Source organism: Schistocerca gregaria, chromosome 11 (genome assembly GCF_023897955.1).
Source record: "Schistocerca gregaria isolate iqSchGreg1 chromosome 11, iqSchGreg1.2, whole genome shotgun sequence".
Classification (NCBI taxonomy): domain Eukaryota; kingdom Metazoa; phylum Arthropoda; class Insecta; order Orthoptera; family Acrididae; genus Schistocerca; species Schistocerca gregaria.
Window position 1 is genome coordinate 48,376,570 of NC_064930.1, and position 144,179 is coordinate 48,520,748.

Below are 144,179 nucleotides of genomic sequence, written 5' to 3' on the forward strand. Positions count from 1 at the left end.
ATCGATATTTGAATTCGTTACTCTTTGTACCTTTGCGGAAGTTCAGACAGTAGTATCCTGCGTACTGTTTGCCGAATACGCGTGCCAGTTCCATGAATCGAAAGAGGATGCAATGACGTTTGGCATGATGTTTAAAAAGTGTAGTTTTTGGAAACAAAACTTTTTCTCAAATATGGAAAAATCACAAAGCCCCGGGTGTATTCAGATTTTTTCCTCGAATGCACTGTACTTTAAAAACTGCGTTTCCTAGCATTTGTTTTGTAGTTTTTATTATGTAGATATCTACCAGGTTAAAGAACGTTCGATTTGCAGAATAATAGTCCCTGTAATCGATATTTGATTTCGTTACTCTTTGTACCTTTGCGGAAGTTCAGACAGTGGTATCCTGCGTAATGTTTGCCGAATACGCGTGCCAGTTCCATGAATCGAAAGAGGATGCAATGACGTTTGGCATGATGTTTAAAAAGTGTAGTTTTTCGAAACAAAACTTTTTCTCAAATATGGAAAAATCACAAAGCCCCGGGTGTATTCAGATTTTTTCCTCGAATGCACTGTACTTTAAAAACTGCGTTTCCTAGCATTTGTTTTGTAGTTTTTATTATGTAGATATCTACCAGGTTAAAGAACGTTCGATTTGCAGAATAATAGTCCCTGTAATCGATATTTGATTTCGTTACTCTTTCTACCTTTGCGGAAGTTCAGACAGTGGTATCCTGCGTAATGTTTGCCGAATACGCGTGCCAGTTCCATGAATCGAAAGAGGATGCAATGACGTTTGGCATGATGTTTAAAAAGTGTAGTTTTTGGAAACAAAACTTTTTCTCAAATATGGAAAAATCACAAAGCCCCGGGTGTATTCAGATTTTTTCCTCGAATGCACTGTACTTTAAAAACTGCGTTTCCTAGCATTTGTTTTGTAGTTTTTATTATGTAGATATCTACCAGGTTAAAGAACGTTCGATTTGCAGAATAATAGTCCCTGTAATCGATATTTGATTTCGTTACTCTTTGTACCTTTGCGGAAGTTCAGACAGTGGTATCCTGCGTAATGTTTGCCGAATACGCGTGCCAGTTCCATGAATCGAAAGAGGATGCAATGACGTTTGGCATGATGTTTAAAAAGTGTAGTTTTTGGAAACAAAACTTTTTCTCAAATATGGAAAAATCACAAAGCCCCGGGTGTATTCAGATTTTTTCCTCGAATGCACTGTACTTTTAAAACTGCGTTTCCTAGCATTTGTTTTGTAGTTTTTATTATGTAGATATCTACCAGGTTAAAGAACGTTCGATTTACAGAATAATAGTCCCTGTAATCGATATTTGAATTCGTTACTCTTTGTACCTTTGCGGAAGTTCAGACAGTAGTATCCTGCGTAATGTTTGCCGAATACGCGTGCCAGTTCCATGAATCGAAAGAGGATGCAATGACGTTTGGCATGATGTTTAAAAAGTGTAGTTTTTGGAAACAAAACTTTTTCTCAAATATGGAAAAATCACAAAGCCCCGGGTGTATTCAGATTTTTTCCTCGAATGCACTGTACTTTAAAAACTGCGTTTCCTAGCATTTGTTTTGTAGTTTTTATTATGTAGATACCTACCAGGTTAAAGAACGTTCGATTTGCAGAATAATAGTCCCTGTAATCGATATTTGAATTCGTTACTCTTTGTACCTTTGCGGAAGTTCAGACAGTGGTATCCTGCGTAATGTTTGCCGAATACGCGTGCCAGTTCCATGAATCGAAAGAGGATGCAATGACGTTTGGCATGATGTTTAAAAAGTGTAGTTTTTGGAAACAAAACTTTTTCTCAAATATGGAAAAATCACAAAGCCCCGGGTGTATTCAGATTTTTTCCTCGAATGCACTGTACTTTAAAAACTGCGTTTCCTAGCATTTGTTTTGTAGTTTTTATTATGTAGATATCTACCAGGTTAAAGAACGTTCGATTTGCAGAATAATAGTCCCTGTAATCGATATTTGATTTCGTTACTCTTTGTACCTTTGCGGAAGTTCAGACAGTGGTATCCTGCGTAATGTTTGCGAATACGCGTGCCAGTTCCATGAATCGAAAGAGGATGCAATGACGTTTGGCATGATGTTTAAAAAGTGTAGTTTTTTGAAACAAAACTTTTTCTCAAATATGGAAAAATCACAAAGCCCCGGGTGTATTCAGATTTTTTCCTCGAATGCACTGTACTTTAAAAACTGCGTTTCCTAGCATTTGTTTTGTAGTTTTTATTATGTAGATATCTACCAGGTTAAAGAACGTTCGATTTGCAGAATAATAGTCCCTGTAATCGATATTTGATTTCGTTACTCTTTGTACCTTTGCGGAAGTTCAGACAGTGGTATCCTGCGTAATGTTTGCCGAATACGCGTGCCAGTTCCATGAATCGAAAGAGGATGCAATGACGTTTGGCATGATGTTTAAAAAGTGTAGTTTTTGGAAACAAAACTTTTTCTCAAATATGGAAAAATCACAAAGCCCCGGGTGTATTCAGATTTTTTCCTCGAATGCACTGTACTTTTAAAACTGCGTTTCCTAGCATTTGTTTTGTAGTTTTTATTATGTAGATATCTCCCAGGTTAAAGAACGTTCGATTTGCAGAATAATAGTCCCTGTAATCGATATTTGAATTCGTTACTCTTTGTACCTTTGCGGAAGTTCAGACAGTAGTATCCTGCGTAATGTTTGCCGAATACGCGTGCCAGTTCCATGAATCGAAAGAGGATGCAATGACGTTTGGCATGATGTTTAAAAAGTGTAGTTTTTGGAAACAAAACTTTTTCTCAAATATGGAAAAATCACAAAGCCCCGGGTGTATTCAGATTTTTTCCTCGAATGCACTGTACTTTAAAAACTGCGTTTCCTAGCATTTCTTTTGTAGTTTTTATCATGTAGATATGTACCAGGGTGAAGAACGTTCGATTTGCAGAATAATAGTCCCTGTAATCGATATTTGAATTCGTTACTCTTTGTACCTTTGCGGAAGTTCAGACAGTACTATCCTGCGTACTGTTTGTCGAATACGCGTGCCAGTTGCATGAATCGAAAGAGGATGCAATGACGTTTGGCATGATGTTTAAAAAGTGTAGTTTTTGGAAACAAAACTTTTTCTCAAATATGGAAAAATCACAAAGCCCCGGGTGTATTCAGATTTTTTCCTCGAATGCGCTGTACTTTAAAAACTGCGTTTCCTAGCATTTGTTTTGTAGTTTTTATTATGTAGATACCTACCAGGTTAAAGAACGTTCGATTTGCAGATTAATAGTCCCTGTAATCGATATTTGAATTCGTTACTCTTTGTACCTTTGCGGAAGTTCAGACAGTAGTATCCTGCGTAATGTTTGCCGAATACGCGTGCCAGTTCCATGAATCGAAAGAGGATGCAATGACGTTTGGCATGATGTTTAAAAAGTGTAGTTTTTGGAAACAAAACTTTTTCTCAAATATGGAAAAATCACAAAGCCCCGGGTGTATTCAGATTTTTTCCTCGAATGCACTGTACTTTTAAAACTGCGTTTCCTAGCATTTGTTTTGTAGTTTTTATTATGTAGATACCTACCAGGTTAAAGAACGTTCGATTTGCAGAATAATAGTCCCTGTAATCGATATTTGAATTCGTTACTCTTTGTACCTTTGCGGAAGTTCAGACAGTGGTATCCTGCGTAATGTTTGCCGAATACGCGTGCCAGTTCCATGAATCAAAAGAGGATGCAATGACGTTTGGCATGATGTTTAAAAAGTGTAGTTTTTGGAAACAAAACTTTTTCTCAAATATGGAAAAATCACAAAGCCCCGGGTGTATTCAGATTTTTTCCTCGAATGCACTGTACTTTAAAAACTGCGTTTCCTAGCATTTGTTTTGTAGTTTTTATTATGTAGATATCTACCAGGTTAAAGAACGTTCGATTTGCAGAATAATAGTCCCTGTAATCGATATTTGATTTCGTTACTCTTTGTACCTTTGCGGAAGTTCAGACAGTGGTATCCTCCGTAATGTTTGCCGAATACGCGTGCCAGTTCCATGAATCGAAAGAGGATGCAATGACGTTTGGCATGATGTTTAAAAAGTGTAGTTTTTGGAAACAAAACTTTTTCTCAAATATGGAAAAATCACAAAGCCCCGGGTGTATTCAGATTTTTTCCTCGAATGCACTGTACTTTAAAAACTGCGTTTCCTAGCATTTGTTTTGTAGTTTTTATTATGTAGATATCTACCAGGTTAAAGAACGTTCGATTTGCAGAATAATAGTCCCTGTAATCGATATTTGATTTCGTTACTCTTTGTACCTTTGCGGAAGTTCAGACAGTAGTATCCTGCGTAATGTTTGCCGAATACGCGTGCCAGTTCCATGAATCGAAAGAGGATGCAATGACGTTTGGCATGATGTTTAAAAAGTGTAGTTTTTGGAAACAAAACTTTTTCTCAAATATGGAAAAATCACAAAGCCCCGGGTGTATTCAGATTTTTTCCTCGAATGCACTGTACTTTAAAAACTGCGTTTCCTAGCATTTGTTTTGTAGTTTTTATTATGTAGATATCTACCAGGTTAAAGAACGTTCGATTTGCAGAATAATAGTCCCTGTAATCGATATTTGATTTCGTTACTCTTTGTACCTTTGCGGAAGTTCAGACAGTGGTATCCTGCGTAATGTTTGCCGAATACGCGTGCCAGTTCCATGAATCGAAAGAGGATGCAATGACGTTTGGCATGATGTTTAAAAAGTGTAGTTTTTGGAAACAAAACTTTTTCTCAAATATGGAAAAATCACAAAGCCCCGGGTGTATTCAGATTTTTTCCTCGAATGCACTGTAATTTAAAAACTGCGTTTCCTAGCATTTGTTTTGTAGTTTTTATTATGTAGATATCTACCAGGTTAAAGAACGTTCGATTTGCAGAATAATAGTCCCTGTAATCGATATTTGATTTCGTTACTCTTTGTACCTTTGCGGAAGTTCAGACAGTGGTATCCTGCGTAATGTTTGCCGAATACGCGTGCCAGTTCCATGAATCGAAAGAGGATGCAATGACGTTTGGCATGATGTTTAAAAAGTGTAGTTTTTGGAAACAAAACTTTTTCTCAAATATGGAAAAATCACAAAGCCCCGGGTGTATTCAGATTTTTTCCTCGAATGCACTGTACTTTAAAAACTGCGTTTCCTAGCATTTGTTTTCTAGTTTTTATTATGTAGATATCTACCAGGTTAAAGAACGTTCGATTTGCAGAATAATAGTCCCTGTAATCGATATTTGATTTCGTTACTCTTTGTACCTTTGCGGAAGTTCAGACAGTGGTATCCTGCGTAATGTTTGCCGAATACGCGTGCCAGTTCCATGAATCGAAAGAGGATGCAATGACGTTTGGCATGATGTTTAAAAAGTGTAGTTTTTGGAAACAAAACTTTTTCTCAAATATGGAAAAATCACAAAGCCCCGGGTGTATTCAGATTTTTTCCTCGAATGCACTGTACTTTTAAAACTGCGTTTCCTAGCATTTGTTTTGTAGTTTTTATTATGTAGATATCTACCAGGTTAAAGAACGTTCGATTTGCAGAATAATAGTCCCTGTAATCGATATTTGAATTCGTTACTCTTTGTACCTTTGCGGAAGTTCAGGCAGTAGTATCCTGCGTAATGTTTGCCGAATACGCGTGCCAGTTCCATGAATCGAAAGAGGATGCAATGACGTTTGGCATGATGTTTAAAAAGTGTAGTTTTTGGAAACAAAACTTTTTCTCAAATATGGAAAAATCACAAAGCCCCGGGTGTATTCAGATTTTTTCCTCGAATGCACTGTACTTTAAAAACTGCGTTTCCTAGCATTTCTTTTGTAGTTTTTATCATGTAGATATGTACCAGGGTGAAGAACGTTCGATTTGCAGAATAATAGTCCCTGTAATCGATATTTGAATTCGTTACTCTTTGTACCTTTGCGGAAGTTCAGACAGTACTATCCTGCGTACTGTTTGTCGAATACGCGTGCCAGTTCCATGAATCGAAAGAGGATGCAATGACGTTTGGCATGATGTTTAAAAAGTGTAGTTTTTGGAAACAAAACTTTTTCTCAAATATGGAAAAATCACAAAGCCCCGGGTGTATTCAGATTTTTTCCTCGAATGCACTGTACTTTAAAAACTGCGTTTTCTAGCATTTGTTTTGTAGTTTTTATTATGTAGATATCTACCAGGTTAAAGAACGTTCGATTTGCAGAATAATAGTCCCTGTAATCGATATATGAATTCGTTACTCTTTGTACCTTTGCGGAAGTTCAGACAGTAGTATCCTGCGTAATGTTTGCCGAATACGCGTGCCAGTTCCATGAATCGAAAGAGGATGCAATGACGTTTGGCATGATGATTAAAAAGTGTAGTTTTTGGAAACAAAACTTTTTCTCAAATATGGAAAAATCACAAAGCCCCGGGTGTATTCAGATTTTTTCCTCGAATGCACTGTACTTTAAAAACTGCGTTTCCTAGCATTTGTTTTGTAGTTTTTATTATGTAGATACCTACCAGGTTAAAGAACGTTCGATTTGCAGAATAATAGTCCCTGTAATCGATATTTGAATCCGTTACTCTTTGTACCTTTGCGGAAGTTCAGACAGTAGTATCCAGCGTAATGTTTGCCGAATACGCGTGCCAGTTCCATGAATCGAAAGAGGATGCAATGACGTTTGGCATGATGTTTAAAACGTGTAGTTTTTGGAAACAAAACTTTTTCTCAAATATGGAAAAATCACAAAGCCCCGGGTGTATTCAGATTTTTTCCTCGAATGCGCTGTACTTTAAAAACTGCGTTTCCTAGCATTTGTTTTGTAGTTTTTATTATGTAGATACCTACCAGGTTAAAGAACGTTCGATTTGCAGAATAATAGTCCCTGTAATCGATATTTGAATTCGTTACTCTTTGTACCTTTGCGGAAGTTCAGACAGTAGTATCCTGCGTAATGTTTGCCGAATACGCGTGCCAGTTCCATGAATCGAAAGAGGATGCAATGACGTTTGGCATGATGTTTAAAAAGTGTAGTTTTTGGAAACAAAACTTTTTCTCAAATATGGAAAAATCACAAAGCCCCGGGTGTATTCAGATTTTTTCCTCGAATGCACTGTACTTTTAAAACTGCGTTTCCTAGCATTTGTTTTGTAGTTTTTATTATGTAGATACCTACCAGGTTAAAGAACGTTCGATTTGCAGAATAATAGTCCCTGTAATAAATATTTGAATTCGTTACTCTTTGTACCTTTGCGGAAGTTCAGACAGTGGTATCCTGCGTAATGTTTGCCGAATACGCGTGCCAGTTCCATGAATCGAAAGAGGATGCAATGACGTTTGGCATGATGTTTAAAAAGTGTAGTTTTTGGAAACAAAACTTTTTCTCAAATATGGAAAAATCGCAAAGCCCCGGGTGTATTCAGATTTTTTCCTCGAATGCACTGTACTTTAAAAACTGCGTTTCCTAGCATTTGTTTTGTAGTTTTTATTATGTAGATATCTACCAGGTTAAAGAACGTTCGATTTGCAGAATAATAGTCCCTGTAATCGATATTTGATTTCGTTACTCTTTGTACCTTTGCGGAAGTTCAGACAGTGGTATCCTCCGTAATGTTTGCCGAATACGCGTGCCAGTTCCATGAATCGAAAGAGGATGCAATGACGTTTGGCATGATGTTTAAAAAGTGTAGTTTTTGGAAACAAAACTTTTTCTCAAATATGGAAAAATCACAAAGCCCCGGGTGTATTCAGATTTTTTCCTCGAATGCACTGTACTTTAAAAACTGCGTTTCCTAGCATTTGTTTTGTAGTTTTTATTATGTAGATATCTACCAGGTTAAAGAACGTTCGATTTGCAGAATAATAGTCCCTGTAATCGATATTTGATTTCGTTACTCTTTGTACCTTTGCGGAAGTTCAGACAGTGGTATCCTGCGTAATGTTTGCCGAATACGCGTGCCAGTTCCATGAATCGAAAGAGGATGCAATGACGTTTGGCATGATGTTTAAAAAGTGTAGTTTTTGGAAACAAAACTTTTTCTCAAATATGGAAAAATCACAAAGCCCCGGGTGTATTCAGATTTTTTCCTCGAATGCACTGTACTTTAAAAACTGCGTTTCCTAGCATTTGTTTTGTAGTTTTTATTATGTAGATATCTACCAGGTTAAAGAACGTTCGATTTGCAGAATAATAGTCCCTGTAATCGATATTTGATTTCGTTACTCTTTGTACCTTTGCGGAAGTTCAGACAGTGGTATCCTGCGTAATGTTTGCCGAATACGCGTGCCAGTTCCGTGAATCGAAAGAGGATGCAATGACGTTTGGCATGATGTTTAAAAAGTGTAGTTTTTGGAAACAAAACTTTTTCTCAAATATGGAAAAATCACAAAGCCCCGGGTGTATTCAGATTTTTTCCTCGAATGCACTGTACTTTTAAAACTGCGTTTCCTAGCATTTGTTTTGTAGTTTTTATTATGTAGATATCTACCAGGTTAAAGAACGTTCGATTTGCAGAATAATAGTCCCTGTAATCGATATTTGAATTCGTTACTCTTTGTACCTTTGCGGAAGTTCAGACAGTAGTATCCTGCGTACTGTTTGCCGAATACGCGTGCCAGTTCCATGAATCGAAAGAGGATGCAATGACGTTTGGCATGATGTTTAAAAAGTGTAGTTTTTGGAAACAAAACTTTTTCTCAAATATGGAAAAATCACAAAGCCCCGGGTGTATTCAGATTTTTTCCTCGAATGCACTGTACTTTAAAAACTGCGTTTCCTAGCATTTGTTTTGTAGTTTTTATTATGTAGATATCTACCAGGTTAAAGAACGTTCGATTTGCAGAATAATAGTCCCTGTAATCGATATTTGAATTCGTTACTCTTTGTACCTTTGCGGAAGTTCAGACATTAGTATCCTGCGTAATGTTTGCCGAATACGCGTGCCAGTTCCATGAATCGAAAGAGGATGCAATGACGTTTGGCATGATGTTTAAAAAGTGTAGTTTTTGGAAACAAAACTTTTTCTCAAATATGGAAAAATCACAAAGCCCCGAGTGTATTCAGATTTTTTCCTCGAATGCACTGTACTTTAAAAACTGCGTTTTCTAGCATTTGTTTTGTAGTTTTTATTATGTAGATATCTACCAGGTTAAAGAACGTTCGATTTGCAGAATAATAGTCCCTGTAATCGATATTTGAATTCGTTACTCTTTGTACCTTTGCGGAAGTTCAGACAGTAGTATCCTGCGTAATGTTTGCCGAATACGCGTGCCAGTTCCATGAATCGAAAGAGGATGCAATGACGTTTGGCATGATGATTAAAAAGTGTAGTTTTTGGAAACAAAACTTTTTCTCAAATATGGAAAAATCACAAAGCCCCGGGTGTATTCAGATTTTTTCCTCGAATGCACTGTACTTTAAAAACTGCGTTTCCTAGCATTTGTTTTGTAGTTTTTATTATGTAGATACCTACCAGGTTAAAGAACGTTCGATTTGCAGAATAATAGTCCCTGTAATAGATATTTGAATTCGTTACTCTTTGTACCTTTGCGGAAGTTCAGACAGTAGTATCCTGCGTAATGTTTGCCGAATACGCGTGCCAGTTCCATGAATCGAAAGAGGATGCAATGACGTTTGGCATGATGTTTAAAAAGTGTAGTTTTTGGAAACAAAACTTTTTCTCAAATATGGAAAAATCACAAAGCCCCGGGTGTATTCAGATTTTTTCCTCGAATGCACTGTACTTTAAAAACTGCGTTTCCTAGCATTTGTTTTGTAGTTTTTATTATGTAGATATCTACCAGGTTAAAGAACGTTCGATTTGCAGAATAATAGTCCCTGTAATCGATATTTGAGTTCGTTACTCTTTGTACCTTTGCGGAAGTTCAGACAGTAGTATCCTGCGTAATGTTTGCCGAATACGCGTGCCAGTTCCATGAATCGAAAGAGGATGCAATGACGTTTGGCATGATGTTTGAAAAGTGTAGTTTTTGGAAACAAAACTTTTTCTCAAATATGGAAAATTCACAAAGCCCCGGGTGTATTCAGATTTTTTCCTCGAATGCACTGTACTTTAAAAACTGCGTTTCCTAGCATTTGTTTTGTAGTTTTTATTATGTATATATCTACCAGGTTAAAGAACGTTCGATTTGCAGAATAATAGTCCCTGTAATCGATATTTGAATTCGTTACTCTTTGTACCTTTGCGGAAGTTCAGACAGTAGTATCCTGCGTAATGTTTGCCGAATACGTGTGCCAGTTCCATGAATCGAAAGAGGATGAAATGACGTTTGGCATGATGTTTAAAAAGTGTAGTTTTTGGAAACAAAACTTTTTCTCAAATATGGAAAAATCACAAAGCCCCGGGTGTATTCAGATTTTTTCCTCGAATGCACTGTACTTTAAAAACTGCGTTTCCTAGCATTTGTTTTGTAGTTTTTATTATGTAGATATCTACCAGGTTAAAGAACGTTCGATTTGCAGAATAATAGTCCCTGTAATCGAAATTTGAATTCGTTACTCTTTGTACCTTTGCGGAAGTTCAGACAGTAGTATCATGCGTAATGTTTGCCGAATACGCGTGCCAGTTCCATGAATCGAAAGAGGATGCAATGACGTTTGGCATGATGTTTAAAAAGTGTAGTTTTTGGAAACAAAACTTTTTCTCAAATATGGAAAAATCACAAAGCCCCGGGTGTATTCAGTTTTTTTCCTCGAATGCACTGTACTTTTAAAACTGCGTTTCCTAGCATTTGTTTTGTAGTTTTTATCATGTAGATATCTACCAGGTTAAAGAACGTTCGATTTGCAGAATAATAGTCCCTGTAATCGATATTTGAATTCGTTACTCTTTGTACCTTTGCGGAAGTTCAGACAGTAGTATCCTGCGTAATGTTTGCCGAATACGCGTGCCAGTTCCATGAATCGAAAGAGGATGCAATGACGTTTGGCATGATGTTTAAAACGTGTAGTTTTTGGAAACAAAACTTTTTCTCAAATATGGAAAAATCACAAAGCCTCGGGTGTATTAAGATTTTTTCCTCGAATGCACTGTACTTTAAAAACTGCGTTTCCTAGCATTTGTTTTGTAGTTTTTATTATGTAGATATCTACCAGGTTAAAGAACGTTCGATTTGCAGAATAATAGTCCCTGTAATCGATATTTGAATTCGTTACTCTTTGTACCTTTGCGGAAGTTCAGACAGTAGTATCCTGTGTAATGTTTGCCGAATACGCGTGCCAGTTCCATGAATCGAAAGAGGATGCAATGACGTTTGGCATGATGTTTAAAAAGTGTAGTTTTTGGAAACAAAACTTTTTCTCAAATATGGAAAAATCACAAAGCCCCGGGTGTATTCAGATTTTTTCCTCGAATGCACTGTACTTTAAAAACTGCGTTTCCTAGCATTTGTTTTGTAGTTTTTATTATGTAGATATCTACCAGGTTAAAGAACGTTCGATTTGCAGAATAATAGTCCCTGTAATCGATATTTGAATTCGTTACTCTTTGTACCTTTGCGGAAGTTCAGACAGTAGTATCCTGCGTAATGTTTGCCGAATACGCGTGCCAGTTCCATGAATCGAAAGAGGATGCAATGACGTTTGGCATGATGTTTAAAAAGTGTAGTTTTTGGAAACAAAACTTTTTCTCAAATATGGAAAAATCACAAAGCCGCGGGTGTATTCAGATTTTTTCCTCGAATGCACTGTACTTTAAAAACTGCGTTTCCTAGTATTTGTTTTGTAGTTTTTATTATGTAGATATCTACCAGGTTAAAGAACGTTCGATTTGCAGAATAATAGTCCCTGTAATCGATATTTGATTTCGTTACTCTTTGTACCTTTGCGGAAGTTCAGACAGTGGTATCCTGCGTAATGTTTGCTGAATACGCGTGCCAGTTCCATGAATCGAAAGAGGATGCAATGACGTTTGGCATGATGTTTAAAAAGTGTAGTTTTTGGAAACAAAACTTTTTCTCAAATATGGAAAAATCACAAAGCCCCGGGTGTATTCAGATTTTTTCCTCGAATGCACTGTACTTAATAAACTGCGTTTCCTAGCATTTGTTTTGTAGTTTTTATTATGTAGATATCTACCAGGTTAAAGAACGTTCGATTTGCAGAATAATAGTCCCTGTAATCGATATTTGATTTCGTTACTCTTTGTACCTTTGCGGAAGTTCAGACAGTGGTATCCTGCGTAATGTTTGCCGAATACGCGTGCCAGTTCCATGAATCGAAAGAGGATGCAATGACGTTTGGCATGATGTTTAAAAAGTGTAGTTTTTGGAAACAAAACTTTTTCTCAAATATGGAAAAATCACAAAGCCCCGGGTGTATTCAGATTTTTTCCTCGAATGCACTGTACTTTAAAAACTGCGTTTCCTAGCATTTGTTTTGTAGTTTTTATTATGTAGATATCTACCAGGTTAAAGAACGTTCGATTTGCAGAATAATAGTCCCTGTAATCGATATTTGATTTCGTTACTCTTTGTACCTTTGCGGAAGTTCAGACAGTGGTATCCTGCGTAATGTTTGCCGAATACGCGTGCCAGTTCCATGAATCGAAAGAGGATGCAATGACGTTTGGCATGACGTTTAAAAAGTGTAGTTTTTGGAAACAAAACTTTTTCTCAAATATGGAAAAATCACAAAGCCCCGGGTGTATTCAGATTTTTTCCTCGAATGCACTGTACTTTAAAAACTGCGTTTCCTAGCATTTGTTTTGTAGTTTTTATTATGTAGATACCTACCAGGTTAAAGAACGTTCGATTTGCAGAATAATAGTCCCTGTAATAGATATTTGAATTCGTTACTCTTTGTACCTTTGCGGAAGTTCAGACAGTAGTATCCTGCGTAATGTTTGCCGAATACGCGTGCCAGTTCCATGAATCGAAAGAGGATGCAATGACGTTTGGCATGATGTTTAAAAAGTGTAGTTTTTGGAAACAAAACTTTTTCTCAAATATGGAAAAATCACAAAGCCCCGGGTGTATTCAGATTTTTTCCTCGAATGCACTGTACTTTAAAAACTGCGTTTCCTAGCATTTGTTTTGTAGTTTTTATTATGTAGATATCTACCAGGTTAAAGAACGTTCGATTTGCAGAATAATAGTCCCTGTAATCGATATTTGAATTCGTTACTCTTTGTACCTTTGCGGAAGTTCAGACAGTAGTATCCTGCGTAATGTTTGCCGAATACGCGTGCCAGTTCCATGAATCGAAAGAGGATGCAATGACGTTTGGCATGATGTTTAAAAAGTGTAGTTTTTGGAAACAAAACTTTTTCTCAAATATGGAAAACTCACAAAGCCCCGGGTGTATTCAGATTTTTTCCTCGAATGCACTGTACTTTAAAAACTGCGTTTCCTAGCATTTGTTTTGTAGTTTTTATTATGTAGATATCTACCAGGTTAAAGAACGTTCGATTTGCAGAATAATAGTCCCTGTAATCGATATTTGAATTCGTTACTCTTTGTACCTTTGCGGAAGTTCAGACAGTAGTATCCTGCGTAATGTTTGCCGAATACGCGTGCCAGTTCCATGAATCGAAAGAGGATGAAATGACGTTTGGCATGATGTTTAAAAAGTGTAGTTTTTGGAAACAAAACTTTTTCTCAAATATGGAAAAATCACAAAGCCCCGGGTGTATTCAGATTTTTTCCTCGAATGCACTGTACTTTAAAAACTGCGTTTCCTAGCATTTGTTTTGTAGTTTTTATTATGTAGATATCTACCAGGTTAAAGAACGTTCGATTTGCAGAATAATAGTCCCTGTAATCGAAATTTGAATTCGTTACTCTTTGTACCTTTGCGGAAGTTCAGACAGTAGTATCATGCGTAATGTTTGCCGAATACGCGTGCCAGTTCCATGAATCGAAAGAGGATGCAATGACGTTTGGCATGATGTTTAAAAAGTGTAGTTTTTGGAAACAAAACTTTTTCTCAAATATGGAAAAATCACAAAGCCCCGGGTGTATTAAGATTTTTTCCTCGAATGCACTGTACTTTAAAAACTGCGTTTCCTAGCATTTGTTTTGTAGTTTTTATTATGTAGATATCTACCAGGTTAAAGAACGTTCGATTTGCAGAATAATAGTCCCTGTAATCGATATTTGAATTCGTTACTCTTTGTACCTTTGCGGAAGTTCAGACAGTAGTATCCTGTGTAATGTTTGCCGAATACGCGTGCCAGTTCCATGAATCGAAAGAGGATGCAATGACGTTTGGCATGATGTTTAAAAAGTGTAGTTTTTGGAAACAAAACTTTTTCTCAAATATGGAAAAATCACAAAGCCCCGGGTGTATTCAGATTTTTTCCTCGAATGCACTGTACTTTAAAAACTGCGTTTCCTAGCATTTGTTTTGTAGTTTTTATTATGTAGATATCTACCAGGTTAAAGAACGTTCGATTTGCAGAATAATAGTCCCTGTAATCGATATTTGAATTCGTTACTCTTTGTACCTTTGCGGAAGTTCAGACAGTAGTATCCTGCGTAATGTTTGCCGAATACGCGTGCCAGTTCCATGAATCGAAAGAGGATGCAATGACGTTTGGCATGATGTTTAAAAAGTGTAGTTTTTGGAAACAAAACTTTTTCTCAAATATGGAAAAATCACAAAGCCGCGGGTGTATTCAGATTTTTTCCTCGAATGCACTGTACTTTAAAAACTGCGTTTCCTAGTATTTGTTTTGTAGTTTTTATTATGTAGATATCTACCAGGTTAAAGAACGTTCGATTTGCAGAATAATAGTCCCTGTATTCGATATTTGATTTCGTTACTCTTTGTACCTTTGCGGAAGTTCAGACAGTGGTATCCTGCGTAATGTTTGCCGAATACGCGTGCCAGTTCCATGAATCGAAAGAGGATGCAATGACGTTTGGCATGATGTTTAAAAAGTGTAGTTTTTGGAAACAAAACTTTTTCTCAAATATGGAAAAATCACAAAGCCCCGGGTGTATTCAGATTTTTTCCTCGAATGCACTGTACTTAAAAAACTGCGTTTCCTAGCATTTGTTTTGTAGTTTTTATTATGTAGATATCTACCAGGTTAAAGAACGTTCGATTTGCAGAATAATAGTCCCTGTAATCGATATTTGATTTCGTTACTCTTTCTACCTTTGCGGAAGTTCAGACAGTGGTATCCTGCGTAATGTTTGCCGAATACGCGTGCCAGTTCCATTAATCGAAAGAGGATGCAATGACGGTTGGCATGATGTTTAAAAAGTGTAGTTTTTGGAAACAAAACTTTTTCTCAAATATGGAAAAATCACAAAGCCCCGGGTGTATTAAGATTTTTTCCTCGAATGCACTGTACTTTAAAAACTGCGTTTCCTAGCATTTGTTTTGTAGTTTTTATTATGTAGATATCTACCAGGTTAAAGAACGTTCGATTTGCAGAATAATAGTCCCTGTAATCGATATTTGAATTCGTTACTCTTTGTACCTTTGCGGAAGTTCAGACAGTAGTATCCTGTGTAATGTTTGCCGAATACGCGTGCCAGTTCCATGAATCGAAAGAGGATGCAATGACGTTTGGCATGATGTTTAAAAAGTGTAGTTTTTGGAAACAAAACTTTTTCTCAAATATGGAAAAATCACAAAGCCCCGGGTGTATTCAGATTTTTTCCTCGAATGCACTGTACTTTAAAAACTGCGTTTCCTAGCATTTGTTTTGTAGTTTTTATTATGTAGATATCTACCAGGTTAAAGAACGTTCGATTTGCAGAATAATAGTCCCTGTAATCGATATTTGAATTCGTTACTCTTTGTACCTTTGCGGAAGTTCAGACAGTAGTATCCTGCGTAATGTTTGCCGAATACGCGTGCCAGTTCCATGAATCGAAAGAGGATGCAATGACGTTTGGCATGATGTTTAAAAAGTGTAGTTTTTGGAAACAAAACTTTTTCTCAAATATGGAAAAATCACAAAGCCGCGGGTGTATTCAGATTTTTCCTCGAATGCACTGTACTTTAAAAACTGCGTTTCCTAGTATTTGTTTTGTAGTTTTTATTATGTAGATATCTACCAGGTTAAAGAACGTTCGATTTGCAGAATAATAGTCCCTGAATTCGATATTTGATTTCGTTACTCTTTGTACCTTTGCGGAAGTTCAGACAGTGGTATCCTGCGTAATGTTTGCCGAATACGCGTGCCAGTTCCATGAATCGAAAGAGGATGCAATGACGTTTGGCATGATGTTTAAAAAGTGTAGTTTTTGGAAACAAAACTTTTTCTCAAATATGGAAAAATCACAAAGCCCCGGGTGTATTCAGATTTTTTCCTCGAATGCACTGTACTTAAAAAACTGCGTTTCCTAGCATTTGTTTTGTAGTTTTTATTATGTAGATATCTACCAGGTTAAAGAACGTTCGATTTGCAGAATAATAGTCCCTGTAATCGATATTTGATTTCGTTACTCTTTGTACCTTTGCGGAAGTTCAGACAGTGGTATCCTGCGTAATGTTTGCCGAATACGCGTGCCAGTTCCATGAATCGAAAGAGGATGCAATGACGTTTGGCATGATGTTTAAAAAGTGTAGTTTTTGGAAACAAAACTTTTTCTCAAATATGGGAAAATCACAAAGCCCCGGGTGTATTCAGATTTTTTCCTCGAATGCACTGTACTTTAAAAACTGCGTTTCCTAGCATTTGTTTTGTAGTTTTTATTATGTAGATATCTACCAGGTTAAAGAACGTTCGGTTTGCAGAATAATAGTCCCTGTAATCGATATTTGATTTCGTTACTCTTTGTACCTTTGCGGAAGTTCAGACAGTGGTATCCTGCGTAATGTTTGCCGAATACGCGTGCCAGTTCCATGAATCGAAAGAGGATGCAATGACGTTTGGCATGACGTTTAAAAAGTGTAGTTTTTGGAAACAAAACTTTTTCTCAAATATGGAAAAATCACAAAGCCCCGGGTGTATTCAGATTTTTTCCTCGAATGCACTGTACTTTAAAAACTGCGTTTCCTAGCATTTGTTTTGTAGTTTTTATTATGTAGATATCTACCAGGTTAAAGAACGTTCGGTTTGCAGAATAATAGTCCCTGTAATCGATATTTGATTTCGTTACTCTTTGTACCTTTGCGGAAGTTCAGACAGTGGTATCCTGCGTAATGTTTGCCGAATACGCGTGCCAGTTCCATGAATCGAAAGAGGATGCAATGACGTTTGGCATGACGTTTAAAAAGTGTAGTTTTTGGAAACAAAACTTTTTCTCAAATATGGAAAAATCACAAAGCCCCGGGTGTATTCAGATTTTTTCCTCGAATGCACTGTACTTTAAAAACTGCGTTTCCTAGCATTTGTTTTGTAGTTTTTATTATGTAGATACCTACCAGGTTAAAGAACGTTCGATTTGCAGAATAATAGTCCCTGTAATAGATATTTGAATTCGTTACTCTTTGTACCTTTGCGGAAGTTCAGACAGTAGTATCCTGCGTAATGTTTGCCGAATACGCGTGCCAGTTCCATGAATCGAAAGAGGATGCAATGACGTTTGGCATGATGTTTAAAAAGTGTAGTTTTTGGAAACAAAACTTTTTCTCAAATATGGAAAAATCACAAAGCCCCGGGTGTATTCAGATTTTTTCCTCGAATGCACTGTACTTTAAAAACTGCGTTTCCTAGCATTTGTTTTGTAGTTTTTATTATGTAGATATCTACCAGGTTAAAGAACGTTCGATTTGCAGAATAATAGTCCCTGTAATCGATATTTGAATTCGTTATTCTTTGTACCTTTGCGGAAGTTCAGACAGTAGTATCCTGCGTAATGTTTGCCGAATACGCGTGCCAGTTCCATGAATCGAAAGAGGATGCAATGACGTTTGGCATGATGTTTAAAAAGTGTAGTTTTTGGAAACAAAACTTTTTCTCAAATATGGAAAACTCACAAAGCCCCGGGTGTATTCAGATTTTTTCCTCGAATGCACTGTACTTTAAAAACTGCGTTTCCTAGCATTTGTTTTGTAGTTTTTATTATGTAGATATCTACCAGGTTAAAGAACGTTCGATTTGCAGAATAATAGTCCCTGTAATCGATATTTGAATTCGTTACTCTTTGTACCTTTGCGGAAGTTCAGACAGTAGTATCCTGCGTAATGTTTGCCGAATACGCGTGCCAGTTCCATGAATCGAAAGAGGATGAAATGACGTTTGGCATGATGTTTAAAAAGTGTAGTTTTTGGAAACAAAACTTTTTCTCAAATATGGAAAAATCACAAAGCCCCGGGTGTATTCAGATTTTTTCCTCGAATGCACTGTACTTTAAAAACTGCGTTTCCTAGCATTTGTTTTGTAGTTTTTTTTATGTAGATATCTACCAGGTTAAAGAACGTTCGATTTGCAGAATAATAGTCCCTGTAATCGAAATTTGAATTCGTTACTCTTTGTACCTTTGCGGAAGTTCAGACAGTAGTATCATGCGTAATGTTTGCCGAATACGCGTGCCAGTTCCATGAATCGAAAGAGGATGCAATGACGTTTGGCATGATGTTTAAAAAGTGTAGTTTTTGGAAACAAAACTTTTTCTCAAATATGGAAAAATCACAAAGCCCCGGGTGTATTCAGATTTTTTCCTCGAATGCACTGTACTTTAAAAACTGCGTTTCCTAGCATTTGTTTTGTAGTTTTTATTATGTAGATATCTACCAGGTTAAAGAACGTTCGATTTGCAGAATAATAGTCCCTGTAATCGATATTTGAATTCGTTACTCTTTGTACCTTTGCGGAAGTTCAGACAGTAGTATCCTGTGTAATGTTTGCCGAATACGCGTGCCAGCTCCATGAATCGAAAGAGGATGCAATGACGTTTGGCATGATGTTTAAAAAGTGTAGTTTTTGGAAACAAAACTTTTCTCAAATATGGAAAAATCACAAAGCCCCGGGTGTATTCAAATTTTTTCCTCGAATGCACTGTACTTTAAAAACTGCGTTTCCTAGCATTTGTTTTGTAGTTTTTATTATGTAGATATCTACCAGGTTAAAGAACGTTCGATTTGCAGAATAATAGTCCCTGTAATCGATATTTGAATTCGTTACTCTTTGTACCTTTGCGGAAGTTCAGACAGTAGTATCCTGCGTAATGTTTGCCGAATACGCGTGCCAGTTCCATGAATCGAAAGAGGATGCAATGACGTTTGGCATGATGTTTAAAAAGTGTAGTTTTTGGAAACAAAACTTTTTCTCAAATATGGAAAAATCACAAAGCCGCGGGTGTATTCAGATTTTTTCCTCGAATGCACTGTACTTTAAAAACTGCGTTTCCTAGTATTTGTTTTGTAGTTTTTATTATGTAGATATCTACCAGGTTAAAGAACGTTCGATTTGCAGAATAATAGTCCCTGTATTCGATATTTGATTTCGTTACTCTTTGTACCTTTGCGGAAGTTCAGACAGTGGTATCCTGTGTAATGTTTGCCGAATACGCGTGCCAGTTCCATGAATCGAAAGAGGATGCAATGACGTTTGGCATGATGTTTAAAAAGTGTAGTTTTTGGAAACAAAACTTTTTCTCAAATATGGAAAAATCACAAAGCCCCGGGTGTATTCAGATTTTTTCCTCGAATGCACTGTACTTAAAAAACTGCGTTTCCTAGCATTTGTTTTGTAGTTTTTATTATGTAGATATCTACCAGGTTAAAGAACGTTCGATTTGCAGAATAATAGTCCCTGTAATCGATATTTGATTTCGTTACTCTTTGTACCTTTGCGGAAGTTCAGACAGTGGTATCCTCCGTAATGTTTGCCGAATACGCGTGCCAGTTCCATGAATCGAAAGAGGATGCAATGACGTTTGGCATGATGTTTAAAAAGTGTAGTTTTTGGAAACAAAACTTTTTCTCAAATATGGAAAAATCACAAAGCCCCGGGTGTATTAAGATTTTTTCCTCGAATGCACTGTACTTTAAAAACTGCGTTTCCTAGCATTTGTTTTGTAGTTTTTATTATGTAGATATCTACCAGGTTAAAGAACGTTCGATTTGCAGAATAATAGTCCCTGTAATCGATATTTGAATTCGTTACTCTTTGTACCTTTGCGGAAGTTCAGACAGTAGTATCCTGTGTAATGTTTGCCGAATACGCGTGCCAGTTCCATGAATCGAAAGAGGATGCAATGACGTTTGGCATGATGTTTAAAAAGTGTAGTTTTTGGAAACAAAACTTTTTCTCAAATATGGAAAAATCACAAAGCCCCGGGTGTATTAAGATTTTTTCCTCGAATGCACTGTACTTTAAAAACTGCGTTTCCTAGCATTTGTTTTGTAGTTTTTATTATGTAGATATCTACCAGGTTAAAGAACGTTCGATTTGCAGAATAATAGTCCCTGTAATCGATATTTGAATTCGTTACTCTTTGTACCTTTGCGGAAGTTCAGACAGTAGTATCCTGCGTAATGTTTGCCGAATACGCGTGCCAGTTCCATGAATCGAAAGAGGATGCAATGACGTTTGGCATGATGTTTAAAAAGTGTAGTTTTTGGAAACAAAACTTTTTCTCAAATATGGAAAAATCACAAAGCCGCGGGTGTATTCAGATTTTTTCCTCGAATGCACTGTACTTTAAAAACTGCGTTTCCTAGTATTTGTTTTGTAGTTTTTATTATGTAGATATCTACCAGGTTAAAGAACGTTCGATTTGCAGAATAATAGTCCCTGTATTCGATATTTGATTTCGTTACTCTTTCTACCTTTGCGGAAGTTCAGACAGTGGTATCCTGCGTAATGTTTGCCGAATACGCGTGCCAGTTCCATGAATCGAAAGAGGATGCAATGACGTTTGGCATGATGTTTAAAAAGTGTAGTTTTTGGAAACAAAACTTTTTCTCAAATATGGAAAAATCACAAAGCCCCGGGTGTATTCAGATTTTTTCCTCGAATGCACTGTACTTAAAAAACTGCGTTTCCTAGCATTTGTTTTGTAGTTTTTATTATGTAGATATCTACCAGGTTAAAGAACGTTCGATTTGCAGAATAATAGTCCCTGTAATCGATATTTGATTTCGTTACTCTTTGTACCTTTGCGGAAGTTCAGACAGTGGTATCCTGCGTAATGTTTGCCGAATACGCGTGCCAGTTCCATGAATCGAAAGAGGATGCAATGACGTTTGGCATGATGTTTAAAAAGTGTAGTTTTTGGAAACAAAACTTTTTCTCAAATATGGAAAAATCACAAAGCCCCGTGTGTATTCAGATTTTTTCCTCGAATGCACTGTACTTTAAAAACTGCGTTTCCTAGCATTTGTTTTGTAGTTTTTATTATGTAGATATCTACCAGGTTAAAGAACGTTCGGTTTGCAGAATAATAGTCCCTGTAATCGATATTTGATTTCGTTACTCTTTGTACCTTTGCGGAAGTTCAGACAGTGGTATCCTGCGTAATGTTTGCCGAATACGCGTGCCAGTTCCATGAATCGAAAGAGGATGCAATGACGTTTGGCATGATGTTTAAAAAGTGTAGTTTTTGGAAACAAAACTTTTTCTCAAATATGGAAAAATCACAAAGCCCCGGGTGTATTCAGATTTTTTCCTCGAATGCACTGTACTTTTAAAACTGCGTTTCCTAGCATTTGTTTTGTAGTTTTTATTATGTAGATATCTACCAGGTTAAAGAACGTTCGATTTGCAGAATAATAGTCCCTGTAATCGATATTTGAATTCGTTACTCTTTGTACCTTTGCGGAAGTTCAGACAGTAGTATCCTGCGTACTGTTTGCCGAATACGCGTGCCAGTTCCATGAATCGAAAGAGGATGCAATGACGTTTGGCATGATGTTTAAAAAGTGTAGTTTTTGGAAACAAAACTTTTTCTCAAATATGGAAAAATCACAAAGCCCCGGGTGTATTCAGATTTTTTCCTCGAATGCACTGTACTTTAAAAACTGCGTTTCCTAGCATTTGTTTTGTAGTTTTTATTATGTAGATATCTACCAGGTTAAAGAACGTTCGATTTGCAGAATAATAGTCCCTGTAATCGATATTTGAATTCGTTACTCTTTGTACCTTTGCGGAAGTTCAGACATTAGTATCCTGCGTAATGTTTGCCGAATACGTGTGCCAGTTCCATGAATCGAAAGAGGATGCAATGACGTTTGGCATGATGTTTAAAAAGTGTAGTTTTTGGAAACAAAACTTTTTCTCAAATATGGAAAAATCACAAAGCCCCGAGTGTATTCAGATTTTTTCCTCGAATGCACTGTACTTTAAAAACTGCGTTTTCTAGCATTTGTTTTGTAGTTTTTATTATGTAGATATCTACCAGGTTAAAGAACGTTCGATTTGCAGAATAATAGTCCCTGTAATCGATATTTGAATTCGTTACTCTTTGTACCTTTGCGGAAGTTCAGACAGTAGTATCCTGCGTAATGTTTGCCGAATACGCGTGCCAGTTACATGAATCGAAAGAGGATGCAATGACGTTTGGCATGATGATTAAAAAGTGTAGTTTTTGGAAGCAAAACTTTTTCTCAAATATGGAAAAATCACAAAGCCCCGGGTGTATTCAGATTTTTTCCTCGAATGCACTGTACTTTAAAAACTGCGTTTCCTAGCATTTGTTTTGTAGTTTTTATTATGTAGATACCTACCAGGTTAAAGAACGTTCGATTTGCAGAATAATAGTCCCTGTAATAGATATTTGAATTCGTTACTCTTTGTACCTTTGCGGAAGTTCAGACAGTAGTATCCTGCGTAATGTTTGCCGAATACGCGTGCCAGTTCCATGAATCGAAAGAGGATGCAATGACGTTTGGCATGATGTTTAAAAAGTGTAGTTTTTGGAAACAAAACTTTTTCTCAAATATGGAAAAATCACAAAGCCCCGGGTGTATTCAGATTTTTTCCTCGAATGCACTGTACTTTAAAAACTGCGTTTCCTAGCATTTGTTTTGTAGTTTTTATTATGTAGATATCTACCAGGTTAAAGAACGTTCGATTTGCAGAATAATAGTCCCTGTAATCGATATTTGAATTCGTTACTCTTTGTACCTTTGCGGAAGTTCAGACAGTAGTATCCTGCGTAATGTTTGCCGAATACGCATGCCAGTTCCATGAATCGAAAGAGGATGCAATGACGTTTGGCATGATGTTTAAAAAGTGTAGTTTTTGGAAACAAAACTTTTTCTCAAATATGGAAAACTCACAAAGCCCCGGGTGTATTCAGATTTTTTCCTCGAATGCACTGTACTTTAAAAACTGCGTTTCCTAGCATTTGTTTTGTAGTTTTTATTATGTAGATATCTACCAGGTTAAAGAACGTTCGATTTGCAGAATAATAGTCCCTGTAATCGATATTTGAATTCGTTACTCTTTGTACCTTTGCGGAAGTTCAGACAGTAGTATCCTGCGTAATGTTTGCCGAATACGCGTGCCAGTTCCATGAATCGAAGGAGGATGAAATGACGTTTGGCATGATGTTTAAAAAGTGTAGTTTTTGGAAACAAAACTTTTTCTCAAATATGGAAAAATCACAAAGCCCCGGGTGTATCAGATTTCTTCCTCGAATGCACTGTACTTTAAAAACTGCGTTTCCTAGCATTTGTTTTGTAGTTTTTATTATGTAGATATCTACCAGGTTAAAGAACGTTCGATTTGCAGAATAATAGTCCCTGTAATCGAAATTTGAATTCGTTACTCTTTGTACCTTTGCGGAAGTTCAGACAGTAGTATCATGCGTAATGTTTGCCGAATACGCGTGCCAGTTCCATGAATCGAAAGAGGATGCAATGACGTTTGGCATGATGTTTAAAAAGTGTAGTTTTTGGAAACAAAACTTTTTCTCAAATATGGAAAAATCACAAAGCCCCGGTTGTATTCAGTTTTTTTCCTCGAATGCACTGTACTTTTAAAATTGCGTTTCCTAGCATTTGTTTTGTAGTTTTTATCATGTAGATATCTACCAGGTTAAAGAACGTTCGATTTGCAGAATAATAGTCCCTGTAATCGATATTTGAATTCGTTACTCTTTGTACCTTTGCGGAAGTTCAGACAGTAGTATCCTGCGTAATGTTTGCCGAATACGCGTGCCAGTTCCATGAATCGAAAGAGGATGCAATGACGTTTGGCATGATGTTTAAAAAGTGTAGTTTTTGGAAACAAAACTTTTTCTCAAATATGGAAAAATCACAAAGCCGCGGGTGTATTCAGATTTTTTCCTCGAATGCACTGTACTTTAAAAACTGCGTTTCCTAGCATTTGTTTTGTAGTTTTTATTATGTAGATATCTACCAGGTTAAAGAACGTTCGATTTGCAGAATAATAGTCCCTGTAATCGATATTTGAATTCGTTACTCTTTGTACCTTTGCGGAAGTTCAGACAGTAGTATCCTGCGTAATGTTTGCCGAATACGCGTGCCAGTTCCATGAATCGAAAGAGGATGCAATGACGTTTGGCATGATGTTTAAAAAGTGTAGTTTTTGGAAACAAAACTTTTTCTCAAATATGGAAAAATCACAAAGCCGCGGGTGTATTCAGATTTTTTCCTCGAATGCACTGTACTTTAAAAACTGCGTTTCCTAGCATTTGTTTTGTAGTTTTTATTATGTAGATATCTACCAGGTTAAAGAACGTTCGATTTGCAGAATAATAGTCCCTGTAATCGATATTTGAATTCGTTACTCTTTGTACCTTTGCGGAAGTTCAGACAGTAGTATCCTGCGTAATGTTTGCCGAATACGCGTGCCAGTTCCATGAATCGAAAGAGGATGCAATGACGTTTGGCATGATGTTTAAAAAGTGTAGTTTTTGGAAACAAAACTTTTTCTCAAATATGGAAAAATCACAAAGCCCCGGGTGTATTCAGATTTTTTCCTCGAATGCACTGTACTTTAAAAACTGCGTTTCCTAGCATTTGTTTTGTAGTTTTTATTATGTAGATATCTACCAGGTTAAAGAACGTTCGATTTGCAGAATAATAGTCCCTGTAATCGATATTTGAATTCGTTACTCTTTGTACCTTTGCGGAAGTTCAGACAGTAGTATCCTGCGTAATGTTTGCCGAATACGCGTGCCAGTTCCATGAATCGAAAGAGGATGCAATGACGTTTGGCATGATGTTTAAAAAGTGTAGTTTTTGGAAACAAAACTTTTTCTCAAATATGGAAAAATCACAAAGCCCCGGGTGTATTCAGATTTTTTCCTCGAATGCACTGTACTTTAAAAACTGCGTTTCCTAGCATTTGTTTTGTAGTTTTTATTATGTACATATCTACCAGGTTAAAGAACGTTCGATTTGCAGAATAATAGTCCCTGTAATCGATATTTGAATTCGTTACTCTTTGTACCTTTGCGGAAGTTCAGACAGTAGTATCCTGTGTAATGTTTGCCGAATACGCGTGCCAGTTCCATGAATCGAAAGAGGATGCAATGACGTTTGGCATGATGTTTAAAAAGTGTAGTTTTTGGAAACAAAACTTTTTCTCATATATGGAAAAATCACAAAGCCCCGGGTGTATTCAGATTTTTTCCTCGAATGCACTGTACTTTTAAAACTGCGTTTCCTAGCATTTGTTTTGTAGTTTTTATTATGTAGATATCTACCAGGTTAAAGAACGTTCGATTTGCAGAATAATAGTCCCTGTAATCGATATTTGAATTCGTTACTCTTTGTACCTTTGCGGAAGTTCAGACAGTAGTATCCTGCGTAATGTTTGCCGAATACGCGTGCCAGTTCCATGAATCGAAAGAGGATGCAATGACGTTTGGCATGATGTTTAAAAAGTGTAGTTTTTGGAAACAAAACTTTTTCTCAAATATGGAAAAATCACAAAGCCCCGGGTGTATTCAGATTTTTTCCTCGAATGCACTGTACTTTAAAAACTGCGTTTCCTATCATTTGTTTTGTAGTTTTTATTATGTAGATATCTACCAGGTTAAAGAACGTTCGATTTGCAGAATAATAGTCCCTGTAATCGATATTTGAATTCGTTACTCTTTGTACCTTTGCGGAAGTTCAGACAGTAGTATCCTGCGTAATGTTTGCCGAATACGCGTGCCAGTTCCATGAATCGAAAGAGGATGCAAAGACGTTTGGCATGATGTTTAAAAAGTGTAGTTTTTGGAAACAAAACTTTTTCTCAAATATGGAAAAATCACAAAGCCCCGGGTGTATTCAGATTTTTTCCTCGAATGCACTGTACTTTAAAACTGCGTTTCCTAGCATTTGTTTTGTAGTTTTTATTATGTAGATATCTACCAGGTTAAAGAACGTTCGATTTCCAGAATAATAGTCCCTGTAATCGATATTTGAATTCGTTACTCTTTGTACCTTTGCGGAAGTTCAGACAGTAGTATCCTGCGTAATGTTTGCCGAATACGCGTGCCAGTTCCATGAATCGAAAGAGGATGCAATGACGTTTGGCATGATGTTTAAAAAGTGTAGTTTTTGGAAACAAAACTTTTTCTCAAATATGGAAAAATCACAAAGCCGCGGGTGTATTCAGATTTTTTCCTCGAATGCACTGTACTTTAAAAACTGCGTTTCCTAGCATTTGTTTTGTAGTTTTTATTATGTAGATATCTACCAGGTTAAAGAACGTTCGATTTGCAGAATAATAGTCCCTGTAATCGATATTTGAATTCGTTACTCTTTGTACCTTTGCGGAAGTTCAGACAGTAGTATCCTGCGTAATGTTTGCCGAATACGCGTGCCAGTTCCATGAATCGAAAGAGGATGCAATGACGTTTGGCATGATGTTTAAAAAGTGTAGTTTTTGGAAACAAAACTTTTTCTCAAATATGGAAAAATCACAAAGCCCCGGGTGTATTCAGATTTTTTCCTCGAATGCACTGTACTTTTAAAACTGCGTTTCCTAGCATTTGTTTTGTAGTTTTTATTATGTAGATATCTACCAGGTTAAAGAACGTTCGATTTGCAGAATAATAGTCCCTGTAATCGATATTTGAATTCGTTACTCTTTGTACCTTTGCGGAAGTTCAGACAGTAGTATCCTGTGTAATGTTTGCCGAATACGCGTGCCAGTTCCATGAATCGAAAGAGGATGCAATGACGTTTGGCATGATGTTTAAAAAGTGTAGTTTTTGGAAACAAAACTTTTTCTCAAATATGGAAAAATCACAAAGCCCCGGGTGTATTCAGATTTTTTCCTCGAATGCACTGTACTTTAAAAACTGCGTTTCCTAGCATTTGTTTTGTAGTTTTTATTATGTAGATATCTACCAGGTTAAAGAACGTTCGATTTGCAGAATAATAGTCCCTGTAATCGATATTTGAGTTCGTTACTCTTTGTACCTTTGCGGAAGTTCAGACAGTAGTATCCTGCGTAATGTTTGCCGAATACGCGTGCCAGTTCCATGAATCGAAAGAGGATGCAATGACGTTTGGCATGATGTTTAAAAAGTGTAGTTTTTGGAAACAAAACTTTTTCTCAAATATGGAAAAATCACAAAGCCGCGGGTGTATTCAGATTTTTTCCTCGAATGCACTGTACTTTAAAAACTGCGTTTCCTAGCATTTGTTTTGTAGTTTTTATTATGTAGATATCTACCAGGTTAAAGAACGTTCGATTTGCAGAATAATAGTCCCTGTAATCGATATTTGAATTCGTTACTCTTTGTACCTTTGCGGAAGTTCAGACAGTAGTATCCTGCGTAATGTTTGCCGAATACGCGTGCCAGTTCCATGAATCGAAAGAGGATGCAATGACGTTTGGCATGATGTTTAAAAAGTGTAGTTTTTGGAAACAAAACTTTTTCTCAAATATGGAAAAATCACAAAGCCCCGGGTGTATTCAGATTTTTTCCTCGAATGCACTGTACTTTAAAAACTGCGTTTCCTAGCATTTGTTTTGTAGTTTTTATTATGTAGATATCTACCAGGTTAAAGAACGTTCGATTTGCAGAATAATAGTCCCTGTAATCGATATTTGAATTCGTTACTCTTTGTACCTTTGCGGAAGTTCAGACAGTAGTATCCTGCGTAATGTTTGCCGAATACGCGTGCCAGTTCCATGAATCGAAAGAGGATGCAATGACGTTTGGCATGATGTTTAAAAAGTGTAGTTTTTGGAAACAAAACTTTTTCTCAAATATGGAAAAATCACAAAGCCCCGGGTGTATTCAGATTTTTTCCTCGAATGCACTGTACTTTAAAACTGCGTTTCCTAGCATTTGTTTTGTAGTTTTTATTATGTAGATATCTACCAGGTTAAAGAACGTTCGATTTGCAGAATAATAGTCCCTGTAATCGATATTTGAATTCGTTACTCTTTGTACCTTTGCGGAAGTTCAGACAGTAGTATCCTGCGTAATGTTTGCCGAATACGCGTGCCAGTTCCATGAATCGAAAGAGGATGCAATGACGTTTGGCATGATGTTTAAAAAGTGTAGTTTTTGGAAACAAAACTTTTTCTCAAATATGGAAAAATCACAAAGCCCCGGGTGTATTCAGATTTTTTCCTCGAATGCACTGTACTTTAAAAACTGCGTTTCCTAGCATTTGTTTTGTAGTTTTTATTATGTAGATATCTACCAGGTTAAAGAACGTTCGATTTGCAGAATAATAGTCCCTGTAATCGATATTTGAATTCGTTACTCTTTGTACCTTTGCGGAAGTTCAGACAGTAGTATCCTGCGTAATGTTTGCCGAATACGCGTGCCAGTTCCATGAATCGAAAGAGGATGCAATGACGTTTGGCATGATGTTTAAAAGGTGTAGTTTTTGGAAACAAAACTTTTTCTCAAATATGGAAAAATCACAAAGCCCCGGGTGTATTCAGATTTTTTCCTCGAATGCACTGTACTTTAAAAACTGCGTTTCCTAGCATTTGTTTTGTAGTTTTTATTATGTACATATCTACCAGGTTAAAGAACGTTCGATTTGCAGAATAATAGTCCCTGTAATCGATATTTGAATTCGTTACTCTTTGTACCTTTGCGGAAGTTCAGACAGTAGTATCCTGCGTAATGTTTGCCGAATACGCGTGCCAGTTCCATGAATCGAAAGAGGATGCAATGACGTTTGGCATGATGTTTAAAAAGTGTAGTTTTTGGAAACAAAACTTTTTCTCAAATATGGAAAAATCACAAAGCCCCGGGTGTATTCAGATTTTTTCCTCGAATGCACTGTACTTTAAAAACTGCGTTTCCTAGCATTTGTTTTGTAGTTTTTATTATGTAGATATCTACCAGGTTAAAGAACGTTCGATTTGCAGAATAATAGTCCCTGTAATCGATATTTGAATTCGTTACTCTTTGTACCTTTGCGGAAGTTCAGACTGTAGTATCCTGCGTAATGTTTGCCGAATACGCGTGCCAGTTCCATGAATCGAAAGAGGATGCAATGACGTTTGGCATGATGTTTAAAAAGTGTAGTTTTTGGAAACAAAACTTTTTCTCAAATATGGAAAAATCACAAAGCCCCGGGTGTATTCAGATTTTTTCCTCGAATGCACTGTACTTTAAAAACTGCGTTTCCTAGCATTTGTTTTGTAGTTTTTATTATGTAGATATCTACCAGGTTAAAGAACGTTCGATTTGCAGAATAATAGTCCCTGTAATCGATATTTGAATTCGTTACTCTTTGTACCTTTGCGGAAGTTCAGACAGTAGTATCCTGCGTAATGTTTGCCGAATACGCGTGCCAGTTCCATGAATCGAAAGAGGATGCAATGACGTTTGGCATGATGTTTAAAAAGTGTAGTTTTTGGAAACAAAACTTTTTCTCAAATATGGAAAAATCACAAAGCCCTGGGTGTATTCAGATTTTTTCCTCGAATGCACTGTACTTTAAAAACTGCGTTTCCTAGTATTTGTTTTGTAGTTTTTATTATGTAGATATCTACCAGGTTAAAGAACGTTCGATTTGCAGAATAATAGTCCCTGTAATCGATATTTGAATTCGTTACTCTTTGTACCTTTGCGGAAGTTCAGACAGTAGTATCCTGCGTAATGTTTGCCGAATACGCGTGCCAGTTCCATGAATCGAAAGAGGATGCAATGACGTTTGGCATGATGTTTAAAAAGTGTAGTTTTTGGAAACAAAACTTTTTCTCAAATATGGAAAAATCACAAAGCCGCGGGTGTATTCAGATTTTTTCCTCGAATGCACTGTACTTTAAAAACTGCGTTTCCTAGTATTTGTTTTGTAGTTTTTATTATGTAGATATCTACCAGGTTAAAGAACGTTCGATTTGCAGAATAATAGTCCCTGTAATCGATATTTGAATTCGTTACTCTTTGTACCTTTGCGGAAGTTCAGACAGTAGTATCCTGCGTAATGTTTGCCGAATACGCGTGCCAGTTCCATGAATCGAAAGAGGATGCAATGACGTTTGGCATGATGTTTAAAAAGTGTAGTTTTTGGAAACAAAACTTTTTCTCAAATATGGAAAAATCACAAAGCCCTGGGTGTATTCAGATTTTTTCCTCGAATGCACTGTACTTTAAAAACTGCGTTTCCTAGTATTTGTTTTGTAGTTTTTATTATGTAGATATCTACCAGGTTAAAGAACGTTCGATTTGCAGAATAATAGTCCCTGTAATCGATATTTGAATTCGTTACTCTTTGTACCTTTGCGGAAGTTCAGACAGTAGTATCCTGCGTAATGTTTGCCGAATACGCGTGCCAGTTCCATGAATCGAAAGAGGATGCAATGACGTTTGGCATGATGTTTAAAAAGTGTAGTTTTTGGAAACAAAACTTTTTCTCAAATATGGAAAAATCACAAAGCCCCGGGTGTATTCAGATTTTTTCCTCGAATGCACTGTACTTTAAAAACTGCGTTTCCTAGCATTTGTTTTGTAGTTTTTATTATGTACATATCTACCAGGTTAAAGAACGTTCGATTTGCAGAATAATAGTCCCTGTAATCGATATTTGAATTCGTTACTCTTTGTACCTTTGCGGAAGTTCAGACAGTAGTATCCTGTGTAATGTTTGCCGAATACGCGTGCCAGTTCCATGAATCGAAAGAGGATGCAATGACGTTTGGCATGATGTTTAAAAAGTGTAGTTTTGGGAAACAAAACTTTTTCTCAAATATGGAAAAATCACAAAGCCCCGGGTGTACTCAGATTTTTTCCTCGAATGCACTGTACTTTAAAAACTGCGTTTCCTAGCATTCGTTTTGTAGTTTTTATTATGTAGATATCTACCAGGTTAAAGAACGTTCGATTTGCAGAATAATAGTCCCTGTAATCGATATTTGAATTCGTTACTCTTTGTACCTTTGCGGAAGTTCAGACAGTAGTATCCTGCGTAAAGTTTGCCGAATACGCGTGCCAGTTCCATGAATCGAAAGAGGATGCAATGACGTTTGGCATGATGTTTAAAAAGTGTAGTTTTTGGAAACAAAACTTTTTCTCAAATATGGAAAAATCACAAACCCCCGGGTGTATTCAGATTTTTTCCTCGAATGCACTGTACTTTTAAAACTGCGTTTCCTAGCATTTGTTTTGTAGTTTTTATCATGTAGATATCTACCAGGGTGAAGAACGTTCGATTTGCAGAATAATAGTCCCTGTAATCGATATTTGAATTCGTTACTCTTTGTACCTTTGCGGAAGTTCAGACAGTAGTATCCTGCGTAATGTTTGCCGAATACTCATGCCAGTTCCATGAATCGAAAGAGGATGCAATGACGTTTAGCATGATGTTTAAAAAGTGTAGTTTTTGGAAACAAAACTTTTTCTCAAATATGGAAAAATCACAAAGCCCCGGGTGTATTCAGATTTTTTCCTCGAATGCACTGTACTTTTAAAACTGCGTTTCCTAGCATTTGTTTTGTAGTTTTTATTATGTAGATATCTACCAGGTTAAAGAACGTTCGATTTGCAGAATAATAGTCCCTGTAATCGATATTTGAATTCGTTACTCTTTGTACCTTTGCGGAAGTTCAGACAGTAGTATCCTGCGTACTGTTTGTCGAATATGCGTGCCAGTTCCATGAATCGAAAGAGGATGCAATGACGTTTAGCATGATGTTTAAAAAGTGTAGTTTTTGGAAACAAAACTTTTTCTCAAATATGGAAAAATCACAAAGCCCCGGGTGTATTCAGATTTTTTCCTCGAATGCACTGTACTTTAAAAACTGCGTTTCCTAGCATTTGTTTTGTAGTTTTTATCATGTAGATATATACCCGGGTGAAGAACGTTCGATTTGCAGAATAATAGTCCCTGTAATCGATATTTGAATTTGTTACTCTTTGTACCTTTGCGGAAGTTCAGACAGTAGTATCCTGCGTAATGTTTGCCGAATACGCGTGCCAGTTCCATGAATCGAAAGAGGATGCAATGACGTTTAGCATGATGTTTAAAAAGTGTAGTTTTTGGAAACAAAACTTTTTCTCAAATATGGAAAAATCACAAAGCCCCGGGTGTATTCAGATTTTTTCCTCGAATGCACTGTACTTTTAAAACTGCGTTTCCTAGCATTTGTTTTGTAGTTTTTATTATGTAGATTTCTACCAGGTTAAAGAACGTTCGATTTGCAGAATAATAGTCCCTGTAATCGATATTTGAATTCGTTACTCTTTGTACCTTTGCGGAAGTTCAGACAGTAGTATCCTGCGTAATGTTTGCCGAATACGCGTGCCACTTCCATGAATCGAAAGAGGATGCAATGACGTTTAGCATGATGTTTAAAAAGTGCAGTTTTTGGAAACAAAACTTTTTCTCAAATGTGGAAAAATCACAAAGCCCCGGGTGTATTCAGATTTTTTCCTCGAATGCACTGTACTTTAAACACTGCGTTTCCTAGCATTTGTTTTGTAGTTTTTATCATGTAGATATATACCAGGGTGAAGAACGTTCGATTTGCAGAATAATAGTCCCTGTAATCGATATTTGAATTTGTTACTCTTTGTACCTTTGCGGAAGTTCAGACAGTGGTATCCTGCGTAATGTTTGCCGAATACGCGTGCCAGTTCCATGAATCGAAAGAGGATGCAATGACGTTTAGCATGATGTTTAAAAAGTGTAGTTTTTGGAAACAAAACTTTTTCTCAAATATGGAATAATCACAAAGCCCCGGGTGTATTCAGATTTTTTCCTTGAATGCACTATACTTTTAAAACTGCGTTTCCTAGCATTTGTTTTGTAGTTTTTATCATGTAGATATCTACCAGGTTAAAGAACGTTCGATTTGCTGAATAATAGTCCCTGTAATCGATATTTGAATTCGTTACTCTTTGTACCTTTGCGGAAGTTCAGACAGTAGTATCCTGCGTAATGTTTGCCGAATACGCGTGCCAGTTCCATGAATCGAAAGAGGATGCAATGACGTTTAGCATGATGTTTAAAAAGTGTAGTTTTTGGAAACAAAACTTTTTCTCAAATATGGAAAAATCACAAAGCCCCGGGTGTATTCAGATATTTTCCTCGAATGCACTGTACTTTAAAAACTGAGTTTCCTAGCATTTGTTTTGTAGTTTTTATCATGTAGATATCTACCAGGTTAAAGAACGTTCGATTAGCAGAATAATAGTCCCTGTAATCGATATTTGAATTCGTTACTCTTTGTACCTTTGCGGAAGTTCAGACAGTAGTATCCTGCGTACTGTTTGCCGAATACGCGTGCCAGTTCCGTGAATCGAAAGAGGATGCAATGACGTTAAGCATGTTGTTTAAAAAGTGTAGTTTTTGGAAACAAAACTTTTTCACAAATATGGAAAAATCACAAAGCCCCAGGTGTATTCAGATTTTTTCCTCGAATGCACTGTACGTTAAAAACTGCGTTTCCTATCATTTGTTTTGTAGCTTTTATCATGTAGATATGTACCAGGGTGAAGAACGTTCGATTTGCAGAATAATAGTCCCTGTAATCGATATTTGAATTCGTTTCTCTTTGTACCTTTGCGGAAGTTCAGACAGTAGTATCCTGCGTACTGTTTGCCGAATACGCGTGCCAGTTCCATGAATCGAAAGAGGATGCAATGACGTTTAGCATGATGTTTAAAAAGTGTAGTTTTTGGAAACAAAACTTTTTCTCAAATATGGAAAAATCACAAAGCCCGGGTGTATTCAGATTTTTTCCTCGAATGCACTGTACTTTAAAAACTGCGTTTCCTAGCATTTGTTTTGTAGTTTTTATCATGTAGATATGTACCAGGGTGAAGAACGTTCGATTTGCAGAATAATAGTCCCTGTAATCGATATTTGAATTCGTTACTCTTTGTACCTTTGCGGATGTTCAGACAGTAGTATCCTGCGTACTGTTTGCCGAATACGCGTGCCAGTTCCATGAATCGAAAGAGGATGCAATGACGTTTAGCATGATGTTTAAAAAGTGTAGTTTTTGGAAACAAAACTTTTTCTCAAATATGGAAAAATCACAAAGCCCCGGGTGTATTCAGATTTTTTCCTCGAATGCACTGTACTTTAAAAACTGCGTTTCCTAGCATTTCTTTTGTAGTTTTTATCATGTAGATATGTACCAGGGTGAAGAACGTTCGATTTGCAGAATAATAGTCCCTGTAATCGATATTTGAATTCGTTACTCTTTGTACCTTTGCGGAAGTTCAGACAGTACTATCCTGCGTACTGTTTGTCGTATACGCGTGCCAGTTCCATGAATCGAAAGAGGATGCAATGACGTTTAGCATGATGTTTAAAAAGTGTAGTTTTTGGAAACAAACCTTTTTCTCAAATATGGAAAAATCACAAAGCCCCGGGTGTATTCAGATTTTTTCCTCGAATGCACTGTACTTTAAAAACTGCGTTTCCTAGCATTTGTATTTTAGTTTTTATCATGTAGATATGTACCAGGGTGAAGAACGTTCGATTTGCAGAATAATAGTCCCTGTAATCGATATTTGAATTCGTTACTCTTTGTACCTTTACGGAAGTTCAGACAGTAGTATCCTGCGTACCGTTTGCCGAATACGCGTGCCAGTTCCATGAATCGAAAGAGGATGCAATGTCGTTTAGCATGATGTTTAAAAAGTGCAGTTTTTTGAAACAAAACTTTTTCTCAAATATGGAAAAATCACAAAGCCCCGGGTGTATTCAGATTTTTTCCTCCAGTGCACTGTACTTTAAAAACTGCGTTTCCTAGCATTTGTTTTGTAGTTTTTATTATGCAGATATGTACCAGGGTAAAGAACGTTCGATTTGCATAATAATAGTCCCTGTAATCGATATTTGAATTCGTTTCTCTTTGTACCTTTGCGGATGTTCAGACAGTAGTATCCTGCGTACTATTTGTCGAATACGCGTGCCAGTTCCATGAATCGAAAGAGGATGCAATGACGTTTAGCATGATGTTTAAAAAGTGTAGTTTTTGGAAACAAAACTTTTTCTCAAATATGGTAAAATCACAAAGCCCCGGGTGTATTCAGATTTTTTCCTCGAATGCACTGTACTTTTAAAACTGCGTTTCCTAGCATATGTTTTGTAGTTTTTATCATGTAGATATGTACCAGGGTGAAGAACGTTCGATTTGCAGAATAATAGTCCCTGTAATCGATATTTGAATTCGTTTCTCTTTGTACCTTTGCGGAAGTTCGGACAGTAGTATCCTGCGTACTGTTTGTCGAATATGCGTGCCAGTTCCATGAATCAAAACAGGATGCAATGACGTTTAGCATGATGTTTAAAAAGTGTAGTTTTGGGAAACAAAACTTTTTCTCAAATATGGAAAAATCACAAAGCCCCGGGTGTACTCAGATTTTTTCCTCGAATGCACTGTACTTTAAAAACTGCGTTTCCTAGCATTCGTTTTGTAGTTTTTATTATGTAGATATCTACCAGGTTAAAGAACGTTCGATTTGCAGAATAATAGTCCCTGTAATCGATATTTGAATTCGTTACTCTTTGTACCTTTGCGGAAGTTCAGACAGTAGTATCCTGCGTAAAGTTTGCCGAATACGCGTGCCAGTTCCATGAATCGAAAGAGGATGCAATGACGTTTGGCATGATGTTTAAAAAGTGTAGTTTTTGGAAACAAAACTTTTTCTCAAATATGGAAAAATCACAAACCCCCGGGTGTATTCAGATTTTTTCCTCGAATGCACTGTACTTTTAAAACTGCGTTTCCTAGCATTTGTTTTGTAGTTTTTATCATGTAGATATCTACCAGGGTGAAGAACGTTTGATTTGCAGAATAATAGTCCCTGTAATCGATATTTGAATTCGTTACTCTTTGTACCTTTGCGGAAGTTCAGACAGTAGTATCCTGCGTAATGTTTGCCGAATACTCATGCCAGTTCCATGAATCGAAAGAGGATGCAATGACGTTTGGCATGATGTTTAAAAAGTGTAGTTTTTGGAAACAAAACTTTTTCTCAAATATGGAAAAATCACAAAGCCCCGGGTCTATTCAGATTTTTTCCTCGAATGCACTGTACTTTTAAAACTGCGTTTCCTAGCATTTGTTTTGTAGTTTTTATTATGTAGATATCTACCAGGTTAAAGAACGTTCGATTTGCAGAATAATAGTCCCTGTAATCGATATTTGAATTCGTTACTCTTTGTACCTTTGCGGAAGTTCAGACAGTAGTATCCTGCGTACTGTTTGTCGAATATGCGTGCCAGTTCCATGAATCGAAAGAGGATGCAATGACGTTTAGCATGATGTTTAAAAAGTGTAGTTTTTGGAAACAAAACTTTTTCTCAAATATGGAAAAATCACAAAGCCCCGGGTGTATTCAGATTTTTTCCTCGAATGCACTGTACTTTAAAAACTGCGTTTCCTAGCATTTGTTTTGTAGTTTTTATCATGTAGATATATACCCGGGTGAAGAACGTTCGATTTGCAGAATAATAGTCCCTGTAATCGATATTTGAATTTGTTACTCTTTGTACCTTTGCGGAAGTTCAGACAGTAGTATCCTGCGTAATGTTTGCCGAATACGCGTGCCAGTTCCATGAATCGAAAGAGGATGCAATGACGTTTAGCATGATGTTTAAAAAGTGTAGTTTTTGGAAACAAAACTTTTTCTCAAATATGGAAAAATCACAAAGCCCCGGGTGTATTCAGATTTTTTCCTCGAATGCACTGTACTTTTAAAACTGCGTTTCCTAGCATTTGTTTTGTAGTTTTTATTATGTAGATTTCTACCAGGTTAAAGAACGTTCGATTTGCAGAATAATAGTCCCTGTAATCGATATTTGAATTCGTTACTCTTTGTACCTTTGCGGAAGTTCAGACAGTAGTATCCTGCGTAATGTTTGCCGAATACGCGTGCCACTTCCATGAATCGAAAGAGGATGCAATGACGTTTAGCATGATGTTTAAAAAGTGCAGTTTTTGGAAACAAAACTTTTTCTCAAATGTGGAAAAATCACAAAGCCCCGGGTGTATTCAGATTTTTTCCTCGAATGCACTGTACTTTAAACACTGCGTTTCCTAGCATTTGTTTTGTAGTTTTTATCATGTAGATATATACCAGGGTGAAGAACGTTCGATTTGCAGAATAATAGTCCCTGTAATCGATATTTGAATTTGTTACTCTTTGTACCTTTGCGGAAGTTCAGACAGTAGTATCCTGCGTAATGTTTGCCGAATACGCGTGCCAGTTCCATGAATCGAAAGAGGATGCAATGACGTTTAGCATGATGTTTAAAAAGTGTAGTTTTTGGAAACAAAACTTTTTCTCAAATATGGAATAATCACAAAGCCCCGGGTGTATTCAGATTTTTTCCTTGAATGCACTATACTTTTAAAACTGCGTTTCCTAGCATTTGTTTTGTAGTTTTTATCATGTAGATATCTACCAGGTTAAAGAACGTTCGATTTGCTGAATAATAGTCCCTGTAATCGATATTTGAATTCGTTACTCTTTGTACCTTTGCGGAAGTTCAGACAGTAGTATCCTGCGTAATGTTTGCCGAATACGCGTGCCAGTTCCATGAATCGAAAGAGGATGCAATGACGTTTAGCATGATGTTTAAAAAGTGTAGTTTTTGGAAACAAAACTTTTTCTCAAATATGGAAAAATCACAAAGCCCCGGGTGTATTCAGATATTTTCCTCGAATGCACTGTACTTTAAAAACTGAGTTTCCTAGCATTTGTTTTGTAGTTCTTATCCTGTAGATATGTACCATGGTGAAGAACGTTCGATTTGCAGAATAATAGTCCCTGTAATCGATATTTGAATTCGTTTCTCTTTGTACCTTTGCGGAAGTTCAGACAGTAGTATCCTGCGTACTGTTTGCCGAATACGCGTGCCGGTTCCATGAATCGAATGAGGATGCAATGACGTTTAGCATGATGATTAAAAAGTGTAGTTTTTGGAAACAAAACTTTTTCTCAAATATGGAAAAATCACAAAGCCCCGGGTGTATTCAGATTTTTTCCTTGAATGCACTATACTTTTAAAACTGCGTTTCCTAGCATTTGTTTTGTAGTTTTTATCATGTAGATATCTACCAGGTTAAAGAACGTTCGATTTGCTGAATAATAGTCCCTGTAATCGATATTTGAATTCGTTACTCTTTGTACCTTTGCGGAAGTTCAGACAGTAGTATCCTGCGTAATGTTTGCCGAATACGCGTGCCAGTTCCATGAATCGAAAGAGGATGCAATGACGTTTAGCATGATGTTTAAAAAGTGTAGTTTTTGGAAACAAAACTTTTTCTCAAATATGGAAAAATCACAAAGCCCCGGGTGTATTCAGATATTTTCCTCGAATGCACTGTACTTTAAAAACTGAGTTTCCTAGCATTTGTTTTGTAGTTTTTATCATGTAGATATGTACCAGGTTAAAGAACGTTCGATTAGCAGAATAATAGTCCCTGTAATCGATATTTGAATTCGTTACTCTTTGTACCTTTGCGGAAGTTCAGACAGTAGTATCCTGCATACTGTTTGCCGAATACGCGTGCCAGTTCCGTGAATCGAAAGAGGATGCAATGACGTTAAGCATGTTGTTTAAAAAGTGTAGTTTTTGGAAACAAAACTTTTTCACAAATATGGAAAAATCACAAAGCCCCAGGTGTATTCAGATTTTTTCCTCGAATGCACTGTACGTTAAAAACTGCGTTTCCTATCATGTGTTTTGTAGCTTTTATCATGTAGATATGTACCAGGGTGAAGAACGTTCGATTTGCAGAATAATAGTCCCTGTAATCGATATTTGAATTCGTTTCTCTTTGTACCTTTGCGGAAGTTCAGACAGTAGTATCCTGCGTACTGTTTGTCGAATACGCGTGCCAGTTCCATGAATCGAAAGAGGATGCAATGACGTTTAGCATGATGTTTAAAAAGTGTAGTTTTTGGAAACAAAACTTTTTCTCAAATATGGAAAAATCACAAAGCCCGGGTGTATTCAGATTTTTTCCTCGAATGCACTGTACTTTAAAAACTGCGTTTCCTAGCATTTGTTTTGTAGTTTTTATCATGTAGATATGTACCAGGGTGAAGAACGTTCGATTTGCAGAATAATAGTCCCTGTAATCGATATTTGAATTCGTTACTCTTTGTACCTTTGCGGATGTTCAGACAGTAGTATCCTGCGTACTGTTTTCCGAATACGCGTGCCAGTTCCATGAATCGAAAGAGGATGCAATGACGTTTAGCATGATGTTTAAAAAGTGTAGTTTTTGGAAACAACCTTTTTCTCAAATATGGAAAAATCACAAAGCCCCGGGTGTATTCAGATTTTTTCCTCGAATGCACTGTACTTTAAAAACTGCGTTTCCTAGCATTTCTTTTGTAGTTTTTATCATGTAGATATGTACCAGGGTGAAGAACGTTCGATTTGCAGAATAATAGTCCCTGTAATCGATATTTGAATTCGTTACTCTTTGTACCTTTGCGGAAGTTCAGACAGTACTATCCTGCGAACTGTTTGTCGAATACGCGTGCCAGTTCCATGAATCGAAAGAGGATGCAATGACGTTTAGCATGATGTTTAAAAAGTGTAGTTTTTGGAAACAAAACTTTTTCTCAAATATGGAAAAATCACAAAGCCCCGGGTGTATTCAGATTTTTTCCTCGAATGCACTGTACTTTAAAAACTGCGTTTCCTAGCATTTGTATTTTAGTTTTTATCATGTAGATATGTACCAGGGTGAAGAACGTTCGATTTGCAGAATAATAGTCCCTGTAATCGATATTTGAATTCGTTACTCTTTGTACCTTTGCGGAAGTTCAGACAGTAGTATCCTGCGTACCGTTTGCCGAATACGCGTGCCAGTTCCATGAATCGAAAGAGGATGCAATGACGTTTAGCATGATGTTTAAAAAGTGCAGTTTTTGGAAACAAAACATTTTCTCAAATATGGAAAAATCACAAAGCCCCGGGTGTATTCAGATTTTTTCCTCCAGTGCACTGTACTTTAAAAACTGCGTTTCCTAGCATTTGTTTTGTAGTTTTTATTATGCAGATATGTACCAGGGTAAAGAACGTTCGATTTGCATAATAATAGTCCCTGTAATCGATATTTGAATTCGTTTCTCTTTGTACCTTTGCGGATGTTCAGACAGTAGTATCCTGCGTACTATTTGTCGAATACGCGTGCCAGTTCCATGAATCGAAAGAGGATGCAATGACGTTTAGCATGATGTTTAAAAAGTGTAGTTTTTGGAAACAAAACTTTTTCTCAAATATGGTAAAATCACAAAGCCCCGGGTGTATTCAGATTTTTTCCTCGAATGCACTGTACTTTTAAAACTGCGTTTCCTAGCATATGTTTTGTAGTTTTTATCATGTAGATATGTACCAGGGTGAAGAACGTTCGATTTGCAGAATAATAGTCCCTGTAATCGATATTTGAATTCGTTTCTCTTTGTACCTTTGCGGAAGTTCGGACAGTAGTATCCTGCGTACTGTTTGTCGAATATGCGTGCCAGTTCCATGAATCAAAACAGGATGCAATGACGTTTAGCATGATGTTTAAGAAGTGTAGTTTTTTTAAACAAAACTTTTTCTCAAATATGGAAAAATCACAAAGCCCCGGGTGTATTCAGATTTTTTCCTCGAATGCACTGTACTTTAAAAACTGCGTTTCCTAGCATTTGTTTTGTAGTTTTTATCATGTAGATATGGACCAGGGTGAAGATCGTTCGATTTGCAGAATAATAGTCCCTGTAATCGATATTTGAATTCGTTACTCTTTGTACCTTTGCGGAAGTTCAGACTGTAGTATCGTGCGTACTGTTTGTCGAATACGCGTGCCAGTTCCATGAATCGAAAGAGGATGCAATGACGTTTGGCATGATGTTTAATAAGTGTAGTTTTTGGAAACAAAACTTTTTCTCAAATATGGAAAAATCACAAAGCCCCGGGTGTATTCAGATTTTTTCCTTCATTGCACTATACTTTTAAAACTGCGTTTCCTAGCATTTGTTTTGTAGTTTTTATCATGTAGATATCTACCAGGTTAAAGAACGTTCGATTTGCTGAATAATAGTCCCTTTAATCGATATTTGAATTCGTTACTCTTTGTACCTTTGCGGAAGTTCAGACAGTAGTATCCGGCGTACTGTTTGCCGAATACGCGTGCCAGTTCCATGAATCGAAAGAGGATGCAATGACGTTTAGCATGATGTTTAAAAAGTGTGGTTTTTGGAAACAAAACTTTTTCTCAAATATGGAAAAATCACAAAGCCCCGGGTGTATTCAGATTTTTTCCTTGAATGCACTATACTTTTAGAACTGTGTTTCCTAGCATTTGTTTTGTAGTTTTTATCATGTAGATATCTACCAGGTTAAAGAACGTTCGATTTGCAGAATAATAGTCCCTGTAATCGATATTTGAATTCGTTTCTCTTTGTACCTTTGCGGAAGTTCGGACAGTAGTATCCTGCGTACTGTTTGTCGAATATGCGTGCCAGTTCCATGAATCAAAACAGGATGCAATGACGTTTAGCATGATGTTTAAGAAGTGTAGTTTTTTTAAACAAAACTTTTTCTCAAATATGGAAAAATCACAAAGCCCCGGGTGTATTCAGATTTTTTCCTCGAATGCACTGTACTTTAAAAACTGCGTTTCCTAGCATTTGTTTTGTAGTTTTTATCATGTAGATATGGACCAGGGTGAAGATCGTTCGATTTGCAGAATAATAGTCCCTGTAATCGATATTTGAATTCGTTACTCTTTGTACCTTTGCGGAAGATCAGACAGTAGTATCCTGCGTACTGTTTGCCGAATACGCGTGCCAGTTCCATGAATCGAAAGAGGATGCAATGACGTTTAGCATGTTGTTTAAAAAGTGTAGTTTTTGGAAACAAAACTTTTTCTCAAATATGGAAAAATCACAAAGCCCCAGGTGTATTCTGATTTTTTCCTCGAATGCACTGTACTTTAAAAACTGCGTTTCCTAGCATTTGTTTTGTAGTTTTTATTATGTAGATATGTACCAGGGTGAAGAACGTTCGATTTGCAGAATAATAGTCCCTCTAATCGATATTTGAATTCGTTTCTCTTTGTACCTTTGCGGAAGTTCGGACAGTAGTATCCTGCGTACTGTTTGTCGAATACGCGTGCCAGTTCCATGAATCGAAAGAGGATGCAATGACGTTTAGCATGATGTTTAAAAAGTGTAGTTTTTGGAAACAAAACTTTTTCTCAAATATGGAAAAATCACAAAGCCCCGGGTGTATTCAGATTTTTTCCTCGAATGCACTGTACTTTAAAAACTGCGTTTCCTAGCATTTGTTTTGTAGTTTTTATCATGTAGATATGTACCAGGGTGAAGAACGTTCGATTTGCAGAATAATAGTCCCTGTAATCGATATTTGAATTCGTTACTCTTTGTACCTTTGCGGGAGTTCAGACAGTAGTATCCTGCGTACTGTTTGTCGAATACGCGTGCCAGTTCCATGAATCGAAAGAGGATGCAATGACGTTTAGCATGATGTTTAAAAAGTGTAGTTTTTGGAAACAAAACTTTTTCTCAAATATGGAAAAATCACAAAGCCCCGGGTGTATTCAGATTTTTTCCTCGAATGCACTGTACTTTAAAAACTGCGTTTCCTAGCATTTGTTTTGTAGTTTTTATCATGTAGATATGTACCAGGGTGAAGAACGTTCGATTTGCAGAATAATAGTCCCTGTAATCGATATTTGAATTCGTTACTCTTTGTACCTTTGCGGAAGTTCAGACAGTAGTATCCTGCGTACTGTTTGTCGAATACGCGTGCCAGTTCCATGAATCGAAAGAGGATGCAATGACGTTTAGCATGATGTTTAAAAAGTGTAGTTTTTGGAAACAAAACTTTTTCTCAAATATGGAAAAATCACAAAGCCCCGGGTGTATTCAGATTTTTTCCTCGAATGCACTGTACTTTAAAAACTGCGTTTCCTAGCATTTGTTTTGTAGTTTTTATCATGTAGATATGTACCAGGGTGAAGAACGTTCGATTTGCAGAATAATAGTCCCTGTAATCGATATTTGAATTCGTTTCTCTTTGTACCTTTGCGGAAGTTCGGACAGTAGTATCCTGCGTACTGTTTGTCGAATATACGTGCCAGTTCCATGAATCGAAAGAGGGTGCAATGACGTTTAGCATGATGTTTAAGAAGTGTAGTTTTTTTAAACAAAACTATTTCTCAAATATGGAAAAATCACAAAGCCCCGGGTGTATTCAGATTTTTTCCTCGAATGCATTGTACTTTAAAAACTGCGTTTCCTAGCATTTGTTTTGTAGTTTTTATCTTGTAGATATGTACCAGGGTGAAGAACGTTCGATTTGCAGAATAATAGTCCCTCTAATCGATATTTGAATTCGTTTCTCTTTGTACCTTTGCGGAAGTTCGGACAGTAGTATCCTGCGTACTGTTTGTCGAATACGCGTGCCAGTTCCATGAATCGAAAGAGGATGCAATGACGTTTAGCATGAGGTTTAAAAAGTGTAGTTTTTGGAAACAAAACTTTTTCTCAAATATGGAAAAATCACAAAGCCCCGGGTGTATTCAGATTTTTTCCTCGAATGCACTGTACTTTAAAAACTGCGTTTCCTAGCATTTGTTTTGTAGTTTTTATCATGTAGATATGTACCAGGGTGAAGAACGTTCGATTTGCAGAATAATAGTCCCTGTAATCGATATTTGAATTCGTTACTCTTTGTACCTTTGCGGAAGTTCAGACAGTAGTATCCTGCGTACTGTTTGTCGAATACGCGTGCCAGTTCCATGAATCGAAAGAGGATGCAATGACGTTTAGCATGATGTTTAAAAAGTGTAGTTTTTGGAAACAAAACTTTTTCTCAAATATGGAAAAATCACAAAGCCCCGGGTGTATTCAGATTTTTTCCTCGAATGCACTGTACTTTAAAAACTGCGTTTCCTAGCATTTGTTTTGTAGTTTTTATCATGTAGATATGTACCAGGGTGAAGAACGTTCGATTTGCAGAATAATAGTCCCTGTAATCGATATTTGAATTCGTTTCTCTTTGTACCTTTGCGGAAGTTCGGACAGTAGTATCCTGCGTACTGTTTGTCGAATATACGTGCCAGTTCCATGAATCGAAAGAGGGTGCAATGACGTTTAGCATGATGTTTAAGAAGTGTAGTTTTTTTAAACAAAACTATTTCTCAAATATGGAAAAATCACAAAGCCCCGGGTGTATTCAGATTTTTTCCTCGAATGCATTGTACTTTAAAAACTGCGTTTCCTAGCATTTGTTTTGTAGTTTTTATCTTGTAGATATGTACCAGGGTGAAGAACGTTCGATTTGCAGAATAATAGTCCCTCTAATCGATATTTGAATTCGTTTCTCTTTGTACCTTTGCGGAAGTTCGGACAGTAGTATCCTGCGTACTGTTGGTCGAATATGCGTGCCAGTTCCATGAATCGAAAGAGGATGCAATGACGTTTAGCATGATGTTTAAGAAGTGTAGTTTTTTTAAACAAAACTATTTCTCAAATATGGAAAAATCACAAAGCCCCGGGTGTATTCAGATTTTTTCCTCGAATGCACTGTACTTTAAAAACTGCGTTTCCTAGCATTTGTTTTGTGGTTTTTATCATGTAGATATGTACCAGGGTGAAGAACGTTCTGTTTGCAGAATAATAGTCCCTCTAATCGATATTTGAATTCGTTTCTCTTTGTACCTTTGCGGAAGTTCGGACAGTAGTATCCTGCGTACTGTTTGTCGAATATGCGTGCCAGTTCCATGAATCGAAAGAGGATGCAATGACGTTTAGCATGATGTTTAAGAAGTGAAGTTTTTTTAAACAAAACTTTTTCTCAAATATGGAAAAATCACAAAGCCCCGGGTGTATTCAGATTTTTTCCTCGAATGCACTGTACTTTAAAAACTGCGTTTCCTAGCATTTGTTTTGTAGTTTTTATCATGTAGATATGTACCAGGGTGAAGAACGTTCGATTTGCAGAATAATAGTCCCTGTAATCGATATTTGAATTCGTTTCTCTTTGTACCTTTGTGGAAGTTCAGACAGTAGTATCCTGCGTACTGTTTGCCGAATACGCGTGCCAGTTCCATGAATCGAAAGAGGATGAAATGACGTTTAGCATGTTGTTTAAAGAGTGTAGTTTTTGGAAACAAAACTTTTTCTCAAATATGGAAAAATCACAAAGCCCCGGGTGTATTCAGATTTTTTCCTCGAATGCACTGTACTTTAAAAACTGCGTTTCCTAGCATTTGTTTTGTAGTTTTTATCATGTAGATATGTACCAGGGTGAAGAACGTTCGATTTGCAGAATAATAGTCCCTGTAATCGATATTTGAATTCGTTACTCTTTGTACCTTTGCGGAAGTTCAGACAGTAGTATCCTGCGTACTGTTTGTCGAATACGCGTGCCAGTTCCATGAATCGAAAGAGGATGCAATGACGTTTAGCATGATGTTTAAAAAGTGTAGTTTTTGGAAACAAAACTTTTTCTAAATATGGAAAAATCACAAAGCCCCGGGTGTATTCAGATTTTTTCCTCGAATGCACTGTACTTTAAAAACTGCGTTTCCTAGCATTTGTTTTGTAGTTTTTATCATGTAGATATGTACCAGGGTGAAGAACGTTCGATTTGCAGAATAATAGTCCCTGTAATCGATATTTGAATTCGTTCCTCTTTGTACCTTTGCGGACGTTCAGACGGTAGTATCCTGCGTACTGTTTGCCGAATACGCGTGCCAGTTCCATGATTCGAAAGAGGATGCAATGACGTTTAGCATAATGTTTAAAAAGTGTAGTTTTTGGAAACAAAACTTTTTCTCAAATATGGAAAAATCACAAAGCCACAGGTGTATTCAGATTTCCTCCTCGAATGCACTGTACTTTAAAAACTGCGTTTCCTAGCATTTGTTTTGTAGTTTTTATCATGTAGATATGTACCAGGGTGAAGAACGTTCGATTTGCAGAATAATAGTCCCTGTAATCGATATTTGAATTCGTTTCTCTTTGTACCTTTGCGGAAGTTCAGACAGTAGTATCCTGCGTACTGTTTGCCGAATACGCGTGCCAGTTCCATGAATCGAAAGAGGATGCAATGACGTTTAGCATGATGTTTAAAAAGTGTAGTTTTTGGAAACAAAACTTTTTCTCAAATATGGAAAAATCACAAAGCCCCAGGTGTATTCAGATTTTTTCCTCGAATGCACTGTACTTTAAAAACTGCGTTTCCTAGCATTTGTTTTGTAGTTTTTATCATGTAGATATGTACCAGGGTGAAGAACGTTCGATTTGCAGAATAATAGTCCCTGTAATCGATATTTGAATTCGTTTCTCTTTGTACTTTTGCGGAAGTTCGGACAGTAGTATCCTGCGTACTGTTTGTCGAATATGCGTGCCAGTTCCATGAATCGAAAGAGGATGCAATGACGGTTAGCATGAAGTTTAAGAAGTGTAGTTTTTTTAAACAAAACTTTTTCTCAAATATGGAAAAATCACAAAGCCCCGGGTGTATTCAGATTTTTTCCTCGAATGAACTGTACTTTAAAAACTGCGTTTCCTAGCATTTGTTTTGTAGTTTTTAACATGTAGATATGTACCAGGGTGAAGAACGTTCGATTTGCAGAATAATAGTCCCTGTAATCGATATTTGAATTCGTTTCTCTTTGTACCTTTGCGGAAGTTCAGACAGTAGTATCCTGCGTACTGTTTGTCGAATACGCGTGCCAGTTCCATGAATCGAAAGAGGATGCAATGACGTTTAGCATGATGTTTAAAAAGTGTAGTTTTTGGAAACAAAACTTTTTCTCAAATATGGAAAAATCACAAAGCCCCGGGTGTATTCTAATTTTTTCCTCGAATGCACTGTACTTTAAAAACTGCGTTTCCTAGCATTTGTTTTGTAGTTTTTATCATGTAGATATGTACCAGGGTGAAGAACGTTCGATTTGCAGAATAATAGTCCTAGTAATCGATATTTGAATTCGTTACTCTTTGTACCTTTGCGGAAGTTCAGACAGTAGTATCCTGCGTACTGTTTGTCGAATATGCGTGCCAGTTCCATGAATCGAAAGAGGATGCAATGACGTTTAGCATGAAGTTTAAGAAGTGTAGTTTTTTTAAACAAAACTTTTTCTCAAATATGGAAAAATCACAAAGCCCCGGGTGTATTCAGATTTTTTCCTCGAATGAACTGTACTTTAAAAACTGGTTTCCTAGCATTTGTTTTGTAGTTTTTAACATGTAGATATGTACCAGGGTGAAGAACGTTCGATTTGCAGAATAATAGTCCCTGTAATCGATATTTGAATTCGTTTCTCTTTGTACCTTTGCGGAAGTTCAGACAGTAGTATCCTGCGTACTGTTTGTCGAATATGCGTGCCAGTTCCATGAATCGAAAGAGGATGCAATGACGTTTAGCATGATGTTTAAAAAGTGTAGTTTTTGGAAACAAAACTTTTTCTCAAATATGGAAAAATCACAAAGCCCCGGGTGTATTCAGATTTTTTCCTCGAATGCACTGTACTTTAAAAACTGCGTTTCCTAGCATTTTTTTTTGTAGTTCTTATCATGTAGATATGTACCAGGGTGAAGAACGTTCGATCTGCAGAATAATAGTCCCTGTAATCGATATTTGAATTCGTTTCTCTTTGTGCCTTTGCGGAAGTTCAGACAGTAGTATCCTGCATACTGTTTGTCGAATACGCGTGCCAGTTCCATGAATCGAAAGAGGATGCAATGACGTTTAGCATGATGTTTAAAAAGTGTAGTTTTTGGAAACAAAACTTTTTCTCAAATATGGAAAAATCACAAAGCCCCGGGTGTATTCAGATTTTTTCCTCGAATGCACTGTACTTTTAAAACTGCGTTTCCTAGCATTTGTTTTGTAGTTTTAATCATTTTGATATCTACCAGGTTAAAGAACGTTCGGTTTGCAGAATAATAGTCCCTGTAATCGATATTTGAATTCGTTACTCTTTGTACCTTTGCGGAAGTTCAGACAGTAGTATCCTGCGTACTGTTTGCCGAATACGCGTGCCAGTTCCATGAATCGAAAGAGGATGCAATGACGTTTAGCATGAAGTTTAAAAAGTGTAGTTTTTGGAAACAAAACTTTTTCTCAAATATGGAAAAATCACAAAGCCACGGGTGTATTCAGATTTTTTCCTCGAATGCACTGTACTTTTAAAACTGCGTTTCCTAGCATTTGTTTTGTAGTTTTTATTATCTAGATATCTACCAGGTTAAAGAACGTTCGATTTGCAGAATAATAGTCCCTGTAATCGATATTTGAATTCGTTACTCTTTGTACCTTTGCGGAAGTTCAGACAGTAGTATCCTGCGTACTGTTTGCCGAATACGCGTGCCAGTTCCATGAATCGAAAGAGGATGCAATGACGTTTAGCATGATGTTTAAAAAGTGTAGTTTTTGGAAACAAAACTTTTTCTCAAATATGGAAAAATCACAAAGCCCCGGGTGTATTCAGATCTTTTCCTCGAATGCACTGTACTTTTAAAACTGCGTTTCCTAGCATTTGTTTTGTAGTTTTTATTATGTAGATATCTACCAGGTTAAAGAACGTTCGATTTGCAGAATAATAGTCCCTGTAATCGATATTTGAATTTGTTACTCTTTGTACCTTTGCGGAAGTTCAGACAGTAGTATCCTGCGTACTGTTTGCCGAATACGCGTGCCAGTTCCATGAATCGAAAGAGGATGCAATGACGTTTAGCATGATGTTTAAAAAGTGTAGTTTTTGGAAACAAAACTTTTTCTCAAATATGGAAAAATCACAAAGCCCCGGGTGTATTCAGATTTTTTCCTCGAATGCACTGTACTTTTAAAACTGCGTTTCCTAGCATTTGTTTTGTAGTTTTAATCATTTTGATATCTACCAGGTTAAAGAACGTTCGATTTGCAGAATAATAGTCCCTGTAATCGATATTTGAATTTGTTACTCTTTGTACCTTTGCGGAAGTTCAGACAGTAGTATCCTGCGTACTGTTTGCCGAATACGCGTGCCAGTTCCATGAATCGAAAGAGGATGCAATGACGTTTAGCATGATGTTTAAAAAGTGTAGTTTTTGGAAACAAAACTTTTTCTCAAATATGGAAAAATCACAAAGCCCCGGGTGTATTCTAATTTTTTCCTCGAATGCACTGTACTTTAAAAACTGCGTTTCCTAGCATTTGTTTTGTAGTTTTTATCATGTAGATATGTACCAGGGTGAAGAACGTTCGATTTGCAGAATAATAGTCCTAGTAATCGATATTTGAATTCGTTACTCTTTGTACCTTTGCGGAAGTTCAGACAGTAGTATCCTGCGTACTGTTTGTCGAATATGCGTGCCAGTTCCATGAATCGAAAGAGGATGCAATGACGTTTAGCATGAAGTTTAAGAAGTGTAGTTTTTTTAAACAAAACTTTTTCTCAAATATGGAAAAATCACAAAGCCCCGGGTGTATTCAGATTTTTTCCTCGAATGAACTGTACTTTAAAAACTGGTTTCCTAGCATTTGTTTTGTAGTTTTTAACATGTAGATATGTACCAGGGTGAAGAACGTTCGATTTGCAGAATAATAGTCCCTGTAATCGATATTTGAATTCGTTTCTCTTTGTACCTTTGCGGAAGTTCAGACAGTAGTATCCTGCATACTGTTTGTCGAATACGCGTGCCAGTTCCATGAATCGAAAGAGGATGCAATGACGTTTAGCATGATGTTTAAAAAGTGTAGTTTTTGGAAACAAAACTTTTTCTCAAATATGGAAAAATCACAAAGCCCCGGGTGTATTCAGATTTTTTCCTCGAATGCACTGTACTTTTAAAACTGCGTTTCCTAGCATTTGTTTTGTAGTTTTAATCATTTTGATATCTACCAGGTTAAAGAACGTTCGATTTGCAGAATAATAGTCCCTGTAATCGATATTTGAATTCGTTACTCTTTGTACCTTTGCGGAAGTTCAGACAGTAGTATCCTGCGTACTGTTTGCCGAATACGCGTGCCAGTTCCATGAATCGAAAGAGGATGCAATGACGTTTAGCATGAAGTTTAAAAAGTGTAGTTTTTGGAAACAAAACTTTTTCTCAAATATGGAAAAATCACAGAGCCACGGGTGTATTCAGATTTTTTCCTCGAATGCACTGTACTTTTAAAACTGCGTTTCCTAGCATTTGTTTTGTAGTTTTTATTATGTAGATATCTACCAGGTTAAAGAACGTTCGATTTGCAGAATAATAGTCCCTGTAATCGATATTTGAATTCGTTACTCTTTGTACCTTTGCGGAAGTTCAGACAGTAGTATCCTGCGTACTGTTTGCCGAATACGCGTGCCAGTTCCATGAATCGAAAGAGGATGCAATGACGTTTAGCATGATGTTTAAAAAGTGTAGTTTTTGGAAACAAAACTTTTTCTCAAATATGGAAAAATCACAAAGCCCCGGGTGTATTCAGATTTTTTCCTCGAATGCACTGTACTTTTAAAACTGCGTTTCCTAGCATTTGTTTTGTAGTTTTTATTATGTAGATATCTACCAGGTTAAAGAACGTTCGATTTGCAGAATAATAGTCCCTGTAATCGATATTTGAATTTGTTACTCTTTGTACCTTTGCGGAAGTTCAGACAGTAGTATCCTGCGTACTGTTTGCCGAATACGCGTGCCAGTTCCATGAATCGAAAGAGGATGCAATGACGTTTAGCATGATGTTTAAAAAGTGTAGTTTTTGGAAACAAAACTTTTTCTCAAATATGGAAAAATCACAAAGCCCCGGGTGTATTCAGATTTTTTCCTCGAATGCACTGTACTTTTAAAACTGCGTTTCCTAGCATTTGGTTTGTAGTTTTAATCATTTTGATATCTACCAGGTTAAAGAACGTTCGATTTGCAGAATAATAGTCCCTGTAATCGATATTTGAATTCGTTACTCTTTGTACCTTTGCGAAAGTTCAGACAGTAGTATCCTGCGTACTGTTTGCCGAATACGCGTGCCAGTTCCATGAATCGAAAGAGGATGCAATGACGTTTAGCATGATGTTTAAAAAGTGTAGTTTTTTTAAACAAAACTTTTTCTCAAATATGGAAAAATCACAAAGCCCCGGGTGTATTCAGATTTTTTCCTCGAATGAACTGTACTTTAAAAACTGGTTTCCTAGCATTTGTTTTGTAGTTTTTAACATGTAGATATGTACCAGGGTGAAGAACGTTCGATTTGCAGAATAATAGTCCCTGTAATCGATATTTGAATTCGTTTCTCTTTGTACCTTTGCGGAAGTTCAGACAGTAGTATCCTGCATACTGTTTGTCGAATACGCGTGCCCGTTCCATGAATCGAAAGAGGATGCAATGACGTTTAGCATGATGTTTAAAAAGTGTAGTTTTTGGAAACAAAACTTTTTCTCAAATATGGAAAAATCACAAAGCCCCGGGTGTATTCTAATTTTTTCCTCGAATGCACTGTACTTTAAAAACTGCGTTTCCTAGCATTTGTTTTGTAGTTTTTATCATGTAGATATGTACCAGGGTGAAGAACGTTCGATTTGCAGAATAATAGTCCTAGTAATCGATATTTGAATTCGTTACTCTTTGTACCTTTGCGGAAGTTCAGACAGTAGTATCCTGCGTACTGTTTGTCGAATATGCGTGCCAGTTCCATGAATCGAAAGAGGATGCAATGACGTTTAGCATGAAGTTTAAGAAGTGTAGTTTTTTTAAACAAAACTTTTTCTCAAATATGGAAAAATCACAAAGCCCCGGGTGTATTCAGATTTTTTCCTCGAATGAACTGTACTTTAAAAACTGGTTTCCTAGCATTTGTTTTGTAGTTTTTAACATGTAGATATGTACCAGGGTGAAGAACGTTCGATTTGCAGAATAATAGTCCCTGTAATCGATATTTGAATTCGTTTCTCTTTGTACCTTTGCGGAAGTTCAGACAGTAGTATCCTGCATACTGTTTGTCGAATACGCGTGCCAGTTCCATGAATCGAAAGAGGATGCAATGACGTTTAGCATGATGTTTAAAAAGTGTAGTTTTTGGAAACAAAACTTTTTCTCAAATATGGAAAAATCACAAAGCCCCGGGTGTATTCAGATTTTTTCCTCGAATGCACTGTACTTTTAAATTTGCGTTTCCTAGCATTTGTTTGGTAGTTTTTATTATGTAGATATCTACCAGGTTAAAGAACGTTCGTTTTGCAGAATAATAGTCCCTGTAATCGATATTTGAATTCGTTACTCTTTGTACCTTTGCGGAAGTTCAGACAGTAGTATCCTGCGTACTGTTTGCCGAATACGCGTGCCAGTTCCATGAATCGAAAGAGGATGCAATGACGTTTAGCATGAAGTTTAAAAAGTGTAGTTTTTGGAAACAAAACTTTTTCTGAAATATGGAAAAATCACAGAGAAACGGGTGTATTCAGATTTTTTCCTCGAATGCACTGTACTTTTAAAACTGCGTTTCCTAGCATTTGTTTTGTAGTTTTTATTATGTAGATATCTACCAGGTTAAAGAACGTTCGATTTGCAGAATAATAGTCCCTGTAATCGATATTTGAATTCGTTACTCTTTGTACCTTTGCGGAAGTTCAGACAGTAGTATCCTGCGTACTGTTTGCCGAATACGCGTGCCAGTTCCATGAATCGAAAGAGGATGCAATGACGTTTAGCATGATGTTTAAAAAGTGTAGTTTTTGGAAACAAAACTTTTTCTCAAATATGGAAAAATCACAAAGCCCCGGGTGTATTCAGATTTTTTCCTCGAATGCACTGTACTTTTAAAACTGCGTTTCCTAGCATTTGTTTTGTAGTTTTTATTATGTAGATATCTACCAGGTTAAAGAACGTTCGATTTGCAGAATAATAGTCCCTGTAATCGATATTTGAATTCGTTACTCTTTGTACCTTTGCGGAAGTTCAGACAGTAGTATCCTGCGTACTGTTTGCCGAATACGCGTGCCAGTTCCATGAATCGAAAGAGGATGCAATGACGTTTAGCATGATGTTTAAAAAGTGTAGTTTTTGGAAACAAAACTTTTTCTCAAATATGGAAAAATCACAAAGCCCCGGGTGTATTCAGATTTTTTCCTCGAATGCACTGTACTTTTAAAACTGCGTTTCCTAGCATTTGTTTTGTAGTTTTAATCATTTTGATATCTACCAGGTTAAAGAACGTTCGATTTGCAGAATAATAGTCCCTGTAATCGATATTTGAATTCGTTACTCTTTGTACCTTTGCGAAAGTTCAGACAGTAGTATCCTGCGTACTGTTTGCCGAATACGCATGCCAGTTCCATGAATCGAAAGAGGATGCAATGACGTTTAGCATGATGTTTAAAAAGTGTAGTTTTTGGAAACAAACCTTTTTCTCAAATATGGAAAAATCACAAAGCCCCGGGTGTATTCAGATTTTATCCTCGAATGCACTGTACTTTAAAAACTGCGTTTCCTAGCATTTGTTTTGTAGTTTTTATCATGTAGATATGTACCAGGGTGAAGAACATTCGATTTGCAGAATAATAGTCCCTGTAATCGATATTTGAATTCGATACTCTTTGTACCTTTGCGGAAGTTCAGACAGTAGTATCCTGCGTACTGTTTGACGAATACGCGTGCCAGTTCCATGAATCGAAAGAGGATGCAATGACGTTTAGCATGATGTTTAAAAAGTGTAGTTTTTGGAAACAAAACTTTTTCTCAAATATGGAAAAATCACAAAGCCCCGGGTGTATTCAGATTTTTTCCTCGAATGCACTGTACTTTAAAAACTGCGTTTCCTAGCATTTGTTTTTTAGTTTTTATCATGTAGATATGTACCAGGGTGAAGAACGTTCGATTTGCAGAATAATAGTCCCTGTAATCGATATTTGAATTCGTTACTCTTTGTACCTTTGCGGAAGTTCAGACAGTAGTATCCTGCGTACTGTTTGCCGAATACGCGTGCCAGTTCCATGAATCGAAAGAGGATGCAATGACGTTTAGCATGATGTTTAAAAAGTGTAGTTTTTGGAAACAAAACTTTTTCTCAAATATGGAAAAATCACAAAGCCCCGCGTGTATTCAGATTTTTTCCTCGAATGCAATGTACTTTTAAACTGCGTTTCCTAGCATTTGTTTTGTAGTTTTTATTATGTAGATATCTACCAGGTTAAAGAACGTTCGATTTGCAGAATAATAGTCCCTGTAATCGATATTTGAATTCGTTACTCTTTGTACCTTTGCGGAAGTTCAGACAGTAGTATCCTGCGTACTGTTTGTCGAATACGCGTGCTAGTTCCATGAATCGAAAGAGGATGCAATGACGTTTAGCATGATGTTTAAAAAGTGTAGTTTTTGGAAACAAAACTATTTCTCAAATATGGAAAAATCACAAAGCCCCGGGTGTATTCAGATTTTTTCCTCGAATGCACTGTACTTTAAAAACTGCGTTTCCTAGCATTTGTTTTTTAGTTTTTATCATGTAGATATGTACCAGGGTGAAGAACGTTCGATTTGCAGAATAATAGTCCCTGTAATCGATATTTGAATTCGTTACTCTTTGTACCTTTGCGGAAGTTCAGACAGTAGTATCCTGCGTACTGTTTGCCGAATACGCGTGCCAGTTCCATGAATCGAAAGAGGATGCAATGACGTTTAGCATGATGTTTAAAAAGTGTAGTTTTTGGAAACAAAACTTTTTCTCAAATATGGAAAAATCACAAAGCCCCGGGTGTATTCAGATTTTTTCCTCGAATGCAATGTACTTTTAAAACTGCGTTTCCTAGCATTTGTTTTGTAGTTTTTATTATGTAGATATCTACCAGGTTAAAGAACGTTCGATTTGCAGAATAATAGTCCCTGTAATCGATATTTGAATTCGTTACTCTTTGTACCTTTGCGGAAGTTCAGACAGTAGTATCCTGCGTACTGTTTGTCGAATACGCGTGCTAGTTCCATGAATCGAAAGAGGATGCAATGACGTTTAGCATGATGTTTAAAAAGTGTAGTTTTTGGAAACAAAACTATTTCTCAAATATGGAAAAATCACAAAGCCCCGGGTGTATTCAGATTTTTTCCTCGAATGCACTGTACTTTTAAAACTGCGTTTCCTAGCATTTGTTTTGTAGTTTTCATTATGTAGATATCTACCAGGTTAAAGAACGTTCGATTTGCAGAATAATAGTCCCTGTAATCGATATTTGAATTCGTTACTCTTTGTACCTTTGCGGAAGTTCAGACAGTAGTATCCTGCGTACTGTTTGTCGAATACGCGTGCCAGTTCCATGAATCGAAAGAGGATGCAATGACGTTTAGCATGATGTTTAAAAAGTGTAGTTTTTTGAAACAAAACTATTTCTCAAACATGGAAAAATCACAAAGCCCCGGGTGTATTCAGATTTTTTCCTCGAATGCACTGTACTTTTAAAACTGCGTTTCCTAGCATTTGTTTTGTAGTTTTTATTATGTAGATATGTACCAGGGTAAAGAACGTTCGATTTGCAGAATAATAGTCCCTGTAATCGATATTTGAATTTGTTACTCTTTGTACCTTTGCGGAAGTTCAGACAGTAGTATCCTGCGTACTGTTTGTCGAATACGTGTGCCAGTTCCATGAATCGAAAGAGGATGCAATGACGTTTAGCATGATGTTTAAAAAGTGTAGTTTTTGGAAACAAAACTTTTTCTCAAATATGGAAAAATCACAAAGCCCCGGGTGTATTCAGATTTTTTCCTCGAATGCACTGTACTTTTAAAACTGCGTTTCCTAGCATTTGTTTTGTAGTTTTTATTATGTAGATATCTACCAGGTTAAAGAACGTTCGATTTGCAGAATAATAGTCCCTGTAATCGATATTTGAATTCGTTACTCTTTGTACCTTTGCGGAAGTTCAGACAGTAGTATCCTGCCTACTGTTTGCCGAATACGCGTGCCAGTTCCATGAATCGAAAGAGGATGCAATGACGTTTAGCATGATGTTTAAAAAGTGTAGTTTTTGGAAACAAAACTTTTTCTCAAATATGGAAAAATCACAAAGCCCCGGGTGTATTCAGATTTTTTCCTCGAATGCACTGTACTTTTAAAACTGCGTTTCCTAGCATTTGTTTTGTAGTTTTTATTATGTAGATATGTACCAGGGTAAAGAACGTTCGATTTGCAGAATAATAGTCCCTGTAATCGATATTTGAATTCGTTACTCTTTGTACCTTTGCGGAAGTTCAGACAGTAGTATCCTGCGTACTGTTTGCCGAATACGCGTGCCAGTTCCATGAATCGAAAGAGGATGCAATGACGTTTAGCATGATGTTTAAAAAGTGTAGTTTTTGGAAACAAAACTTTTTCTCAAATATGGAAAAATCACAAAGCCCCGGGTGTATTCAGATTTTTTCCTCGAATCCACTGTACTTTTAAAACTGCGTTTCCTAGCATTTGTTTTTTGGTTTTTATTATGTAGATATGTACCAGGGTGAAGAACGTTCGATTTGCAGAATAATAGTCCATGTAACCGATATTTGAATTCGTTACTCTTTGTACCTTTGCGGAAGTTCAGACAGTAGTATCCTGCGTACTGTTTGCCGAATACGCGTGCCAGTTCCATGAATCGAAAGAGGATGCAATGACGTTTAGCATGATGTTTAAAAAGTGTAGTTTTTGGAAACAAAACTTTTTCTCAAATATGGAAAAATCACAAAGCCCCGGGTGGATTCAGATTTTTTCCTCGAATAAACTGTACTTTTAAAACTGCGTTTCCTACCATTTGTTTTGTAGTTTTTATTATGTAGATATCTACCAGGTTAAAGAACCTTCGATTTGCAGAATAATAGTCCCTGTAATCGATATTTGAATTCGTTACTCTTTGTACCTTTGCGGAAGTTCAGACAGTAGTATCCTGCGTACTGTTTGTCGAATACGCGTGCCAGTTCCATGAATCGAAAGAGGATGCAATGACGTTTAGCATGATGTTTAAAAAGTGTAGTTTTGGAAACAAAACTTTTTCTCAAATATGGAAAAATCACAAAGCCCCGGGTGAATTCAGATTTTTTCCTCGAATGCACTGTACTTTTAAAACTGCGTTTCCTAGCATTTGTTTTGTAGTTTTTATTATGTAGATATCTACCAGGTTAAAGAACGTTCGATTTGCAGAATAATAGTCCCTGTAATCGATATTTGAATTCGTTACTCTTTGTACCTTTGCGGAAGTTCAGACAGTAGTATTCTGCGTACTGTTTGCCGAATACGCGTGCCAGTTCCATGAATCGAAAGAGGATGCAATGACGTTTAGCATGATGTTTAAAAAGTGTAGTTTTTGGAAACAAAACTTTTTCTCAAATATGGAAAAATCACAAAGCCCCGGGTGCATTCAGATTTTTTCCTCGAATGCACTGTACTTTTAAAACTGCGTTTCCTAGCATTTGTTTTGTAGTTTTAATCATTTTGATATCTACCAGGGTAAAGAACGTTCGATTTGCAGAATAATAGTCCCTGTAATCGATATTTGAATTCGTTACTCTTTGTACCTTTGCGGAAGTTCAGACAGTAGTATCCTGCGTACTGTTTGTCGAATACGCGTGCCAGTTCCATGAATCGAAAGAGGATGCAATGACGTTTAGCATGATGTTTAAAAAGTGTAGTTTTTGGAAACAAAACTATTTCTCAAATATGGAAAAATCACAAAGCCCCGGGTGTATTCAGATTTTTTCCTCGAATGCACTGTACTTTTAAAACTGCGTTTCCTAGCATTTGTTTTGTAGTTTTTATTATGTAGATATCTACCAGGTTAAAGAACGTTCGATTTGCAGAATAATAGTCCCTGTAATCGATATTTGAATTCGTTACTCTTTGTTCCTTTGCGGAAGTTCAGACAGTAGTATCCTGCGTACTGCTTGCCGAATACGCGTGCCAGTTCCATGAATCGAAAGAGGGTGCAATGACGTTTAGCATGATGTTTAAAAAGTGTAGTTTTTGGAAACAAAACTTTTTCTCAAATATGGAAAAATCACAAAGCCCCGGGTGTATTCAGATTTTTTCCTCGAATGCACTGTACTTTTAAAACTGCGTTTCCTAGCATTTGTTTTGTAGTTTTTATTATGTAGATATGTACCAGGGTAAAGAACGTTCGATTTGCAGAATAATAGTCCCTGTAATCGATATTTGAATTCGTTACTCTTTGTACCTTTGCGGAAGTTCAGACAGTAGTATCCTGCGTACTGTTTGCCGAATACGCGTGCCAGTTCCATGAATCGAAAGAGGATGCAATGACGTTTAGCATGATGTTTAAAAGGTGTAGTTTTTGGAAACAAAACTTTTTCTCAAATATGGAAAAATCACAAAGCCCCGGGTGTATTCAGATTTTTTCCTCGAATGCACTGTACTTTTAAAACTGCGTTTCCTAGCATTTGTTTTGTAGTTTTTATTATGTAGATATGTACCAGGGTAAAGAACGTTCGATTTGCTGAATAATAGTCCCTGTAATCGATATTTGAATTCGTTACTCTTTGTACCTTTGCGGAAGTTCAGACAGTAGTATCCTGCGTACTGTTTGCCGAATACGCGTGCCAGTTCCATGAATCGAAAGAGGATGCAATGACGTTTAGCATGATGTTTAAAAAGTGTAGTTTTTGGAAACAAAACTTTTTCTCAAATATGGAAAAATCACAAAGCCCCGGGTGTATTCAGATTTTTTCCTCGAATGCACTGTACTTTTAAAACTGCGATTCCTAGCATTTGTTTTGTAGTTTTTATTATGTAGATATGTACCAGGGTAAAGAACGTTCGATTTGCAGAATAATAGTCCCTGTAATCGATATTTGAATTCGTTACTCTTTGTACCTTTGCGGAAGTTCAGACAGTAGTATCCTGCGTACTGTTTGTCGAATACGCGTGCCAGTTCCATGAATCGAAAGAGGATGCAATGACGTTTAGCATGATGTTTAAAAAGTGTAGTTTTTGGAAACAAAACTTTTTCTCAAATATGGAAAAATCACAAAGCCCCGGGTGTATTCAGATTTTTTCCTCGAATGCACTGTACTTTTAAAACTGCGTTTCCTAGCATTTGTTTTGTAGTTTTTATTATGTAGATATGTACCAGGGTAAAGAACGTTCGATTTGCTGAATAATAGTCCCTGTAATCGATATTTGAATTCGTTACTCTTTGTACCTTTGCGGAAGTTCAGACAGTAGTATCCTGCGTACTGTTTGCCGAATACGCGTGCCAGTTCCATGAATCGAAAGAGGATGCAATGACGTTTAGCATGATGTTTAAAAAGTGTAGTTTTTGGAAACAAAACTTTTTCTCAAATATGGAAAAATCACAAAGCCCCGGGTGTATTCAGATTTTTTCCTCGAATGCACTGTACTTTTAAAACTGCGATTCCTAGCATTTGTTTTGTAGTTTTTATTATGTAGATATGTACCAGGGTAAAGAACGTTCGATTTGCAGAATAATAGTCCCTGTAATCGATATTTGAATTCGTTACTCTTTGTACCTTTGCGGAAGTTCAGACAGTAGTATCCTGCGTACTGTTTGTCGAATACGCGTGCCAGTTCCATGAATCGAAAGAGGATGCAATGACGTTTAGCATGATGTTTAAAAAGTGTAGTTTTTGGAAACAAAACTTTTTCTCAAATATGGAAAAATCACAAAGCCCCGGGTGTATTCAGATTTTTTCCTCGAATGAACTGTACTTTTAAAACTGCGTTTCCTAGCATTTGTTTTGTAGTTTTTATTATGTAGATATGTACCAGGGTAAAGAACGTTCGATTTGCATAATAATAGTCCCTGTAATCGATATTTGAATTCGTTACTCTTTGTACCTTTGTGGAAGTTCAGACAGTAGTATCCTGCGTACTGTTTGTCGAATACGCGTGCCAGTTCCATGAATCGAAAGAGGATGCAATGACGTTTAGCATGATGTTTAAAAAGTGTAGTTTTTGGAAACAAAACTTTTTCTCAAATATGGAAAAATCACAAAGCCCCGGGTGTATTCAGATTTTTTCCTCAAATGCACTGTACTTTTAAAACTGCGTTTCCTAGCATTTGTTTTGTAGTTTTTATTATGTAGATATGTACCAGGGTAAAGAACGTTCGATTTGCAGAATAATAGTCCCTGTAATCGATATTTGAATTCGTTACTCTTTGTACCTTTGCGGAAGTTCAGACAGTAGTATCCTGCGTACTGTTTGCCGGATACGCGTGCCAGTTCCATGAATCGAAAGAGGATGCAATGACGTTTAGCATGATGTTTAAAAAGTGTAGTTTTTGGAAACAAAACTTTTTCTCAGATATGGAAAAATCACAAAGCCCCGGGTGTATTCAGATTTTTTCCTCGAATGCACTGTACTTTTAAAACTGCGTTTCCTAGCATTTGTTTTGTAGTTTTTATTATGTAGATATGTACCAGGGTAAAGAACGTTCGATTTGCAGAATAATAGTCCCTGTAATCGATATTTGAATTCGTTACTCTTTGTACCTTTGCGGAAGTTCAGACAGTAGTATCCTGCGTACTGTTTGCCGAATACGCGTGCCAGTTCCATGAATCGAAAGAGGATGCAATGACGTTTAGCATGATGTTTAAAAAGTGTAGTTTTTGGAAACAAAACTTTTTCTCAAATATGGAAAAATCACAAAGCGCCGGGTGTATTCAGATTTTTTCCTCGAATGCACTGTACTTTTAAAACTGCGTTTCCTAGCATTTGTTTTGTAGTTTTTATTATGTAGATATGTACCAGGGTAAAGAACGTTCGATTTGCAGAATAATAGTCCCTGTAATCGATATTTGAATTCGTTACTCTTTGTACCTTTGCGGAAGTTCAGACAGTAGTATCCTGCGTACTGTTTGCCGAATACGCGTGCCAGTTCCATGAATCGAAACAGGATGCAATGACGTTTAGCATGATGTTTAAAAAGTGTAGTTTTTGGAAACAAAACTTTTTCTCAAATATGGAAAAATCACAAAGCCCCGGGTGTATTCAGATTTTTTCCTCGAATGCACTGTACTTTTAAAACTGCGTTTCCTAGCATTTGTTTTGTAGTTTTTATTATGTAGATATGTACCAGGGTAAAGAACGTTCGATTTGCAGAATAATAGTCCCTGTAATCGATATTTGAATTCGTTACTCTTTGTACCTTTGCGGAAGTTCAGACAGTAGTATCCTGCGTACTGTTTGTCGAATACGCGTGCCAGTTCCATGAATCGAAAGAGGATGCAATGACGTTTAGCATGATGTTTAAAAAGTGTAGTTTTTGGAAACAAAACTTTTTCTCAAATATGGAAAAATCACAAAGCCCCGGGTGTATTCAGATTTTTTCCTCGAATCCACTGTACTTTTAAAACTGCGTTTCCTAGCATTTGTTTTTTGGTTTTTATTATGTAGATATGTACCAGGGTGAAGAACGTTCGATTTGCAGAATAATAGTCCATGTAACCGATATTTGAATTCGTTACTCTTTGTACCTTTGCGGAAGTTCAGACAGTAGTATCCTGCGTACTGTTTGCCGAATACGCGTGCCAGTTCCATGAATCGAAAGAGGATGCAATGACGTTTAGCATGATGTTTAAAAAGTGTAGTTTTTGGAAACAAAACTTTTTCTCAAATATGGAAAAATCACAAAGCCCCGGGTGTATTCAGATTTTTTCCTCGAATAAACTGTACTTTTAAAACTGCGTTTCCTACCATTTGTTTTGTAGTTTTTATTATGTAGATATCTACCAGGTTAAAGAACCTTCGATTTGCAGAATAATAGTCCCTGTAATCGATATTTGAATTCGTTACTCTTTGTACCTTTGCGGAAGTTCAGACAGTAGTATCCTGCGTACTGTTTGTCGAATACGCGTGCCAGTTCCATGAATCGAAAGAGGATGCAATGACGTTTAGCATGATGTTTAAAAAGTGTAGTTTTTGGAAACAAAACTATTTCTCAAATATGGAAAAATCACAAAGCCCCGGGTGTATTCAGATTTTTTCCTCGAATCCACTGTACTTTTAAAACTGCGTTTCCTAGCATTTGTTTTGTAGTTTTTATTATGTAGATATCTACCAGGTTAAAGAACGTTCGATTTGCAGAATAATAGTCCCTGTAATCGATATTTGAATTCGTTACTCTTTGTACCTTTGCGGAAGTTCAGACAGTAGTATTCTGCGTACTGTTTGCCGAATACGCGTGCCAGTTCCATGAATCGAAAGAGGATGCAATGACGTTTAGCATGATGTTTAAAAAGTGTAGTTTTTGGAAACAAAACTTTTTCTCAAATATGGAAAAATCACAAAGCCCCGGGTGCATTCAGATTTTTTCCTCGAATGCACTGTACTTTTAAAACTGCGTTTCCTAGCATTTGTTTTGTAGTTTTAATCATTTTGATATCTACCAGGGTAAAGAACGTTCGATTTGCAGAATAATAGTCCCTGTAATCGATATTTGAATTCGTTACTCTTTGTACCTTTGCGGAAGTTCAGACAGTAGTATTCTGCGTACTGTTTGCCGAATACGCGTGCCAGTTCCATGAATCGAAAGAGGATGCAATGACGTTTAGCATGATGTTTAAAAAGTGTAGTTTTGGAAACAAAACTTTTTCTCAAATATGGAAAAATCACAAAGCCCCGGGTGAATTCAGATTTTTTCCTCGAATGCACTGTACTTTTAAAACTGCGTTTCCTAGCATTTGTTTTGTAGTTTTTATTATGTAGATATCTACCAGGTTAAAGAACGTTCGATTTGCAGAATAATAGTCCCTGTAATCGATATTTGAATTCGTTACTCTTTGTACCTTTGCGGAAGTTCAGACAGTAGTATTCTGCGTACTGTTTGCCGAATACGCGTGCCAGTTCCATGAATCGAAAGAGGATGCAATGACGTTTAGCATGATGTTTAAAAAGTGTAGTTTTTGGAAACAAAACTTTTTCTCAAATATGGAAAAATCACAAAGCCCCGGGTGCATTCAGATTTTTTCCTCGAATGCACTGTACTTTTAAAACTGCGTTTCCTAGCATTTGTTTTGTAGTTTTAATCATTTTGATATCTACCAGGGTAAAGAACGTTCGATTTGCAGAATAATAGTCCCTGTAATCGATATTTGAATTCGTTACTCTTTGTACCTTTGCGGAAGTTCAGACAGTAGTATTCTGCGTACTGTTTGCCGAATACGCGTGCCAGTTCCATGAATCGAAAGAGGATGCAATGACGTTTAGCATGATGTTTAAAAAGTGTAGTTTTGGAAACAAAACTTTTTCTCAAATATGGAAAAATCACAAAGCCCCGGGTGAATTCAGATTTTTTCCTCGAATGCACTGTACTTTTAAAACTGCGTTTCCTAGCATTTGTTTTGTAGTTTTTATTATGTAGATATCTACCAGGTTAAAGAACGTTCGATTTGCAGAATAATAGTCCCTGTAATCGATATTTGAATTCGTTACTCTTTGTACCTTTGCGGAAGTTCAGACAGTAGTATTCTGCGTACTGTTTGCCGAATACGCGTGCCAGTTCCATGAATCGAAAGAGGATGCAATGACGTTTAGCATGATGTTTAAAAAGTGTAGTTTTTGGAAACAAAACTTTTTCTCAAATATGGAAAAATCACAAAGCCCCGGGTGCATTCAGATTTTTTCCTCGAATGCACTGTACTTTTAAAACTGCGTTTCCTAGCATTTGTTTTGTAGTTTTAATCATTTTGATATCTACCAGGGTAAAGAACGTTCGATTTGCAGAATAATAGTCCCTGTAATCGATATTTGAATTCGTTACTCTTTGTACCTTTGCGGAAGTTCAGACAGTAGTATCCTGCGTACTGTTTGTCGAATACGCGTGCCAGTTCCATGAATCGAAAGAGGATGCAATGACGTTTAGCATGATGTTTAAAAAGTGTAGTTTTTGGAAACAAAACTATTTCTCAAATATGGAAAAATCACAAAGCCCCGGGTGTATTCAGATTTTTTCCTCGAATGCACTGTACTTTTAAAACTGCGTTTCCTAGCATTTGTTTTGTAGTTTTTATTATGTAGATATCTACCAGGTTAAAGAACGTTCGATTTGCAGAATAATAGTCCCTGTAATCGATATTTGAATTCGTTACTCTTTGTTCCTTTGCGGAAGTTCAGACAGTAGTATCCTGCGTACTGTTTGCCGAATACGCGTGCCAGTTCCATGAATCGAAAGAGGGTGCAATGACGTTTAGCATGATGTTTAAAAAGTGTAGTTTTTGGAAACAAAACTTTTTCTCAAATATGGAAAAATCACAAAGCCCCGGGTGTATTCAGATTTTTTCCTCGAATGCACTGTACTTTTAAAACTGCGTTTCCTAGCATTTGTTTTGTAGTTTTTATTATGTAGATATGTACCAGGGTAAAGAACGTTCGATTTGCAGAATAATAGTCCCTGTAATCGATATTTGAATTCGTTACTCTTTGTACCTTTGCGGAAGTTCAGACAGTAGTATCCTGCGTACTGTTTGCCGAATACGCGTGCCAGTTCCATGAATCGAAAGAGGATGCAATGACGTTTAGCATGATGTTTAAAAAGTGTAGTTTTTGGAAACAAAACTTTTTCTCAAATATGGAAAAATCACAAAGCCCCGGGTGTATTCAGATTTTTTCCTCGAATCCACTGTACTTTTAAAACTGCGTTTCCTAGCATTTGTTTTTTGGTTTTTATTATGTAGATATGTACCAGGGTGAAGAACGTTCGATTTGCAGAATAATAGTCCATGTAACCGATATTTGAATTCGTTACTCTTTGTACCTTTGCGGAAGTTCAGACAGTAGTATCCTGCGTACTGTTTGCCGAATACGCGTGCCAGTTCCATGAATCGAAAGAGGATGCAATGACGTTTAGCATGATGTTTAAAAAGTGTAGTTTTTGGAAACAAAACTTTTTCTCAAATATGGAAAAATCACAAAGCCCCGGGTGTATTCAGATTTTTTCCTCGAATAAACTGTACTTTTAAAACTGCGTTTCCTACCATTTGTTTTGTAGTTTTTATTATGTAGATATCTACCAGGTTAAAGAACCTTCGATTTGCAGAATAATAGTCCCTGTAATCGATATTTGAATTCGTTACTCTTTGTACCTTTGCGGAAGTTCAGACAGTAGTATCCTGCGTACTGTTTGTCGAATACGCGTGCCAGTTCCATGAATCGAAAGAGGATGCAATGACGTTTAGCATGATGTTTAAAAAGTGTAGTTTTGGAAACAAAACTTTTTCTCAAATATGGAAAAATCACAAAGCCCCGGGTGAATTCAGATTTTTTCCTCGAATGCACTGTACTTTTAAAACTGCGTTTCCTAGCATTTGTTTTGTAGTTTTTATTATGTAGATATCTACCAGGTTAAAGAACGTTCGATTTGCAGAATAATAGTCCCTGTAATCGATATTTGAATTCGTTACTCTTTGTACCTTTGCGGAAGTTCAGACAGTAGTATTCTGCGTACTGTTTGCCGAATACGCGTGCCAGTTCCATGAATCGAAAGAGGATGCAATGACGTTTAGCATGATGTTTAAAAAGTGTAGTTTTTGGAAACAAAACTTTTTCTCAAATATGGAAAAATCACAAAGCCCCGGGTGCATTCAGATTTTTTCCTCGAATGCACTGTACTTTTAAAACTGCGTTTCCTAGCATTTGTTTTGTAGTTTTAATCATTTTGATATCTACCAGGGTAAAGAACGTTCGATTTGCAGAATAATAGTCCCTGTAATCGATATTTGAATTCGTTACTCTTTGTACCTTTGCGGAAGTTCAGACAGTAGTATCCTGCGTACTGTTTGTCGAATACGCGTGCCAGTTCCATGAATCGAAAGAGGATGCAATGACGTTTAGCATGATGTTTAAAAAGTGTAGTTTTTGGAAACAAAACTATTTCTCAAATATGGAAAAATCACAAAGCCCCGGGTGTATTCAGATTTTTTCCTCGAATGCACTGTACTTTTAAAACTGCGTTTCCTAGCATTTGTTTTGTAGTTTTTATTATGTAGATATCTACCAGGTTAAAGAACGTTCGATTTGCAGAATAATAGTCCCTGTAATCGATATTTGAATTCGTTACTCTTTGTTCCTTTGCGGAAGTTCAGACAGTAGTATCCTGCGTACTGTTTGCCGAATACGCGTGCCAGTTCCATGAATCGAAAGAGGGTGCAATGACGTTTAGCATGATGTTTAAAAAGTGTAGTTTTTGGAAACAAAACTTTTTCTCAAATATGGAAAAATCACAAAGCCCCGGGTGTATTCAGATTTTTTCCTCGAATGCACTGTACTTTTAAAACTGCGTTTCCTAGCATTTGTTTTGTAGTTTTTATTATGTAGATATGTACCAGGGTAAAGAACGTTCGATTTGCAGAATAATAGTCCCTGTAATCGATATTTGAATTCGTTACTCTTTGTACCTTTGCGGAAGTTCAGACAGTAGTATCCTGCGTACTGTTTGCCGAATACGCGTGCCAGTTCCATGAATCGAAAGAGGATGCAATGACGTTTAGCATGATGTTTAAAAAGTGTAGTTTTTGGAAACAAAACTTTTTCTCAAATATGGAAAAATCACAAAGCCCCGGGTGTATTCAGATTTTTTCCTCGAATGCACTGTACTTTTAAAACTGCGATTCCTAGCATTTGTTTTGTAGTTTTTATTATGTAGATATGTACCAGGGTAAAGAACGTTCGATTTGCAGAATAATAGTCCCTGTAATCGATATTTGAATTCGTTACTCTTTGTACCTTTGCGGAAGTTCAGACAGTAGTATCCTGCGTACTGTTTGTCGAATACGCGTGCCAGTTCCATGAATCGAAAGAGGATGCAATGACGTTTAGCATGATGTTTAAAAAGTGTAGTTTTTGGAAACAAAACTTTTTCTCAAATATGGAAAAATCACAAAGCCCCGGGTGTATTCAGATTTTTTCCTCGAATGAACTGTACTTTTAAAACTGCGTTTCCTAGCATTTGTTTTGTAGTTTTTATTATGTAGATATGTACCAGGGTAAAGAACGTTCGATTTGCATAATAATAGTCCCTGTAATCGATATTTGAATTCGTTACTCTTTGTACCTTTGTGGAAGTTCAGACAGTAGTATCCTGCGTACTGTTTGTCGAATACGCGTGCCAGTTCCATGAATCGAAAGAGGATGCAATGACGTTTAGCATGATGTTTAAAAAGTGTAGTTTTTGGAAACAAAACTTTTTCTCAAATATGGAAAAATCACAAAGCCCCGGGTGTATTCAGATTTTTTCCTCAAATGCACTGTACTTTTAAAACTGCGTTTCCTAGCATTTGTTTTGTAGTTTTTATTATGTAGATATGTACCAGGGTAAAGAACGTTCGATTTGCAGAATAATAGTCCCTGTAATCGATATTTGAATTCGTTACTCTTTGTACCTTTGCGGAAGTTCAGACAGTAGTATCCTGCGTACTGTTTGCCGGATACGCGTGCCAGTTCCATGAATCGAAAGAGGATGCAATGACGTTTAGCATGATGTTTAAAAAGTGTAGTTTTTGGAAACAAAACTTTTTCTCAAATATGGAAAAATCACAAAGCCCCGGGTGTATTCAGATTTTTTCCTCGAATGCACTGTACTTTTAAAACTGCGTTTCCTAGCATTTGTTTTGTAGTTTTTATTATGTAGATATGTACCAGGGTAAAGAACGTTCGATTTGCAGAATAATAGTCCCTGTAATCGATATTTGAATTCGTTACTCTTTGTACCTTTGCGGAAGTTCAGACAGTAGTATCCTGCGTACTGTTTGCCGAATACGCGTGCCAGTTCCATGAATCGAAAGAGGATGCAATGACGTTTAGCATGATGTTTAAAAAGTGTAGTTTTTGGAAACAAAACTTTTTCTCAAATATGGAAAAATCACAAAGCGCCGGGTGTATTCAGATTTTTTCCTCGAATGCACTGTACTTTTAAAACTGCGTTTCCTAGCATTTGTTTTGTAGTTTTTATTATGTAGATATGTACCAGGGTAAAGAACGTTCGATTTGCAGAATAATAGTCCCTGTAATCGATATTTGAATTCGTTACTCTTTGTACCTTTGCGGAAGTTCAGACAGTAGTATCCTGCGTACTGTTTGCCGAATACGCGTGCCAGTTCCATGAATCGAAAGAGGATGCAATGACGTTTAGCATGATGTTTAAAAAGTGTAGTTTTTGGAAACAAAACTTTTTCTCAAATATGGAAAAATCACAAAGCGCCGGGTGTATTCAGATTTTTTCCTCGAATGCACTGTACTTTTAAAACTGCGTTTCCTAGCATTTGTTTTGTAGTTTTTATTATGTAGATATGTACCAGGGTAAAGAACGTTCGATTTGCAGAATAATAGTCCCTGTAATCGATATTTGAATTCGTTACTCTTTGTACCTTTGCGGAAGTTCAGACAGTAGTATCCTGCGTACTGTTTGCCGAATACGCGTGCCAGTTCCATGAATCGAAAGAGGATGCAATGACGTTTAGCATGATGTTTAAAAAGTGTAGTTTTTGGAAACAAAACTTTTTCTCAAATATGGAAAAGTCACAAAGCCCCGGGTGTATTCAGATTTTTTCCTCGAATGCACTGTACTTTTAAAACTGCGTTTCCTAGCATTTGTTTTGTAGTTTTTATTATGTAGATATGTACCAGGGTAAAGAACGTTCGATTTGCAGAATAATAGTCCCTGTAATCGATATTTGAATTCGTTACTCTTTGTACCTTTGCGGAAGTTCAGACAGTAGTATCCTGCGTACTGTTTGCCGAATACGCGTGCCAGTTCCATGAATCGAAAGAGGATGCAATGACGTTTAGCATGATGTTTAAAAAGTGTAGTTTTTGGAAACAAAACTTTTTCTCAAATATGGAAAAATCACAAAGCCCCGGGTGTATTCAGATTTTTTCCTCGAATGCACTGTACTTTTAAAACTGCGTTTCCTAGCATTTGTTTTGTAGTTTTTATTATGTAGATATGTACCAGGGTAAAGAACGTTCGATTTGCAGAATAATAGTCCCTGTAATCGATATTTGAATTCGTTACTCTTTGTACCTTTGCGGAAGTTCAGACAGTAGTATCCTGCGTACTGTTTGCCGAATACGCGTGCCAGTTCCATGAATCGAAAGAGGATGCAATGACGTTTAGCATGATGTTTAAAAAGTGTAGTTTTTGGAAACAAAACTTTTTCTCAAATATGGAAAAATCACAAAGCCCCGGGTGTATTCAGATTTTTTCCTCAAATGCACTGTACTTTTAAAACTGCGTTTCCTAGCATTTGTTTTGTAGTTTTTATTATGTAGATATGTACCAGGGTAAAGAACGTTCGATTTGCAGAATAATAGTCCCTGTAATCGATATTTGAATTCGTTACTCTTTGTACCTTTGCGGAAGTTCAGACAGTAGTATCCTGCGTACTGTTTGCCGGATACGCGTGCCAGTTCCATGAATCGAAAGAGGATGCAATGACGTTTAGCATGATGTTTAAAAAGTGTAGTTTTTGGAAACAAAACTTTTTCTCAAATATGGAAAAATCACAAAGCCCCGGGTGTATTCAGATTTTTTCCTCGAATGAACTGTACTTTTAAAACTGCGTTTCCTAGCATTTGTTTTGTAGTTTTTATTATGTAGATATGTACCAGGGTAAAGAACGTTCGATTTGCATAATAATAGTCCCTGTAATCGATATTTGAATTCGTTACTCTTTGTACCTTTGTGGAAGTTCAGACAGTAGTATCCTGCGTACTGTTTGTCGAATACGCGTGCCAGTTCCATGAATCGAAAGAGGATGCAATGACGTTTAGCATGATGTTTAAAAAGTGTAGTTTTTGGAAACAAAACTTTTTCTCAAATATGGAAAAATCACAAAGCCCCGGGTGTATTCAGATTTTTTCCTCGAATGCACTGTACTTTTAAAACTGCGTTTCCTAGCATTTGTTTTGTAGTTTTTATTATGTAGATATGTACCAGGGTAAAGAACGTTCGATTTGCAGAATAATAGTCCCTGTAATCGATATTTGAATTCGTTACTCTTTGTACCTTTGCGGAAGTTCAGACAGTAGTATCCTGCGTACTGTTTGCCGGATACGCGTGCCAGTTCCATGAATCGAAAGAGGATGCAATGACGTTTAGCATGATGTTTAAAAAGTGTAGTTTTTGGAAACAAAACTTTTTCTCAAATATGGAAAAATCACAAAGCCCCGGGTGTATTCAGATTTTTTCCTCGAATGAACTGTACTTTTAAAACTGCGTTTCCTAGCATTTGTTTTGTAGTTTTTATTATGTAGATATGTACCAGGGTAAAGAACGTTCGATTTGCATAATAATAGTCCCTGTAATCGATATTTGAATTCGTTACTCTTTGTACCTTTGTGGAAGTTCAGACAGTAGTATCCTGCGTACTGTTTGTCGAATACGCGTGCCAGTTCCATGAATCGAAAGAGGATGCAATGACGTTTAGCATGATGTTTAAAAAGTGTAGTTTTTGGAAACAAAACTTTTTCTCAAATATGGAAAAATCACAAAGCCCCGGGTGTATTCAGATTTTTTCCTCAAATGCACTGTACTTTTAAAACTGCGTTTCCTAGCATTTGTTTTGTAGTTTTTATTATGTAGATATGTACCAGGGTAAAGAACGTTCGATTTGCAGAATAATAGTCCCTGTAATCGATATTTGAATTCGTTACTCTTTGTACCTTTGCGGAAGTTCAGACAGTAGTATCCTGCGTACTGTTTGCCGGATACGCGTGCCAGTTCCATGAATCGAAAGAGGATGCAATGACGTTTAGCATGATGTTTAAAAAGTGTAGTTTTTGGAAACAAAACTTTTTCTCAAATATGGAAAAATCACAAAGCCCCGGGTGTATTCAGATTTTTTCCTCGAATGAACTGTACTTTTAAAACTGCGTTTCCTAGCATTTGTTTTGTAGTTTTTATTATGTAGATATGTACCAGGGTAAAGAACGTTCGATTTGCATAATAATAGTCCCTGTAATCGATATTTGAATTCGTTACTCTTTGTACCTTTGTGGAAGTTCAGACAGTAGTATCCTGCGTACTGTTTGTCGAATACGCGTGCCAGTTCCATGAATCGAAAGAGGATGCAATGACGTTTAGCATGATGTTTAAAAAGTGTAGTTTTTGGAAACAAAACTTTTTCTCAAATATGGAAAAATCACAAAGCCCCGGGTGTATTCAGATTTTTTCCTCGAATGCACTGTACTTTTAAAACTGCGTTTCCTAGCATTTGTTTTGTAGTTTTTATTATGTAGATATGTACCAGGGTAAAGAACGTTCGATTTGCAGAATAATAGTCCCTGTAATCGATATTTGAATTCGTTACTCTTTGTACCTTTGCGGAAGTTCAGACAGTAGTATCCTGCGTACTGTTTGCCGAATACGCGTGCCAGTTCCATGAATCGAAAGAGGATGCAATGACGTTTAGCATGATGTTTAAAAAGTGTAGTTTTTGGAAACAAAACTTTTTCTCAAATATGGAAAAATCACAAAGCCCCGGGTGTATTCAGATTTTTTCCTCAAATGCACTGTACTTTTAAAACTGCGTTTCCTAGCATTTGTTTTGTAGTTTTTATTATGTAGATATGTACCAGGGTAAAGAACGTTCGATTTGCAGAATAATAGTCCCTGTAATCGATATTTGAATTCGTTACTCTTTGTACCTTTGCGGAAGTTCAGACAGTAGTATCCTGCGTACTGTTTGCCGGATACGCGTGCCAGTTCCATGAATCGAAAGAGGATGCAATGACGTTTAGCATGATGTTTAAAAAGTGTAGTTTTTGGAAACAAAACTTTTTCTCAAATATGGAAAAATCACAAAGCCCCGGGTGTATTCAGATTTTTTCCTCGAATGAACTGTACTTTTAAAACTGCGTTTCCTAGCATTTGTTTTGTAGTTTTTATTATGTAGATATGTACCAGGGTAAAGAACGTTCGATTTGCAGAATAATAGTCCCTGTAATCGATATTTGAATTCGTTACTCTTTGTACCTTTGCGGAAGTTCAGACAGTAGTATCCTGCGTACTGTTTGCCGAATACGCGTGCCAGTTCCATGAATCGAAAGAGGATGCAATGACGTTTAGCATGATGTTTAAAAAGTGTAGTTTTTGGAAACAAAACTTTTTCTCAAATATGGAAAAATCACAAAGCGCCGGGTGTATTCAGATTTTTTCCTCGAATGCACTGTACTTTTAAAACTGCGTTTCCTAGCATTTGTTTTGTAGTTTTTATTATGTAGATATGTACCAGGGTAAAGAACGTTCGATTTGCAGAATAATAGTCCCTGTAATCGATATTTGAATTCGTTACTCTTTGTACCTTTGCGGAAGTTCAGACAGTAGTATCCTGCGTACTGTTTGCCGAATACGCGTGCCAGTTCCATGAATCGAAAGAGGATGCAATGACGTTTAGCATGATGTTTAAAAAGTGTAGTTTTTGGAAACAAAACTTTTTCTCAAATATGGAAAAGTCACAAAGCCCCGGGTGTATTCAGATTTTTTCCTCGAATGCACTGTACTTTTAAAACTGCGTTTCCTAGCATTTGTTTTGTAGTTTTTATTATGTAGATATGTACCAGGGTAAAGAACGTTCGATTTGCAGAATAATAGTCCCTGTAATCGATATTTGAATTCGTTACTCTTTGTACCTTTGCGGAAGTTCAGACAGTAGTATCCTGCGTACTGTTTGTCGAATACGCGTGCCAGTTCCATGAATCGAAAGAGGATGCAATGACGTTTAGCATGATGTTTAAAAAGTGTAGTTTTTGGAAACAAAACTTTTTCTCAAATATGGAAAAATCACAAAGCCCCGGGTGTATTCAGATTTTTTCCTCGAATGAACTGTACTTTTAAAACTGCGTTTCCTAGCATTTGTTTTGTAGTTTTTATTATGTAGATATGTACCAGGGTAAAGAACGTTCGATTTGCATAATAATAGTCCCTGTAATCGATATTTGAATTCGTTACTCTTTGTACCTTTGTGGAAGTTCAGACAGTAGTATCCTGCGTACTGTTTGTCGAATACGCGTGCCAGTTCCATGAATCGAAAGAGGATGCAATGACGTTTAGCATGATGTTTAAAAAGTGTAGTTTTTGGAAACAAAACTTTTTCTCAAATATGGAAAAATCACAAAGCCCCGGGTGTATTCAGATTTTTTCCTCAAATGCACTGTACTTTTAAAACTGCGTTTCCTAGCATTTGTTTTGTAGTTTTTATTATGTAGATATGTACCAGGGTAAAGAACGTTCGATTTGCAGAATAATAGTCCCTGTAATCGATATTTGAATTCGTTACTCTTTGTACCTTTGCGGAAGTTCAGACAGTAGTATCCTGCGTACTGTTTGCCGGATACGCGTGCCAGTTCCATGAATCGAAAGAGGATGCAATGACGTTTAGCATGATGTTTAAAAAGTGTAGTTTTTGGAAACAAAACTTTTTCTCAAATATGGAAAAATCACAAAGCCCCGGGTGTATTCAGATTTTTTCCTCGAATGCACTGTACTTTTAAAACTGCGTTTCCTAGCATTTGTTTTGTAGTTTTTATTATGTAGATATGTACCAGGGTAAAGAACGTTCGATTTGCAGAATAATAGTCCCTGTAATCGATATTTGAATTCGTTACTCTTTGTACCTTTGCGGAAGTTCAGACAGTAGTATCCTGCGTACTGTTTGCCGAATACGCGTGCCAGTTCCATGAATCGAAAGAGGATGCAATGACGTTTAGCATGATGTTTAAAAAGTGTAGTTTTTGGAAACAAAACTTTTTCTCAAATATGGAAAAATCACAAAGCGCCGGGTGTATTCAGATTTTTTCCTCGAATGCACTGTACTTTTAAAACTGCGTTTCCTAGCATTTGTTTTGTAGTTTTTATTATGTAGATATGTACCAGGGTAAAGAACGTTCGATTTGCAGAATAATAGTCCCTGTAATCGATATTTGAATTCGTTACTCTTTGTACCTTTGCGGAAGTTCAGACAGTAGTATCCTGCGTACTGTTTGCCGAATACGCGTGCCAGTTCCATGAATCGAAAGAGGATGCAATGACGTTTAGCATGATGTTTAAAAAGTGTAGTTTTTGGAAACAAAACTTTTTCTCAAATATGGAAAAATCACAAAGCGCCGGGTGTATTCAGATTTTTTCCTCGAATGCACTGTACTTTTAAAACTGCGTTTCCTAGCATTTGTTTTGTAGTTTTTATTATGTAGATATGTACCAGGGTAAAGAACGTTCGATTTGCAGAATAATAGTCCCTGTAATCGATATTTGAATTCGTTACTCTTTGTACCTTTGCGGAAGTTCAGACAGTAGTATCCTGCGTACTGTTTGCCGAATACGCGTGCCAGTTCCATGAATCGAAAGAGGATGCAATGACGTTTAGCATGATGTTTAAAAAGTGTAGTTTTTGGAAACAAAACTTTTTCTCAAATATGGAAAAGTCACAAAGCCCCGGGTGTATTCAGATTTTTTCCTCGAATGCACTGTACTTTTAAAACTGCGTTTCCTAGCATTTGTTTTGTAGTTTTTATTATGTAGATATGTACCAGGGTAAAGAACGTTCGATTTGCAGAATAATAGTCCCTGTAATCGATATTTGAATTCGTTACTCTTTGTACCTTTGCGGAAGTTCAGACAGTAGTATCCTGCGTACTGTTTGCCGAATACGCGTGCCAGTTCCATGAATCGAAAGAGGATGCAATGACGTTTAGCATGATGTTTAAAAAGTGTAGTTTTTGGAAACAAAACTTTTTCTCAAATATGGAAAAATCACAAAGCCCCGGGTGTATTCAGATTTTTTCCTCGAATGCACTGTACTTTTAAAACTGCGTTTCCTAGCATTTGTTTTGTAGTTTTTATTATGTAGATATGTACCAGGGTAAAGAACGTTCGATTTGCAGAATAATAGTCCCTGTAATCGATATTTGAATTCGTTACTCTTTGTACCTTTGCGGAAGTTCAGACAGTAGTATCCTGCGTACTGTTTGCCGAATACGCGTGCCAGTTCCATGAATCGAAAGAGGATGCAATGACGTTTAGCATGATGTTTAAAAAGTGTAGTTTTTGGAAACAAAACTTTTTCTCAAATATGGAAAAATCACAAAGCGCCGGGTGTATTCAGATTTTTTCCTCGAATGCACTGTACTTTTAAAACTGCGTTTCCTAGCATTTGTTTTGTAGTTTTTATTATGTAGATATGTACCAGGGTAAAGAACGTTCGATTTGCAGAATAATAGTCCCTGTAATCGATATTTGAATTCGTTACTCTTTGTACCTTTGCGGAAGTTCAGGCAGTAGTATCCTGCGTACTGTTTGCCGAATACGCGTGCCAGTTCCATGAATCGAAAGAGGATGCAATGACGTTTAGCATGATGTTTAAAAAGTGTAGTTTTTGGAAACAAAACTTTTTCTCAAATATGGAAAAGTCACAAAGCCCCGGGTGTATTCAGATTTTTTCTTCGAATGCACTGTACTTTTAAAACTGCGTTTCCTAGCATTTGTTTTGTAGTTTTTATTATGTAGATATGTACCAGGGTAAAGAACGTTCGATTTGCAGAATAATAGTCCCTGTAATCGATATTTGAATTCGTTACTCTTTGTACCTTTGCGGAAGTTCAGACAGTAGTATCCTGCGTACTGTTTGCCGAATACGCGTGCCAGTTCCATGAATCGAAAGAGGATGCAATGACGTTTAGCATGATGTTTAAAAAGTGTAGTTTTTGGAAACAAAACTTTTTCTCAAATATGGAAAAATCACAAAGCCCCGGGTGTATTCAGATTTTTTCCTCGAATGCACTGTACTTTTAAAACTGCGTTTCCTAGCATTTGTTTTGTAGTTTTTATTATGTAGATATGTACCAGGGTAAAGAACGTTCGATTTGCAGAATAATAGTCCCTGTAATCGATATTTGAATTCGTTACTCTTTGTACCTTTGCGGAAGTTCAGACAGTAGTATCCTGCTTACTGTTTGCCGAATACACGTGCCAGTTCCATGAATCGAAAGAGGATGCAATGACGTTTAGCATGATGTTTAAAAAGTGTAGTTTTTGGAAACAAAACTTTTTCTCAAATATGGAAAAATCACAAAGCCCCGGGTGTATTCAGATTTTTTCCTCGAATGCACTGTACTTTTAAAACTGCGTTTCCTAGCATTTGTTTTGTAGTTTTTATTATGTAGATATCTACCAGGTTAAAGAACGTTCGATTTGCAGAATAATAGTCCCTGTAATCGATATTTGAATTCGTTACTCTTTGTACCTTTGCGGAAGTTCAGACAGTAGTATCCTGCGTACTGTTTGCCGAATACGCGTGCCAGTTCCATGAATCGAAAGAGGATGCAATGACGTTTAGCATGATGTTTAAAAGGTGTAGTTTTTGGAAACAAAACTTTTTCTCAAATATGGAAAAATCACAAAGCCCCGGGTGTATTCAGATTTTTTCCTCGAATGCACTGTACTTTTAAAACTGCGTTTCCTAGCATTTGTTTTGTAGTTTTTATTATGTAGATATGTACCAGGGTAAAGAACGTTCGATTTGCAGAATAATAGTCCCTGTAATCGATATTTGAATTCGTTACTCTTTGTACCTTTGCGGAAGTTCACACAGTAGTATCCTGCGTACTGTTTGCCGAATACGCGTGCCAGTTCCATGAATCGAAAGAGGATGCAATGACGTTTAGCATGATGTTTAAAAAGTGTAGTTTTTGGAAACAAAACTTTTTCTCAAATATGGAAAAATCACAAAGCCCCGGGTGTATTCAGATTTTTTCCTCGAATGCACTGTACTTTTAAAACTGCGTTTCCTAGCATTTGTTTTGTAGTTTTTATTATGTAGATATGTACCAGGGTAAAGAACGTTCGATTTGCAGAATAATAGTCCCTGTAATCGATATTTGAATTCGTTACTCTTTGTACCTTTGCGGAAGTTCAGACAGTAGTATCCTGCGTACTGTTTGTCGAATACGCGTGCCAGTTCCATGAATCGAAAGAGGATGCAATGACTTTTAGCATGATGTTTAAAAAGTGTAGTTTTTGGAAACAAAACTTTTTCTCAAATATGGAAAAATCACAAAGCCCCGGGTGTATTCAGATATTTTCCTCGAATGCACTGTACTTTTAAAACTGCGTTTCCTAGCATTTGTTTTGTAGTTTTTATTATGTAGATATGTACCAGGGTAAAGAACGTTCGATTTGCAGAATAATAGTCCCTGTAATCGATATTTGAATTCGTTACTCTTTGTACCTTTGCGGAAGTTCAGACAGTGGTATCCTGCGTACTGTTTGTCGAATACGCGTGCCAGTTCCATGAATCGAAAGAGGATGCAATGACGTTTAGCATGATGTTTAAAGAGTGTAGTTTTTGGAAACAAAACTTTTTCTCAAATATGGAAAAATCACAAAGCCCCGGGTGTATTCAGATTTTTTCCTCGAATGCACTGTACTTTAAAAACTGCGTTTCCTAGCATTTGTTTTGTAGTTTTTATTATGCAGATATGTACCAGGGTAAAGAACGTTCGATTTGCAGAATAATAGTCCCTGTAATAGATATTTGAATTCGTTACTCTTTGTACCTTTGCGGAAGTTCAGACAGTAGTATCCTGCGTACTGTTTGCCGAATACGCGTGCCAGTTCCATGAATCGAAAGAGGATGCAATGACGTTTAGCATGATGTTTAAAAGGTGTAGTTTTTGGAAACAAAACTTTTTCTCAAATATGGAAAAATCACAAAGCCCCGGGTGTATTCAGATTTTTTCCTCGAATGCACTGTACTTTTAAAACTGCGTTTCCTAGCATTTGTTTTGTAGTTTTTATTATGTAGATATGTACCAGGGTAAAGAACGTTCGATTTGCAGAATAATAGTCCCTGTAATCGATATTTGAATTCGTTACTCTTTGTACCTTTGCGGCAGTTCAGACAGTAGTATCCTGCGTACTGTTTGCTGAATACGCGTGCCAGTTCCATGAATCGAAAGAGGATGCAATGACGTTTAGCATGATGTTTAAAAAGTGTAGTTTTTGGAAACAAAACTTTTTCTCAAATATGGAAAAATCACAAAGCCCCGGGTGTATTCAGATTTTTTCCTCGAATGCACTGTACTTTTAAAACTGCGTTTCCTAGCATTTGTTTTGTAGTTTTTATTATGTAGATATCTACCAGGTTAAAGAACGTTCGATTTGCAGAATAATAGTCCCTGTAATCGATATTTGAATTCGTTACTCTTTGTACCTTTGCGGAAGTTCAGACAGTAGTATCCTGCGTACTGTTTGTCGAATACGCGTGCCAGTTCCATGAATCGAAAGAGGATGCAATGACGTTTAGCATGATGTTTAAAAAGTGTAGTTTTTGGAAACAAAACTTTTTCTCAAATATGGAAAAATCACAAAGCCCCGGGTGTATTCAGATTTTTTCCTCGAATGCACTGTACTTTTCAAACTGCGTTTCCTAGCATTTGTTTTGTAGTTTTTATTATGTAGATATATACCAGGGTAAAGAACGTTCGATTTGCAGAATAATAGTCCCTGTAATCGATATTTGAATTCGTTACTCTTTGTACCTTTGCGGAAGTTCAGACAGTAGTATCCTGCGTACTGTTTGTCGAATACGCGTGCCAGTTCCATGAATCGAAAGAGAATGCAATGACGTTTAGCATGATGTTTAAAAAGTGTAGTTTTTGGAAACAAACCTTTTTCTCAAATATGGAAAAATCACAAAGCCCCGGGTGTATTTAGATTTTTTCCTCCAATGCACTGTACTTTTAAAACTGCGTTTCCTAGCATTAATTTTGTAGTTTTTATTATGTAGATATGTACCAGGGTAAAGAACGTTCGATTTGCAGAATAATAGTCCCTGTAATCGATATTTGAATTCGTTACTCTTTGTACCTTTGCGGAAGTTCAGACAGTAGTATCCTGCGTACTGTTTGCCGAATACGCGTGCCAGTTCCATGAATCGAAAGAGGATGCAATGACGTTTAGCATGATGTTTAAAAAGTGTAGTTTTTGGAAACAAAACTTTTTCTCAAATATGGAAAAATCACAAAGCCCCGGGTGTATTCAGATTTTTTCCTCGAATGCACTGTACTTTTAAAACTGCGTTTCCTAGCATTTGTTTTGTAGTTTTTATTATGTAGATATCTACCAGGTTAAAGAACGTTCGATTTGCAGAATAATAGTCCCTGTAATCGATATTTGAATTCGTTACTCTTTGTACCTTTGCGGAAGTTCAGACAGTAGTATCCTGCGTACTGTTTGTCGAATACGCGTGCCAGTTCCATGAATCGAAAGAGGATGCAATGACGTTTAGCATGATGTTTAAAAAGTGTAGTTTTTGGAAACAAAACTTTTTCTCAAATATGGAAAAATCACAAAGCCCCGGGTGTATTCAGATTTTTTCCTCGAATGCACTGTACTTTTAAAACTGCGTTTCCTAGCATTTGTTTTGTAGTTTTTATTATGTAGATATCTACCAGGTTAAAGAACGTTCGATTTGCAGAATAATAGTCCCTGTAATCGGTATTTGAATTCGTTACTCTTTGTACCTTTGCGGAAGTTCAGACAGTAGTATCCTGCGTACTGTTTGTCGAATACGCGTGCCAGTTCCATGAATCGAAAGAGGATGCAATGACGATTAGCATGATGTTTAAAAAGTGTAGTTTTTGGAAACAAAACTTTTTCTCAAATATGGAAAAATCACAAAGCCCCGGGTGTATTCAGATTTTTTCCTCGAATGCACTGTACTTTTAAAACTGCGTTTCCTAGCATTTGTTTTGTAGTTTTTATTATGTAGATATGTACCAGGGTAAAGAACGTTCGATTTGCAGAATAATAGTCCCTGTAATCGATATTTGAATTCGTTACTCTTTGTACCTTTGCGGAAGTTCAGACAGTAGTATCCTGCGTACTGTTTGCCGAATACGCGTGCCAGTTCCATGAATCGAAATAGGATGCAATGACGTTTAGCATGATGTTTAAAAAGTGTAGTTTTTGGAAACAAAACTTTTTCTCAAATATGGAAAAATCACAAAGCCCCGGGTGTATTCAGATTTTTTCCTCGAATGCACTGTACTTTTAAAACTGCGTTTCCTAGCATTTGTTTTGTAGTTTTTATTATGTAGATATGTACCAGGGTAAAGAACGTTCGATTTGCAGAATAATAGTCCCTGTAATCGATATTTGAATTCGTTACTCTTTGTACCTTTGCGGAAGTTCAGACAGTAGTATCCTGCTTACTGTTTGCCGAATACGCGTGCCAGTTCCATGAATCGAAAGAGGATGCAATGACGTTTAGCATGATGTTTAAAAAGTGTAGTTTTTTGAAACAAAACTTTTTCTTAAATATGGAAAAATCACAAAGCCCCGGGTGTATTCAGATTTTTTCCTCGAATGCACTGTACTTTTAAAACTGCGTTTCCTAGCATTTGTTTTGTAGTTTTTATTATGTAGATATCTACCAGGTTAAAGAACGTTCGATTTGCAGAATAATAGTCCCTGTAATCGATATTTGAATTCGTTACTCTTTGTACCTTTGCGGAAGTTCAGACAGTAGTGTCCTGCGTACTGTTTGCCGAATACGCGTGCCAGTTCCATGAATCGAAAGAGGATGCAATGACGTTTAGCATGATGTTTAAAAGGTGTAGTTTTTGGAAACAAAACTTTTTCTCAAATATGGAAAAATCACAAAGCCCCGGGTGTATTCAGATTTTTTCCTCGAATGCACTGTACTTTTAAAACTGCGTTTCCTAGCATTTGTTTTGTAGTTTTTATTATGTAGATATGTACCAGGGTAAAGAACGTTCGATTTGCAGAATAATAGTCCCTGTAATCGATATTTGAATTCGTTACTCTTTGTACCTTTGCGGAAGTTCAGACAGTGGTATCCTGCGTACTGTTTGTCGAATACGCGTGCCAGTTCCATGAATCGAAAGAGGATGCAATGACGTTTAGCATGATGTTTAAAGAGTGTAGTTTTTGGAAACAAAACTTTTTCTCAAATATGGAAAAATCACAAAGCCCCGGGTGTATTCAGATTTTTTCCTCGAATGCACTGTACTTTAAAAACTGCGTTTCCTAGCATTTGTTTTGTAGTTTTTATTATGCAGATATGTACCAGGGTAAAGAACGTTCGATTTGCAGAATAATAGTCCCTGTAATCGATATTTGAATTCGTTACTCTTTGTACCTTTGCGGAAGTTCAGACAGTAGTATCCTGCGTACTGTTTGCCGAATACGCGTGCCAGTTCCATGAATCGAAAGAGGATGCAATGACGTTTAGCATGATGTTTAAAAGGTGTAGTTTTTGGAAACAAAACTTTTTCTCAAATATGGAAAAATCACAAAGCCCCGGGTGTATTCAGATTTTTTCCTCGAATGCACTGTACTTTTAAAACTGCGTTTCCTAGCATTTGTTTTGTAGTTTTTATTATGTAGATATGTACCAGGGTAAAGAACGTTCGATTTGCAGAATAATAGTCCCTGTAATCGATATTTGAATTCGTTACTCTTTGTACCTTTGCGGCAGTTCAGACAGTAGTATCCTGCGTACTGTTTGCTGAATACGCGTGCCAGTTCCATGAATCGAAAGAGGATGCAATGACGTTTAGCATGATGTTTAAAAAGTGTAGTTTTTGGAAACAAAACTTTTTCTCAAATATGGAAAAATCACAAAGCCCCGGGTGTATTCAGATTTTTTCCTCGAATGCACTGTACTTTTAAAACTGCGTTTCCTAGCATTTGTTTTGTAGTTTTTATTATGTAGATATCTACCAGGTTAAAGAACGTTCGATTTGCAGAATAATAGTCCCTGTAATCGATATTTGAATTCGTTACTCTTTGTACCTTTGCGGAAGTTCAGACAGTAGTATCCTGCGTACTGTTTGTCGAATACGCGTGCCAGTTCCATGAATCGAAAGAGGATGCAATGACGTTTAGCATGATGTTTAAAAAGTGTAGTTTTTGGAAACAAAACTTTTTCTCAAATATGGAAAAATCACAAAGCCCCGGGTGTATTCAGATTTTTTCCTCGAATGCACTGTACTTTTCAAACTGCGTTTCCTAGCATTTGTTTTGTAGTTTTTATTATGTAGATATATACCAGGGTAAAGAACGTTCGATTTGCAGAATAATAGTCCCTGTAATCGATATTTGAATTCGTTACTCTTTGTACCTTTGCGGAAGTTCAGACAGTAGTATCCTGCGTACTGTTTGTCGAATACGCGTGCCAGTTCCATGAATCGAAAGAGAATGCAATGACGTTTAGCATGATGTTTAAAAAGTGTAGTTTTTGGAAACAAAACTTTTTCTCAAATATGGAAAAATCACAAAGCCACGGGTGTATTTAGATTTTTTCCTCCAATGCACTGTACTTTTAAAACTGCGTTTCCTAGCATTAATTTTGTAGTTTTTATTATGTAGATATGTACCAGGGTAAAGAACGTTCGATTTGCAGAATAATAGTCCCTGTAATCGATATTTGAATTCGTTACTCTTTGTACCTTTGCGGAAGTTCAGACAGTAGTATCCTGCGTACTGTTTGCCGAATACGCGTGCCAGTTCCATGAATCGAAAGAGGATGCAATGACGTTTAGCATGATGTTTAAAAAGTGTAGTTTTTGGAAACAAAACTTTTTCTCAAATATGGAAAAATCACAAAGCCCCGGGTGTATTCAGATTTTTTCCTCGAATGCACTGTACTTTTAAAACTGCGTTTCCTAGCATTTGTTTTGTAGTTTTTATTATGTAGATATGTACCAGGTTAAAGAACGTTCGATTTGCAGAATAATAGTCCCTGTAATCGATATTTGAATTCGTTACTCTTTGTACCTTTGCGGAAGTTCAGACAGTAGTATCCTGCGTACTGTTTGTCGAATACGCGTGCCAGTTCCATGAATCGAAAGAGGATGCAATGACGTTTAGCATGATGTTTAAAAAGTGTAGTTTTTGGAAACAAAACTTTTTCTCAAATATGGAAAAATCACAAAGCCCCGGGTGTATTCAGATTTTTTCCTCGAATGCACTGTACTTTTAAAACTGCGTTTCCTAGCATTTGTTTTGTAGTTTTTATTATGTAGATATCTACCAGGTTAAAGAACGTTCGATTTGCAGAATAATAGTCCCTGTAATCGGTATTTGAATTCGTTACTCTTTGTACCTTTGCGGAAGTTCAGACAGTAGTATCCTGCGTACTGTTTGTCGAATACGCGTGCCAGTTCCATGAATCGAAAGAGGATGCAATGACGATTAGCATGATGTTTAAAAAGTGTAGTTTTTGGAAACAAAACTTTTTCTCAAATATGGAAAAATCACAAAGCCCCGGGTGTATTCAGATTTTTTCCTCGAATGCACTGTACTTTTAAAACTGCGTTTCCTAGCATTTGTTTTGTAGTTTTTATTATGTAGATATGTACCAGGGTAAAGAACGTTCGATTTGCAGAATAATAGTCCCTGTAATCGATATTTGAATTCGTTACTCTTTGTACCTTTGCGGAAGTTCAGACAGTAGTATCCTGCGTACTGTTTGCCGAATACGCGTGCCAGTTCCATGAATCGAAATAGGATGCAATGACGTTTAGCATGATGTTTAAAAAGTGTAGTTTTTGGAAACAAAACTTTTTCTCAAATATGGAAAAATCACAAAGCCCCGGGTGTATTCAGATTTTTTCCTCGAATGCACTGTACTTTTAAAACTGCGTTTCCTAGCATTTGTTTTGTAGTTTTTATTATGTAGATATGTACCAGGGTAAAGAACGTTCGATTTGCAGAATAATAGTCCCTGTAATCGATATTTGAATTCGTTACTCTTTGTACCTTTGCGGAAGTTCAGACAGTAGTATCCTGCTTACTGTTTGCCGAATACGCGTGCCAGTTCCATGAATCGAAAGAGGATGCAATGACGTTTAGCATGATGTTTAAAAAGTGTAGTTTTTTGAAACAAAACTTTTTCTCAAATATGGAAAAATCACAAAGCCCCGGGTGTATTCAGATTTTTTCCTCGAATGCACTGTACTTTTAAAACTGCGTTTCCTAGCATTTGTTTTGTAGTTTTTATTATGTAGATATCTACCAGGTTAAAGAACGTTCGATTTGCAGAATAATAGTCCCTGTAATCGATATTTGAATTCGTTACTCTTTGTACCTTTGCGGAAGTTCAGACAGTAGTGTCCTGCGTACTGTTTGCCGAATACGCGTGCCAGTTCCATGAATCGAAAGAGGATGCAATGACGTTTAGCATGATGTTTAAAAGGTGTAGTTTTTGGAAACAAAACTATTTCTCAAATATGGAAAAATCACAAAGCCCCGGGTGTATTCAGATTTTTTCCTCGAATGCACTGTACTTTTAAAACTGCGTTTCCTAGCATTTGTTTTGTAGTTTTTATTATGTAGATATGTACCAGGGTAAAGAACGTTCGATTTGCAGAATAATAGTCCCTGTAATCGATATTTGAATTCGTTACTCTTTGTACCTTTGCGGAAGTTCAGACAGTGGTATCCTGCGTACTGTTTGTCGAATACGCGTGCCAGTTCCATGAATCGAAAGAGGATGCAATGACGTTTAGCATGATGTTTAAAGAGTGTAGTTTTTGGAAACAAAACTTTTTCTCAAATATGGAAAAATCACAAAGCCCCGGGTGTATTCAGATTTTTTCCTCCAATGCACTGTACTTTAAAAACTGCGTTTCCTAGCATTTGTTTTGTAGTTTTTATTATGCAGATATGTACCAGGGTATAGACGTTCGATTTGCAGAATAATAGTCCCTGTAATCGATATTTGAATTCGTTACTCTTTGTACCTTTGCGGAAGTTCAGACAGTAGTATCCTGCGTACTGTTTGCCGAATACGCGTGCCAGTTCCATGAATCGAAAGAGGATGCAATGACGTTTAGCATGATGTTTAAAAGGTGTAGTTTTTGGAAACAAAACTTTTTCTCAAATATGGAAAAATCACAAAGCCCCGGGTGTATTCAGATTTTTTCCTCGAATGCACTGTACTTTTAAAACTGCGTTTCCTAGCATTTGTTTTGTAGTTTTTATTATGTAGATATGTACCAGGGTAAAGAACGTTCGATTTGCAGAATAATAGTCCCTGTAATCGATATTTGAATTCGTTACTCTTTGTACCTTTGCGGCAGTTCAGACAGTAGTATCCTGCGTACTGTTTGCCGAATACGCGTGCCAGTTCCATGAATCGAAAGAGGATGCAATGACGTTTAGCATGATGTTTAAAAAGTGTAGTTTTTGGAAACAAAACTTTTTCTCAAATATGGAAAAATCACAAAGCCCCGGGTGTATTCAGATCTTTTCCTCGAATGAACTGTACTTTTAAAACTGCGTTTCCTAGCATTTGTTTTGTAGTTTTTATTATGTAGATATCTACCAGGTTAAAGAACGTTCGATTTGCAGAATAATAGTCCCTGTAATCGATATTTGAATTCGTTACTCTTTGTACCTTTGCGGAAGTTCAGACAGTAGTATCCTGCGTACTGTTTGTCGAATACGCGTGCCAGTTCCATGAATCGAAAGAGGATGCAATGACGTTTAGCATGATGTTTAAAAAGTGTAGTTTTTGGAAACAAAACTTTTTCTCAAATATGGAAAAATCACAAAGCCCCGGGTGTATTCAGATTTTTTCCTCGAATGCACTGTACTTTTCAAACTGCGTTTCCTAGCATTTGTTTTGTAGTTTTTATTATGTAGATATATACCAGGGTAAAGAACGTTCGATTTGCAGAATAATAGTCCCTGTAATCGATATTTGAATTCGTTACTCTTTGTACCTTTGCGGAAGTTCAGACAGTAGTATCCTGCGTACTGTTTGTCGAATACGCGTGCCAGTTCCATGAATCGAAAGAGGATGCAATGACGTTTAGCATGATGTTTAAAAAGTGTAGTTTTTGGAAACAAAACTTTTTCTCAAATATGGAAAAATCACAAAGCCCCGGGTGTATTCAGATTTTTTCCTCCAATGCACTGTACTTTTAAAACTGCGTTTCCTAGCATTAATTTTGTAGTTTTTATTATGTAGATATGTACCAGGGTAAAGAACGTTCGATTTGCAGAATAATAGTCCCTGTAATCGATATTTGAATTCGTTACTCTTTGTACCTTTGCGGAAGTTCAGACAGTAGTATCCTGCGTACTGTTTGCCGAATACGCGTGCCAGTTCCATGAATCGAAAGAGGATGCAATGACGTTTAGCATGATGTTTAAAAAGTGTAGTTTTTGGAAACAAAACTTTTTCTCAAATATGGAAAAATCACAAAGCCCCGGGTGTATTCAGATTTTTTCCTCGAATGCACTGTACTTTTAAAACTGCGTTTCCTAGCATTTGTTTTGTAGTTTTTATTATGTAGATATCTACCAGGTTAAAGAACGTTCGATTTGCAGAATAATAGTCCCTGTAATCGATATTTGAATTCGTTACTCTTTGTACCTTTGCGGAAGTTCAGACAGTAGTATCCTGCGTACTGTTTGTCGAATACGCGTGCCAGTTCCATGAATCGAAAGAGGATGCAATGACGTTTAGCATGATGTTTAAAAAATGTAGTTTTTGGAAACAAAACTTTTTCTCAAATATGGAAAAATCACAAAGCCCCGGGTGTATTCAGATTTTTTCCTCGAATGCACTGTACTTTTAAAACTGCGTTTCCTAGCATTTGTTTTGTAGTTTTTATTATGTAGATATCTACCAGGTTAAAGAACGTTCGATTTGCAGAATAATAGTCCCTGTAATCGATATTTGAATTCGTTACTCTTTGTACCTTTGCGGAAGTTCAGACAGTAGTATCCTGCGTACTGTTTGTCGAATACGCGTGCCAGTTCCATGAATCGAAAGAGGATGCAATGACGTTTAGCATGATGTTTAAAAAGTGTAGTTTTTGGAAACAAAACTTTTTCTCAAATATGGAAAAATCACAAAGACCCGGGTGTATTCAGATTTTTTCCTCCAATGCACTGTACTTTTAAAACTGCGTTTCCTAGCATTAATTTTGTAGTTTTTATTATGTAGATATGTACCAGGGTAAAGAACGTTCGATTTGCAGAATAATAGTCCCTGTAATCGATATTTGAATTCGTTACTCTTTGTACCTTTGCGGAAGTTCAGACAGTAGTATCCTGCGTACTGTTTGCCGAATACGCGTGCCAGTTCCATGAATCGAAAGAGGATGCAATGAAGTTTAGCATGATGTTTAAAAAGTGTAGTTTTTGGAAACAAAACTTTTTCTCAAATATGGAAAAATCACAAAGCCCCGGGTGTATTCAGATTTTTTCCTCGAATGCACTGTACTTTTAAAACTGCGTTTCCTAGCATTTGTTTTGTAGTTTTTATTATGTAGATATGTACCAGGGTAAAGAACGTTCGATTTGCAGAATAATAGTCCCTGTAATCGATATTTGAATTCGTTACTCTTTGTACCTTTGCGGAAGTTCAGACAGTAGTATCCTGCGTACTGTTTGCCGAATACGCGTGCCAGTTCCATGAATCGAAAGAGGATGCAATGACGTTTAGCATGATGTTTAAAAAGTGTAGTTTTTGGAAACAAAACTTTTTCTCAAATATGGAAAAATCACAAAGCCCCGGGTGTATTCAGATTTTTTCCTGGAATGCACTGTACTTTTAAAACTGAGTTTCCTAGCATTTGTTTTGTAGTTTTTATTATGTAGATATGTACCAGGGTAAAGAACGTTCGATTTGCAGAATAATAGTCCCTGTAATCGATATTTGAATTCGTTACTCTTTGTACCTTTGCGGAAGTTCAGACAGTAGTATCCTGCGTACTGCTTGCCGAATACGCGTGCCAGTTCCATGAATCGAAAGAGGATGCAATGACGTTTAGCATGATGTTTAAAAAGTGTAGTTTTTGGAAACAAAACTTTTTCTCAAATATGGAAAAATCACAAAGCCCCGGGTGTATTCAGATTTTTTCCTGGAATGCACTGTACTTTTAAAACTGAGTTTCCTAGCATTTGTTTTGTAGTTTTTATTATGTAGATATGTACCAGGGTAAAGAACGTTCGATTTGCAGAATAATAGTCCCTGTAATCGATATTTGAATTCGTTACTCTTTGTACCTTTGCGGAAGTTCAGACAGTAGTATCCTGCGTACTGTTTGCCGAATACGCGTGCCAGTTCCATGAATCGAAAGAGGATGCAATGACGTTTAGCATGATGTTTAAAAAGTGTAGTTTTTGGAAACAAAACTTTTTCTCAAATATGGAAAAATCACAAAGCCCCGGGTGTATTCAGATTTTTTCCTGGAATGCACTGTACTTTTAAAACTGAGTTTCCTAGCATTTGTTTTGTAGTTTTTATTATGTAGATATGTACCAGGGTAAAGAACGTTCGATTTGCAGAATAATAGTCCCTGTAATCGATATTTGAATTCGTTACTCTTTGTACCTTTGCGGAAGTTCAGACAGTAGTATCCTGCGTACTGTTTGCCGAATACGCGTGCCAGTTCCATGAATCGAAAGAGGATGCAATGACGTTTAGCATGATGTTTAAAAAGTGTAGTTTTTGGAAACAAAACTTTTTCTCAAATATGGAAAAATCACAAAGCCCCGGGTGTATTCAGATTTTTTCCTGGAATGCACTGTACTTTTAAAACTGAGTTTCCTAGCATTTGTTTTGTAGTTTTTATTATGTAGATATGTACCAGGGTAAAGAACGTTCGATTTGCAGAATAATAGTCCCTGTAATCGATATTTGAATTCGTTACTCTTTGTACCTTTGCGGAAGTTCAGACAGTAGTATCCTGCGTACTGCTTGCCGAATACGCGTGCCAGTTCCATGAATCGAAAGAGGATGCAATGACGTTTAGCATGATGTTTAAAAAGTGTAGTTTTTGGAAACAAAACTTTTTCTCAAATATGGAAAAATCACAAAGCCCCGGGTGTATTCAGATTTTTTCCTGGAATGCACTGTACTTTTAAAACTGAGTTTCCTAGCATTTGTTTTGTAGTTTTTATTATGTAGATATGTACCAGGGTAAAGAACGTTCGATTTGCAGAATAATAGTCCCTGTAATCGATATTTGAATTCGTTACTCTTTGTACCTTTGCGGAAGTTCAGACAGTAGTATCCTGCGTACTGTTTGCCGAATACGCGTGCCAGTTCCATGAATCGAAAGAGGATGCAATGACGTTTAGCATGATGTTTAAAAAGTGTAGTTTTTGGAAACAAAACTTTTTCTCAAATATGGAAAAATCACAAAGCCCCGGGTGTATTCAGATTTTTTCCTCGAATGCACTGTACTTTTAAAACTGCGTTTCCTAGCATTTGTTTTGTAGTTTTTATTATGTAGATATCTACCAGGTTAAAGAACGTTCGATTTGCAGAATAATAGTCCCTGTAATCGATATTTGAATTCGTTACTCTTTGTACCTTTGCGGAAGTTCAGACAGTAGTATCCTGCGTACTGTTTGTCGAATACGCGCGCCAGTTCATGAATCGAAAGAGGATGCAATGACGTTTAGCATGATGTTTAAAAAATGTAGTTTTTGGAAACAAAACTTTTTCTCAAATATGGAAAAATCACAAAGCCCCGGGTGAATTCAGATTTTTTCCTCGAATGCACTGTACTTTTAAAACTGCGTTTCCTAGCATTTGTTTTGTAGTTTTTATTATGTAGATATCTACCAGGTTAAAGAACGTTCGATTTGCAGAATAATAGTCCCTGTAATCGATATTTGAATTCGTTACTCTTTGTACCTTTGCGGAAGTTCAGACAGTAGTATCCTGCGTACTGTTTGCCGAATACGCGTGCCAGTTCCATGAATCGAAAGAGGATGCAATGACGTTTAGCATGATGTTTAAAAAGTGTAGTTTTTGGAAACAAAACTTTTTCTCAAATATGGAAAAATCACAAAGCCCCGGGTGTATTCAGATTTTTTCCTCGATTGCACTGTACTTTTAAAACTGCGTTTCCTAGCATTTGTTTTGTAGTTTTTATTATGTAGATATCTACCAGGTTAAAGAACGTTCGATTAGCAGAATAATAGTCCCTGTATTCGATATTTGATTTCGTTACTCTTTGTACCTTTGCGGAAGTTCAGACAGTAGTATCCTGCGTACTGTTTGCCGAATACGCGTGCCAGTTCCATGAATCGAAAGATGATGCAATGACGTTTAGCATGATGTTTAAAAAGTGTAGTTTTTGGAAACAAAGCTTTTTCTCAAATATGGAAAAATCACAAAGCCCCGGGTATATTCAGATTTTTTCCTCCAATGACCTGTACTTTTAAAACTGCGTTTCCTAGCATTTGTTTTGTAGTTTTTATTATGTAGATATCTACCAGGTTAAAGAACGTTCGATTTGCCGAATAATAGTCCCTGTAATCGATATTTGAATTCGTTACTCTTTGTTACTCTTTGTACCTTTGTACTCTTTGTACTCTTTGTACCCTTTCAGACAGTAGTATCCTGCGTACTGTTTGCCGAATACGCGTGCCAGTTCCATGAATCGAAAGAGGATGCAATGACGTTTAGCATGATGTTTAAAAAGTGTAGTTTTTGGAAACAAAACTTTTTCTCAAATATGGAAAAATCACAAAGCCCCGGGTGCATTCAGATTTTTTCCTCGAATGCACTGTACTTTTAAAACTGCGTTTCCTAGCATTTGTTTTGTAGTTTTTATTATGTAGATATGTACCAGGGTAAAGAACGTTCGATTTGCAGAATAATAGTCCCTGTAATCGATATTTGAATTCGTTACTCTTTGTACCTTTGCGGAAGTTCAGACAGTAGTATCCTGCGTACTGTTTGTCGTATACGCGTGCCAGTTCCATGAATCGAAAGAGGATGCAATGACGTTTAGCATGATGTTTAAAAAGTGTAGTTTTTGGAAACAAAACTTTTTCTCAAATATGGAAAATTCACAAAGCCCCGGGTGTATTCAGATTTTTTCCTCGAATGCACTGTACTTTTAAAACTGCGTTTCCTAGCATTTGTTTTGTAGTTTTTATTATGTACATATCTACCAGGTTAAAGAACGTTCGATTTGCAGAATGATAGTCCCTGTAATCGATATTTGAATTCGTTACTCTTTGTACCTTTGCGGAAGTTCAGACAGTAGTATTCTGCGTACTGTTTGCCGAATACGCGTGCCAGATCCATGAATCGAAAGAGGATGCAATGACGTTTAGCATGATGTTTAAAAAGTGTAGTTTTTGGAAACAAAACTTTTTCTCAAATATGGAAAAATCACAAAGCCACGGGTGTATTCAGATTTTTTCCTCGAATGCACTGTACTTTAAAAACTGCGTTTCCTAGCATTTGTTTTGTAGTTTTTATTATGTAGATATGTACCAGGGTAAAGAACGTTCGATTTGCAGAATAATAGTCCCTGTAATCGATATTTGAATTCGTTACTCTTTGTACCTTTGCGAAAGTTCAGACAGTAGTATCCTGCGTACTGTTAGTCGAATACGCGTGCCAGTTCCATGAATCGAAAGAGGATGCAATGACGTTTAGCATGATGTATAAAAAGTGTAGTTTTTGGAAACAAAACTTTTTCTCAAATATGGAAAAATCACAAAGCCCCGGGTGTATTCAGATTTTTTCCTCGAATGCACTGTACTTTAAAAACTGCGTTTCCTAGCATTTGTTTTGTAGTTTTTATTATGTAGATATGTACCAGGGTAAAGAACGTTCGATTTGCAGAATAATAGTCCCTGTAATCGATATTTGAATTCGTTACTCTTTGTACCTTTGCGGAGGTTCAGACAGTAGTATCCTGCGTACTGTTTGCCGAATACGCGTGCCAGTTCCATGAATCGAAAGAGGATGCAATGACGTTTAGCATGATGTTTAAAAAGTGTAGTTTTTGGAAACAAAACTTTTTCTCAAATATGGAAAAATCACAAAGCCCCGGGTGCATTCAGATTTTTTCCTCGAATGCACTGTATTTTTAAAACTGCGTTTCCTAGCATTTGTTTTGTAGTTTTTATTATGTAGATATCTACCAGGTTAAAGAACGTTCGATTTGCAGAATAATAGTCCCTGTAATCGATATTTGAATTCGTTACTCTTTGTACCTTTGCGGAGGTTCAGACAGTAGTATCCTGCGTACTGTTTGCCGAATACGCGTGCCAGTTCCATGAATCGAAAGAGGATGCAATGACGTTTAGCATGATATTTAAAAAGTGTAGTTTTTGGAAACAAAACTTTTTCTCAAATATGGAAAAATCACAAAGCCCCGGGTGTATTCAGATTTTTTCCTCGAATGCACTGTACTTTTAAAACTGCGTTTCCTAGCATTTGTTTTGTAGTTTTAATCATTTTGATATTTACCAGGTTAAAGAACGTTCGATTTGCAGAATAATAGTCCCTGTAATCGATATTTGAATTCGTTACTCTTTGTACCTTTGCGGAGGTTCAGACAGTAGTATCCTGCGTACTGTTTGCCGAATTCGCGTGCCAGTTCCATGAATCGAAAGAGGATGCAATGACGTATAGCATGATGTTTAAAAAGTGTAGTTTTTGGAAACAAAACTTTTTCTCAAATATGGAAAAATCACAAAGCCCCGGGTGTATTCAGATTTTTTCCTCGAATGCACTGTACTTTTAAAACTGCGTTTGTTAGCTTTTGTTTTGTAGTTTTTATTATGTAGATATCTACCAGGTTAAAGAACGTTCGATTTGCAGAATAATAGTCCCTGTAATCGATATTTGAATTCGTTACTCTTTGTTACTCTTTGTACCTTTGTACTCTTTGTACTCTTTGTACCCTTTCAGACAGTAGTATCCTGCGTACTGTTTGCCGAATACGCGTGCCAGTTCCATGAATCGAAAGAGGATGCAATGACGTTTAGCATGATGTTTAAAAAGTGTAGTTTTTGGAAACAAAACTTTTTCTCAAATATGGAAAAATCACAAAGCCCCGGGTGCATTCCGATTTTTTCCTCGAATGCACTGTACTTTTAAAACTGCGTTTCCTAGCATTTGTTTTGTAGTTTTTATTATGTAGTTATGTACCAGGGTAAAGAACGTTCGATTTGCAGAATAATAGTCACTGTAATCGATATTTGAATTCGTTACTCTTTGTACCTTTGCGGAAGTTCAGACAGTAGTATCCTGCGTACTGTTTGTCGAATACGCGTGCCAGTTCCATGAATCGAAAGAGGATGCAATGACGTTTAGCATGATGTTTAAAAAGTGTAGTTTTTGGAAACAAAACTTTTTCTCAAATAAGGAAAAATCACAAAGCCCCGGGTGTATTCAGATTTTTTCCTCGAATGCACTGTACTTTTAAAACTGCGTTTCCTAGCATTTGTTTTGTAGTTTTTATTATGTAGTTATGTACCAGGGTAAAGAACGTTCGATTTGCAGAATAATAGTCCCTGTAATCGATATTTGAATTCGTTACTCTTTGTACCTTTGCGGAAGTTCAGACAGTAGTATCCTGCGTACTGTTTGTCGAATACACGTGCCAGTTCCATGAATCGAAAGAGGATGCAATGACGTTTAGCATGATGTTTAAAAAGTGTAGTTTTTGGAAACAAAACTTTTTCTCAAATATGGAAAAATCACAAAGCCCCGGGTGTATTCAGATTTTTTCCTCGAATGCACTGTACTTTTAAAACTGCGTTTCCTAGCATTTGTTTTGTAGTTTGTATTATGTAGATATGTACCAGGGTAAAGAACGTTCGATTTGCAGAATAATAGTCCCTGTAATCGATATTTGAATTCGTTACTCTTTGTACCTTTGCGGAGGTTCAGACAGTAGTATCCTGCGTACTGTTTGCCGAATACGCGTGCCAGTTCCATGAATCGAAAGAGGATGCAATGACGTTTAGCATGATGTATAAAAAGTGTAGTTTTTGGAAACAAAACTTTTTCTCAAATAAGGAAAAATCACAAAGCCCCGGGTGTATTCAGATTTTTTCCTCGAATGCACTGTACTTTTAAAACTGCGTTTCCTAGCATTTGTTTTGTAGTTTTTATTATGTAGATATCTACCAGGAAAAAGAACGTTCGATTTGCAGAATAATAGTCCCTGTAATTGATATTTGAATTCGTTACTCTTTGTACCTTTGCGGAAGTTCAGACAGTAGTATCCTGCGTACTGTTTGTCGAATACGCGTGCCAGATCCATGAATCGAAAGAGGATGCAATGACGTTTAGCATGATGTTTAAAAAGTGTAGTTTTTGGAAACAAAACTTTTTCTCAAATATGGAAAAATCACAAAGCCCCGGGTGCATTCAGATTTTTTCCTCGAATGCACTGTATTTTTAAAACTGCGTTTCCTAGCATTTGTTTTGTAGTTTTTATTATGTAGATATCTACCAGGTTAAAGAACGTTCGATTTGCAGAATAATAGTCCCTGTAATCGATATTTGAATTCGTTACTCTTTGTACCTTTGCGGAGGTTCAGACAGTAGTATCCTGCGTACTGTTTGCCGAATACGCGTGCCAGTTCCATGAATCGAAAGAGGATGCAATGACGTTTAGCATGATATTTAAAAAGTGTAGTTTTTGGAAACAAAACTTTTTCTCAAATATGGAAAAATCACAAAGCCCCGGGTGTATTCAGATTTTTTCCTCGAATGCACTGTACTTTTAAAACTGCGTTTCCTAGCATTTGTTTTGTAGTTTTAATCATTTTGATATTTACCAGGTTAAAGAACGTTCGATTTGCAGAATAATAGTCCCTGTAATCGATATTTGAATTCGTTACTCTTTGTACCTTTGCGGAGGTTCAGACAGTAGTATCCTGCGTACTGTTTGCCGAATTCGCGTGCCAGTTCCATGAATCGAAAGAGGATGCAATGACGTATAGCATGATGTTTAAAAAGTGTAGTTTTTGGAAACAAAACTTTTTCTCAAATATGGAAAAATCACAAAGCCCCGGGTGTATTCAGATTTTTTCCTCGAATGCACTGTACTTTTAAAACTGCGTTTGTTAGCTTTTGTTTTGTAGTTTTTATTATGTAGATATCTACCAGGTTAAAGAACGTTCGATTTGCAGAATAATAGTCCCTGTAATCGATATTTGAATTCGTTACTCTTTGTTACTCTTTGTACCTTTGTACTCTTTGTACTCTTTGTACCCTTTCAGACAGTAGTATCCTGCGTACTGTTTGCCGAATACGCGTGCCAGTTCCATGAATCGAAAGAGGATGCAATGACGTTTAGCATGATGTTTAAAAAGTGTAGTTTTTGGAAACAAAACTTTTTCTCAAATATGGAAAAATCACAAAGCCCCGGGTGCATTCCGATTTTTTCCTCGAATGCACTGTACTTTTAAAACTGCGTTTCCTAGCATTTGTTTTGTAGTTTTTATTATGTAGTTATGTACCAGGGTAAAGAACGTTCGATTTGCAGAATAATAGTCACTGTAATCGATATTTGAATTCGTTACTCTTTGTACCTTTGCGGAAGTTCAGACAGTAGTATCCTGCGTACTGTTTGTCGAATACGCGTGCCAGTTCCATGAATCGAAAGAGGATGCAATGACGTTTAGCATGATGTTTAAAAAGTGTAGTTTTTGGAAACAAAACTTTTTCTCAAATAAGGAAAAATCACAAAGCCCCGGGTGTATTCAGATTTTTTCCTCGAATGCACTGTACTTTTAAAACTGCGTTTCCTAGCATTTGTTTTGTAGTTTTTATTATGCAGATATGTACCAGGGTAAAGATCGTTCGATTTGCAGAATAATAGTCCCTGTAATCGATATTTGAATTCGTTACTCTTTGTACCTTTGCGGAAGTTCAGACAGTAGTATCCTGCGTACTGTTTGTCGAATACGCTTGCCAGTTCCATGAATCGAAAGAGGATGCAATGACGTTTAGCATGATGTTTAAAAAGTGTAGTTTTTGGAAACAAAACTTTTTCTCAAATATGGAAAAAACACAAAGCCCCTGGTGTATTCAGATTTTTTCCTCGAATGCACTGTACTTTAAAAACTGCGTTCCCTAGCATTTGTTTTGTAGTTTTTATCATGTAGATATCTACCAGGGTAAAGAACGTTCGATTTGCAGAATAATAGACCCTGTAATCGATATTTGAATTTGTTACTTTTTGTACCTTTGCGGAAGTTCAGACAGTAGTATCCTGCGTACTGTTTGTCGAATACGCGTGCCAGTTCCATGAATCGAAAGAGGATGCAATGACGTTTAGCATGATGTTTAAAAAGTGTAGTTTTTGGAAACAAAACTTTTTCTCAAATATGGAAAAATCACAAAGCCCCGGGTGTATTCAGATTTTTTCCTCGAATGCACTGTACTTTAAAAACTGCGTTTCCTAGCATTTGTTTTGTAGTTTTTATTATGCAGATATGTACCAGGGTAAAGAACGTTCGATTTGCAGAATAATAGTCCCTGTAATCGATATTTGAATTCGTTACTCTTTGTACCTTTGCGGAAGTTCAGACAGTAGTATCCTGCGTACTGTTTGTCGAATACGCTTGCCAGTTCCATGAATCGAAAGAGGATGCAATGACGTTTATCATGATGTTTAAAAAGTGTAGTTTTTGGAAACAAAACTTTTTCTCAAATATGGAAAAAAAAAAAGCCCCGGGTGTATTCAGATTTTTTCCTCGAATGCACTGTACTTTAAAAACTGCGTTTCCTAGCATTTGTTTTGTAGTTTTTACTATGCAGATATGTACTAGGGTAAAGAACGTTCGATTTGTAGAATAATAGGCCCTGTAATCGATATTTGAATTCGTTACTCTTTGTACCTTTGCGGAAGTTCAGACAGTAGTATCCTGCGTACTGTTTGTCGAATACTCGTGCCAGTTCCATGAATCGAAAGAGGATGCAATGATGTTTAGCATGATGTTTAAAAAGTGTAGTTTTTGGAAACAAAACTTTTTCTCAAATATTCAGATTTTTTCCTCGAATGCACTGTACTTTAAAAACTGCGTTACCTAGCATTTGTTTTGTAGTTTTTATTATGTAGATATGTACCAGGGTAATGAACGTTCGATTTGCAGAATAATAGTCCCTGTAATCGATATTTGAATTCGTTACTCTTTGTACCTTTGCGGAAGTTCAGACAGTAGTACCCTGCGTACTGTTTGTCGAATACGCGTGCCAGTTCCATGAATCGAAAGAGGATGCAATGACGTTTAGCATGATGTTTAAAAAGTGTAGTTTTTGGAAACAAAACTTTTTCTCAAATATGGAAAAAACACAAAGCACCGGGTGTATTCAGATTTTTTCCTCGAATGCACTGTACCTTAAAAACTGCGTTCCCTAGGATTTGTTTTGTAGTTTTATCATGTAGATATCTACCAGGGTAAAGAACGTTCGATTTGCAGAATAAAAGTCCCTGTAATCGATATTTGAATTTGTTACTTTTTGTACCTTTGCGGAAGTTCAGACAGTAGTATCCTGCGTACTGTTTGTCGAATACGCGTGCCAGTTCCATGAATCGAAAGAGGATGCAATGACGTTTAGCATGATGTTTAAAAAGTGTAGTTTTTGGAAACAAAACTTTTTCTCAAATATGGAAAAATCACAAAGCCCCTGGTGTATTCAGATTTTTTCCTCGAATGAACTGTACTTTAAAAACTGCGTTTCCTAGCATTTGTTTTGTAGTTTTTATCATGTAGATATCTACCAGGGTAAAGAACGTTCGATTTGCAGAATAATAGACCCTGTAATCGATATTTGAATTTGTTACTTTTTGTACCTTTGCGGAAGTTCAGACAGTAGTATCCTGCGTACTGTTTGTCGAATACGCGTGCCAGTTCCATGAATCGAAAGAGGATGCAATGACCTTTAGCATGATGTTTAAAAAGTGTAGTTTTTGGAAACAAAACTTTTTCTCAAATATGGAAAAATCACAAAGCCCCGGGTGTGTTCAGATTTTTTCCTCGAATGCACTGTACTTTAAAAACTGCGTTTCCTAGCATTTGTTTTGTAGTTTTTATTATGCAGATATGTACCAGGGTAAAGAACGTTCGATTTGCAGAATAATAGTCCCTGTAATCGATATTTGAATTCGTTACTCTTTGTACCTTTGCGGAAGTTCAGACAGTAGTATCCTGCGTACTGTTTGTCGAATACGCTTGCCAGTTCCATGAATCGAAAGAGGATGCAATGACATTTAGCATGATGTTTAAAAAGTGTAGTTTTTGGAAACAAAACTTTTTCTCAAATATGGAAAAAACACAAAGCCCCGGGTGTATTCAGATTTTTTCCTCGAATGCACTGTACTTTAAAAACTGCGTTTCCTAGCATTTGTTTTGTAGTTTTTACTATGCAGATATGTACTAGCGTAAAGAACGTTCGATTTGCAGAATAATAGTCCCTGTAATCGATATTTGAATTCTTTACTCTTTGTACCTTTGCGGAAGTTCAGACAGTAGTATCCTGCGTACTGTTTGTCGAATACGCTTGCCAGTTCCATGAATCGAAAGAGGATGCAATGAGGTTTAGCATGATGTTTAAAAAGTGTAGTTTTTGGAAACAAAACTTTTTCTCAAATATGGAAAAAACACAAAGCCCCGGGTGTATTCAGATTTTTTCCTCGAATGCACTGTACTTTAAAAATTGCGTTCCCTAGCATTTGTTTTGTAGTTTTTATCATGTAGATATCTACCAGGGTAAAGAACGTTCGATTTGCAGAATAATAGACCCTGTAATCGATATTTGAATTTGTTACTTTTTGTACCTTTGCGGAAGTTCAGACAGTAGTATCCTGCGTACTGTTTGTCGAATACGCGTGCCAGTTCCATGAATCGAAAGAGGATGCAATGACGTTTAGCATGATGTTTAAAAAGTGTAGTTTTTGGAAACAAAACTTTTTCTCAAATATGGAAAAATCACAAAGCCCCGGGTGTATTCAGATTTTTTCCTCGAATGCACTGTACTTTAAAAACTGCGTTTCCTAGCATTTGTTTTGCAGTTTTTATTATGCTGATATCTACCAGGGTAAAGAACGTTCGATTTGCAGAATAATAGTCCCTGTAATCGATATTTGAATTCATTACTCTTTGTACCTTTGCGGAAGTTCAGACAGTAGTATCCTGCGTACTGTTTGTCGAATACGCTTGCCAGTTCCATGAATCGAAAGGGGATGCAATGACGTTTAGCATGATGTTTAAAAAGTGTAGTTTTTGGAAACAAAACTTTTTCTCAAATATGGAAAAAACACAAAGCCCCGGGTGTATTCAGATTTTTTCCTCGAATGCACTGTACTTTAAAAACTGCGTTTCCTAGCATTTGTTTTGTAGTTTTTACTATGCAGATATGTACTAGGGTAAAGAACGTTCGATTTGCAGAATAATAGTCCCTGTAATCGATATTTGAATTCGTTACTCTTTGTACCTTTGCGAAAGTTCAGACAGTAGTATCCTGCGTACTGTTTGTCGAATACTCGTGCCAGTTCCATGAATCGAAAGAGGATGCAATGATGTTTAGCATGATGTTTAAAAAGTGTAGTTTTTGGAAACAAAACTTTTTCTCAAATATTCAGATTTTTTCCTCGAATGCACTGTACTTTAAAAACTGCGTTTCCTAGCATTTGTTTTGTAGTTTTTATTATGTAGGTATGTACCAGGGTAAAGAACGTTCGATTTGCAGAATAATAGTCCCTGTAATCGATATTTGAATTTGTTACTGTTTGTACCTTTGCGGAAGTTCAGACAGTAGTATCCTGCGTACTGTTTGTCGAATACGCGTGCCAGTTCCATGAATCGAAAGAGGATGCAATGAGGTTTAGCATGATGTTTAAAAAGTGTAGTTTTTGGAAACAAAACTTTTTCTCAAATATGGAAAAATCACAAAGCCCCGGGTGTATTCAGAGTTTTTCCTCGAATGCACTGTACTTTAAAAACTGCGTTTCCTAGCATTTGTTTTGTAGTTTTTATCATGTAGATATCTACCAGGGTAAAGAACGTTCGATTTGCAGAATAATAGTCCCTGTAATCGATATTTGAATTCGTTACTCTTTGTACCTTTGCGGAAGTTCAGACAGTAGTATCCTGCATACTGTTTGTCGAATACGCGTGCCAGATCCATGAATCGAAAGAGGATGCAATGACGTTTAGCATGATGTTTAAAAAGTGTAGTTTTTGGAAACAAAACTTTTTCTCAAATATGGAAAAATCACAAAGCCACGGGTGTATTCAGATTTTTTCCTCGAATGCACTGTACTTTAAAAACTGCGTTTCCTAGCATTTGTTTTGTAGTTTTTATTATGTAGATATGTACCAGGGTAAAGAACGTTCGATTTGCAGAATAATAGTCCCTGTAATCGATATTTGAATTCGTTACTCTTTGTACCTTTGCGGAAGATCAGACAGTAGTATCCTGCGTACTGTTTGTCGAATACGCGTGCCAGTTCCATGAATCGAAAGAGGATGCAATGACGTTTAGCATGATGTTTAAAAAGTGTAGTTTTTGGAAACAAAACTTTTTCTCAAATATGGAAAAATCACAAAGCCCCGGGTGTATTCAGATTTTTTCCTCTGATGCACTGTACTTTAAAAACTGCGTTTCCTAGCATTTGTTTTGTAGTTTTTATCATGCAGATATGTACCAGGGTAAAGAACGTTCGATTTGCAGAATAATAGTCCCTGTAATCGATATTTGAATTCGTTACTCTTTGTACCTTTGCGGAAGTTCTTGCAGTAGTATCCTGCGTACTGTTTGTCGAATACGCGTGCCAGTTCCATGAATCGAAAGAGGATGCAATGAGGTTTAGCATGATGTTTAAAAAGTGTAGTTTTTGGAAACAAAACTTTTTCTCAAATATGGAAAAATTACAAAGCCACGGGTGTATTCAGATTTTTTCCTCGAATGCACTGTACTTTAAAAACTGCGTTTCCTAGCATTTGTTTTGTAGTTTTTATTATGTAGATATGTACCAGGGTAAAGAACGTTCGATTTGCAGAATAATAGTCCCTGTAATCGATATTTGAATTCGTTACTCTTTGTACCTTTGCGGAAGTTCTTGCAGTAGTATCCTGCGTACTGTTTGTCGAATACGCGTGCCAGTTCCATGAATCGAAAGAGGATGCAATGACGTTTAGCATGATGTTTAAAAAGTGTAGTTTTTGGAAACAAAACTTTTTCTCAAATATGGAAAAATCACAAAGCCCCGGGTGTATTCAGATTTTTTCCTCGAATGCACTGTACTTTAAAAACTGCGTTTCCTAGCATTTGTTTTGTAGTTTTTATTATGTAGATATCTACCAGGGTAAAGAACGTTCGATTTGCAGAATAATAGTCCCTGTAATCGATATTTGAATTCGTTACTCTTTGTACCTTTGCGGAAGTTCTTGCAGTAGTATCCTGCGTACTGTTTGTCGAATACGCGTGCCAGTTCCATGAATCGAAAGAGGATGCAATGACGTTTAGCATGATGTTTAAAAAGTGTAGTTTTTGGAAACAAAACTTTTTCTCAAATATGGAAAAATCACAAAGCCCCGGGTGTATTCAGATTTTTTCCTCGAATGCACTGTACTTTAAAAACTGCGTTTCCTAGCATTTGTTTTGTAGTTTTTATTATGCAGATATGTACCAGGGTAAAGAACGTTCGATTTGCAGAATAATAGTCCCTGTAATCGATATTTGAATTCGTTACTCTTTGTACCTTTGCGGAAGTTCTTGCAGTAGTATCCTGCATACTGTTTGTCGAATACGCGTGCCAGTTCCATGAATCGAAAGGGGATGCAATGACGTTTAGCATGATGTTTAAAAAGTGTAGTTTTTGGAAACAAAACTTTTTCTCAAATATGGAAAAAACACAAAGCCCCGGGTGTATTCAGATTTTTTCCTCGAATGCACTGTACTTTAAAAACTGCGTTTCCTAGCATTTGTTTTGTAGTTTTTACTATGCAGATATGTACTAGGGTAAAGAACGTTCGATTTGCAGAATAATAGTCCCTGTAATCGATATTTGAATTCGTTACTCTTTGTACCTTTGCGGAAGTTCAGACAGTAGTATCCTGCGTACTGTTTGTCGAATACTCGTGCCAGTTCCATGAATCGAAAGAGGATGCAATGATGTTTAGCATGATGTTTAAAAAGTGTAGTTTTTGGAAACAAAACTTTTTCTCAAATATTCAGATTTTTTCCTCGAATGCACTGTACTTTAAAAACTGCGTTTCCTAGCATTTGTTTTGTAGTTTTTATTATGTAGATATGTACCAGGGTAAAGAACGTTCGATTTGCAGAATAATAGTCCCTGTAATCGATATTTGAATTCGTTACTCTTTGTACCTTTGCGGAAGTTCAGACAGTAGTATCCTGCGTACTGTTTGTCGAATACGCGTGCCACTTCCATGAATCGAAAGAGGATGCAATGAGGTTTAGCATGATGTTTAAAAAGTGTAGTTTTTGGAAACAAAACTTTTTCTCAAATATGGAAAAATCACAAAGCCCCGGGTGTATTCAGAGTTTTTCGTCGAATGCACTGTACTTTAAAAACTGCGTTTCCTAGCATTTGTTTTGTAGTTTTTATCATGTAGATATCTACCAGGAAAAAGAACGTTCGATTTGCAGAATAATAGTCCCTGTAATTGATATTTGAATTCGTTACTCTTTGTACCTTTGCGGAAGTTCAGACAGTAGTATCCTGCGTACTGTTTGTCGAATACGCGTGCCAGATCCATGAATCGAAAGAGGATGCAATGACGTTTAGCATGATGTTTAAAAAGTGTAGTTTTTGGAAACAAAACTTTTTCTCAAATATGGAAAAATCACAAAGCCACGGGTGTATTCAGATTTTTTCCTCGAATGCACTGTACTTTAAAAACTGCGTTTCCTAGCATTTGTTTTGTAGTTTTTATTATGTAGATATGTACCAGGGTAAAGAACGTTCGATTTGCAGAATAATAGTCCCTGTAATCGATATTTGAATTCGTTACTCTTTGTACCTTTGCGAAAGTTCAGACAGTAGTATCCTGCGTACTGTTAGTCGAATACGCGTGCCAGTTCCATGAATCGAAAGAGGATGCAATGACGTTTAGCATGATGTATAAAAAGTGTAGTTTTTGGAAACAAAACTTTTTCTCAAATATGGAAAAATCACAAAGCCCCAGGTGTATTCAGATTTTTTCCTCTGATGCACTGTACTTTAAAAACTGCGTTTCCTAGCATTTGTTTTGTAGTTTTTATTATGCAGATATGTACCAGGGTAAAGAACGTTCGATTTGCAGAATAATAGTCCCTGTAATCGATATTTGAATTCGTTACTCTTTGTACCTTTGCGGAAGTTCTTGCAGTAGTATCCTGCGTACTGTTTGTCGAATACGCGTGCCAGTTCCATGAATCGAAAGAGGATGTAATGACGTTTAGCATGATGTTTAAAAAGTGTAGTTTTTGGAAACAAAACTTTTTCTCAAATATGGAAAAATCACAAAGCCACGGGTGTATTCAGATTTTTTCCTCGAATGCACTGTACTTTAAAAACTGCGTTTCCTAGCATTTGTTTTGTAGTTTTTATTATGTAGATATGTACCAGGGTAAAGAACGTTCGATTTGCAGAATAATAGTCCCTGTAATCGATATTTGAATTCGTTACTCTTTGTACCTTTGCGGAAGTTCTTGCAGTAGTATCCTGCGTACTGTTTGTCGAATACGCGTGCCAGTCCCATGAATCGAAAGAGGATGCAATGACGTTTAGCATGATGTTTAAAAAGTGTAGTTTTTGGAAACACAACTTTTTCTCAAATATGGAAAAATCACAAAGCCCCGGGTGTATTCAGATTTTTTCCTCGAATGCACTGTACTTTAAAAACTCCGTTTCCTAGCATTTGTTTTGTAGTTTTTATTATGTAGATATCTACCAGGGTAAAGAACGTTCGATTTGCAGAATAATAGTCCCTGTAATCGATATTTGAATTCGTTACTCTTTGTACCTTTGCGGAAGTTCTTGCAGTAGTATCCTGCGTACTGTTTGTCGAATACACGTGCCAGTTCCATGAATCGAAAGAGGATGCAATGACGTTTAGCATGATGTTTAAAAAGTGTAGTTTTTGGAAACAAAACTTTTTCTCAAATATGGAAAAATCACAAAGCCCTGGGTGTATTCAGATTTTTTCCTCGAATGCACTGTACTTTAAAAACTGCGTTTCCTAGCATTTGTTTTGTAGTTTTTATTATGCAGATATGTACCAGGGTAAAGAACGTTCGATTTGCAGAATAATAGTCCCTGTAATCGATATTTGAATTCGTTACTCTTTGAACCTTTGCGGAAGTTCAGACAGTAGTATCCTGCATACTGTTTGTCGAATACGCATGCCAGCTCCATGAATCGACAGAGGATGCAATGACGTTTAGCATGATGTTTAAAAAGTGTAGTTTTTGGAAACAAAACTTTTTCTCAAATATGGAAAAATCACAAAGCCCCGGGTGTATTCAGATTTTTTCCTCAAATGCACTGTACTTTAAAAACTGCGTTTCCTAGCATTTGTCTTGTAGTTTTTATTATGCAGATATGTACCAGGGTAAAGAACGTTCGATTTGCAGAATAATAGTCCCTGTAATCGATATTTGAATTCGTTACTCTTTGTACCTTTGCGGAAGTTCAGACAGTAGTATCCTGCGTACTGTTTGTCGAATACGCGTGCCAGTTCCATGAATCGAAAGAGGATGCAATGACGTTTAGCATGATGTTTAAAAAGTGTAGTTTTTGGAAACAAAACTTTTTCTCAAATATGGAAAAATCACAAAGCCCCGGGTGTATTCAGATTTTTTCCTCTAATGCACTGTACTTTAAAAACTGCGTTTCCTAGCATTTGTTTTGTAGTTTTTATTATGCAGATATGTACCAGGGTAAAGAACGTTCGATTTGCAGAGTAATAGTCCCTGTAATCGATATTTGAATTCGTGACTCTTTGTACCTTTGCGGAATTTCAGACAGTAGTATCCTGCGTACTGTTTGTCGAATACGCGTGCCAGTTCCATGAATCGAAAGAGGATGCAATGACGTTTAGCATGATGTTTAAAAAGTGTAGTTTTTGGAAACAAAACTTTTTCTCAAATATGGAAAAATCACAAAGCCCCGGGAGTATTCAGATTTTTTCCTCGAATGCACTGTACTTTAAAAACTGCGTTTCTTAGCATTTGTTTTGTAGTTTTTATTATGCAGATATGTACTAGGGTAAAGAACGTTCGATTTGCAGAATAATAGTCCCTGTAATCGATATTTGAATTCGTTACTCTTTGTACCTTTGCGGAAGTTCAGACAGTAGTATCCTGCGTACTGTTTGTCGAATACGCTTGCCAGTTCCATGAATCGAAAGAGGATGCAATGACGTTTAGCATGATGTTTAAAAAGTGTAGTTTTTGGAAACAAAACTTTTTCTCAAATATGGAAAAAACACAAAGCCCCGGGTGTATTCAGATTTTTTCCTCGAATGCACTGTACTTTAAAAACTGCGTTCCCTAGCATTTGTTTTGTAGTTTTTATCATGTAGATATCTACCAGGGTAAAGAATGTTCGATTTGCAGAATAATAGTCCCTGTAATCGATATTTGAATTTGTTACTTTTTGTACCTTTGCGGAAGTTCAGACAGTAGTATCCTGCGTACTGTTTGTCGAATACGCGTGCCAGTTCCATGAATCGAAAGAGGATGCAATGACGTTTAGCATGATGTTTAAAAAGTGTAGTTTTTGGAAACAAAACTTCTTCTCAAATATGGAAAAATCACAAAGCCCCGGGTGTATTCAGATTTTTTCCTCGAATGCACTGTACTTTAAAGACAGCGTTTCCTAGCATTTGTTTTGTAGTTTTTATTATGTAGATATGTACCAGGGTAAAGAACGTTTGATTTGCAGAATAATAGTCCCTGTAATCGATATTTGAATTCGTTACTCTTTGTACCTTTGCGGAAGTTCAGACAGTAGTATCCTGCGTACTGTTTGTCGAATACTCGTGCCAGTTCCACGAATCGAAAGAGGATGGAATGATGTTTAGCATGATGTTTAAAAAGTGTAGTTTTTGGAAACAAAACTTTTTCTCAAATTTTCAGATTTTTTCCTCGAATGCACTGTACTTTAAAAACTGCGTTTCCTAGCATTTGTTTTGTAGTTTTTATTATGTAGATATGTACCAGGGTAAAGAACGTTCGATTTGCAGAATAATAGTCCCTGTAATCGATATTTGAATTCGTTACTCTTTGTACCTTTGCGGAAGTTCAGACAGTAGTATCCTGCGTACTGTTTGTCGAATACGCATGCCAGTTCCATGAATCGAAAGAGGATGCAATGAGGTTTAGCATGATGTTTAAAAAGTGTAGTTTTTGGAAACAAAACTTTTTCTCAAATATGGAAAAATCACAAAGCCCCGGGTGTATTCAGATTTTTTCCTCGAATGCACTGTACTTTAAAAACTGCGTTTCCTAGCATTTGTTTTGTAGTTTTTATTATGTAGATATGTACCAGGGTAAAGAACGTTCGATTTGCAGAATAATAGTCCCCGTAATCGATATTTGAATTCGTTACTCTTTGTACCTTTGCGGAAGTTCAGACAGTAGTATCCTGCGTACTGTTTGTCGAATACGCGTGCCAGTTCCATGAATCGAAAGAGGATGCAATGACGTTTAGCATGATGTTTAAAAAGTGTAGTTTTTGGAAACAAAACTTTTTCTCAAATATGGAAAAATCACAAAGCCCCGGGTGTATTCAGATTTTTTCCTCGAATGCACTGTACTTTAAAAACTGCGTTTCCTAGCATTTGTTTTGTAGTTTTTATTATGTAGATATGTACCAGGGTAAAGAACGTTCGATTTGCAGAATAATAGTCCCTGTACTTGATATTTGAATTCGTTACTCTTTGTACCTTTGCGGAAGTTCAGACAGTAGTATCCTGCGTACTGTTTGTCGAATATGCGTGCCAGTTCCATGAATCGAAAGAGGATGCAATGACGTTTAGCATGATGTTTAAAAAGTGTAGTTTTTGGAAACAAAACTTTTTCTCAAATATGGAAAAATCACAAAGCCCCGGGTGTATTCAGATTTTTTCCTCGAATGCACTGTACTTTAAAAACTGCGTTTCCTAGCATTCGTTTTGTAGCTTTTATTATGTAGATATGTACCAGGGTAAAGAACGTTCGATTAACAGAATAATAGTCCCTGTAATCGATATTTGAATTCGTTACTCTTTGTACCTTTGCGGAAGTTCAGACAGTAGTATCCTGCGTACTGTTTGTCGAATACGCGTGCCAGTTCCATGAATCGAAAGAGGATGCAATGACGTTTAGCATGATGTTTAAAAAGTGTAGTTTTTGGAAACAAAACTTTTTCTCAAATATGGAAAAATCACAAAGCCCCGGGTGTATTCAGATTTTTTCCTCGAATGCACTGTACTTTAAAAACTGCGTTTCCTAGCATTTGTTTTGTAGTTTTTATTATGCAGATATGTACCAGGGTAAAGAACGTTCGATTTTCAGAATAATAGTCCCTGTAATCGATATTTGAATTCGTTACTCTTTGTACCCTTGCGGAAGTTCAGACAGTAGTATCCTGCGTACTGTTTGTCGAATACGCGTGCCAGTTCCATGAATCGAAAGAGGATGCAATGACGTTTAGCATGATGTTTAAAAAGTGTAGTTTTTGGAAACATAACTTTTTCTCAAATATGGAAAAATCACAAAGCCCCGGGTGTATTCAGATTTTTTCCTCGAATGCACTGTACTTTAAAAACTGCGTTTCCTAGCATTTGTTTTGTAGTTTTTATTATGTAGATATGTACCAGGGTAAAGAACGTTCGATTTGCAGAATAATAGTCCCTGTAATCTATATTTGAATTCGTTACTCTTTGTACCTTTGCGGAAGTTCAGACAGTAGTATCCTGCGTACTGTTTGTCGAATACGCGTGCCAGTTCCATGAATCGAAAGAGGATGCAATGACGTTTAGCATGATGTTTAAAAAGTGTAGTTTTTGGAAACAAAACTTTTTCTCAAATATGGAAAAATCACAAAGCCCCGGGTGTATTCAGATTTTTTCCTCGAATGCACTGTACTTTAAAAACTGCGTTTCCTAGCATTTGTTTTGTAGTTTTTATTATGTAGATATGTACCAGGGTAAAGAACGTTCGATTTGCAGAATAATAGTCCCTGTAATCGATATTTGAATTCGTTACTCTTTGTACCTTTGCGGAAGTTCAGACAGTAGTATCCTGCGTACTGTTTGTCGAATACGCGTGCCAGTTCCATGAATCGAAAGAGGATGCAATGACGTTTAGCATGATGTTAAAAAGTGTAGTTTTTGGAAACAAAACTTTTTCTCAAATATGGAAAAATCACAAAGCCCCGGGTGTATTCAGATTTTTTCCTCCATTGCACTGTACTTTAAAAACTGCGTTTCCTAGCATTTGTTTTGTAGTTTTTATTATGCAGATATGTACCAGGGTAAAGAACGTTCGATTTGCAGAATAATAGTCCCTGTAATCGATATTTGAATTCGTTACTCTTTGTACCTTTGCGGAAGTTCAGACAGTAGTATCCTGCGTACTGTTTGTCGAATACGCGTGCCAGTTCCATGAATCGAAAGAGGATGCAATGACGTTTAGCATGATGTTTAAAAAGTGTAGTTTTTGGAAACAAAACTTTTTCTCAAATATGGAAAAATTACAAAGCCCCGGGTGTATTCAGATTTTTTCCTCGAATGCACTGTACTTTAAAAACTGCGTTTCCTAGCATTTGTTTTGTAGTTTTTATTATGTAGATATGTACCAGGGTAAAGAACGTTCGATTTGCAGAATAATAGTCCCTGTACTCGATATTTGAATTCGTTACTCTTTGTACCTTTGCGGAAGTTCAGACAGTAGTATCCTGCGTACTGTTTGTGGAATACGCGTGCCAGTTCCATGAATCGAAAGAGGATGCAATGACGTTTAGCATGATGTTTAAAAAGTGTAGTTTTTGGAAACAAAACTTTTTCTCAAATATGGAAAAATCACAAAGCCCCGGGTGTATTCAGATTTTTTCCTCGAATGCACTGTACTTTTAAAACTGCGTTTCCTAGCATTTGTTTGTAATTTTTATTATGTAGATATCTACCAGGTTAAAGAACGTTCGATTTGCAGAATAATAGTCCCTGTAATCGATATTTGAATTCGTTACTCTTTGTACCTTTGCGGAAGTTCAGACAGTAGTATCCTGCGTACTGTTTGTCGAATACGTGTGCCAGTTCCATGAATCGAAAGAGGATGCAATGACGTTTAGCATGATGTTTAAAAAGTGTAGTTTTTGGAAACAAAACTTTTTCTCAAATATGGAAAAATCACAAAGCATCGGGTGTATTCAGATTTTTTCCTCGATTGCACTGTACTTTTAAAACTGCGTTTCCTAGCATTTGTTTGTAGTTTTTATTATGTAGATATGTACCAGGGTAAAGAACGTTCGATTTGCAAAATAATAGTCCCTGTAATCGAAATTTGAATTCGTTACTCTTTGTACCTTTGCGGAAGTTCAGACAGTAGTATCCTGCGTACTGTTTTCGAATACGCGTGCCAGTTCCATGAACCGAAAGAGGATGCAATGACGTTTAGCATGATGTTTAAAAAGTGTAGTTTTTGGAAACAAAACTTTTTCTCAAATATGGAAAAATCACAAAGCCCCGGGTGTGTTCAGATTCTTTCCTCGAATGCACTGTACTTTAAAAACTGCGTTTCCTAGCATTTGTTTTGTAGTTTTTATTATGCAGATATGTACCAGGGTAAAGAACGTTCGATTTGCAGAATAATAGTCCCTGTAATCGATATTTGAATTCGTTACTCTTTGTACCTTTGCGGAAGTTCAGACAGTAGTATCCTGCGTACTGTTTGTCGAATACGCGTGCCAGTTTAATGAATCGAAAGAGGATGCAATGACGTTTAGCATGATGTTTAAAAAGTGTAGTTTTTGGAAACAAAACTTTTTCTCAAATATGGAAAAATCACAAAGACCCCGGGTGTATTCAGATTTTTTCCTCGAATGCACTGTACTTTAAAAACTGCGTTTCCTAGCATTTGTTTTGTAGTTTTGATCATGTTGATATCTACCAGGTTAAAGATCGTTCGATTTGCAAAATAATAGTCCCTGTAATCGAAATTTGAATTCGTTACTCTTTGTACCTTTGCGGAAGTTCAGACAGTAGTATCCTGCGTACTGTTTGTCGAATACGCGTGCCAGTTCCATGAACCGAAAGAGGATGCAATGACGTTTAGCATGATGTTTAAAAAGTGTAGCTTTTGGAAACAAAACTTTTTCTCAAATATGGAAAAATCACAAAGCCCCGGGTGTGTTCAGATTTTTTCCTCGAATGCACTGTACTTTAAAAACTGCGTTTCCTAGCATTTGTTTTGTAGTTTTTATTATGCAGATATGTACCAGGGTAAAGAACGTTCGATTTGCAGAATAATAGTCCCTGTAATCGATATTTGAATTCGTTACTCTTTGTACCTTTGCGGAAGTTCAGACAGTAGTATCCTGCGTACTGTTTGTCGAATACGCGTGCCAGTTCCATGAATCGAAAGAGGATGCAATGACGTTTAGCATGATGTTTAAAAAGTGTAGTTTTTGGAAACAAAACTTTTTCTCAAATATGGAAAAATCACAAAGCCCCGGGTGTATTCAGATTTTTTCCTCGAATGCACTGTACTTTTAAAACTGCGTTTCCTAGCATTTGTTTTGTAGTTTTTTTTTATGTAGATATCTACCAGGTTAAAGAACGTTCGATTTGCAGAATAATAGTCCCTGTAATCGATATTTGAATTCGTTACTCTTTGTACGTTTGCGGAAGTTCAGACAGTAGTATCGTGCGTACTGATTGTCGAATACGTGTGCCAGTTCCATGAATCGAAAGAGGATGCAATGACGTTTAGCATGATGTTTAAAAAATGTAGTTTTTGGAAACAAAACTTTTTCTCAAATATGGAAAAATCACAAAGCCCCGGGTGTATTCAGATTTTTTCCTCGAATGCACTGTACTTTTAAAACTGCGTTTTCTAGCATTTGTTTTGTAGTTTTTTTTATGTAGATATCTACCAGGTTAAAGAACGTTCGATTTGCAGAATAATAGTCCCTGTAATCGATATTTGAATTCGTTACTCTTTGTACCTTTGCGGAAGTTCAGACAGTAGTATCCTGCGTACTGCTTGTCGAATACGCGTGCCAGTTCCATGAATCGAAAGAGGATGCAATGACGTTTAGCATGATGTTTAAAAAGTGTAGTTTTTGGAAACAAAACTCTTTCTCAAATATGGAAAAATCACAAAGCCCCGGGTGTATTCAGATTTTTTCCTCGAATGCACTGTACCTTAAAAACTGCGTTTCCTAGCATTTGTTTTGTAATTTTTATTATGTAGATATCTACCAGGTTAAAGAACGTTCGATTTGCAGAATAATAGTCCCTGTAATCGATATTTGAATTCGTTACTCTTTGTACCTTTGCGGAAGTTCAGACAGTAGTATCCTGCGTACTGTTTGTCGAATACGCGTGCCAGTTCCATGAATCGAAAGAGGATGCAATGACGTTTAGCATGATGTTTAAAAAGTGTAGTTTTTGGAAACAAAACTTTTTCTCAAATATGGAAAAATCACAAAGCCCCGGGTGTATTCAGATTTTTTCCTCGAATGCACTGTACTTTAAAAACTGCGTTTCCTAGCATTTGTTTTGTAGTTTTTATTATGCAGATATGTACCAGGGTAAAGAACGTTCGATTTGCAGAATAATAGTCCCTGTAATCGATATTTGAATTCGTTACTCTTTGTACCTTTGCGGAAGTTCAGACAGTAGTATCCTGCGTACTGTTTGTCGAATACGTGTGCCACTACCATGAATCGAAAGAGGATGCAATGACGTTTAGCATGATGTTTAAAAAGTGTAGTTTTTGGAAACAAAACTTTTTCTCAAATATGGAAAAATCACAAAGCCCCGGGTGTATTCAGATTTTTTCCTCGAATGCACTGTACTTTAAAAACTGCGTTTCCTAGCATTTGTTTTGTAGTTTTTATTATGTAGATATCTACCAGGGTAAAAAACGTTCGATTTGCAGAATAATAGTCCCTGTAATCGATATTTGAATTCGTTACTCTTTGTACCTTTGCGGAAGTTCAGACAGTAGTATCCTGCGTACTGGTTGTCGAATACGCGTGCCAGTTCCATGAATCGAAAGAGGATGCAATGACGTTTAGCATGATGTTTAAAAAGTGTAGTTTTTGGAAACAAAACTTTTTCTCAAATATGGAAAAATCACAAAGCCCCGGGTGTATTCAGATTTTTTCCTCGAATGCACTGTACTTTTAAAACTGCGTTTCCTAGCATTTGTTTTGTAGTTTTTTTTATGTAGATATCTACCAGGTTAAAGAACGTTCGATTTGCAGAATAATAGTCCCTGTAATCGATATTTGAATTCGTTACTCTTTGTACCTTTGCGGAAGTTCAGACAGTAGTATCCTGCGTACTGTTTGTCGAATACGCGTGCCAGTTCCATGAATCGAAAGAGGATGCAATGACGTTTAGCATGATGTTTAAAAAGTGTAGTTTTTGGAAACAAAACTTTTTCTCAAATATGGAAAAATCACAAATCCCCGGGTGTATTCAGATTTTTTCCTCGAATGCACTGTACTTTTAAAACTGCGTTTCCTAGCATTTGTTTTGTAGTTTTTTTTATGTAGATATCTACCAGGTTAAAGAACGTTCGATTTGCAGAATAATAGTCCCTGTAATCGATATTTGAATTCGTTACTCTTTGTACCTTTGCGGAAGTTCAGACAGTAGTATCCTGCGTACTGTTTGTCGAATACGCGTGCCAGTTCCATGAATTGAAAGAGGATGCAATGACGTTTAGCATGATGTTTAAAAAGTGTAGTTTTTGGAAACAAAACTTTTTCTCAAATATGGAAAAATCACAAAGCCCCGGGTGTATTCAGATTATTTCCTCGAATGCACTGTACTTTTAAAACTGCGTTTCCTAGCATTTGTTTGTAATTTTTATTATGTAGATATCTACCAGGTTAAAGAACGTTCGATTTGCAGAATAATAGTCCCTGTAATCGATATTTGAATTCGTTACTCTTTGTACCTTTGCGGAAGTTCAGACAGTAGTATCCTGCGTACTGTTTGTCGAATACGCGTGCCAGTTCCATGAATCGAAAGAGGATGCAATGACGTTTAGCATGATGTTTAAAAAGTGTAGTTTTTGGAAACAAAACTTTTTCGCAAATATGGAAAAATCACAAAGCATCGGGTGTATTCAGATTTTTTCCTCGATTGCACTGTACTTTTAAAACTGCGTTTCCTAGCATTTGTTTGTAGTTTTTATTATGTAGATATCTACCAGGTTAAAGAACGTTCGATTTGCAAAATAATAGTCCCTGTAATCGAAATTTGAATTCGTTACTCTTTGTACCTTTGCGGAAGTTCAGACAGTAGTATCCTGCGTACTGTTTATCGAATACGCGTGCCAGTTCCATGAACCGAAAGAGGATGCAATGACGTTTAGCATGATGTTTAAAAAGTGTAGTTTTTGGAAACAAAACTTTTTCTCAAATATGGAAAAATCACAAAGCCCCGGGTGTATTCAGATTTTTTCCTCGAATGCACTGTACTTTAAAAACTGCGTTTCCTAGCATTTGTTTTGTAGTTTTTATTATGCAGATATGTACCAGGGTAAAGAACGTTCGATTTGCAGAATAATAGTCCCTGTAATCGATATTTGAATTCGTTACTCTTTGTACCTTTGCGGAAGTTCAGACAGTAGTATCCTGCGTACTGTTTGTCGAATACGCGTGCCAGTTCCATGAATCGAAAGAGGATGCAATGACGTTTAGCATGATGTTTAAAAAGTGTTGTTTTTGGAAACAAAACTTTTTCTCAAATATGGAAAAATCACAAAGACCCCGGGTGTATTCAGATTTTTTCCTCGAATGCACTGTACTTTAAAAACTGCGTTTTCTAGCATTTGTTTTGTAGTTTTGATCATGTTGATATCTACCAGGTTAAAGAACGTTCGATTTGCAAAATAATAGTCCCTGTAATCGAAATTTGAATTCGTTACTCTTTGTACCTTTGCGGAAGTTCAGACAGTAGTATCCTGCGTACTGTTTGTCGAATACGCGTGCCAGTTCCATGAATCGAAAGAGGATGCAATGACGTTTAGCATGATGTTTAAAAAGTGTAGTTTTTGGAAACAAAACTTTTTCTCAAATATGGAAAAATCACAAAGCCCCGGGTGTATTCAGATTTTTTCCTCGAATGCACTGTACTTTTAAAACTGCGTTTCCTAGCATTTGTTTTGTAGTTTTAATCATGTTGATATCTACCAGGTTAAAGAACGTTCGATTTGCAGAATAATAGTCCCTGTAATCGATATTTGAATTCGTTACTCTTTGTACCTTTGCGGAAGTTCAGACAGTAGTATCCTGCGTACTGGTTGTCGAATACGCGTGCCAGTTCCATGAATCGAAAGAGGATGCAATGACGTTTAGCATGATGTTTAAAAAGTGTAGTTTTTGGAAACAAAACTTTTTCTCAAATATGGAAAAATCACAAAGCCCCGGGTGTATTCAGATTTTTTCCTCGAATGCACTGTACTTTTAAAACTGCGTTTCCTAGCATTTGTTTGTAATTTTTATTATGTAGATATCTGCCAGGTTAAAGAACGTTCGATTTGCAGAATAATAGTCCCTGTAATCGATATTTGAATTCGTTACTCTTTGTACCTTTGCGGAAGTTCAGACAGTAGTATCCTGCGTACTGTTTGTCGAATACGCGTGCCAGTTCCATGAATCGAAAGAGGATGCAATGACGTTTAGCATGATGTTTAAAAAGTGTAGTTTTTGGAAACAAAACTTTTTCTCAAATATGGTAAAATCACAAAGCATCGGGTGTATTCAGATTTTTTCCTCGATTGCACTGTACTTTTAAAACTGCGTTTCCTAGCATTTGTTTGTAGTTTTTATTATGTAGATATCTACCAGGTTAAAGAACGTTCGATTTGCAAAATAATAGTCCCTGTATTCGAAATTTGAATTCGTTACTCTTTGTACCTTTGCGGAAGATCAGACAGTAGTATCCTGCGTACTGTTTGTCGAATACGCGTGCCAGTTCCATGAACCGAAAGAGGATGCAATGACGTTTAGCATGATGTTTAAAAAGTGTAGTTTTTGGAAACAAAACTTTTTCTCAAATATGGAAAAATCACAAAGCCCCGGGTGTATTCAGATTTTTTCCTCGAATGCACTGTACTTTAAAAACTGCGTTTCCTAGCATTTGTTTTGTAGTTTTTATTATGCAGATATGTACCAGGGTAAAGAACGTTCGATTTGCAGAATAATAGTCCCTGTAATCGATATTTGAATTCGTTACCCTTTGTACCTTTGCGGAAGTTCAGACAGTAGTATCCTGCGTACTGTTTGTCGAATACGCGTGCCAGTTCCATGAATCGAAAGAGGATGCAATGACGTTTAGCATGATGTTTAAAAAGTGTAGTTTTTGGAAACAAAACTTTTTCTCAAATATGGAAAAATTACAAAGCCCCGGGTGTATTCAGATTTTTTCCTCGAATGCACTGTACTTTAAAAACTGCGTTTCCTAGCATTTGTTTTGTAGTTTTTATTATGCAGATATGTACCAGGGTAAAGAACGTTCGATTTGCAGAATAATAGTCCCTGTAATCGATATTTGAATTCGTTACTCTTTGTACCTTTGCGGAAGTTCAGACAGTAGTATCCTGCGTACTGTTTGTCGAATACGCGTGCCAGTTCCATGAATCGAAAGAGGATGCAATGACGTTTAGCATGATGTTTAAAAAGTGTAGTTTTTGGAAACAAAACTTTTTCTCAAATATGGAAAAATCACAAAGACCCCGGGTGTATTCAGATTTTTTCCTCGAATGCACTGTACTTTTAAAACTGCGTTTCCTAGCATTTGTTTTGTAGTTTTGATCATGTTGATATCTACCAGGTTAAAGAACGTTCGATTTGCAGAATAATAGTCCCTGTAATCGATATTTGAATTCGTTACTCTTTGTACCTTTGCGGAAGTTCAGACAGTAGTATCCTGCGTACTGTTTGTCGAATACGCGTGCCAGTTCCATGAATCGAAAGAGGATGCAATGACGTTTAGCATGATGTTTAAAAAGTGTAGTTTTTGGAAACAAAACTTTTTCTCAAATATGGAAAAATCACAAAGCCCAGGGTGTATTCATATTTTTTCCTCGAATGCACTGTACTTTAAAAACTGCGTTTCCTAGCATTTGTTTTGTAGTTTTTATTATGTAGATATCTACCAGGCTAAAGAACGTTCGATTTGCAGAATAATAGTCCCTGTAATCGATATTTGAATTCGTTACTCTTTGTACCTTTGCGGAAGTTCAGACAGTAGTATCCTGCGTACTGTTTGTCGAATACGCGTGCCAGTTCCATGAATCGAAAGAGGATGCAATGACGTTTAGCATGATGTTTAAAAAGTGTAGTTTTTGGAAACAAAACTTTTTCTCAAATATGGAAAAATCATAAAACCCCGGGTGTATTCAAATTTTTTCCTCGAATGCACTGTACTTTAAAAACTGCGTTTCCTAGCATTTGTTTTGTAGTTCTTATTATGCAGATATGTACCAGGGTAAAGAACGTTCGATTTGCAGAATAATAGTCCCTGTAATCGATATTTGAATTCGTTACTCTTTGTACCTTTGCGGAAGTTCAGACAGTAGTATCCTGCGTACTGGTTGTCGAATACGCGTGCCAGTTCCATGAATCGAAAGAGGATGCAATGACGTTTAGCATGATGTTTAAAAAGTGTAGTTTTTGGAAACAAAACTTTTTCTCAAATATGGAAAAAACACAAAGCCCAGGGTGTATTCAGATTTTTTCCTCGAATGCACTGTACTTTTAAAACTGCGTTTCCTAGCATTTGTTTTGCAGTTTTTATTATGTAGATATCTACCAGGTTAAAGAACGTTCGATTTGCAGAATATTAGTCCCTGTAATCGATATTTGAATTCGTTACTCTTTGTACCTTTGCGGAAGTTCAGACAGTAGTATCCTGCGTACTGTTTGTCGAATACGCGTGCCAGTTCCATGAATCGAAAGAGGATGCAATGACGTTTGGCTTGATGTTTAAAAAGTGTAGTTTTTGGAAACAAAACTTTTTCTCAAATATGGAAAAATCACAAAGCCCCGGGTGTATTCAGATTTTTTCCTCGAATGCACTGTACTTTAAAAACTGCGTTTCCTAGCATTTGTTTTGTAGTTTTTATTATGTAGATATCTACCAGGGTAAAAAACGTTCGATTTGCAGAATAATAGTCCCTGTAATCGATATTTGAATTCGTTACTCTTTGTACCTTTGCGGAAGTTCAGACAGTAGTATCCTGCGTACTGGTTGTCGAATACGCGTGCCAGTTCCATGAATCGAAAGAGGATCCAATGACGTTTAGCATGATGTTTAAAAAGTGTAGTTTTTGGAAACAAAACTTTTTCTCAAATATGGTAAAATCACAAAGCATCGGGTGTATTCAGATTTTTTCCTCGATTGCACTGTACTTTTAAAACTGCGTTTCCTAGCATTTGTTTGTAATTTTTATTATGTAGATATCTACCAGGTTAAAGAACGTTCGATTTGCAGAATAATAGTCCCTGTAATCGATATTTGAATTCGTTACTCTTTGTACCTTTGCGGAAGTTCAGACAGTAGTATCCTGCGTACTGTTTGTCGAATACGCGTGCCAGTTCCATGAATCGAAAGAGGATGCAATGACGTTTAGCATGATGTTTAAAAAGTGTAGTTTTTGGAAACAAAACTTTTTCGCAAATATGGAAAAATCACAAAGCATCGGGTGTATTCAGATTTTTTCCTCGATTGCACTGTACTTTTAAAACTGCGTTTCCTAGCATTTGTTTGTAGTTTTTATTATGTAGATATCTACCAGGTTAAAGAACGTTCGATTTGCAAAATAATAGTCCCTGTAATCGAAATTTGAATTCGTTACTCTTTGTACCTTTGCGGAAGTTCAGACAGTAGTATCCTGCGTACTGTTTATCGAATACGCGTGCCAGTTCCATGAACCGAAAGAGGATGCAATGACGTTTAGCATGATGTTTAAAAAGTGTAGTTTTTGGAAACAAAACTTTTTCTCAAATATGGAAAAATCACAAAGCCCCGGGTGTATTCAGATTTTTTCCTCCATTGCACTGTACTTTAAAAACTGCGTTTCCTAGCATTTGTTTTGTAGTTTTTATTATGCAGATATGTACCAGGGTAAAGAACGTTCGATTTGCAGAATAATAGTCCCTGTAATCGATATTTGAATTCGTTACTCTTTGTACCTTTGCGGAAGTTCAGACAGTAGTATCCTGCGTACTGTTTGTCGAATACGCGTGCCAGTTCCATGAATCGAAAGAGGATGCAATGACGTTTAGCATGATGTTTAAAAAGTGTAGTTTTTGGAAACAAAACTTTTTCTCAAATATGGAAAAATCACAAAGACCCCCGGTGTATTCAGATTTTTTCCTCGAATGCACTGTACTTTAAAAACTGCGTTTTCTAGCATTTGTTTTGTAGTTTTGATCATGTTGATATCTACCAGGTTAAAGAACGTTCGATTTGCAAAATAATAGTCCCTGTAATCGAAATTTGAATTCGTTACTCTTTGTACCTTTGCGGAAGTTCAGACAGTAGTATCCTGCGTACTGTTTGTCGAATACGCGTGCCAGTTCCATGAATCGAAAGAGGATGCAATGACGTTTAGCATGATGTTTAAAAAGTGTAGTTTTTGGAAACAAAACTTTTTCTCAAATATGGAAAAATCACAAAGCCCCGGGTGTATTCAGATTTTTTCCTCGAATGCACTGTACTTTTAAAACTGCGTTTCCTAGCATTTGTTTTGTAGTTTTAATCATGTTGATATCTACCAGGTTAAAGAACGTTCGATTTGCAGAATAATAGTCCCTGTAATCGATATTTGAATTCGTTACTCTTTGTACCTTTGCGGAAGTTCAGACAGTAGTATCCTGCGTACTGGTTGTCGAATACGCGTGCCAGTTCCATGAATCGAAAGAGGATGCAATGACATTTAGCATGATGTTTAAAAAGTGTAGTTTTTGGAAACAAAACTTTTTCTCAAATATGGTAAAATCACAAAGCATCGGGTGTATTCAGATTTTTTCCTCGATTGCACTGTACTTTTAAAACTGCGTTTCCTAGCATTTGTTTGTAGTTTTTATTATGTAGATATCTACCAGGTTAAAGAACGTTCGATTTGCAAAATAATAGTCCCTGTATTCGAAATTTGAATTCGTGACTCTTTGTACCTTTGCGGAAGTTCAGACAGTAGTATCCTGCGTACTGTTTGTCGAATACGCGTGCCAGTTCCATGAACCGAAAGAGGATGCAATGACGTTTAGCATGATGTTTAAAAAGTGTAGTTTTTGGAAACAAAACTTTTTCTCAAATATGGAAAAATCACAAAGCCCCGGGTGTATTCAGATTTTTTCCTCGAATGCACTGTACTTTAAAAACTGCGTTTCCTAGCATTTGTTTTGTAGTTTTTATTATGCAGATATGTACCAGGGTAAAGAACGTTCGATTTGCAGAATAATAGTCCCTGTAATCGATATTTGAATTCGTTACTCTTTGTACCTTTGCGGAAGTTCAGACAGTAGTATCCTGCGTACTGTTTGTCGAATACGCGTGCCAGTTCCATGAATCGAAAGAAGATGCAATGACGTTTAGCATGATGTTTAAAAAGTGTAGTTTTTGGAAACAAAACTTTTTCTCAAATATGGAAAAATTACAAAGCCCCGGGTGTATTCAGATTTTTTCCTCGAATGCACTGTACTTTAAAAACTGCGTTTCCTAGCATTTGTTTTGTAGTTTTTATTATGCAGATATGTACCAGGGTAAAGAACGTTCGATTTGCAGAATAATAGTCCCTGTAATCGATATTTGAATTCGTTACTCTTTGTACCTTTGCGGAAGTTCAGACAGTAGTATCCTGCGTACTGTTTGTCGAATACGCGTGCCAGTTCCATGAATCGAAAGAGGATGCAATGACGTTTAGCATGATGTTTAAAAAGTGTAGTTTTTGGAAACAAAACTTTTTCTCAAATATGGAAAAATCACAAAGACCCCGGGTGTATTCAGATTTTTTCCTCGAATGCACTGTACTTTTAAAACTGCGTTTCCTAGCATTTGTTTTGTAGTTTTGATCATGTTGATATCTACCAGGTTAAAGAACGTTCGATTTGCAGAATAATAGTCCCTGTAATCGATATTTGAATTCGTTACTCTTTGTACCTTTGCGGAAGTTCAGACAGTAGTATCCTGCGTACTGTTTGTCGAATACGCGTGCCAGTTCCATGAATCGAAAGAGGATGCAATGACGTTTAGCATGATGTTTAAAAAGTGTAGTTTTTGGAAACAAAACTTTTTCTCAAATATGGAAAAATCACAACGCCCCGGGTGTATTCAGATTTTTTCCTCGAATACACTGTACTTTAAAAACTGCGTTTCCTAGCATTTGTTTTGTAGTTTTTATTATGTAGATATCTACCAGGTTAAAGAACGTTCGATTTGCAGAATAATAGTCCCTGTAATCGATATTTGAATTCTTTACTCTTTGTACCTTTGCGGAAGTTCAGACAGTAGTATCCTGCGTACTGTTTGTCGAATACGCGTGCCAGTTCCATGAATCGAAAGAGGATGCAATGACGTTTAGCATGATGTTTAAAAAGTGTAGTTTTTGGAAACAAAACTTTTTCTCAAATATGGAAAAATCATAAAACCCCGGGTGTATTCAAATTTTTTCCTCGAATGCACTGTACTTTAAAAACTGCGTTTCCTAGCATTTGTTTTGTAGTTTTTATTATGCAGATATGTACCAGGGTAAAGAACGTTCGATTTGCAGAATAATAGTCCCTGTAATCGATATTTGAATTCGTTACTCTTTGTACCTTTGCGGAAGTTCAGACAGTAGTATCCTGCGTACTGGTTGTCGAATACGCGTGCCAGTTCCATGAATCGAAAGAGGATGCAATGACGTTTAGCATGATGTTTAAAAAGTGTAGTTTTTGGAAACAAAACTTTTTCTCAAATATGGAAAAAACACAAAGCCCAGGGTGTATTCAGATTTTTTCCTCGAATGCACTGTACTTTTAAAACTGCGTTTCCTAGCATTTGTTTTGCAGTTTTTATTATGTAGATATCTACCAGGTTAAAGAACGTTCGATTTGCAGAATAATAGTCCCTGTAATCGATATTTGAATTCGTTACTCTTTGTACCTTTGCGGAAGTTCAGACAGTAGTATCCTGCGTACTGTTTGTCGAATACGCGTGCCAGTTCCATGAATCAAAAGAGGATGCAATGACGTTTGGCTTGATGTTTAAAAAGTGTAGTTTTTGGAAACAAAACTTTTTCTCAAATATGGAAAAATCACAAAGCCCCGGGTGTATTCAGATTTTTTCCTCGAATGCACTGTACTTTTAAAACTGTGTTTCCTAGCATTTGTTTTGTAGTTTTTTTTATGTAGATATCTACCAGGTTAAAGAACGTTCGATTTGCAGAATAATAGTCCCTGTAATCGATATTTGAATTCGTTACTCTTTGTACCTTTGCGGAAGTTCTTGCAGTAGTATCCTGCGTACTGTTTGTCGAATACGCGTGCCAGTTCCATGAATCGAAAGAGGATGCAATGACGTTTAGCATGATGTTTAAAAAGTGTAGTTTTTGGAAACAAAACTTTTTCTCAAATATGGAAAAATCACAAAGACCCCGGGTGTATTCAGATTTTTTCCTCGAATGCACTGTACTTTTAAAACTGCGTTTCCTAGCATTTGTTTCGTAGTTTTGATCATGTTGATATCTACCAGGTTAAAGAACGTTCGATTTGCAGAATAATAGTCCCTGTAATCGATATTTGAATTCGTTACTCTTTGTACCTTTGCGGAAGTTCAGACAGTAGTATCCTGCGTACTGTTTGTCGAATACGCGTGCCAGTTCCATGAATCGAAAGAGGATGCAATGACGTTTAGCATGATGTTTAAAAAGTGTAGTTTTTGGAAACAAAACTTTTTCTCAAATATGGAAAAATCACAAAGCCCAGGGTGTATTCAGATTTTTTCCTCGAATGCACTGTACTTTAAAAACTGCGTTTCCTAGCATTTGTTTTGTAGTTTTTATTATGTAGATATCTACCAGGTTAAAGAACGTTCGATTTGCAGAATAATAGTCCCTGTAATCGATATTTGAATTCGTTACTCTTTGTACCTTTGCGGAAGTTCAGACAATAGTATCCTGCGTACTGTTTGTCGAATACGCGTGCCAGTTCCATGAATCGAAAGAGGATGCAATGACGTTTAGCATGATGTTTAAAAAGTGTAGTTTTTGGAAACAAAACTTTTTCTCAAATATGGAAAAATCATAAAACCCCGGGTGTATTCAAATTTTTTCCTCGAATGCACTGTACTTTAAAAACTGCGTTTCCTAGCATTTGCTTTGTAGTTTTTATTATGCAGATATGTACCAGGGTAAAGAACGTTCGATTTGCAGAATAATAGTCGCTGTAATCGATATTTGAATTCGTTACTCTTTGTACCTTTGCGGAAGTTCAGACAGTAGTATCCTGCGTACTGGTTGTCGAATACGCGTGCCAGTTCCATGAATCGAAAGAGGATGCAATGACGTTTAGCATGATGTTTAAAAAGTGTAGTTTTTGGAAACAAAACTTTTTCTCAAATATGGAAAAAACACAAAGCCCTGGGTGTATTCAGATTTTTTCCTCGAATGCACTGTACTTTTAAAACTGCGTTTCCTAGCATTTGTTTTGCAGTTTTTATTATGTAGATATCTACCAGGTTAAAGAACGTTCGATTTGCAGAATAATAGTCCCTGTAATCGATATTTGAATTCGTTACTCTTTGTACCTTTGCGGAAGTTCAGACAGTAGTATCCTGCGTACTGTTTGTCGAATACGCGTGCCAGTTCCATGAATCGAAAGAGGATGCAATGACGTTTGGCTTGATGTTTAAAAAGTGTAGTTTTTGGAAACAAAACTTTTTCTCAAATATGGAAAAATCACAAAGCCCCGGGTGTATTCAGATTTTTTCCTCGAATGCACTGTACTTTTAAAACTGCGTTTCCTAGCATTTGTTTTGTAGTTTTTTTTATGTAGATATCTACCAGGTTAAAGAACGTTCGATTTGCAGCATAATAGTCCCTGTAATCGATATTTGAATTCGTTACTCTTTGTACCTTTGCGGAAGTTCTTGCAGTAGTATCCTGCGTACTGTTTGTCGAATACGCGTGCCAGTTCCATGAATCGAAAGAGGATGCAATGACGTTTAGCATGATGTTTAAAAAGTGTAGTTTTTGGAAACAAAACTTTTTCTCAAATATGGAAAAATCACAAAGCCCCGGGTGTATTCAGATTTTTTCCTCGAATGCACTGTACTTTTAAAACTGCGTTTCCTAGCATTTGTTTGTAATTTTTATTATGTAGATATCTACCAGGTTAAAGAACGTTCGATTTGCAGAATAATAGTCCCTGTAATCGATATTTGAATTCGTTACTCTTTGTACCTTTGCGGAAGTTCAGACAGTAGTATCCTGCGTACTGTTTGTCGAATACGCGTGCCAGTTCCATGAATCGAAAGAGGATGCAATGACGTTTAGCGTGATGTTTAAAAAGTGTAGTTTTTGGAAACAAAACTTTTTCTCAAATATGGAAAAATCACAAAGCATCGGGTGTATTCAGATTTTTTCCTCGACTGCACTGTACTTTTAAAACTGCGTTTCCTAGCATTTGTTTGTAGTTTTTATTATGTAGATATCTACCAGGTTAAAGAACGTTCGATTTGCAAAATAATAGTCCCTGTAATCGATATTTGAATTCGTTACTCTTTGTACCTTTGCGGAAGTTCAGACAGTAGTATCCTGCGTACTGTTTGTCGAATAAGCGTGCCAGTTCCATGAACCGAAAGAGGATGCAATGACGTTTAGCATGATGTTTAAAAAGTGTAGTTTTTGGAAACAAAACTTTTTCTCAAATATGGAAAAATCACAAAGCCCCGGGTGTATTCAGATTTTTTCCTCGAATGCACTTTACTTTAAAAACTGCGTTTCCTAGCATTTGTTTTGTAGTTTTTATTATGCAGATATGTACCAGGGTAATGAACGTTCGATTTGCAGAATAATAGTCCCTGTAATCGATATTTGAATTCGTTACTCTTTGTACCTTTGCGGAAGTTCAGACAGTAGTATCCGGCGTACTGGTTGTCGAATACGCGTGCCAGTTCCATGAATCGAAAGAGGATGCAATGACGTTTAGCATGATGTTTAAAAAGTGTAGTTTTTGGAAACAAAACTTTTTCTCAAATATGGAAAAATCACAAAGCCCCGGGTGTATTCAGATTTTTTCCTCGAATGCACTGTACTTTAAAAACTGCGTTTCCTAGCATTTGTTTTGTAGTTTTTATTATGTAGATATCTACCAGGTTAAAGAACGTTCGATTTGCAGAATAATAGTCCCTGTAATCGATATTTGAATTCGTTACTCTTTGTACCTTTGCGGAAGTTCAGACAGTAGTATCCTGCGTACTGTTTGTCGAATACGCGTGCCAGTTCCATGAATCGAAAGAGGATGCAATGACGTTTAGCATGATGTTTAAAAAGTGTAGTTTTTGGAAACAAAAGTTTTTCTCAAATATGGAAAAATAACAAAGCCCCGGGTGTATTCACATTTTTTCCTCGAATGCACTGTACTTTAAAAACTGCGTTTCCTAGCATTTGTTTTGTAGTTTTTATTATGTAGATATCTACCAGGTTAAAGAACGTTCGATTTGCAGAATAATAGTCCCTGTAATCGATATTTGAATTCGTTACTCTTTGTACCTTTGCGGAAGTTCAGACAGTAGTATCCTGCGTACTGTTTGTCGAATACGCGTGCCAGTTCCATGAATCGAAAGAGGATGCAATGACGTTTAGCATGATGTTTATAAAGTGTAGTTTTTGGAAACAAAACTTTTTCTCAAATATGGTAAAATCACAAAGCCCCGGTTGTATTCAGATTTTTTCCTCGAATGCACTGTACTTTAAAAACTGCGTTTCCTAGCATTTGTTTTGTAGTTTTTATTATGTAGATATGTACCAGGGTAGAGAACGTTCGATTTGCAGAATAATAGTCCCTGTAATCGATATTTGAATTCGTTACTCTTTGTACCTTTGCGGAAGTTCAGACAGTAGTATCCTGCGTACTGTTTGTCGAATACGCGTGCCAGTTCCATGAATCGAAAGAGGATGCAATGACGTTTAGCATGATGTTTAAAAAGTGTAGTTTATGGAAACAAAACTTTTTCTCAAATATGGAAAAATCACAAAGCCCCGGGTGTATTCAGATTTTTTCCTCGAATGCACTGTACTTTAAAAACTGCGTTTCCTAGCATTTGTTTTGTAGTTTTTATTATGTAGATATGTACCAGGGTAAAGAACGTTCGATTTGCAGAATAATAGTCCCTGTAATCGATATTTGAATTCGTTACTCTTTGTACCTTTGCGGAAGTTCAGACAGTAGTATCCTGCGTACTGTTTGTCGAATAAGCGTGCCAGTTCCATGAATCTAAAGAGGATGCAATGACGTTTAGCATGATGTTTAAAAAGTGTAGTTTTTGGAAACAAAACTTTTTCTCAAATATGGAAAAATCACAAAGCCCCGGGTGTATTAAGATTTTTTCCTCGAATGCACTGTACTTTAAAAACTGCGTTTCCTAGCATTTGTTTTGTAGTTTTTATTATGTAGATATGTACCAGGGTAAAGAACGTTCGATTTGCAGAATAATAGTCCCTGTAATCGATATTTGAATTCGTTACTCTTTGTACCTTTGCGGAAGTTCAGACAGTAGTATCCTGGGTACTGTTTGTCGAATACGCGTGCCAGTTCCATGAATCGAAAGAGGATGCAATGACGTTTAGCATGATGTTTAAAAAGTGTAGTTTTTGGAAACAAAAGTTTTTCTCAAATATGGAAAAATAACAAAGCCCCGGGTGTATTCACATTTTTTCCTCGAACGCACTGTACTTTAAAAACTGCGTTTCCTAGCATTTGTTTTGTAGTTTTTATTATGCAGATATGTACCAGGGTAAAGAACGTTCGATTTGCAGAATAATAGTCCCTGTAATCGATATTTGAATTCGTTACTCTTTGTACCTTTGCGGAAGTTCAGACAGTAGTATCCTGCGTACTGTTTGTCGAATACGCGTGCCAGTTCCATGAATCGAAAGAGGATGCAATGACGTTTAGCATGATGTTTAAAAAGTGTAGTTTTTGGAAACAAAACTTTTTCTCAAATATGGAGAAAACACAAAGCCCCGGGTGTATTCAGATTTTTTCCTCGAATGCACTGTACTTTAAAAACTGCGTTTCCTAGCATTTGTTTTGTAGTTTTTATCATGTAGATATCTACCAGTGTAAAGATCGTTCGATTTGCAGAATAATAGTCCCTGTAATCGATATTTGAATTCGTTACTTTTTGTACCTTTGCGGAAGTTCAGACAGTAGTATCCTGCGTACTGTTTGTCGAATACGCGTGCCAGTTCCATGAATCGAAAGAGGATGCAATGACGTTTAGCATGATGTTTAAAAAGTGTAGTTTTTGGAAACAAAACTTTTTCTCAAATATGGAAAAATCACAAAGTCCCGGGTGTATTCAGATTTTTTCCTCGAATGCACTGTACTTTAAAAACTGCGTTTCCTAGCATTTGTTTTGTAGTTTTTATTATGTAGATATGTACCAGGGTAGAGAACGTTCGATTTGCAGAATAATAGTCCCTGTAATCGATATTTGAATTCGTTACTCTTTGTACCTTTGCGGAGGTTCAGACAGTAGTATCCTGCGTACTGTTTGTCGAATACGCGTGCCAGTTCCATGAATCGAAAGAGGATGCAATGACGTTTAGCATGATGTTTAAAAAGTGTAGTTTTTGGAAACAAAACTTTTTCTCAAATATGGAAAAATCACAAAGCCCCGGGTGTATTCAGATTTTTTCCTCGAATGCACTGTACTTTAAAAACTGCGTTCCCTAGCATTTGTTTTGTAGTTTTTATTATGTAGATATGTACCAGGGTAAAGAACGTTCGATTTGCAGAATAATAGTCCCTGTAATCGATATTTGAATTCGTTACTCTTTGTACCTTTGCGGAAGTTCAGACAGTAGTATCCTGCGTACTGTTTGTCGAATGAGCGTGCCAGTTCCATGAATCTAAAGAGGATGCAATGACGTTTAGCATGATGTTTAAAAAGTGTAGTTTTTGGAAACAAAACTTTTTCTCAAATATGGAAAAATCACAAAGCCCCGGGTGTATTAAGATTTTTTCCTCGAAAGCACTGTACTTTAAAAACTGCGTTTCCTAGCATTTGTTTTGTAGTTTTTATTATGTAAATATGTACCAGGGTAAAGAACGTTCGATTTGCAGAATAATAGTCCCTGTAATCGATATTTGAATTCGTTACTCTTTGTACCTTTGCGGAAGTTCAGACAGTAGTATCCTGCGTACTGTTTGTCGAATACGCGTGCCAGTTCCATGAATCGAAAGAGGATGCAATGACGTTTAGCATGATGTTTAAAAAGTGTAGTTTTTGGAAACAAAACTTTTTCTCAAATATGGAAAAATCACAAAGCCCCGGGTGTATTCAGATTTTTTCCTCGAATGCACTGTACTTTAAAAACTGCGTTTCCTAGCATTTGTTTTGTAGTTTTTATTATGCAGATATGTACCAGGGTAAAGAACGTTCGATTTGCAGAATAATAGTCCCTGTAATCGATATTTGAATTCGTTACTCTTTGTACCTTTGCGGAAGTTCAGACAGTAGTATCCTGCGTACTGTTTGTCGAATACGCGTGCCAGTTCCATGAATCGAAAGAGGATGCAATGACGTTTAGCATGATGTTTAAAAAGTGTAGTTTTTGGAAACAAAACTTTTTCTCAAATATGGAAAAATCACAAAGCCCCGGGTGTATTCAGATTTTTTCCTCGAATGCACTGTACTTTAAAAACTGCGTTTCCTAGCATTTGTTTTGTAGTTTTTATTATGTAGATATGTACCAGGGTAAAGAACGTTCGATTTGCAGAATAATAGTCCCTGTAATCGATATTTGAATTCGTTACTCTTTGTACCTTTGGGGAAGTTCAGACAGTAGTATCCTGCGTACTGTTTGTCGAATACACATGCCAGTTACATGAATCGAAAGAGGATGCAATGACGTTTAGCATGATGTTTAAAAAGTGTAGTTTTTGGAAACAAAACTTTTTCTCAAATATGGAAAAATCACAAAGCCCCGGGTGTATTAAGATTTTTTCCTCGAATGCACTGTACTTTAAAAACTGCGTTTCCTAGCATTTGTTTTGTAGTTTTTATTATGTAGATATGTACCAGGGTAAAGAACGTTCGATTTGCAGAATAATAGTCCCTGTAATCGATATTTGAATTCGTTACTCTTTGTACCTTTGCGGAAGTTCAGACAGTAGTATCCTGCGTACTGTTTGTCGAATACGCGTGCCAGTTCCATGAATCGAAAGAGGATGCAATGACGTTTAGCATGATGTTTAAAAAGTGTAGTTTTTGGAAACAAAACTTTTTCTCAAATATGGAAAAATCACAAAGCCCCGGGTGTATTCAGATTTTTTCCTCGAATGCACTGTACTTTAAAAACTGCGTTTCCTAGCATTTGTTTTGTAGTTTTTATTATGCAGATATGTACCAGGGTAAAGAACGTTCGATTTGCAGAATAATAGTCCCTGTAATCGATATTCGAATTCGTTACTCTTTGTACCTTTGCGGAAGTTCAGACAGTAGTATCCTGCGTACTGTTTGTCGAATACGCGTGCCAATTCCATGAATCGAAAGAGGATGCAATGACGTTTAGCATGATGTTTAAAAAGTGTAGTTTTTGGAAACAAAACTTTTTTTCAAATATGGAAAAATCACAAAGCCCCGGGTGTATTCATACACTAGATCGCGTGTTACTGTACTTTAAAAACTGCGTTACCTAGCATTTGTTTTGTAGTTTTTATTATGTAGATATGTACCAGGGTAAAGAACGTTCGATTTGCAGAATAATAGTCCCTGTAATCGATATTTGAATTCCTTACTCTTTGTACCTTTGCGGAAGTTCAGACAGTAGTATCCTGCATACTGTTTGTCGAATACGCGTGCCAGTTCCATGAATCGAAAGAGGATGCAATGACGTTTAGCATGATGTTTAAAAAGAGTAGTTTTTGGAAACAAAACATTTTCTCAAATATGGAAAAATCACAAAGCCCCGGGTGTATTAAGATTTTTTCCTCGAATGCACTGTACTTTTAAAACTGCGTTTCCTAGCATTTGTTTTGTAGTTTTTATTATGCAGATATGTACCAGGGTAAAGAACGTTCGATTTGCAGAATAATAGTCCCTGTAATCGATATTTGAATTCGTTACTCTTTGTACCTTTGCGGAAGTTCAGACAGTAGTATCCTGCGTACTGTTTGTCAAACACGCGTGCCAGTTCCATGAATCGAAAGAGGATGCAATGACGTTTAGCATGACGTTTAAAAAGTGTAGTTTTTGGAAACAAAACTTTTTCTCAAATATGGAAAAATCACAAAGCCCCGGGTGTATTCAGATTTTTTCCTCGAATGCACTGTACTTTAAAAACTGCGTTTCCTAGCATTTGTTTTGTAGTTTTTATTATGTAGATATCTACCAGGGTAAAAAACGTTCGATTTGCAGAATAATAGTCCCTGTAATCGATATTTGAATTCGTTACTCTTTGTACGTTTGCAGAAGTTCAGACAGTAGTATCCTGCGTACTGTTTGTCGAATACGCGTGCCAGTTCCATGAATCGAAAGAGGATGCAATGACGTTTAGCATGATGTTTAAAAAGTGTAGTTTTTGGAAACAAAACTTTTTCTCAAATATGGAAAAATCACAAAGCCCCGGGTGTATTCTGATTTTTTCCTCGAATGCACTGTACTTTAAAAACTGCGTTTCCTAGCATTTGTTTTGTAGTTTTTATTATGCAGATATGTACCAGGGTAAAGAACGTTCGATTTGCAGAATAATAGTCCCTGTAATCGATATTTGAATTCGTTACTCTTTGTACCTTTGCGGAAGTTCAGACAGTAGTATCCTGCGTACTGTTTGTCGAATACACATGCCAGTTCCATGAATCGAAAGAGGATGCAATGACGTTTAGCATGATGTTTAAAAAGTGTAGTTTTTGGAAACAAAACTTTTTCTCAAATATGGAAAAATCACAAAGCCCCGGGTGTATTCAGATTTTTTCCTCGAATGCACTGTACTTTAAAAACTGCGTTTCCTAGCATTTGTTTTGTAGTTTTTATTATGTAGATATGTACCAGGGTAAAGAACGTTCGATTTGCAGAATAATAGTCCCTGTAATCGATATTTGAATTCGTTACTCTTTGTACCTTTGCGGAAGTTCAGACAGTAGTATCCTGCGTACTGTTTGTCGAATACGCGTGCCAGTTCCACGAATCGAAAGAGGATGCAATGACGTTTAGCATGATGTTTAAAAAGTGTAGTTTTTGGAAACAAAACTTTTTCTCAAATATGGAAAAATCACAAAGCCCCGGGTGTATTCAGATTTTTTCCTCGAATGCACTGTACTTTAAAAACTGCGTTTCCTAGCATTTGTTTTGTAGTTTTTATTATGCAGATATGTACCAGGGTAAAGAACGTTCGATTTGCAGAATAATAGTCCCTGTAATCGATATTTGAATTCGTTACTCTTTGTACCTTTGCGGAAGTTCAGACAGTAGTATCCTGCGTACTGTTTGTCGAATACGCGTGCCAATTCCATGAATCGAAAGAGGATGCAATGACGTTTAGCATGATGTTTAAAAAGTGTAGTTTTTGGAAACAAAACTTTTTTTCAAATATGGAAAAATCACAAAGCCCCGGGTGTATTCAGATTTTTTCCTCGAATGCACTGTACTTTAAAAACTGCGTTACCTAGCATTTGTTTTGTAGTTTTTATTATGTAGATATGTACCAGGGTAAAGAACGTTCGATTTGCAGAATAATAGTCCCTGTAATCGATATTTGAATTCGTTACTCTTTGTACCTTTGCGGAAGTTCAGACAGTAGTATCCTGCGTACTGTTCGTCGAATACGCGTGCCAGTTCCATGAATCGAAAGAGGATGCAATGACGTTTAGCATGATGTTTAAAAAGAGTAGTTTTTGGAAACAAAACATTTTCTCAAATATGGAAAAATCACAAAGCACCGGGTGTATTAAGATTTTTTCCTCGAATGCACTGTACTTTTAAAACTGCGTTTCCTAGCATTTGTTTTGTAGTTTTTATTATGCAGATATGTACCAGGGTAAAGAACGTTCGATTTGCAGAATAATAGTCCCTGTAATCGATATTTGAATTCGTTACTCTTTGTACCTTTGCGGAAGTTCAGACAGTAGTATCCTGCGTACTGTTTGTCGAACACACGTGCCAGTTCCATGAATCGAAAGAGGATGCAATGACGTTTAGCATGACGTTTAAAAAGTGTAGTTTTTGGAAACAAAACTTTTTCTCAAATATGGAAAAATCACAAAGCCCCGGGTGTATTCAGATTTTTTCCTCGAATGCACTGTACTTTAAAAACTGCGTTTCCTAGCATTTGTTTTGTAGTTTTTATTATGTAGATATCTACCAGGGTAAAAAACGTTCGATTTGCAGAATAATAGTCCCTGTAATCGATATTTGAATTCGTTACTCTTTGTACCTTTTCGGAAGTTCAGACAGTAGTATCCTGCGTACTGTTTGTCGAATACACGTGCCTGTTCCATGAATCGAAAGAGGATGCAATGACGTTTAGCATGATGTTTAAAAAGTGTAGTTTTTGGAAACAAAACTTTTTCTCAAATATGGAAAAATCACAAAGCCCCGGGTGTATTCAGATTTTTTCCTCGAATGCACTGTACTTTAAAAACTGCGTTTCCTAGCATTTGTTCTGTAGTTTTTATTATGCAGATATGTACCAGGGTAAAGAACGTTCGATTTGCAGAATAATAGTCCCTGTAATCGATATTTGAATTCGTTACTCTTTGTACCTTTGCGGAAGTTCAGACAGTAGTATCCTGCGTACTGTTTGTCGAATACGCGTGCCAGTTCCATGAATCGAAAGAGGATGCAATGACGTTTAGCATGATGTTTAAAAAGTGTAGTTTTTGGAAACAAAACTTTTTCTCAAATATGGAAAAATCACATAGCCCCGGGTGTATTCAGATTTTTTCCTCGAATGCACTGTACTTTAAAAACTGCGTTTCCTAGCATTTGCTTTGTAGTTTTTATTATGTAGATATGTACCAGGGTAAAGAACGTTCGATTTGCAGAATAATAGTCCCTGTAATCGATATTTGAATTCGTTACTCTTTGTACCTTTGCAGAAGTTCAGACAGTAGTATCCTGCGTACTGTTTGTCGAATACGCGTGCCAGTTCCATGAATCGAAAGAGGATGCAATGACGTTTAGCATGATGTTTAAAAAGTGTAGTTTTTGGAAACAAAACTTTTTCTCAAATATGGAAAAATCACAAAGCCCCGGGTGTATTCTGATTTTTTCCTCGAATGCACTGTACTTTAAAAACTGCGTTTCCTAGCATTTGTTTTGTAGTTTTTATTATGCAGATATGTACCAGGGTAAAGAACGTTCGATTTGCAGAATAATAGTCCCTGTAATCGATATTTGAATTCCTTACTCTTTGTACCTTTGCGGAAGTTCAGACAGTAGTATCCTGCGTACTGTTTGTTGAATAGGCGTGCCAGTTCCATGAATCGAAAGAGGATGCAATGACGTTTAGCATGATGTTTAAAAAGTGTAGTTTTTGGAAACAAAACTTTTTCTCAAATATGGAAAAATCACAAAGCCCCGGGTGTATTCAGATTTTTTCCTCGAATACACTGTACTTTAAAAACTGCGTTTCCTAGCATTTGTTTTGTAGTTTTTATTATGTAGATATGTCCCAGGGTAAAGAACGTTCGATTTGCAGAATAATAGTCCCTGTAATCGATATTTGAATTCGTTACTCTTTGTACCTTTGCGGAAGTTCAGACAGTAGTATCCTGCGTACTGTTTGTCAAATACGCGTGGCAGTTCCATGAATCGAAAGAGGATGCAATGACGTTTAGCATGATGTTTAAAAAGTGTAGTTTTTGGAAACAAAACTTTTTCTCAAATATGGAAAAATCACAAAGCCCAGGGTGTATTCAGATTTTTTCCTCGAATGCACTGTACTTTAAAAACTGCGTTTCCTAGCATTTGTTTTGTAGTTTTTATTATGTAGATATGTACCAGGGTAAAGAACGTTCGATTTGCAGAATAATAGTCCCTGTAATCGATATTTGAATTCGTTACTCTTTGTACCTTTGCGGAAGTTCAGACAGTAGTATCCAGCGTACTGTTTGTCGAATACGCGTGCCAGTTCCATGAATCGAAAGAGGATGCAATGACGTCTAGTATGATGTTTAAAAAGTGTAGTTTTTGGAAACAAAACTTTTTCTCAAATATGGAAAAATCGCAAAGCCCCAGGTGTATTCAGATTTTTTCCTCGAATGCACTGTACTTTTAAAACTGCGTTTCCTAGCATTTGTTTTGTAGTTTGTATTATGTAGATATGTACCAGGGTAAAGAACGTTCGATTTGCAGAATAATAGTCCCCGTAATCGATATTTGAATTCGTTACTCTTTGTACCTTGCGGAAGTTCAGACAGTAGTATCCTGCGTACTGTTTGTCGAATACGCGTGCCAGTTCCATGAATCGAAAGAGGATGCAATGACGTTTAGCATGATGTTTAAAAAGTGTAGTTTTTGGAAACAAAACTTTTTCTCAAATATGGAAAAATCACAAAGCCCCGGGTGTATTCAGATTTTTTCCTCGAATGCACTGTACTTTAAAAACTGCGTTTCCTAGCATTTGTTTTGTAGTTTTTATTATGCAGATATGTACCAGGGTAAAGAACGTTCGATTTGCAGAATAATAGTCCCTGTAATCGATATTTGAATTCGTTACTCTTTGTACCTTTGCGGAAGTTCAGACAGTAGTATCCTGCGTACTGTTTGTCGAATACGCGTGCCAGTTCCATGAATCGAAAGAGGATGCAATGACGTTTAGCATGATGTTTAAAAAGTGTAGTTTTTGGAAACAAAACTTTTTCTCAAATATGGAAAAATCACAAAGCCCCGGGTGTATTCAGATTTTTTCCTTGAATGCACTGTACTTTAAAGACTGCGTTTCCTAGCATTTGTTTTGTAGTTTTTATTATGCAGATATGTACCAGGGTAAAGAACGTTCGATTTGCAGAATAATAGTCCCTGTAATCGATATTTGAATTCGTTACTCTTTGTACCTTTGCGGAAGTTCAGACAGTAGTATCCTGCGTACTGTTTGTCGAATACGCGTGCCAGTTCCATGAATCGAAAGAGGATGCAATGACGTTTAGCATGATGTTTAAAAAGTGTAGTTTTTGGAAACAAAACTTTTTCTCAAATATGGAAAAATCACAAAGCCCCGGGTGTATTCAGATTTTTTCCTCGAATGCACTGTACTTTAAAAACTGCGTTTCCTAGCATTTGTTTTGCAGTTTTTATTATGTAGATATGAACTAGGGTAAAGAACGTTCGATTTGCAGAATAATAGTCCCTGTAATCGATATTTGAATTCGTTACTCTTTGTACCTTTGCGGAAGTTCAGACAGTAGTATCCTGCGTACTGTTTGTCGAATACGCGTGCCAGTTCCATGAATCGAAAGAGGATGCAATGACGTTTAGCATGATGTTTAAAAAGTGTAGTTTTTGGAAACAAAACTTTTTCTCAAATATGGAAAAATCACAAAGCCCCGGGTGTATTCAGATTTTTTCCTCGAATGCACTGTACTTTAAAAACTGCGTTTCCTAGCATTTGTTTTGCAGTTTTTATTATGTAGATATGAACTAGGGTAAAGAACGTTCGATTTGCAGAATAATAGTCCCTGTAATCGATATTTGAATTCGTTACTTTTTGTACCTTTGCGGAAATTCAGACAGTAGTATCCTGCGTACTGTTTGTCGAATACGCGTGCCAGTTCCATGAATCGAAAGAGGATGCAATGACGTTTAGCATGATGTTTAAAAAGTGTAGTTTTTGGAAACAAAACTTTTTCTCAAATATGGAAAAATCACAAAGCCCCGGGTGTATTCAGATTTTTTCCTCGAATACACTGTACTTTAAAAACTGAGTTTCCTAGCATTTGTTTTGTAGTTTTTATTATGTAGATATGTACCAGGGTAAAGAACGTTCGATTTGCAGAATAATAGTCCCTGTAATCGATATTTGAATTCGTTACTCTTTGTACCTTTGCGGAAGTTCAGACAGTAGTATCCAGCGTACTGTTTGTCGAATACGCGTGCCAGTTCCATGAATCGAAAGAGGATGCAATGACGTCTAGTATGATGTTTAAAAAGTGTAGTTTTTGGAAACAAAACTTTTTCTCAAATATGGAAAAATCGCAAAGCCCCAGGTGTATTCAGATTTTTTCCTCGAATGCACTGTACTTTTAAAACTGCGTTTCCTAGCATTTGTTTTGTAGTTTTTATTATGTAGATATGTACCAGGGTAAAGAACGTTCGATTTGCAGAATAATAGTCCCCGTAATCGATATTTGAATTCGTTACTCTTTGTACCTTGCGGAAGTTCAGACAGTAGTATCCTGCGTACTGTTTGTCGAATACGCGTGCCAGTTCCATGAATCGAAAGAGGATGCAATGACGTTTAGCATGATGTTTAAAAAGTGTAGTTTTTGGAAACAAAACTTTTTCTCAAATATGGAAAAATCACAAAGCCCCGGGTGTATTCAGATTTTTTCCTCGAATGCACTGTACTTTAAAAACTGCGTTTCCTAGCATTTGTTTTGTAGTTTTTATTATGCAGATATGTACCAGGGTAAAGAACGTTCGATTTGCAGAATAATAGTCCCTGTAATCGATATTTGAATTCGTTACTCTTTGTACCTTTGCGGAAGTTCAGACAGTAGTATCCTGCGTACTGTTTGTCGAATACGCGTGCCAGTTCCATGAATCGAAAGAGGATGCAATGACGTTTAGCATGATGTTTAAAAAGTGTAGTTTTTGGAAACAAAACTTTTTCTCAAATATGGAAAAATCACAAAGCCCCGGGTGTATTCAGATTTTTTCCTTGAATGCACTGTACTTTAAAGACTGCGTTTCCTAGCATTTGTTTTGTAGTTTTTATTATGCAGATATGTACCAGGGTAAAGAACGTTCGATTTGCAGAATAATAGTCCCTGTAATCGATATTTGAATTCGTTACTCTTTGTACCTTTGCGGAAGTTCAGACAGTAGTATCCTGCGTACTGTTTGTCGAATACGCGTGCCAGTTCCATGAATCGAAAGAGGATGCAATGACGTTTAGCATGATGTTTAAAAAGTGTAGTTTTTGGAAACAAAACTTTTTCTCAAATATGGAAAAATCACAAAGCCCCGGGTGTATTCAGATTTTTTCCTCGAATGCACTGTACTTTAAAAACTGCGTTTCCTAGCATTTGTTTTGCAGTTTTTATTATGTAGATATGAACTAGGGTAAAGAACGTTCGATTTGCAGAATAATAGTCCCTGTAATCGATATTTGAATTCGTTACTCTTTGTACCTTTGCGGAAGTTCAGACAGTAGTATCCTGCGTACTGTTTGTCGAATACGCGTGCCAGTTCCATGAATCGAAAGAGGATGCAATGACGTTTAGCATGATGTTTAAAAAGTGTAGTTTTTGGAAACAAAACTTTTTCTCAAATATGGAAAAATCACAAAGCCCCGGGTGTATTCAGATTTTTTCCTCGAATGCACTGTACTTTAAAAACTGCGTTTCCTAGCATTTGTTTTGCAGTTTTTATTATGTAGATATGAACTAGGGTAAAGAACGTTCGATTTGCAGAATAATAGTCCCTGTAATCGATATTTGAATTCGTTACTTTTTGTACCTTTGCGGAAATTCAGACAGTAGTATCCTGCGTACTGTTTGTCGAATACGCGTGCCAGTTCCATGAATCGAAAGAGGATGCAATGACGTTTAGCATGATGTTTAAAAAGTGTAGTTTTTGGAAACAAAACTTTTTCTCAAATATGGAAAAATCACAAAGCCCCGGGTGTATTCAGATTTTTTCCTCGAATACACTGTACTTTAAAAACTGAGTTTCCTAGCATTTGTTTTGTAGTTTTTATTATGTAGATATGTACCAGGGTAAAGAACGTTCGATTTGCAGAATAATAGTCCCTGTAATCGATATTTGAATTCGTTACTCTTTGTACCTTTGCGGAAGTTCAGACAGTAGTATCCAGCGTACTGTTTGTCGAATACGCGTGCCAGTTCCATGAATCGAAAGAGGATGCAATGACGTCTAGTATGATGTTTAAAAAGTGTAGTTTTTGGAAACAAAACTTTTTCTCAAATATGGAAAAATCGCAAAGCCCCAGGTGTATTCAGATTTTTTCCTCGAATGCACTGTACTTTTAAAACTGCGTTTCCTAGCATTTGTTTTGTAGTTTTTATTATGTAGATATGTACCAGGGTAAAGAACGTTCGATTTGCAGAATAATAGTCCCCGTAATCGATATTTGAATTCGTTACTCTTTGTACCTTGCGGAAGTTCAGACAGTAGTATCCTGCGTACTGTTTGTCGAATACGCGTGCCAGTTCCATGAATCGAAAGAGGATGCAATGACGTTTAGCATGATGTTTAAAAAGTGTAGTTTTTGGAAACAAAACTTTTTCTCAAATATGGAAAAATCACAAAGCCCCGGGTGTATTCAGATTTTTTCCTCGAATGCACTGTACTTTAAAAACTGCGTTTCCTAGCATTTGTTTTGTAGTTTTTATTATGCAGATATGTACCAGGGTAAAGAACGTTCGATTTGCAGAATAATAGTCCCTGTAATCGATATTTGAATTCGTTACTCTTTGTACCTTTGCGGAAGTTCAGACAGTAGTATCCTGCGTACTGTTTGTCGAATACGCGTGCCAGTTCCATGAATCGAAAGAGGATGCAATGACGTTTAGCATGATGTTTAAAAAGTGTAGTTTTTGGAAACAAAACTTTTTCTCAAATATGGAAAAATCACAAAGCCCCGGGTGTATTCAGATTTTTTCCTTGAATGCACTGTACTTTAAAGACTGCGTTTCCTAGCATTTGTTTTGTAGTTTTTATTATGCAGATATGTACCAGGGTAAAGAACGTTCGATTTGCAGAATAATAGTCCCTGTAATCGATATTTGAATTCGTTACTCTTTGTACCTTTGCGGAAGTTCAGACAGTAGTATCCTGCGTACTGTTTGTCGAATACGCGTGCCAGTTCCATGAATCGAAAGAGGATGCAATGACGTTTAGCATGATGTTTAAAAAGTGTAGTTTTTGGAAACAAAACTTTTTCTCAAATATGGAAAAATCACAAAGCCCCGGGTGTATTCAGATTTTTTCCTCGAATGCACTGTACTTTAAAAACTGCGTTTCCTAGCATTTGTTTTGCAGTTTTTATTATGTAGATATGAACTAGGGTAAAGAACGTTCGATTTGCAGAATAATAGTCCCTGTAATCGATATTTGAATTCGTTACTCTTTGTACCTTTGCGGAAGTTCAGACAGTAGTATCCTGCGTACTGTTTGTCGAATACGCGTGCCAGTTCCATGAATCGAAAGAGGATGCAATGACGTTTAGCATGATGTTTAAAAAGTGTAGTTTTTGGAAACAAAACTTTTTCTCAAATATGGAAAAATCACAAAGCCCCGGGTGTATTCAGATTTTTTCCTCGAATGCACTGTACTTTAAAAACTGCGTTTCCTAGCATTTGTTTTGCAGTTTTTATTATGTAGATATGAACTAGGGTAAAGAACGTTCGATTTGCAGAATAATAGTCCCTGTAATCGATATTTGAATTCGTTACTTTTTGTACCTTTGCGGAAATTCAGACAGTAGTATCCTGCGTACTGTTTGTCGAATACGCGTGCCAGTTCCATGAATCGAAAGAGGATGCAATGACGTTTAGCATGATGTTTAAAAAGTGTAGTTTTTGGAAACAAAACTTTTTCTCAAATATGGAAAAATCACAAAGCCCCGGGTGTATTCAGATTTTTTCCTCGAATACACTGTACTTTAAAAACTGAGTTTCCTAGCATTTGTTTTGTAGTTTTTATTATGTAGATATGTACCAGGGTAAAGAACGTTCGATTTGCAGAATAATAGTCCCTGTAATCGATATTTGAATTCGTTACTCTTTGTACCTTTGCGGAAGTTCAGACAGTAGTATCCTGCATACTGTTTGTCGAATACGCGTGCCAGTTCCATGAATCGAAAGAGGATGCAATGACGTTTAGCATGATGTTTAAAAAGTGTAGTTTTTGGAAACAAAACTTTTTCTCAAATATGGAAAAATCACAAAGCCCCGGGTGTATTCAGATTTTTTCCTCGAATGCACTGTACTTTAAAAACTGCGTTTCCTAGCATTTGTTTTGTAGTTTTTATTATGCAGATATGTACCAGGGTAAAGAACGTTCGATTTGCAGAATAACAGTCCCTGTAATCGATATTTGAATTCGTTACTCTTTGTACCTTTGCGGAAGTTCAGACAGTAGTATCCTGCGTACTGTTTGTCGAATACGCGTGCCAGTTCCATGAATCGAAAGAGGATGCAATGACGTTTAGCATGATGTTTAAAAAGTGTAGTTTTTGGAAACAAAACTTTTTCTCAAATATGGAAAAATCACAAAGCCCCGGGTGTATTCAGATTTTTTCCTCGAATGCACTGTACTTTGAAAACTGCGTTTCCTAGCATTTGTTTCGTAGTTTTTATTATGTAGATATGTACCAGGGTAAAGAACGTTCGATTTGCAGAATAATAGTCCCTGTAATCGATATTTGAATTCGTTACTCTTTGTACCTTTGCGGATGTTCAGACAGTAGTATCCTGCGTACTGTTTGTCGAATACGCGTGCCAGTTCCATGAATCGAAAGAGGATGCAATGACGTTTAGCATGATGTTTAAAAAGTGTAGTTTTTGGAAACAAAACTTTTTCTCAAATATGGAAAAATCACAAAGCCCCGGGTGTATTCAGATTTTTTCCTCGAATGCACTGTACTTTAAAAACTGCGTTTCCTAGCATTTGTTTTGCAGTTTTTATTATGTAGATATGTACCAGGGTAAAGAACGTTCGATTTGCAGAATAATAGTCCCTGTAATCGATATTTGAATTCGTTACTCTTTGTACCTTTGCGGAAGTTCAGACAGTAGTATCCTGCGTACTGTTTGTCGAATACGCGTGCCAGTTCCATGAATCGAAACAGGATGCAGTGACGTTTAGCATGATGTTTAAAAAGTGTAGTTTTTGGAAACAAAACTTTTTCTCAAATATGGAAAAATCACAAAGCCCCGGGTGTATTCAGATTTTTTCCTCGAATGCACTGTACTTTAAAAACTGCGTTTCCTAGCATTTGTTTTGTAGTTTTTATTATGCAGATATGTACCAGGGTAAAGAACGTTCGATTTGCAGAATAATAGTCCCTGTAATCGATATTTGAATTCCTTACTCTTTGTACCTTTGCGGAAGTTCAGACAGTAGTATCCTGCGTACTGTTTGTCGAATACGCGTGCCAGTTCCATGAATCGAAAGAGGATGCAATGACGTTTAGCATGATGTTTAAAAAGTGTAGTTTTTGGAAACAAAACTTTTTCTCAAATATGGAAAAATCACAAAGCCGCGGGTGTATTCAGATTTTTTCCTCGAATGCACTGTACTTTAAACACTGCGTTTCCTAGCATTTGTTTTGTAGTTTTTATTATGTAGATATGTACCAGGGTAAAGAACGTTCGATTTGCAGAATAATAGTCCCTGTAATCGATATTTGAATTCGTTAGTCTTTATACCTTTGCAAAAGTTCAGACAGTAGTATCCTGCGTACTGTTTGTCGAATACGCGTGACAGTTCCATGAATCGAAAGAGGATGCAATGACGTTTAGCATGATGTTTAAAAAGTGTAGTTTTTGGAAACAAAACTTTTTCTCAAATATGGAAAAATCACAAAGCCCCGGGTGTATTCAGATTTTTTCCTCGAATGCACTGCACTTTAAAAACTGCGTTTCCTAGCATTTGTTTTGTAGTTTTTATTATGCAGATATGTACCAGGGTAAAGAACGTTCGATTTGCAGAATAATAGTACCTGTAATCGATATTTGAATTCCTTACTCTTTGTACCTTTGCGGAAGTTCAGACAGTAGTATCCTGCGTACTGTTTGTCGAATACGCGTGCCAGTTCCATGAATCGAAAGAGGATGCAATGACGTTTAGCATGATGTTTAAAAAGTGTAGTTTTTGGAAACAAAACTTTTTCTCAAATATGGAAAAATCACAATGCCCCGGGTGTATTCACATTCTTTCCTCGATTGCAATGTACTTTAAAAACTGCGTTTCCTAGCATTTGTTTTGTAGTTTTTATTATGCAGATATGTACCAGGGTAAAGAACGTTCGATTTGCAGAATAATAGTCCCTGTAATCGATATTTGAATTCCTTACTCTTTGTACCTTTGCGGAAGTTCAGACAGTAGTATCCTGCGTACTGTTTGTCGAATACGCGTGCCAGTTCCATGAATCGAAAGAGGATGCAATGACGTTTAGCATGATGTTTAAAAAGTGTAGTTTTTGGAAACAAAACTTTTTCTCAAATATGGAAAAATCACAATGCCCCGGGTGTATTCACATTTTTTCCTCGATTGCAATGTACTTTAAAAACTGCGTTTCCTAGCATTTGTTTTGTAGTTTTTATTATGCAGATATGTACCAGGGTAAAGAACGTTCGATTTGCAGAATAATAGTCCCTGTAATCGATATTTGAATTCGTTACTCTTTGTACCTTTGCGGAAGTTCAGACAGTAGTATCCTGCGTACTGTTTGTCGAATACGCGTGCCAGTTCCATGAATCGAAAGAGGATGCAATGACGTTTAGCATGATGTTTAAAAAGTGTAGTTTTTGGAATCAAAACTTTTTCTCAAATATGGAAAAATCACAAAGCCCCGGGTGTATTCAGATTTTTTCCTCGAATGCACTGTACTTTAAAAACTGCGTTTCCTAGCATTTGTTTTGTAGTTTTTATTATGCAGATATGTACCAGGGTAAAGAACGTTCGATTTGCAGAATAATAGTCCCTGTAATCGATATTTGAATTCCTTACTCTTTGTACCTTTGCGGAAGTTCAGACAGTAGTATCCTGCGTACTGTTTGTCGAATACGCGTGCCAGTTCCATGAATCGAAAGAGGATGCAATGACGTTTAGCATGATGTTTAAAAAGTGTAGTTTTTGGAAACAAAACTTTTTCTCAAATATGGAAAAATCACAAAGCCCCGGGTGTATTCAGATTTTTTCCTCGAATGCACTGTACTTTAAAAACTGCGTTTCCTAGCATTTGTTTTGTAGTTTTTATTATGTAGATATGTACCAGGGTAAAGAACGTTCGATTTGCAGAATAATAGTCCCTGTAATCGATTTTTGAATTCGTTAGTCTTTATACCTTTGCAAAAGTTCAGACAGTAGTATCCTGCGTACTGTTTGTCGAATACGCGTGCCAGTTCCATGAATCGAAAGAGGATGCAATGACGTTTAGCATGATGTTTAAAAAGTGTAGTTTTTGGAAACAAAACTTTTTCTCAAATATGGAAAAATCACAAAGCCCCGGGTGTGTTCAGATTTTTTCCTCGAATGCACTGTACTTTAAAAACTGCGTTTCCTAGCATTTGTTTTGTAGTTTTTATTATGCAGATATGTACCAGGGTAAAGAACGTTCGATTTGCAGAATAATAGTCCCTGTAATCGATATTTGAATTCCTTACTCTTTGTACCTTTGCGGAAGTTCAGACAGTAGTATCCTGCGTACTGTTTGTCGAATACGCGTGCCAGTTCCATGAATCGAAAGAGGATGCAATGACGTTTAGCATGATGTTTAAAAAGTGTAGTTTTTGGAAACAAAACTTTTTCTCAAATATGGAAAAATCACAATGCCCCGGGTGTATTCACATTTTTTCCTCGATTGCAATGTACTTTAAAAACTGCGTTTCCTTGCATTTGTTTTGTAGTTTTTATTATGCAGATATGTACCAGGGTAAAGAACGTTCGATTTGCAGAATAATAGTCCCTGTAATCGATATTTGAATTCATTACTCTTTGTACCTTTGCGGAAGTTCAGACAGTAGTATCCTGCGTACTGTTTGTCGAATACGCGTGCCAGTTCCATGAATCGAAAGAGGATGCAATGACGTTTAGCATGATGTTTAAAAAGTGTAGTTTTTGGAAACAAAACTTTTTCTCAAATATGGAAAAATCACAAAGCTCCTGGTGTATTCAGATTTTTTCCTCGAATGCACTGTACTTTAAAAACTGCGTTTCCTAGCATTTGTTTGGTAGTTTTTATTATGCAGATATGTACCAGGGTAAAAAACGTTCGATTTGCAGAATAATAGACCCAGTAATCGATATTTGAATACGTTACTCTTTGTACCTTTGCGGAAGTTCAGGCAGTAGTATCCTGCGTACTGTTTGTCGAATACGCGTGCCAGTTCCATGAATCGAAAGAGGATGCAATGACGTTTAGCATGATGTTTAAAAAGTGTAGTTTTTGGAAACAAAACTTTTTCTCAAATATGGAAAAATCACAAAGCCCCGGGTGTATTCAGATATTTTCCTCGAATGCACTGTACTTTTAAAACTGCGTTTCCTAGCATTTGTTTTGCAGTTTTTATTATGTAGATATGAACTAGGGTAAAGAACGTTCGATTTGCAGAATAATAGTCCCTGTAATCGATATTTGAATTCGTTACTCTTTGTACCTTTGCGGAAGTTCAGACAGTAGTATCCTGCGTACTGTTTGTCGAATACGCGTGCCAGTAACATGAATCGAAAGAGGATGCAATGACGTTTAGCATGATGTTTAAAAAGTGTAGTTTTTGGAAACAAAACTTTTTCCCAAATATGGAAAAATCACAAAGCCCCGGGTGTATTCAGATTTTTTCCTCGAATGCACTGTACTTTAAAAACTGCG